Genomic DNA, 138,293 nt, shown 5'->3' on the forward strand with positions numbered 1-138,293 from the left:
GTGGATTTTGGCATGATAAGGTTCTTTATATGCATATATGGAGGTGAGATGATGATTCTGAGTTTGAGGTGTTTTTGGAAGGTTTCAAAGGTTCAAACAACTTCCATATGGTATTTGGGAAGTGTTAGAAGCATCACTTTGCTTAGAACTTCAAAGGTTTAGAGGTTGAGAATTTTACCTCTTTTGAAAACCATGAAACTTGCATTCTAAGAAAGGAAGAGAAAACCTATGTTTATGAGGTTTTGGTGTGATTTGAAGAGTGATTTGAACCTCTATTTATAGGCCAAGGATTCTGAATGAAGAGCTTTGCAAGTTGATCAAAGAAGTGATGATTTGGCTTAAGAGATAAAATGGAATCTTTCACATTAAATGCAAATGGTTAAAAGTGACTTAACCATGGTTATTTCTCAAGCTTCTTATCCTCTTCCATTCTGATCTCAAATCAGCAAATATCTACCAATTATTGCATCTATGCATCATTACTTGGATCATTTGGCAAAATGGTTCATAACTTTGGCAAAATGACTTGAAATTTCAAGTGAAAAGTTCACTAATGTCAAAATTCAAAACCATGGCTACACTCCATATTTTTTCATGCTCTTTGACATTTTGGAAAGCTCATATTACATACTTCAAAACCCTAGTTGAAAGTTTCTTCAAACTCTTTAAGGAAATGGGTGAAAAAGATCCATGAACTTTGAGAAAAATGAAGTTTTAAGTGAAGCTTTCAAAAAGTACCAACTTTGAAGCTCCATATCTCTTAAATGGTTGATCTTATGGAAAAAAATTATATGTGTCAAAGTTGTTTATTGGATCAAAATCTACAACTTTCATGTTGGAAGTTTTTTTCAGTTTGTAGGTGAAATTTTGAGAAATTCCCTTTCAACGTTTGGAAAAAACCATGAAAAACACTTAGAAATTTTTCTAAGTATGAAAAGTCAAACTTTTGACTTTTTGATTCTTGATTGATTTTCTTGATTTTTCTTGATCAAATGACTTCATATATCACATATTGATGATTCAAAACTTCAAAAGTCATGGTTGACCAAAATTCCCCAAAAGTCAATGGTGATCTTGTACTGTTGACTTTTTCAGTCGAATCGCGTTTCTGGAGATTTCAAATGAAACAGGCTACCCTCACCAAATGAATGGTATGAATGAATCATGTTGAAGCATTAGAGGATATTGAGCCATGGTTTGAGTTGTGGCACCATGTCCTGATTAAAAAGTCAGTGGTTCAGTGAATTAGGTCAAAAACCCTAATTATCGACCTGATGAAATTGATGACTGTGGATCTTGAATTGAGATGTAATTTCCATTGTATATTGTCATAGGGATTATTTGAAAATGATTGAAACCTTTGATTGACTTCCTGGGGATTTTTAGGGTTTCCCAAATGTGATCCCTGATTTCAGTCCCTGATATTTCAAAACCCTGATCTGAGGATTTGTCTGATCAATCTTTGTGCAGAAGATGTTATGAGCCAATGGATTAGGTCAAAATGATGCACTTGAGGTCTTGATATCATGTCCCAAGTCATTAGGTCAAACCCCCTGAGCAAAAGTCAGGAGTATGCTAACTTCAGTCAAAACCCTAATCTGGTTGGTTCAGAGCCTTTGAACTTGTTGAAATGAATCTCTGAGGACCAAATGTTGATTGTTGATGAAGATGGTTCATTTGAGATGAAGGGAGAACAAAACCCTAAATGATCGTTACTTGTACTGATGAGTGATTTCCTGATTAAATCCTGCTGAGTCACAAGTAGCAAACACAAGCTATGCAATTTGTTAGAGATGCAAATGATGCATATGCAATGATATGAGGTGGTATCTTAGGTCAAAAATTGGGGTATGACAGATCCTCCAGAAACTCCAAATGTCATCACGGCACCTATGCCAAAGCATGACAAAACTGTTAACGCTATCCTGGACACTGTTTACATCTATAATGTGAACGAATTATCAACTCCACTCTGCGAAGTCAAAGGAAAGCTAATCCGAGCTGGTTACTTTCCAGGGTGTGACCCCGACTGCTTTTACTGCTCCTGCCTGCCCAATGGTTGTGAAAATCTGAGGATGGGAATTCAAAAATGGATGGATCGCCGTATCATTATGTTTGAGAGGCTCCCTTCTATGGACGTGCTGTGCGAAGTCTTTGCAAACAGGATGAGAATAGAAGATGCCTCAGTGATCTCCAGCTTACCATTCAAAATCTCTGCCAAGGCTCCATTCAAAATTTCTGCTACACTCAAAGTGGCATCAGTAGTCATTGCTAGTCCAACTCCATTTCCATACTCCTCAGACAAAGCTGTCCCATGGGGATACGACGCTAATGTTTACGTTCATGGAGTTAAGAAGAGTACCTCGACTGAAGAGACCGCAAAGTTAACTACTCCAACTGTGGGTAATATTGTGGGTACCAGCAAGATCACGAGAAGTGGAAGAATCTTTTCACCAGAAATTTCTCCAAATGTTGCTGCTGGTCCAGTCCTAGTCCCAGTTCCTAATCAAAATGTCAACGCTCGAGGCAAAGAGCCACAAGTTGAACAAATTCAAACCCCGGTGGAGATCACTGCTGAGGATCCGTCAAAGCAAGAAATGGAGGAAATATTGAAAATCATCTGCAAGAGTGATTACAATATTGTTGAGCAACTGGGGCACACTGCTTCAAAAATCTCAATACTATCTCTGCTAAAATATTCAGAAGCTCATGCCAAAGCTCTGATGAAGTTCCTCAAAGCTGCGCATGTGCCTCAAGAGATCTCAGTCGACCAATTTGAAAATTGTGTTGCCAATCTAACCGTGAGCAATGGTCTCGGTTTCTCCGATGTGGATCTAACCCCTGCTGGAAAAAATCACAACAAAGCCTTACATATCTCCATTGAATGTAATGGCACCACTCTATCTCATGTGCTAGTAGATAACGGTTCTTCTTTGAACGTGTTACCGAAAACAGTACTAGAAAAGCTTGACTTCGAAGGAATTGCGTTACAACCAAGTGATGTTGTTGTAAGAGCCTTTGACGGGTCAACCAGAACGGTATACGGAAAAGTGAATCTCCCAATCAGAGTGGGTTCTCAAATCTTTGATTCTATCTTTTACGTAATGGAAATTCACCCAGCCTACTCCTGTTTACTTGGACGCCCTTGGATACATGGGGCAAACGCTGTAACTTCTACCCTGCATCAGAAGTTGAAATATCCAGTAAAAGGAAAGATTGTCACAGTCTATGGCGAAGAGGAATATGTGGTTAGTCACCTAAGCAATTCCAAATATGTCGAGTTGGAGGACGAATTCATCGAAACTCCATGCCAATCATTTGAGGTGGTCTCTCCAGATGTCTCTACCACCAAGCATATTCCTGCTACTCCAACTACAACTATGGCTTCTCTCAAAGATGCCAAAGCCATGATTGAACAGGGTGATTGCACAGTATGGGGACAGCTTCCCGATATACCCTACAAGTCTGACAAACTAGGCCTGGGCTATGATAGTGAAAATCAAAAGAATGATCAAAATCCTCGTTCTGAAGGATTGATGTCACACTTTGTCAGCCAAGAAGTAAACGCTATTGAAGATGAAGGAGTGTTCTTGAACCATATCATTCAGCCATATCCAGATGATATTCCACCCATTTCCATGGGAATGTGGGATGCTATGGGAGAACCAAACGGCGGGTATAATTATCAGTATGCCGCTGTCATACCCCAAAATTTGCCCATACATTTTCTCCTATCCAAGTTCAAATCAAGGCATGGTGACTCAAAGACATCCCTCCCAAACAAAAGAAACAAGGTTGCTCAATTAGGGTTTCTAGGTAAAAGTCAACCAAACTTTGACCAGCCATAACTCTCCCATACTTTCTTAGAAATTCCTCAACCAAAGCTCATTTTGAAGGAAATTGAATTCCTTACAACTTTGTCTCTCACATGCCAAGGCTAGAAACGCGCCATTTGAGAGATATAAGCTAAAACATTACAGGTCCTTCTAGAAAGCACGTAAAAAGCTGTTTTTTACAAGAGCGGTATCATCATGATAAAATCTCCAAATAAAAAATATGTTCCAAAAGAGGTCTGTAGAAGACATCTTGGGCTTTCCAAAAGATCCTAGAACACTTCCATATGAGAAATATTGAAGGAATTATGATTGATAGAAATTGAAAAAAAATCAAGAAAGGCATGAAATTTCAAATTGAGAGATCTTAAGTTTCTTAGTATTGGGCCTCTACTTTCAAATGTCCACTTGAGTTCAAGACCATAAGAGGCCCATATATCAATTCCCTCCTATTTTGTGATTTTTTATTATTTTAATTATGAATTTATTCTTTTATATTTATAATTAGATTAAAAAAATTCATAATTAAGTGGGAAAAATATTCAGAGATTCTCCAATTCTAAAAATACAAAGAATCGTGTGATGATGGTTGAAGATTTGATTGGTGTTAATTGAAAATTAGAATGGAAACTTTTTGTACTATTTCAAAATCAAATAATCTATTGATTAAAACAAATTTTGGTTCTAACCTAAATCCATATCTATAAATATCTAATCCTAATCAGAAGAGAAGGGGGGATTTTTTGCCGTAAGGATACTAGAGCACCATTGAAGAAAACGTGAACAAGAGTGAAGGTGTACCTCAGGTTCTGATCCAATTCAAGCAATCCTACACGTCTGAATCAATTTCTCGACCTTCTCTGAAGCGTGCCAGACAATAATAATCAGCCATCTCCTTCAGAATCGTGACGTACAACATCACGGTTTGAGCCAAGTTTTTTTTTATTTTGATTTTCATCATACACACATTATGAATTGCATTTGATCGTATAACTGTGTTCATAACAACATTTGTAAGCTTTCTGTATCGGTTAATTTGATTTTTAGCGCAGGTATCATGAACCACCATAGCTAGGTTTTGAAGCTCTAAGATTAGGGTTTCTCAAACCAGGTGAAATTGAACCAAATTAATGGCTCAATCATACTCGGGAGGTCATTGCGATCCAGTGTATGGCCATGTATTGAATTTATATGGCGTATTTCTTGTTTTGAAAATTGCAACCCGTCGCTATAAGCAACAGCCACGACATAAAGCCGTCGGTATATGTCTGTATGTTCAACGAAGGGGATGAACAGTAGCACGCGCGCTTTCCAGTTCAAAAATATTAGAAATTCTGTTTTGTATATAATTCTATGGTTTATATTCATAAACGACTAACAAGCAATGGCACAGATGGCGAAAGGGTATCACTGGTAAGCGAGGTTGCTTGGGTTCGATACCCATGAGCAACACTGTTTTTTTGTTCAATATGCTTGTTTACTTACAGATCCGGTGCGTTTCCTTCCTATGATGCACCCTACATCATCATCATCAGATCATTCTGGCTCTCTGGTCCAACGCCTCAGAGTTCGCAGGCTCACCACAACCCTCAACCATGCATCACACTGGATCGCAAGTTAAGAATTTTGAATTTTTTTATTTTTTATTATATAATCTATTTTATTTACTTATATATTGCTTATCTATTTGTTTTAATTTAAGGAAATTCTTTTAAATTCTATTTGCTAATAAAGATTATTCTAAAATTTATTTTCATAAAAAATAATAATAATAATAATAATAACAATACTTATTTCTTATTTGATTATTAATAAATTTGTATTATTATTAGTATTTGATTAAATAACTCAATTATTTTGGTTGTTTAATTTAAACTAAATATGTTTTTTATTTGATTAAAATACCTATTCAGGTTAGGCAATTTAATCGAAGTTTCAATTTTGCCGATTTAATTAATTAGGTTGAAAACCAATAATTAATTAACTCGATTTTTATTTATTAAACTTAGTCAATTCGTACCCTAATCAGGGTTTGTTACGATCATTCCCTACACTAAAAATATTTCTTTATGTATTCTTTTCAGGGTTATTTCCAGATGCCTTCCGATTACGCACCATGCCATACTTAAAGCTAAGTATTTTCTTTATTTTTAAAATCTATTTTGTTTTCCTTTTTGATTTTAGGGTTTGCCCTTATATTTTCTTGAACTGTGCATACGTTCACTCTCTGCCTTTGCCACTTTTCAGGTTTACCTCCGAGGCTTCCCGCCAACCATATCAGATCAAATTCGAAGCTAAGTTCCCAACTTGTTTTATTTTTATTTAACACTACTTTATTTTCATTTATTTAAAGTCATTTATTTTTATTTCTGCCTTTCAAATTAAAATAAGATTTGCCTCTATAATTAATGAATTAGCCATACACTCACTACATCCTTTTTCTTTATGCCCAACTTTTCAGGTTTATCGTCCGGAGCCTCCGCCCATGCGCTCCACTGATCAAAAGCTAAGTTTTTAGTCTTTTCTTATTCAATTTGACCTTTATTTTATTTCATTATTTTTTGCCTTTTTGCCCAAAAATAAGGTTTGGTTCGAACAATCAATGCACTCACTGTTTTCTTTTTTCCTTAATGGTCAGGGTCAATGCTTCTCATGCTTCAAGGCAAATCTCTGCCCCGCCAATCTTCACCAATCGAAGTTGAAGGTTTTGTCAAGTCGCCAAAGCTACGAATGTTGGTAAACCTAAACCCTATTTTTATTACTTATGTCAAACCCTATTAAGGGATCCGCTGGTTTCATTGTTCCCTTCCCCATATTATTATGTAACTGTTCCCTGGTTGTATTGTTTGGCCTTGAAGGCACTTAAAACTGTTACCTATTGTATTATTATATTATTCTTACTGCGTGGTTAGTAATATAGGGAGTGACAAGACTAATTAATCAAACGTTAGATCACTAATCACAAGATAAATGTAATCGAAGTTAACCACGTGATTGTTGCACCCACACACCTTTAGGGTAATCCCTCTGGTTGCCTTTGTTGCCTTGTTGCCTTTAAGTGTACTAAATAGTCAAAAGTCCCTCGATTCCGAGGATACCTAAAGCAAAACAAATGTTGCCCTCAGTTCATTATCATCAATGTTGTCCCTCGATGCTGCCTCGGAAAAATAAGGATGCTTCTCCTATTGCTAAGGTATCCTCGCATGATGCCTAAAAAGATTAATGACTATTATATCCTTCCCTTAGACTACCTGCCCTCTTTATGGCATGGGACAGTCTTATGGCGAATGATAACTCGATGACCCTTACACATCCAATTGAAAGACTTCCTGCCCTCTCATGGTATGGATAGATCCTTTCGCCTCGAAAAGCTAAAAGAACGAATTTTTAAACTTAGGGTAAGTTGCTAGTAATTGCTTGCTCCATTCAAATTCAAAATTCAAAATCAAACTATTTTCCCATTAATTTTCAAATACTTTTCAAAAGACTACGCTTATTTACAAGCTAAAGTTCTTCTTTAAGGTTTACTTTTCACACCTCCTATTTCAAAATAATTTCAAACAAGGCTACGCTTATTTACAAGCTAAAGTCCTTAACGAAATCTTTTTACTATTTACACACTGCTTTTCAAACAAATCAAACAAACAAAGTGAGCTAAGCAATTAAGAGCCCATGGATAACCATGGATGCAAAGGGTGCCTTACACCTTCCCTTTGTATAACTTACCCCCCGAACTCAAAATCTTTTTAAAGGTCTTTTCCTGTTCTTTTAGCCTTTCCTAAAAATTGGATAAAATAAAAGTCGGTGGCGACTCATGCTTCACCGCAACATTGTTGCATTATAATAATAAAAGTCAGTTCACCGAGTTACAGAACTGGCGACTCTGCTGGGGATGCTTTCGATTAAAAGAGGGGTTACCTTAAAGCTTAGGATTCACTTTAAAATTGTTTGATTTGTTTGCTTTATTCTTAAAGGCTGTTTTGGGTATTTACTTGTGTGAAAGATCCTAACCCGGATCTGAGAACCTTAGGTAAATGGCATGAGACCAAGGAGACTGCACAGCGTATACTGATGTGGTTGATTTGGTGGCCATCGTTAGTGTGACACATTGGTTTGTCCTGGTGTTCCTTGGGATCCGACTCGAGGAAACACTTGGCTGCTGCGTGGTGTCATCAAGCACTAATTTGCCCTAGAACCCTAGTTGAACTTGACCTTGGCCTATTAGAAAGTAGCGAGATGGCTGGCTTTGGTTCCGACTGAAGTTGGTTGATACTCGAAGCTACACTCATATGGACTGGACTTTCAGGACCTTCTCGGTCGGTGATTCGATTGCCGAACTGAGATAAGCACCTTCGAGAAAGGTCAATGATATGAGCTCCCTAGAACCCGATCTTTATATAGGACAGGTTGAACCAACTTAACTTCAGTGGGGAGGGTACTTACCTACGAACTTCATGCAAGCCTCTAAACTTAAGGGAACTTGTGTGACTTGTTTGCGTTTGCTACTAACCTTTGTTTCCTTGCAGGTTTTGTTAAAGGACTTGTCTGCCCTCACTATTCCACAATGTGCCTAATAAGCTACATTCACATAACATACTAACCTTTGGTTTCCTTGCAGGTTTTCCTTGTAGGACGTGTTGTCCTTATTACCCTACGTTCTTCCTGATGCATCACATTTGCATAACATCATGACATCATAAGCATAACATGATTTAACTAACCCTTTCAAGGATCTTAAGGATTTAGGGCGCACAATTTCAGGTGCTCTTATCAAGGACTGAATCCTTGAACAAGGGGCAAGAGGATTTATTTTCCTTTGGCCACATACCTCCAATTCAGAAGGCTCAACACCTACCAAGGGGCAAGAGGATTTATTTTTCTCTAGCCATATACCTTCAAGTTCAAAGATATCCCTAATCAGAGGCTATGACCCACTGGATATGCATCATGAATCTCGAGCAATCAGTCAAAGACCTTCAAGCTCAGAATGCCAGTTTCAAGATTTGATCCTGAACTTGTCCAAGGGGCGAGAAGAATTAAAGGCACTCCTATTCTTGGGGTACAATTACAATGCGAGATGCGCTTATTATTCGAACAATCCTGGTTATGGTTTAAAGGATGGTAGACCGTTGAAGCGTGCCATTAAAGATCTGATCATGACACTCAAATCAGAAAAGACAACTGAGTCACGACAACAAAGTCACGACAACTGAGTCACGATAATGGAATCACGACAACTGAGTCACGATAATGGAATCACGACAACGAAGTCACGACAACTGAGTCACGATAATGGAATCATGACAACTGAGTCACGATAATGGAATCATGACAACTGAGTCACGATAATGAAATCACGACAACAAAGTCACGACAACTGAGTCACGATAATGGAATCACGACAACAAAGTCACGACAACTGAGTCACGATAATGGAATCATGACAACTGAGTCACGATAATGGAATCATGACAACTGAGTCACGATAATGAAATCACGACAACAAAGTCACGACAACTGAGTCACGATAATAGAATCACGACAATCAATTCACTCATATGATCCAGACGCTCAGGGCAATCGAGCCAACAAATTATAAATTCGAGGTGCGCGTACCATTCCAATATTCCTGGACATTACACAAACAAATTGCTGGACATTGAAGAATAAGATCCAAGAGCTGATCAATGACGGAGAAATCAAATCCAACTCTCCTAAAACTCCTGTGGTGATCACCGCCCCTATGCCTAGTCATGACAAGACTAATTGACGTCTAGACGGACGAACTTTTGGATCATTAGATCTACTTTCATTTGCATGTTTATTTTCTGTTTGTTTAAACATTCAAATTATGATAGACATTATCTGTTTTAATAATCATCATCAGTGCATTGCATATGTTTGTCTTGAATAAATTATTTCGTTATCACTCATTTTAAATTACGTCTTTACTTTGCATATGTTTTATGATACTCAACTCTGGCTAAAGCTGTATACCTTTTGAGGGAGGATGACGAAAACGATACCGCAACCTCATACAGTATGCTTTTGAGCGGACTATGCTGACGATGTACAGGCATTGTTTCAATTCCTAAACAGTGGAGACATAAGGATGTTAATCCCTCGTCAACCCCTTTGAGCCTAAGAAGTAGAAGTTTCTTTCTTGTACTAATCAAAACCCTTTGATCATAACCTGGGGCAGGGTAGTTCTCAGTTAACTTAGCTGTGCATTCTATTTTAAGAGAATCAGTCAGTACACCTTTCAACAAAGGTTTCAACCACAAGCGTTCATCCGCACACGTCAAAGAAGGGTTGGAGATGTCAATCAAAAGCCAGTGATGGTTCATCAATCATTAAGCAAGGCAGTCAATATCTTTCAAAAAAAAAAAAGGGATGAATGAAAAAACATATATACAAAGAAAAGCCTGCTAAGTCAAAAATCAAAAAGAAGACTTAGGCAAAAATCAAGGCATCCCGCTGACTGTAAGCTCAAAATAGACAGTTCAGGCAAAAGTTAGGGATATCAACAAGATGAAAAAAAAAGGAAGTCAATAAATTCCTGAACAACACAATGTTGTGACTACCAAAAGGAAGAAGTGACTGTCATCTCAAAAGTTCTCTTTGCTTGTGAACCATCATCATTATCAAAAGTACAAATCCAAAAGTCTCTTGGAACCTGAATGCATAAGTTGAATTAACTGAGCTTAGGACCGAAGATCATCACGAAGAGGGGTGGGTACAATCAAATTTTGAGCCTTTATCCTTTGTTTCTTAAACCGTGAACCAAGCCACGTTACAACCCTTAAAAGTCCTAACTGAAGCATGGTTAGTTCGAAAGCATACTGTCACAAAAAAGGTATCCTGACTCCTTAAGGTTTACCACAAATGCTGAGTTGACACTTCGTTGTTTACAAACATCACGTTTTTTATAAACATCATGCTTTTACATATCCAGTTTTAATGTTTTTCAACAAACTCAAGACAGACATATGCATTGCATCTCATGAATTCATTATTAAGCATATTCTGCTACATAATTTCAAATGTTAGCATCAGAAAGAACTTGCACAGGGTACAACTAATGACTGAAAGTTATCCCGACAGACAATATTACTCCAAGAAGCAATGTCTCCTACGTATACAAGGGGCACGGTACATTTTTTCCAATCAAACTGAGGCAATCAAGTCAAGATTCTGAGAATCTCTCAGGATGCCAAAATAATCAGGGGCATCATCCTGAGTTTACGATTACTGAGGGCATGTCGCCCATAGCGCACATCTCATAAAGTCCTCGTGAGGCGAATCTTTCCAAAGCTCTTACTAGCGGGGGTAAACCTATGCAAGTCCAGTTTGACATCTTGATCAACATTCAGTGACATGTCCTAAATCCAGGAATGGCAGGTACTATAATGCTAGGGGCAATATTCAAGACACCCACGTCTCCCCCACAGAGTCGGGTTCACAAGATCATATCCCCACAGAGCAATCATTAAGAAGATATCTTCAAATGCTCTCGTCCCGACAAAGATATGGCTCCCCAATAGAGTTTACATCTTCAACACAACCGGTTTCTTCAACACTTCGCTCTTCTCCAACATGGTTTACTAATATTTTTTATTCCCAATCAGGGTGCGTCAAGTTACTGATTGTCCCCAAGCAGAAATCATAAATCACCAGCTGAGCATCTTCAAGACAAGATCAGACATCAAAATCACAAAGACACAGAGATTCATTTTCTCAACCAAGACAACATGAATCATACTCACATATCATATGACATAAACATATTCATACATTACATTACCTCGCAATGAATCCATCCATAAACATACAAAGTTTCTCATTTATTTTGAGAGACTCATTACATAATACATGCATCATGACACCGCATAAAGGCTAACTATACCTATTGCAGGATACAGGTACAGACAAATGAACGAAGTCTCCAACTTTCCAAGATCTAAATCATTTACCACAAACGGTAAGTGACACGATCACTTTCAAAGATCTAATTCAGTTACTACGAACGGTACTGACACGGTCAACGCTCAGAGATCTAATTCTATCATCACGAACGGTGTAGACACGATCACTGACCTCCCCAGTCTAACTCAGTTACTACGAACGGTGCTGACACGACAAGAGAATCTAATTCTATCATCACGAACGATGTAGACACGATTATCTCCCAGAGATCTAATTCCATCATCACGAACGGTGTGGACACGATCAACTGTTTCTAAGATCTAATTCGGTTACTACGAACGGTACTGACACGGTCAACTCTCAGAGATCTAATTCTATCATCACGAACGGTGTAGACACGATCACTGACCTTCTCAGTCTAATTCAGCTACTACGAACGGTACTGACACGACAGAAGATCTAATTCAGTTACTACGAACGGTGCTGACACGATCAAACTCTCAAAGATCTAATTCATCTACTACGAACGGTAATGACACGATCAACACACAAACAACACTTCTCAAACACTTCAAACACCTGGATGGCATCTTCAAGCCCATCTCCGATAAAAGTCCCTACTTCAGCTAGGGCAAATTTCTTGGTATTCTAGTGTTCAATCATCTTCCACCTTCAGATACCGACTGACATACAAATCATTCTACATCTTCAGGTCTAAGATAATTGAACAGGGGCAGCTGTCATACCCCAAAATTTGCCCATACATTTTCTCCTATCCAAGTTCAAATCAAGGCATGGTGACTCAAAGACATCCCTCCCAAACAAAAGAAACAAGGTTGCTCAATTAGGGTTTCTAGGTAAAAGTCAACCAAACTTTGACCAGCCATAACTCTCCCATACTTTCTTAGAAATTCCTCAACCAAAGCTCATTTTGAAGGAAATTGAATTCCTTACAACTTTGTCTCTCACATGCCAAGGCTAGAAACGCGCCATTTGAGAGATATAAGCTAAAACATTACAGGTCCTTCTAGAAAGCACGTAAAAAGCTGTTTTTTACAAGAGCGGTATCATCATGATAAAATCTCCAAATAAAAAATATGTTCCAAAAGAGGTCTGTAGAAGACATCTTGGGCTTTCCAAAAGATCCTAGAACACTTCCATATGAGAAATATTGAAGGAATTATGATTGATAGAAATTGAAAAAAAATCAAGAAAGGCATGAAATTTCAAATTGAGAGATCTTAAGTTTCTTAGTATTGGGCCTCTACTTTCAAATGTCCACTTGAGTTCAAGACCATAAGAGGCCCATATATCAATTCCCTCCTATTTTGTGATTTTTTATTATTTTAATTATGAATTTATTCTTTTATATTTATAATTAGATTAAAAAAATTCATAATTAAGTGGGAAAAATATTCAGAGATTCTCCAATTCTAAAAATACAAAGAATCGTGTGATGATGGTTGAAGATTTGATTGGTGTTAATTGAAAATTAGAATGGAAACTTTTTGTACTATTTCAAAATCAAATAATCTATTGATTAAAACAAATTTTGGTTCTAACCTAAATCCATATCTATAAATATCTAATCCTAATCAGAAGAGAAGGGGGGATTTTTTGCCGTAAGGATACTAGAGCACCATTGAAGAAAACGTGAACAAGAGTGAAGGTGTACCTCAGGTTCTGATCCAATTCAAGCAATCCTACACGTCTGAATCAATTTCTCGACCTTCTCTGAAGCGTGCCAGACAATAATAATCAGCCATCTCCTTCAGAATCGTGACGTACAACATCACGGTTTGAGCCAAGTTTTTTTTTATTTTGATTTTCATCATACACACATTATGAATTGCATTTGATCGTATAACTGTGTTCATAACAACATTTGTAAGCTTTCTGTATCGGTTAATTTGATTTTTAGCGCAGGTATCATGAACCACCATAGCTAGGTTTTGAAGCTCTAAGATTAGGGTTTCTCAAACCAGGTGAAATTGAACCAAATTAATGGCTCAATCATACTCGGGAGGTCATTGCGATCCAGTGTATGGCCATGTATTGAATTTATATGGCGTATTTCTTGTTTTGAAAATTGCAACCCGTCGCTATAAGCAACAGCCACGACATAAAGCCGTCGGTATATGTCTGTATGTTCAACGAAGGGGATGAACAGTAGCACGCGCGCTTTCCAGTTCAAAAATATTAGAAATTCTGTTTTGTATATAATTCTATGGTTTATATTCATAAACGACTAACAAGCAATGGCACAGATGGCGAAAGGGTATCACTGGTAAGCGAGGTTGCTTGGGTTCGATACCCATGAGCAACACTGTTTTTTTGTTCAATATGCTTGTTTACTTACAGATCCGGTGCGTTTCCTTCCTATGATGCACCCTACATCATCATCATCAGATCATTCTGGCTCTCTGGTCCAACGCCTCAGAGTTCGCAGGCTCACCACAACCCTCAACCATGCATCACACTGGATCGCAAGTTAAGAATTTTGAATTTTTTTATTTTTTATTATATAATCTATTTTATTTACTTATATATTGCTTATCTATTTTTTTTAATTTAAGGAAATTCTTTTAAATTCTATTTGCTAATAAAGATTATTCTAAAATTTATTTTCATAAAAAATAATAATAATAATAATAATAACAATACTTATTTCTTATTTGATTATTAATAAATTTGTATTATTATTAGTATTTGATTAAATAACTCAATTATTTTGGTTGTTTAATTTAAACTAAATATGTTTTTTATTTGATTAAAATACCTATTCAGGTTAGGCAATTTAATCGAAGTTTCAATTTTGCCGATTTAATTAATTAGGTTGAAAACCAATAATTAATTAACTCGATTTTTATTTATTAAACTTAGTCAATTCGTACCCTAATCAGGGTTTGTTACGATCATTCCCTACACTAAAAATATTTCTTTATGTATTCTTTTCAGGGTTATTTCCAGATGCCTTCCGATTACGCACCATGCCATACTTAAAGCTAAGTATTTTCTTTATTTTTAAAATCTATTTTGTTTTCCTTTTTGATTTTAGGGTTTGCCCTTATATTTTCTTGAACTGTGCATACGTTCACTCTCTGCCTTTGCCACTTTTCAGGTTTACCTCCGAGGCTTCCCGCCAACCATATCAGATCAAATTCGAAGCTAAGTTCCCAACTTGTTTTATTTTTATTTAACACTACTTTATTTTCATTTATTTAAAGTCATTTATTTTTATTTCTGCCTTTCAAATTAAAATAAGATTTGCCTCTATAATTAATGAATTAGCCATACACTCACTACATCCTTTTTCTTTATGCCCAACTTTTCAGGTTTATCGTCCGGAGCCTCCGCCCATGCGCTCCACTGATCAAAAGCTAAGTTTTTAGTCTTTTCTTATTCAATTTGACCTTTATTTTATTTCATTATTTTTTGCCTTTTTGCCCAAAAATAAGGTTTGGTTCGAACAATCAATGCACTCACTGTTTTCTTTTTTCCTTAATGGTCAGGGTCAATGCTTCTCATGCTTCAAGGCAAATCTCTGCCCCGCCAATCTTCACCAATCGAAGTTGAAGGTTTTGTCAAGTCGCCAAAGCTACGAATGTTGGTAAACCTAAACCCTATTTTTATTACTTATGTCAAACCCTATTAAGGGATCCGCTGGTTTCATTGTTCCCTTCCCCATATTATTATGTAACTGTTCCCTGGTTGTATTGTTTGGCCTTGAAGGCACTTAAAACTGTTACCTATTGTATTATTATATTATTCTTACTGCGTGGTTAGTAATATAGGGAGTGACAAGACTAATTAATCAAACGTTAGATCACTAATCACAAGATAAATGTAATCGAAGTTAACCACGTGATTGTTGCACCCACACACCTTTAGGGTAATCCCTCTGGTTGCCTTTGTTGCCTTGTTGCCTTTAAGTGTACTAAATAGTCAAAAGTCCCTCGATTCCGAGGATACCTAAAGCAAAACAAATGTTGCCCTCAGTTCATTATCATCAATGTTGTCCCTCGATGCTGCCTCGGAAAAATAAGGATGCTTCTCCTATTGCTAAGGTATCCTCGCATGATGCCTAAAAAGATTAATGACTATTATATCCTTCCCTTAGACTACCTGCCCTCTTTATGGCATGGGACAGTCTTATGGCGAATGATAACTCGATGACCCTTACACATCCAATTGAAAGACTTCCTGCCCTCTCATGGTATGGATAGATCCTTTCGCCTCGAAAAGCTAAAAGAACGAATTTTTAAACTTAGGGTAAGTTGCTAGTAATTGCTTGCTCCATTCAAATTCAAAATTCAAAATCAAACTATTTTCCCATTAATTTTCAAATACTTTTCAAAAGACTACGCTTATTTACAAGCTAAAGTTCTTCTTTAAGGTTTACTTTTCACACCTCCTATTTCAAAATAATTTCAAACAAGGCTACGCTTATTTACAAGCTAAAGTCCTTAACGAAATCTTTTTACTATTTACACACTGCTTTTCAAACAAATCAAACAAACAAAGTGAGCTAAGCAATTAAGAGCCCATGGATAACCATGGATGCAAAGGGTGCCTTACACCTTCCCTTTGTATAACTTACCCCCCGAACTCAAAATCTTTTTAAAGGTCTTTTCCTGTTCTTTTAGCCTTTCCTAAAAATTGGATAAAATAAAAGTCGGTGGCGACTCATGCTTCACCGCAACATTGTTGCATTATAATAATAAAAGTCAGTTCACCGAGTTACAGCCGCACCTCAGAATTCTTATATTGCTATGGAAGACATTACCCCGACTGGATGGGGTGATCAAATTGGGAATGACGAAAGTTTCACAAGTCCCGTCACTGAGCAATATCAAAATCCACCCAAAGAAGTATGGGACACGCTAGGAGAACCCAGCGGCAAATATGACTATATGGTGAAATACTCCGCTCCTCCGAGCTCACAAATTCCTATGGAGGACATTGTCCCAACTGGATGGGATGAACAGTACGATGACAATTTCGCTCTTGAAGAAGCCAGGGAAATACCAAATAACGAGGGTTGCTTTCTGTCAGCATACACTCCTCATCAAGATGCATAAGTCTCTATTCAAAACATCATCCCGACTGCATGGGACAGCCTTATCGAGCATCTCGCTCAGCCAACAGAGATATCTCAGCCTGGGCTCTCGTATCCAGCAGAGTATATCCCTTATCCCGAAGGATCACCGGCTCATTTTCCCACTAATGAAATCAATGCTGTGGAAGATGAAGAAGACAACTGCAACTGGAACAGCTGGATACTCCCTGCTCACAACAGTGGATTGAACAACTGGAAAGCTGAGGATGTGATCTCCTTTGACCAGGAGTAAATGCCATTTCCTGTTTTCTTTGTGTATACTGTGCAAAGATAAAAATGGTTCCTGAACAATCGAACCATGAGCTTGAAAGCCGTGTGCCTTAGCACACTGGTCCTTCTATAAGGGCTTATCATATCATGATCATGTGCATTCAATAAAATCATGGGACGCTTGCATATTTAAATTTTGTGATCCTTTTTCTTTCTTTCTTCGCTTTCTAATAGCTATGTTTTTTCTTCACACACACTCACATAATTAACATGCAGATTCACATACACTCTGGATCCAGTCAACAACGATTCTGCTATTGCCCGTCATGACTTTGAAAGTCTGATCTACCAAACTGAGGACGAAAGTGAGGAAGATTGTGAAGTGCCAAGAGAACTTGCAAGGCTGCTAGAACAAGAAAACAAGGCCATACAGCCTCACGAGGAGCCAATTAAGGTCATCAACTTGGGCAGCAAAGAAAAGAAAGAAGTCAAAATAGGGGCTGATTTAGAACACAGCGTCAAGCAAAGACTGATTCAAATGCTGCGAGACTACGTCGAGATATTCGCCTGGTCCTATGAGGATATGCCAGGCCTTGACACGGACATCGTAGTTCATCGCCTGCCAATCAAAGAAGGTAGCACTCCAGTCAAACAGAAACTACGAAGGAGTAGGCCTGATATGTCAAAAAAGATCAAAGACGAGGTTGAAAAACAGTTCAATGCCGGATTCCTAAAAGTTGTAAGTTATCCTCCTTGGATAGCTAACATCGTCCCTGTACCTAAAAAAGACGGGAAAGTCAGAATGTGCGTGGACTACAGAGATCTGAACCGGGCAAGCCCCAAAGATGATTTCCCTTTACCACACATCGATGTACTGGTTGACAATACCGCACAATGCAAGGTATTCTCCTTTATGGACGGATTCTCAGGGTACAATCAAATCAAGATGGCACCCGAAGACATGGAAAAAACAACCTTCACAACACCCTGGGGAACCTTTTGTTACAAAGTAATGCCCTTTGGTCTGAAAAACGCAGGAGCAACCTATCAACGTGCAATGGTAGCGCTATTTCATGATATGATTCATCAAGAAATAGAGGTGTATGTCGATGACATGATTGCAAAATCCAACACCGAGGAAGAACATCTGGGTCATTTACACAAGTTGTTTGACAGACTCAAGAAATACAAGTTGCGACTGAACCCAAATAAGTGTACCTTTGGAGTAAGATCCGGCAAACTCTTAGGTTTCATCGTCAGCAGCAAAGGTATTGAGGTTGATCCCGCCAAGGTTAAAGCCATTCAAGAAATGCCTATACCTCGTACTGAGAAACAAGTCAGAGGATTCTTGGGACGTCTAAATTACATCGCCCGATTTATTGCCCACATGACTACTACTTGTGTGCCGATCTTCAAACTGTTGAAGAAAGATCAAATGGAAAGGTGGAATGACAAATGCCAGTTAGCCTTTGACAAAATCAAAGAATATCTCCAAAAACCTCCAATCTTGTTGCCACCTGTGGAAGGCAGACCTCTGATAATGTACCTAACTGTGTTAGAAGACTCAATGGGGTGTGTACTAGGACAACATGACGAATCCGGCCGAAAGGAGCACGCAATCTACTATCTTAGCAAAAAGTTTACCGATTGTGAAACAAGATACTCACTACTCGAAAAAACTTGTTGTGCCTTAGCTTGGGCAGCTCGCCGGCTAAGACAGTACATGCTAAATCACACCACTTTCCTAATCTCCAAGATGGATCCCATCAAATACGTGTTCGAAAAACCTGCTCTCTCTGGAAGAATAGCGAGATGGCAAATGTTCTTAACAGAATATGACATTCAATACACTTCACAAAAAGCAATCAAAGGAAGTGTGGTAGCTGATCATCTGGCTCATCAAGTAGTGGATGATTATCAAGCATTGAACTTTGACTTCCTAGACGAAGACATTATGCTAGTCAATGACTACAAACAATCAGGACCAGAAGAAGGACCCGAGCCAGGATCCCGGTGGACCATGGTTTTTGACGGAGCTTCTAATGCACTTGGCTATGGCATCGGGGCTGTGATCATTTCCCCCGCAGGAAGTTACACACCATTCACTGCCAGATTATGCTTCAATTGCACTAACAATATAGCCGAATACGAAGCATGTATTCTGGGTCTTAAAGCTGCAATCAATCTAAGAATCAAATTCCTGGAAGTCTACGGAGACTCGGCCTTGGTAATCTACCAAGTCAAAGGGGAATGGGACACAAAGCACCCAAATCTAATTCCTTACAAAGAATATGTTCTGAGTTTGATTCCTTACTTCGAAGAAATCACTTTCGAACACATCCCACGCGAGGAAAATCAACTAGCTGATGCTTTAGCTACCATGTCTTCCATGTTCAAAGTCAGGTGGGACAACGAGGCGCCTATGATCACCATCTACAGGCAAGATGAACCATCCTATTGCAATGAGATCAATACCGAAGGAACCGAGGAAAAACCATGGTTCCATGAGGTAAAAAGATATCTCGAAGCTCAGGAGTACCCTGAAGGGGCATCCATTAATGACAGAAAGTTTCTAAGGAGATTTGCTGCCAAATTCTTTCTAAGCAATGGAACCCTATACAAACGCAACCATGACTCGACTTTACTTCGCTGTGTAAACAAGAAGGAAGCAGAACAGATCATGGAAGAAATACACAATGGTACCTTCGGTACTCATTCCAGTGGACATACAATGGCTAAAAAGATCCTGAGAGCAGGTTATTACTGGTCTACCATGGAAACAGACTGCCATCATCACTCCCGAACATGTCACAAATGCCAGATATATGCTGACAAAGTACATGTACCTCCAGTTCCATTAAGCGTCCTGACGGCTCCTTGGCCTTTTGCAATGTGGGGTATTGATATGATTGGAGAAATCAAACCTACTGCCTCCAACGGACATCGCTTTATCCTGGTCGCTATTGACTACTTCACAAAGTGGGTAGAAGCAGCTTCATTTGCTTCTGTCACCAAAAATGTGGTGGCCCGGTTCATCAAATACAATCTCATTTGTCGGTACGGCATCCCTGAACGGATTATCACGGACAATGGCACAAATCTAAACAACAGAATGATTACTGAACTTTGCACACAGTTCAAAATCAAGCATCATAATTCCTCTCCATATCGACCAAAGATGAACGGCGCGGTGGAAGCTGCCAACAAGAACATCAAGAAAATCATACAAAAAATGACAGTAACCTACAAAGACTGGCATGAGATGTTACCTTTTGCTCTTCATGGTTATCGCACATCTGCGCGTACTTCAACAGGGGCAACTCCATTCTCCTTAGTCTATGGTATGGAGGCAGTTCTTCCAATTGAAATTCAGATTCCTTCCCTAAGGATTATGAAAGAAGCCAATCTAGACGAAGACGATTGGATTCAAACACGGTTGGACCAGATAAACTTGATTGATGAGAAAAGTCTCGCAGCTATTTGTCATGGTCAGCTATACCAAAAGCGTATGATCAAAGCCTTCAACAAAAAAGTCAAAAGTCAAGCATACCAAACTGGTGGCTTGGTTGTCAAACGCATCATCTTACCATAAGGTGATCCCAGAGGCAAATGGACTCCCACCTACGAGGGACCATTCATAATCAAGAAAATATTCTCCGGCGGCGCCATGTTGCTTACCACCATGGATGGCGAGGATTTCCCACACCCTGTGAATGCTGACATAGTCAAAAAATACTTCTCTTAAAAAAAAAAAAACAGCTCGCAAAGTTGAAAACCTGAAAGGGCAACTTAGGCAAAAATGAGCGTCTCGGTGGATTGAAAACCCGAAAGGGCGGTCCAGGCAAAAATTAGAGACTAAACAAATACTATCCCGGTAGGCTGAAAACCTGAAAGGGCGGCCTAGGCAAAAGTTAGGGAATGAAGCATACAACAGTGTTCCGTTCAGCTGCCTACTCACCATCAAGATTCAACACCTCAAAGACACCGATCAGTCTAATCACTTTCTTCCAACAAGTGAGGGATGAGATGCTCGAAGACAGATTGGCAATAGCAGAGTTGAAACTTGACTGGATCATTTTCACATAGCTATTTATCTTCATAAATATTTTTCAAAACTTTCTGACAGTTTCCTACTTCTAGGATTGTTGTCTCCCTGTGCTAACCCGCCTATCATGGCTCTTTTCAATGCAGCTCTTTCAAAAATCACTATTTTCATTTCTTCTGTTTAAATACGTAAGCATCCCAATGATAATTTTGAATGAACATATGCATTTGAATATGATTGATGTTTACCAGGAAAAACAGGAATGGCATTCAGGAAATGTCCCGATCATCTGGACATCATTCCATCAGAAGGAAATCACCAAGAGAAACGCATTTCTCAGCAAATTCCTCAAAAAGATTTTCTCTTCAAAAGAAGTCTTATTCCCCGGCAGGGTTGTTCCAGATTACTATCTTCAGAAGGTGTGATCCCCGCACCCGGACTTGGTCAGATAGTGCATCGGAGGATTATGCATCTTCCTCATTCCCATTTGAAAGGACATCAGAACTTCCAGTTACCTTTGGTTCCCCAAGCAGTAGTCAAAGATCCTTCAACGGGATACCCGGGTTCTCAAAGAATTTCCCCAGACGAGGGTACTCAAGCAAGACAAAAGATCATCAACGATCACAATACATTCATGTCCAGCTGACTAGTGGGAATTTATTTTTCCAATTAGAAGCTTGACATCACATTCATACATTCATACATTCATACATTCATACATTCACATATTCATACATCATACATCATGCATCATACATCATACATCATGCACAACATAACATGCATATTTCTCCGGGAATATCTCACATTTACATGCATCATAAACATTGCATATCACTAACTTGATTTTTCAGGTAGGCAGATATCTTCAACAAAGATGTTCTCAATCACATGCCGTGTTCACCTGAATTCCATGAACGGTTCTCTCAGATATAATCAAGCCGAAGATTCATTCTGATCACTAACCAACTCAAAAACAAGCATCACAGATCTAAAGCGATACCTCAGACGGTTCCAAAACGATCTAGCATCACAGATCTAAAGCGATACCTCAGACGGTTCCAGAACGATCTAACGTTGCAGATCTAAAGCGATACCTCAGACGGTTCCAGAACGATCTAACGTTGCAGATCTAAAGCGATACCTCAGACGGTTCCAGAACGATCTAACATTGCAGATCTAAAGCGATACCTCAATCGGTTCCACAATGATCAACTTTCAAAATCTAAAGCAGAAAAACTTTGGACAAGCTCCGTAACGATTATCTTCCAAGACTTAAAGCGGTAACCTTGGACGGTTCCGAAACAGTCAACACAAAGACTTTCAAAATCCTTCATCAAGATATAATCAATGGATTCATTCTGATGAACAAACCCTCAACCCATTTACCAGGTGGCATCTGAAAGCCCATCTCAGGTAATGTTTCAATCTGCCAACAACATTTCGCAGACGACATTCAAATGCAACTTCCAACATCTCTTCTGATCAAGGTAAGTGCAAATTTTCAGGGCATCTAAATATTCAATCATCTTCTACCTTTAGATTTCAGACAATCTCTTCAGGTTTAAGAAGATTGAATAGGGGCAACTGTTATACCCCAAAATTTGCCCACATATTTTTCAAGAAAACTCCAATCTGAAAATTAAGGGTCTCATATAATCATGGATTTTTATTTCAACAAATATCCTGACATATGAAATACTTAGTTTTTAGAATTTTTCTTATACAGTAATTTGGCTTGCAGTTGAATTTATTCTTACGCAAACACCAAATACTGTTTATTACTTCACACATGCTATTTATTTATGTACAGATAAATGGTACTGACACAATTGGTACAGAGTTAAATCTTTTTGCAGGCGCAGAATCAGGAAACTCAGACTGTACTGGTAACAAGTAGATTATTATTATCTTTTTTTTTTCCCACTAATTTTTGTACTATATTCCATTATTTGCAAAAATCTTTTCAAATCTCTTTTTTCAAAAATCAAATCTCTCCTTTTTCCAACACTATCATACACTTTCTTTCAAATCTTACTTCCACTCAAATTTTCCTTTTGTACGGAATCACATCATTCCCCAACGTCTCTTTCCTTCTTTCCATTCTATAAATACCTCTCATTTTCTTCCATAAAATCTCACATCAAATTCCAACTCATCTTTCAAATTCCTATCTCATATCTATTTTCTCTTCTTCCCTGACAAGAATGGCAAAGTGGATAGAGACACTGTTTCTTACAGTCATCACCATTGCTACGGTGATCATGACTTTCTTCTGCCTGCATAGTCCTGAAGAGTGTGGACCTGCAATGGTTGCACTCCCAATCATCTACATGTTATTGTTCATAGCATGGGTCATTAATCGTCATTCTTAAAATTTGCCGTATTTCTTATTTCTTAAATGTACCGTTTATTCGTCGTACTGTTCAATATAGTATGTGATATTTGTACTGTCAGTATTAAATGTTGTACTATTTGTCATAATATTGCTTAATTACTAAGATAATATTTTGTGTGTTTTCTGCCAGTCAAATATTCCTATTTCTGTGCATTAAATGATTTTCAGGGTTATTATCGGTAATTTTGCCCGCATACCGTAAATATTAGTTATTTATTATGTCTGTGTTTTTCTAACAAGTCATGTAAATAAACTTTCATTCTTTACATAAAACAAAAACAAAAAAAACAACAAAAAAGAAAATTAACTTTGACTGTTGATTTTTCACTCTAACTGCTACATCAATACCTGAACAGTCAGTTGACAGCCAAACTGCTGGCAGTACAATTCTCAGTGTTTTGTACCATCAATCAAATCAATCTTTCACAATTCAAAATTCCAAGATTTTTTTTCTAGAAGTCTTCTGAATATCACGCGATTAGCAGAGACTCAACACTGCGCAAAAATCAGGTACGCTTAACTGTCTCCTACATAAACAGTCCCTGACTAGGGTTTTTCTTGTTTTTACAGGAGCATCAAGTTTTTGAGAGCTAAAATGGATTTCATACACATCCATATATCTCAAAGTACCATCATACAAATTTTCAAACTTCAATTCACTCAGACGCACCGTCAGCAGCTCAAACAGTCAACAGACGACCCGTTTGACCAAAAAAGTCAACAGACAGTCAAAAATGAAATTTTTTGTCAAAGTCCATATTTTGTCAAAGGATTCATCATTTGATCATTGGATGATCATAATTCATCAAGGAAAGATCAAAAATCAACAAAACCCTAAGATTCAAAATTAGGGTTTTTGCCTGAAAAGTCAACTCAACTTTGACTGATCATAACTCTCTCATCCTTCATCCAAAAAATTCAAACCAAAGCTTGTTTTGAAGGAAATTCAATTATATTTCAAATGCCATTGATCCCATGGTCATTGGATTCACCATTTGAAAAATATGATCAAAGACATTACAGGTCATTTTCAAAGTCAACAAAAAGACACTTTTTTCAAAAGGACACACAAGGAGCTTCAAAAATCATTTTGACATGAGACCAAAGGCATTGGTTAGAGGACTCTTTGAGCTTTCCAAAAAGTGCAAGATCTCCTTCATATGACAAAAATTGAAGGATTTACACCTTGTTGAAGTTGGCTAAATTTTGGGAAAATACATGAAATCAACATTGATCAAAATGGCATTTTTTCCAAATGGGGCCAAGTTTTCAGCATTCAAACATCATTTCCATGATGATATGGGCCTCCCACGACCAAGACTAAGCCCATACCTTTTTTTATCCATTTTTGCATGATTTTATCTTACTTTAAGATTAAAATTAAAAGGAAAATGCATGGATAAATGGTAGCTTACAAATCAAGCATGACTCACCCCAAAGAATCTTCATCTTTCTGCAGAGAAGTAAAGGGCAAGGCAGGTGCATTGAAGGCAAGGTGACTTGGTCAAGAATTCAAGCTTTTTTAATATTAAAGAATGCAAGATTTCAACAAAGGCAACTAGCTACATATTAGCTTCAATTCTAAGCACACATGGCTTATAAATAAGCTATCTTAGTTCAGCAACAAGGGGGAGACAAGTTCAGAAGCAAAGCTAAGCATAACACCTTTGTAATCACTTGAAAAAATTCAAAGAAAACTCAAATTCGAATTTGTAATTTCTGCTCATTTCAATACAAACTAAGCATTCATACACCTTCCTTGAACATCACTGAAACTATCTCAATCAATTACAAGCCTTGAAGCTCACTGAATCGAGCTACACAGGTCAAAAATTGTTCAAACTAAAATCAATTCGTATCTGGCTATTCACACATGTTTAACAAGATGTAGACATACTATTGAGTTTGGTTTGAGGTGTAGATCATTTCTGGAGCTTTAATTAAGTTTTAGATGCGTATACACGAAACCACCATTTTAGGGTTCTTCATCCCAAAATTAGGGTTTTCTAAATTAGGCAAAATTACAGGTTCTGAATAGTACCATTGAGTTCGCATGAACAATACGAACTCAACCATACCATCCGCCAAATTTATACTCACGTTTGCTTGTATTCGCTATTATTACCAGGTGTAAAAGATTGGGTTTTTTACACCACCTGCAAATGAACGGTGTAAAAACCCATCTGAAGGTTGAAGATGATGCGTGGCGCCCTCTGATTCGCTGGGAGGCGCGCGCGTGTTTTTTTAAACTGACTTGGAATTCAGTGTTTTGCAGGTGTTCCACGTGTTATGGTCCCTCACCATCTGGGCCTTCTGATCCATCCATCAACTCATCCAACGCCTCAGAACACGCACGCATATCATACTCTCTCATTTAATTTCCATACAGGATCAGTATCCTTTTATTTTCTATTTTATTTTCTATTTTATTTTAATTTCTTTGTTAAATTAATTAAAAATAGTTTTAAAAATCCAAAAAATACACAAAAAATATTTTTATACTTCTAAAATAATATATTATTTTCTGAAATAAAAATATTTTATTTTTCTTCAAAATTTCAATATTTTACATAATTAATTAGTATATATTTATATATTGGCTTTTTAATTATTCTAACCAATCAAAAAATCATAAAAAAAATTGTTCTTTGTGTTAAATATTGTTTATATATTATAAACTAATTTTGTACATATTTTGAATAATTTTCTTTTTAAGTTTTAATTATTTGTATAATTATGTATTAATTAGCTTAATCAATTTCCAATCAATTTCAAAAATTCCAAAAAAATTAGTTTTGTTTTAAAATTAATTAACAAATATTTTGTACATATTTTAAACTTAATTTCTAGGTTTAAATCTATTTTCATCTTTTTTCTTCATTTTAATTTAATTAATCATGCATTAATTATAATTAAAACCAATCATAAAAAATCCAAAAATATGCCTTTTATTTTTCTTGCAATTTAAAATTCCTAGATAAATGTATAGGATGTCAAATTCATGTAAATAGGCTAGTTTACGTTTCCTGCACAATCGATGTAATAGCGTAGATTTACTTTCCGCACTTTACATTTCCGCATTTTAATTTCCAGCACATATAAACTGCGTGTATGTCAAAGATAAAATTGAACCGTTAGATCACTAACTTCAAAGATAAATATCTGAATCCAATCACAATCACACTTGCACCTCTTAAGGTAATCCCTTCTCATTCCTTTCAAAATCAAAGTCAAAATTCCACTGTTTTGAGTACAAAATCGAACCTTGCTTTTATATCCGTTGAAAGGATAGATTTTTAAAGGAAATAGGATAAAGACCTTACAACTCAGGGTAGACCTCCTAGTTTGCTTGCTCAGATCAAAACAAACAAAATTCTCATACACTGTTGTTTTTCAAAACAAAACTTTCCAAAAAGACAATACTTTGTATACATCCAAACACGGGTTATTACAAAGTTAACGTTCTTTTCAAAATATCTTTCGAAAGATAAACAAGCATTTTGTATACATCCACACACGGATCATTACAAAATTCAATTTACAAAAGTATTTGAAACCACATATGAGCAATTTCAGAGCAATTGAAAAGTGATCGAAAAACAAGTGAGCTAAGCAAACTTAAGACCCATTTACCAGGTGGCATCTGAAAGCCCATCTCAGGTAATGTTTCAATCTGCCAATAACATTTCGCAGACGACATTCAAATGCAACTTCCAACATCTCTTCTGATCAAGGTAAGTGCAAATTTTCAGGGCATCTAAATATTCAATCATCTTCTACCTTCAGATTTCAGACAATCTCTTCAGGTTTAAGAAGACTGAATAGGGGCAACTGTTATACCCCAAAATTTGCCCACATATTTTTCAAGGAAACTCCAATCTGAAAATTAAGGGTCTCATATAATCATGGATTTTTATTTCAACAAATATCCTGACATATGAAATACTTAGTTTTTAGAATTTTTCTTATACAGTAATTTGGCTTGCAGTTGAATTTATTCTTACGCAAACACCAAATACTGTGTATTACTTCACACATGCTATTTATTTATTTACAGATAAATAGTACTGACACAATTGGTACAGAGTTAAATCTTTTTGCAGGCGCAGAATCAGGAAACTCAGACTGTACTGGTAACAGTATATATGTTATTTATTATGTCTGTGTTTTTTAACAAGTCATGTAAATAAACTTTCATTTTTTAAATAAAACAAAAACAAAAAACAACAAAAAAGAAAATTAACTTTGACTGTTGATTTTTCACTCTAACTGCTACATCAATACCTGAACAGTCAGTTGACAGCCAAACTGCTGGCAGTACAATTCTCAGTGTTTTGTACCATCAATCAAATCAATCTTTCACAATTCAAAATTCCAAGATTTTTGTTCTAGAAGTCTTCTGAATATCACGCGATTAGCAGAGACTCAACACTGCGCAAAAATCAGGTACGCTTAACTGTCTCCTACATAAACAGTCCCTGACTAGGGTTTTTCTTGTTTTTACAGGAGCAACAAGTTTCTGAGAGCTCAAATGGATTTCATACACATCCATATATCTCAAAGTACCATCATACAAATTTTCAAACTTCAATTCACTCAGACGCACCGTCAGCAGCTCAAACAGTCAACAGACGACCCGTTTGACCAAAAAAGTCAACAGACAGTCAAAAATGAAATTTTTTGTCAAAGTCCATATTTTGTCAAAGGATTCATCATTTGATCATTGGATGATCATAATTCATCAAGGAAAGATCAAAAATCAACAAAACCCTAAGATTCAAAATTAGGGTTTTTGCCTGAAAAGTCAACTCAACTTTGACTGATCATAACTCTCGCAGCTATTTGTCATGGTCAGCTATACCAAAAGCGTATGATCAAAGCCTTCAACAAAAAAGTCAAAAGTCAAGCATACCAAACTGGTGGCTTGGTTGTCAAACGCATCATCTTACCACAAGGTGATCCTAGAGGCAAATGGACTCCCACCTACGAGGGACCATTCATAATCAAGAAAATATTCTCCGGCGGCGCCATGTTGCTTACCACCATGGATGGCGAGGATTTCCCACACCCTGTGAATGCTGACATAGTCAAAAAATACTTCTCTTAAAAAAAAAAAAAACAGCTCGCTAAGTTGAAAACCTGAAAGGGCAACTTAGGCAAAAATGAGCGTCTCGGTGGATTGAAAACCCGAAAGGGCGGTCCAGGCAAAAATTAGAGACTAAACAAATACTATCCCGGTAGGCTGAAAACCTGAAAGGGCGGCCTAGGCAAAAGTTAGGGAATGAAGCATACAACAGTGTTCCGTTCAGCTGCCTACTCACCATCAAGATTCAACACCTCAAAGACACCGATCAGTCTAATCACTTTCTTCCAACAAGTGAGGGATGAGATGCTCGAAGACAGATTGGCAATAGCAGAGTTGAAACTTGACTGGATCATTTTCACATAGCTATTTATCTTCATAAATATTTTTCAAAACTTTCTGACAGTTTCCTACTTCTAGGATTGTTGTCTCCCTGTGCTAACCCGCCTATCATGGCTCTTTTCAATGCAGCTCTTTCAAAAATCACTATTTTCATTTCTTCTGTTTAAATACGTAAGCATCCCAATGATAATTTTGAATGAACATATGCATTTGAATATGATTGATGTTTACCAGGAAAAACAGGAATGGCATTCAGGAAATGTCCCGATCATCTGGACATCATTCCATCAGAAGGAAATCACCAAGAGAAACGCATTTCTCAGCAAATTCCTCAAAAAGATTTTCTCTTCAAAAGAAGTCTTATTCCCCGGCAGGGTTGTTCCAGATTACTATCTTCAGAAGGTGTGATCCCCGCACCCGGACTTGGTCAGATAGTGCATCGGAGGATTATGCATCTTCCTCATTCCCATTTGAAAGGACATCAGAACTTCCAGTTACCTTTGGTTCCCCAAGCAGTAGTCAAAGATCCTTCAACGGGATACCCGGGTTCTCAAAGAATTTCCCCAGACGAGGGTACTCAAGCAAGACAAAAGATCATCAACGATCACAATACATTCATGTCCAGCTGACTAGCGGGAATTTATTTTTCCAATTAGAAGCTTGACATCACATTCATACAGTCATACATTCATACATTCACATATTCATATTCATACATCATGCATCATACATCATACATCATGCACAACATAACATGCATATTTCTCCGGGAATATCTCACATTTACATGCATCATAAACATTGCATATCACTAACTTGATTTTTCAGGTAGGCAGATATCTTCAACAAAGATGTTCTCAATCACAGGCCGTGTTCACCTGAATTCCATGAACGGTTCTCTCAGATATAATCAAGCCGAAGATTCATTCTGATCACTTACCAACTCAAAAACAAGCATCACAGATCTAAAGCGATACCTCAGACGGTTCCAGAACGATCTAACATTGCAGATCTAACACTACGCCAAATTTGGCTTTTAGCAGCACCTCTACGAAAGCGCTTTTAGGAAAAGCGCTGGCATAGGCTTCGCTAAAGACAAAATTAAAAAACACGCTAAAAAAGCGCTCTAATAGTGGGGGGGGTATGAAAGCGCTTTTAAGAAGCGCTCTGGTAGGGGGGGTTATGAGAGCGCTTTTCAAAAGCGCTCTGGTAGGTGGGGGGTACGAAAGCGCTTTACAAAAGCGCTCTGGTAGGTGGGGGGAACGTGGGGGGAACGAAAGCGCTTTTCAAAAGCGCTCTGGTAGGGGTGTTTAATGAGAGCGCTTTTTGTCAAAAGCGCTGGTATAGACCAGGCTATGAGAGCGCTTTTCAGAAGCGCTTTAGTAGCCTTTATTACTAAAAATTAAAAACCAAAACACGCGTTACTGTTTCTCATTTCTCTCTTTCGTTTTCTGCAGAACCCTTCCGTCCACCACTGTTCTTCATCCACAAACCCTCACTGCACGCGAAACCCTTCCGTCCACCACCATCGGCAACCACCGTCGGCGTCCCTCCGTCGGCTTCTCCTCCGTCACTCATTTTATCCACCGCCGGTGAGTTTTAGGTTTAATTTTCAGTGAAAATTTTATTTGGTATCAAAGATTGAACTTCTGCCTGCAACTTGTTTGATGAAATGCCTGAAAGAAATGATTTGAGTTGATAATTGATGAAATGCCACAATCCTTAGTAGGTATTTTTAAATTCTAAGTTGATTTACTTCCGCTTTTCATGATTCAAAAATCCATGGTTTTTTGGCTGTAGTGTTGATAAAATTCTGAAGTTACTGAATACAAAATAGACTTGCCACTGTTTATCACAAAATTTTGGCATTTCATCAAACAATAGTAACATAGTACGGCTAAACTTGCACCATGAGTATCACAAAATTTTGGCATTTCATCAAACAATAGTATCACAAGTGTAGCTTATTAATGTATTAGAATGAGACTTTTCTATTAGAATTGAGTTAACCAAATCTTTGTGCCATCTTCAAATCTTTGTCTCTGGTTTCTACTTTAAAATATATATTATATACTTTTATTTATATATAATAACTCTATGATATATATGTTGTGTGTGTATGAGATTGAGAGTGATGGTATATATATATTGTACAATAAATTGGCTTGTTCAAGGATGCCAAGTACTGTAAAGTATGAGAATGTAAAGAATGAAACAAGAGTGAGTTAATGTATATAGACAAGGATGATTCATAAGGTTTGCTTTTGAGCAAAAAGTTTTATAGCTTCGTGTTAGTAGTGGTGTATTTAATTAACTGCATCGTGTGTCTTGTGTTAGTAGTGTTAGTAGTGGTGTATTTAATTAACTGCATCATGAGCTATTCACCCATTCTTATTATAATCATACATTGAATTGAATTTCTTGTATAGGTCTGACTGGATTGATAACTTTGGATCTCTTTGGAGCTCGTATCATTGACTCTGGTACTACATATTTAGGAGTATGTACACACATCAAACTATTGTTGATTTCCTTTGTTCAATCTATTTTGTCTTGGTGGTTACTAACTTTGTGAATTTGCTATAGGGGTAACTTGTGTATAGTGAAAGTTTGATCGTTTCCCAGCCTAGTTCGACGTTTGGCGTTTTCTTGAGTTCGGTAACATCCGAGGTAAATTTCTTTCTCAAATTACTGGTATTATGATGAATTTGTCTGAAATTGTGTGATTATATATGTTACGTTTTATTGCTTCGGATTCATTCCGTTTATACTTTGCGTTTTGACAGAAACACATTAGTTTTATGTGTTTAGAGAGTTAATATAGGAGGTACTTACTAACTTTGTGAATTGAATTCGCCATAGGGGTTACTTGTGAAGAGTGGAAGTTTGACCGTTGTTGTTTAGCTTAATTAAGACATGGATAAGACATGGATGAATTCAAACCGATTGTCGAAAGAGTACGAGAAAGGGGTATGGGAATTTGTTGAGTTTGCGGTTGCGAACTCCAAAGACCCGCTTCGAATGCCGTGTCCTTGCTTGGGTTGCTGTTATGCCGGGGGTAAGGTTGACGGGAATCAGTTGGGATCTCATTTACTACGGTTTGGAATTGATAGAAGTTATACATGTTGGACAATGCATGGTGAGAAAAGTACCGGGAATGCTGGGTCGAGGTGTAATAGGAAGTATGCTTCAAACGACGATTGCACAGACACATACGATTGTGATCGAGTCGAAGAGATTGCAGAAGCGCTGGAAGAAGATCTAGCGGATTGTCCCAAAATGTTTGAGAGGTTGGTAAGCGATGCAGAGAAACCGTTGTATGATGGTTGTTCAAAATTCACAAGATTGTCTGCGGTGTTAAAGTTGTACAACTTAAAGGCGGACAATGGATGGTCGGATAAAAGTTTCACAGAGTTATTAGCCCTTATGAAAGATATGCTACCAGAGGATAATGTTCTTCCCAATCGAACGTATGAAGCCAAAAAGATGTTGTCTTCTATTGGAATGAGCTATGATAAGATACACGCATGTCCAAACGATTGCGTTTTGTTTCGAAACGAGTATGCAGCGTTGAATGAGTGTCCTAAATGTGGTGCCCCTCGATATAAGAAAAAGTTGTCTCCTGCTAAAGTCTTATGGTATTTTCCTATAATTCCGAGATTTAGACGCATGTATCGTAGTGAGACCGATTCAAGACACTTGACTTGGCATGCAGATGAAAGAATTATTGATGGAAAGTTGCGACATCCGGCAGACTCACCACAATGGAGTAAAGTTGATACTGAATATCCTGAATTTGGAAAAGAAGCAAGAAACCTTCGGTTGTCATTGTCTACTGATGGAATGAACCCGCATGGTATTCAAAGTATCTCGCATAGCACATGGCCTGTGATTCTTATGATTTATAACTTACCTCCGTGGCTATGTATGAAGCGTAAGTACATGATGTTATCTATGCTAATTTCTGGGCCTAAACAACCAGGGAATGACATAGACGTATACTTGGCACCCTTAATCGAAGATTTAAAGTTTTTGTGGGAGAGAGGTGTGGAGGTTTACGATGGGTATAGGAAAGAAAGTTTCAACTTGAGGGCGATGTTGTTTGGAACAATTAATGATTTTCCAGCATACGGAAATCTATCCGGGTACAGCAACAAGGGTCAAAAGGCGTGTCCTGTTTGTGAAGATGAAACCGATACGACACGATTGGCGCTTTGTCAGAAGAATGTCTTTCTCGGCCATCGTAGATTCTTAAATTCTAATCATCACTACCGTGGGTGGAGAAAAGCATTCAATGGAGAGGCCGAACATCGTACAGCCCCGCCTTTTTTGTCAGGTGATCAAATTTTTGAAAAGGTGAAAGATGTGAGCACTCAGTTTGGCAAGCCTTTTGCACATTCAATTGTCAAGGGTGGGTGGAAGAAGAAGTCAATTTTCTTTGAACTTCCATATTGGAAGTCGTTGTACGTAAGACATTTCCTGGATGTTATGCATATTGAAAAAAATGTATTTGACAGCGTTATAGGTACGCTACTCAATATACAAGGAAAGTCTAAGGATGGCGTTAACATAAGGAATGACATGGTAAACATGGGGATGAGAACTGAATTGGGGCCCGTGACGAAAGGAAGACGAACATATCTGCCACCTGCTGTTTACACTCTATCTAGAAAGGAGAAGAAAACATTGTGTAAGTTCCTCAGTGAAGTAAAAGTTCCAGAAGGCTACTCTTCAGATATTAGAAGACTTGTGTCCATGAAAGACCTCAAGTTAAAGAGTTTGAAGACGCATGATTGCCATGTTATAATGGAACATTTTTTACCAATAGGTATACGTTCTATTCTGCCAGAAAAAGTAAGAAGCGCAATAACTAAGCTGTGTTTCTTCTTCAGGTCTATTTGCAGTAAGGTGGTCGATCCCGCGATCTTACCAACATTGCAAAATGAGATAGTTGTTACTTTATGTGATCTTGAAATGTATTTTCCTCCCTCGTTTTTTGACATAATGGTTCATCTAGTCGTTCATCTTGTGAAAGAGACACAACTGTGCGGACCAGCTTATATGAGATGGATGTACCCTGCTGAACGTTATATGAAAATATTAAAAGGGTACGTGAAAAACAGAAGTCGACCGGAGGGTTGTATTGCCGAGCGATACGTTGCTGAAGAAGCGGTTGAGTTTTGTACTGAATATCTGTCAAATGTTCAATCAATTGGACTCCCCAAATCTCATATTGTCGAAAAAAAAGAAGGAAAAAGGCTAATTGGAAATAAAGTTGTGACAGTATCAATGGTCGAACGGGATCAAGTGCACTTGTATGTTCTGCACAATGAGATTGAGGTTGAGCCGTTTGTTGAAATGCACAAAGTTGTTCTCCGAGATTTAAATCCAAATAGAAATGAGAACTGGATAGTACGAGAGCACAATCGAAGTTTCATACCGTGGTTTAGAGATCATATTTATTCAAAGTATCGTTCAGATCCTGCTTCAGTAACAGAAAGGTTGAGATGTTTAGCCTATGGTCCATCTGTAATTGTACTTTCTTATAGCGCATACGCAATTAATGGATACACATTTTATACCAAAGAACAGGATGATAAAAGTACTATGCAAAATAGTGGTGTAACCTTGGTAGCTGAAGCTATGCACATATCAAGTGCGAATGACTTAAATCCGAAATTTGCAAATTTGTCATATTTTGGGGTTATCGAGCGCATTTTGGTGTTTGATTACGCGAAGTTTCAGATTCCTGTATTTGGTTGCAAGTGGGTTGAAAATAATAGTGGCGTACGAATGGATAAGTCAGGATTTTTGCAAGTGGATCTCAATAGGGTAGGGTACAAAGATGAGCCTTTCATTCTAGCCTCTCAAGCTAAACAAGTGTTCTATGTCAATGATCCGACAAGTACGAAATGGTCTATAGTGCTTTTATCTAACAAAATAGTTGATGAAAAAATTGAAGATCAAGGTGATATTGGTGTTGGCATTGAATCTTGTACAAGAAACGATCAAAATGAGAATGAATCTTGTATTAGAAATGATCATAATGAGGGTATTTGGATCAATCCAACCGTCCGCATTGTTAAGAGACGCGTAGTACACAAACCTACCAAGAAAAGAAAGAGACGTTAGTGATAAAGGTAATAGTATACATAGTCCGACTAATTTGTTTTATTCAATTTGGTGCATATTCTCGTTTTGTACATAACTTTTGAACCATGTATCCGCTTGTTGACTTCTTTACATGTAACTATACTATTTTGACGATTCCGGAGCTGCTCATGCACTTATCTTTACATTTCGGGACTATTTTTTTATCGGTTTTGCTTCTGCCCGTAATCAAAAGTCGGGCTTAGGGTCTGAATTTCGGAAAACCGACTTTGTTTTTGAGTCCGTGGCGACGTTTTACCATAGCCATGTAAATTTCGTTCAATTCCGATAACTTTCTTTTTTACGCTTATTTTGATTTGTACCGATTTCGTTTCCGATTTACTTGTACATGCATGGTTTGACTTCCATTTGACTTGTATAGATTGTTAGCTTATTAATAGTGTACTAATGTGCTTTAGTTTGTTTGATACAGGTTCAATGGCTTCAGATAGAGATGCTCCACCTGAAAACCCACCTGAAAACTTACAAGAAAACTCACAAGAAAGAGTTGCTTCGGATACAAATGCTCCACCTGATACTGAAGCAAAAGAGGTTGCACGAGGCATCACTATTATGAGGAGTATCATACGACATAGAGACCAAGGATTAGTATACCGATTGGAATGGAATTCTGATAAACAACCAATTGGTCCTAATTCTGCAAAGTTGACAAGTTATATTGGTACACTTGTCCGTATGCATATTCCGGTCTCCATAGCTACCTGGAAATCGAAAACGAAAAATTTAGAATTGGAGGAGAAAAAACAAGCGATTTGGGAAGAGCTTCAGGTATATATCATATATGGTTAATTGTTGTTATTATCTTGACGATAAATTGTTTAAATTATTTATACTAACACACTATGCGTACGTTTTTTTGCAGAGGACTTTTGAGATACCAGATGAACGTAAAAGCTACATACTTAGTTTGGCCGGCAAGAGATATAGAGGGTGGAAAAGTTTTTTGACAAACACCTATCTTAAGGATAAAGATGGAAAATTTCTTAAAGATGCACCGGGACGGCCAACAAAGTATGCGACCTTCATTGATGAAGCAGATTGGGCTGAGTTTGTAAAGCAAAGAGATGAAGCTTTTCAGAAAAAGAGTGCCACGAATAGGGAGAGAGCATCCAAACCCGCGTATCCATACAAAAAAGGGCGTTTGGGATATGCACGCTTAGAGGATAAAATTGTAAGTAAATAGAAATTCGATTTAATTAATTGTCTACATGTGCATGTTTTAATTGACGATTTTATCGTTTGTGTCAATGCATAGTTGGAGGAGAGTAAAAGTGAGGAAGCTTCACTTCCTGTACATGTGTTGTGGAAGGAAGCTCGTGTGGGCAAGAATCACGCTGTCGATCCCGATGTTCAGAGAGTTTATACTGAATGTGTAAGTATAATACTATGTCTTTAATTAAATCAAATGTTTTTTAATATATAAATGACTTTTTATCTCCACTAATAATTATTTAAATGTAAATGAATTACAGGAGACCTTGTCGCAATCGGCATCCACCGGTGAGGAGAGCGTACTTAGTAGAGTACTAGATGCTCCCGAGTATCCCGGTCGGGTGAGGGGTAAGGGTCATGGTGTGACTCCAACCTCTTTTTACAAGAGTCCTAGGAGAAGAAATCCTTCAAATGAAGAAGTGTTGCAAAAGTTGGCGGAATTGCAAGCACAAGTCTCTGAATTGCAAAGAGATAAAGAAGTGTATATGAGAGAAAAGTGCAACACTTCATCGGTGAAAGAAACTAGTGATAAGGCTAGTATCAACTATCAAAGGAAATTTCCCGAGGTAATTATAATTTTTTTTCCTTTTAAATTGTTCTATTTTATTAATGATAATGACTTTATATTTACTTTTGGTTTAGGGCATTTCATCTTGCCAACTATACTTATCGGAACCGAATTATCGACTAGTTGGCAAGGGAAAAGTGCACAACACTTCGGGAGATTTACTTCACCACAGACCGCTCCCGGATGGACACCTGAAAGTATCGGTGGATGTTGTATTAGATCGTGATGCGATTCTACCGGTACCTGACATGGTCTCAGAGACGACATTGCTGCGAGATGCAATAGGATCGTTTGTTGCATGGCCCTCGGAGCTCATTACCATTAGTGATGAGGTAAATTGAAAACGATTATGAATCATTTAGTTTTCGAATGTCAATTCTAAACCGTTTATTAATTATGTTTTACATTTTATTTTTAGACTGCTCCTATAAAACCCGCAATTAAGGGTAAAGGGATTTTACAGGAGGAGGAGTCTGTTGCATCGCTAAAAGAGGTACATTTAAAGTGTTAATATATAATCTGAATCAAAATATGCATGATTTTATATTTTACCTAACTTATATGATTTTTAGGCATCCGCTCGGGAGTCACAACAAGTGACGCAGCAGGTTCGTAGTGTACCACCCAGTGGTCCTCCGAAGCAAGCGGCAAGAAAAGGCGGTGCTTTTGTGCCTCGATACCGGGCGACACTCGCAACAATGGTTGATATGTCCGATATGAAGGATGGTGCTTTACGGGAAATCGATATGGATGAAAGTGTCTTCGGTATTGAGTTCAAGTCACATATTACAATTGATGACTTGCAAGAGATTTTTAACCAAGATCAACTAGGCGTCAGTAATATGCATTCATACATCCGGTAATATTCACTCATCCGATATATTATTTAATTAGTCCCACAATATAATTTATTTACACTTTTCAATGAAAAGAATCTAATGTTTATTATGTTTTTATTTAAGGTTGTTGTATGACAGAGTGTTGCGCGGGACTGCATTGTCTAACAGATTCCGGTTCGTGTCTTCCGCCCATTGCAGCGGAATGGAAATTGTTTCGGATCCGGAATCTGTTAGACAGCGCTTAGTCGATAGATTCATGTCCACCGGCAATACAGAATGTCTGCATCTTTGGGCGTATAATACCCGACCAGTAGGGTTAGTTTCTCATTCTTTATTCATCTAATCTCTGTTTCTTTAGTGTATAGCAATATTTTCATATAACCTATTGTTTTAATTTATAGAGCACACTGGTTGCTGCTTGCTATCAACCCGATAAGGGAAGTCGTGTATTATCTGAATTCGGTAAAGGGTGAATGGACCAATTATCCGGCCATGAAGGAAATCGTTGATTTGTAAGTGGGATCGTTCTAAATATATATTCGTGTATATTTATATATTTACTTATTTGTGGGATTGATCTAAACATATGCTTTTATATATTTGTTAATTAGATCAATACAAGTATTCCGTAGTCAACGGGACGCACAGGTATCCCGGACTAAATCAAACAACATCACCTGGATCGAAGTGCAGGTACATTACTTTTCACAAATTTGCTCATAATATTTATGCTACTTGGTAAAACAAGACAACTTATATAGAATCTTATTTGTTTTTCTATGTAGTGTCCGCTACAGCGTAACAGTTCAGACTGCGGATACTTTGTATTGAGGTTTATGAAAGAAATCATTCAGGCGAATCAATTAGAGATTCCTCCCACGGTATAAAGTTATAACTTAAGATAATTTCATATAATTTATTACATTTACCTAAATATATTATTCATATTATGTTTTTGTTTTATAGTACCTTGACGAATTCCGTGCTGCTGGGTACTCGAAGCTAAAGTTAGAAGAAATCAAAGAGGAATTGTGTCAATTTTATATTAAGCTATTTTTCATGCAGATTTGAACTATAATATTGTTGATTTTGTAATGATGTATATATATAATTTTGTAATGATGTATATATATAATTTTGGATATTATAATGGTATATATTAGTATATATATTGTCTTACTGATGGCTGAAATAATATAGTCGAAAATATATTACAGGTCGAAAATATATTACAGGTCGAAAATATTACAGGTCGAAAACATTACAGGTCGACTGGGAGGATTAAATTATAGGCTGCACATAAAAATACCTCATTTAGCAACTACAGCGCTTCTTAAAAGCGCTCTTAAAGGTCCACATACTAGAGCGCTTCTTAGTAAAAGCGCTGGCAAAGACCAGTAAAAAAGCAAAAAAAATTAAAAAATTACGCAGCATACAAAAGCGCTTTTGGAAAGCGCTCTGGTAGGCCCCCCTATGAGAGCGCTTTTTCTGGAAAAAGCGCTCTCATAGGGGGGCCTACCAGAGCGCTTACCAAAAGCGCTTTTGTATGCTGCGTAATTTTTTAATTTTTTTTGCTTTTTTACTGGTCTTTGCCAGCGCTTTTACTAAGAAGCGCTCTTAAAGGGGGGTCTACCAGAGCGCTTTTTCCAGGAAAGCGCTCTAATAGGGGGTCCTACCAGAGCGCTTTTTCCAGGAAAGCGCTCTTAAAGGGGGGGTCTACCAGAGCGCTTTTAAAAGCGCTTTCGTAGCCTACGCCAGCGCTGGCTATGGCAGCGCTTTAAAGCGCTGTTAAAGGCCAAAAAAAGCGCTGTGAAAGCTGTTCCGTGTTGTAGTGTAAAGCGATACCTCAGACGGTTCCAGAACGATCTAACGTTGCAGATCTAAAGCGATACCTCAGACGGTTCCAGAACGATCTAACGTTGCAGATCTAAAGCGATACCTCAGACGGTTCCAGAATGATCTAACATTGCAGATCTAAAGCGATACCTCAGACGGTTCCACAATGATCAACTTCCAAAATCTAAATCGGAAAAACTTTGGACAAGTTCCGTAACGATTATCTTCCAAGACTTAAAGCGGTAACCTTGGATGGTTCCGAAACAGTCAACACAAAGACTTTCAAATCCTTCATCAAGATATAATCAATGGATTCATTCTGATGAACAAACCCTCAACCCATTTACCAGGTGGCATCTGAAAGCCCATCTCAGGTAATGTTTCAATCTGCCAACAACATTTCGCAGACGACATTCAAATGCAACTTCCAACATCTCTTCTGATCAAGGTAAGTGCAAATTTTCAGGGCATCTAAATATTCAATCATCTTCTACCTTCAGATTTCAGACAATCTCTTCAGGTTTAAGAAGATTGAATAGGGGCAACTGTTATACCCCAAAATTTGCCCACATATTTTTCAAGGAAACTCCAATCTGAAAATTAAGGGTCTCATATAATCATGGATTTTTATTTCAACAAATATCCTGACATATGAAATACTTAGTTTTTAGAATTTTTCTTATACAGTAATTTGGCTTGCAGTTGAATTTATTCTTACGCAAACACCAAATACTGTGTATTACTTCACACATGCTATTTATTTATTTACAGATAAATGGTACTGACACAATTGGTACAGAGTTAAATCTTTTTGCAGGCGCAGAATCAGGAAACTCAGACTGTACTGGTAACAAGTAGATTATTATTATCTTTTTTTTTTCCCACTAATTTTTGTACTATATTCCATTATTTGCAAAAATCTTTTCAAATCTCTTTTTTCAAAAATCAAATCTCTCCTTTTTCCAACACTATCATACACTTTCTTTCAAATCTTACTTCCACTCAAATTTTCCTTTTGTACGGAATCACATCATTCCCCAACGTCTCTTTCCTTCTTTCCATTCTATAAATACCTCTCATTTTCTTCCATAAAATCTCACATCAAATTCCAACTCATCTTTCAAATTCCTATCTCATATCTATTTTCTCTTCTTCCTTGACAAGAATGGCAAAGTGGATAGAGACACTGTTTCTTACAGTCATCACCATTGCTACGGTGATCATGACTTTCTTCTGCCTGCATAGTCCTGAAGAGTGTGGACCTGCAATGGTTGCACTCCCAATCATCTACATGTTATTGTTCATAGCATGGGTCATTAATCGTCATTCTTAAAATTTGCCGTATTTCTTATTTCTTAAATGTACCGTTTATTCGTCGTACTGTTCAATATAGTATGTGATATTTGTACTGTCAGTATTAAATGTTGTACTATTTGTCATAATATTGCTTAATTACTAAGATAATATTTTGTGTGTTTTCTGCCAGTCAAATATTCCTATTTCTGTGCATTAAATGATTTTCAGGGTTATTATCGGTAATTTTGCCCGCATACCGTAAATATTAGTTATTTATTATGTCTGTGTTTTTCTAACAAGTCATGTAAATAAACTTTCATTCTTTACATAAAACAAAAACAAAAAAAAAACAACAAAAAAGAAAATTAACTTTGACTGTTGATTTTTCACTCTAACTGCTACATCAATACCTGAACAGTCAGTTGACAGCCAAACTGCTGGCAGTACAATTCTCAGTGTTTTGTACCATCAATCAAATCAATCTTTCACAATTCAAAATTCCAAGATTTTTGTTCTAGAAGTCTTCTGAATATCACGCGATTAGCAGAGACTCAACACTGCGCAAAAATCAGGTACGCTTAACTGTCTCCTACATAAACAGTCCCTGACTAGGGTTTTTCTTGTTTTTACAGGAGCAACAAGTTTTTGAGAGCTCAAATGGATTTCATACACATCCATATATCTCAAAGTACCATCATACAAATTTTCAAACTTCAATTCACTCAGACGCACCGTCAGCAGCTCAAACAGTCAACAGACGACCCGTTTGACCAAAAAAGTCAACAGACAGTCAAAAATGAAATTTTTTGTCAAAGTCCATATTTTGTCAAAGGATTCATCATTTGATCATTGGATGATCATAATTCATCAAGGAAAGATCAAAAATCAACAAAACCCTAAGATTCAAAATTAGGGTTTTTGCCTGAAAAGTCAACTCAACTTTGACTGATCATAACTCTCTCATCCTTCATCCAAAAAATTCAAACCAAAGCTTGTTTTGAAGGAAATTCAATTATCTTTCAAATGCCATTGATCCCATGGTCATTGGATTCACCATTTGAAAAATATGATCAAAGACATTACAGGTCATTTTCAAAGTCAACAAAAAGACACTTTTTTCAAAAGGACACACAAGGAGCTTCAAAAATCATTTTGACATGAGACCAAAGGCATTGGTTAGAGGACTCTTTGAGGTTTCCAAAAAGTGCAAGATCTCCTTCATATGACAAAAATTGAAGGATTTACACCTTGTTGAAGTTGGCTAAATTTTGGGAAAATACATGAAATCAACATTGTTCAAAATGGCATTTTTTCCAAATGGGGCCAAGTTTTCAGCATTCAAACATCATTTCCATGTTACTATGGGCCTCCCACGACCAAGACTAAGCCCATACCTTTTTTTTATCCATTTTTGCATGATTTTATCTTACTTTAAGATTAAAATTAAAAGGAAAATGCATGGATAAATGGTAGCTTACAAATCAAGCATGACTCACCCCAAAGAATCTTCATCTTTCTGCAGAGAAGTAAAGGGCAAGGCAGGTGCATTGAAGGCAAGGTGACTTGGTCAAGAATTCAAGCTTTTTTAATATTAAAGAATGCAAGATTTCAACAAAGGCAACTAGCTACATATTAGCTTCAATTCTAAGCACACATGGCTTATAAATAAGCTATCTTAGTTCAGCAACAAGGGGGAGACAAGTTCAGAAGCAAAGCTAAGCATAACACCTTTGTAATCACTTGAAAAAATTCAAAGAAAACTCAAATTCGAATTTGTAATTTCTGCTCATTTCAATACAAACTAAGCATTCATACACCTTCCTTGAACATCACTGAAACTATCTCAATCAATTACAAGCCTTGAAGCTCACTGAATCGAGCTACACAGGTCAAAAATTGTTCAAACTAAAATCAATTCGTATCTGGCTATTCACACATGTTTAACAAGATGTAGACATACTATTGAGTTTGGTTTGAGGTGTAGATCATTTCTGGAGCTTTAATTAAGTTTTAGATGCGTATACACGAAACCACCATTTTAGGGTTCTTCATCCCAAAATTAGGGTTTTCTAAATTAGGCAAAATTACAGGTTCTGAATAGTACCATTGAGTTCGCATGAACAATACGAACTCAACCATACCATCGCGCCAAATTTATACTCACGTTTGCTTGTATTCGCTATTATTACCAGGTGTAAAAGATTGGGTTTTTTACACCACCTGCAAATGAACGGTGTAAAAACCCATCTGAAGGTTGAAGATGATGCGTGGCGCCCTCTGATTCGCTGGGAGGCGCGCGCGTGTTTTTTTAAACTGACTTGGAATTCAGTGTTTTGCAGGTGTTCCACGTGCTATGGTCCCTCACCATCTGGGCCTTCTGATCCATCCATCAACTCATCCAACGCCTCAGAACACGCACGCATATCATACTCCCTCATTTAATTTCCATACAGGATCAGTATCCTTTTATTTTCTATTTTATTTTCTATTTTGTTTTAATTTCTTTGTTAAATTAATTAAAAATAGTTTTAAAAATCCAAAAAATACACAAAAAATATTTTTATACTTCTAAAATAATATACTATTTTATGAAATAAAAATATTTTATTTTTCTTCATAATTTCAATATTTTGCATAATTAATTAGTATATATTTATATATTGGCTTTTTAATTATTCTAACCAATCAAAAAATCCTAAAAAATTGTTCTTTGTGTTAAATATTGTTTATATATTATAAACTAATTTTGTACATATTTTGAATAATTTTCTTTTTAAGTTTTAATTATTTGTATAATTATTTGTATAATTATGTATTAATTAGCTTAATCAATTTCCAATCAATTTCAAAAATTCCAAAAAAATTAGTTTTGTTTTAAAATTAATTAACAAATATTTTGTACATATTTTAAACTTAATTTCTAGGTTTAAATTTATTTTCATCTTTTTTCTTCATTTTAATTTAATTAGTCATGCATTAATTATAATTAAAACCAATCATAAAAAATCCAAAAAACATGCCTTTTATTTTTCTTGCAATTTAAAATTCCTAGATAAATGTATAGGATGTCAAATTCATGTAAATAGGCTAGTTTACAATTCCCGCACAATCGATGTAATAGCGTAGATTTACTTTCCGCACTTTACATTTCCGCACTTTAATTTCCAGCACATATAAACTGCGTGTATGTCAAAGATAAAATTGAACCGTTAGATCACTAACTTCAAAGATAAATATCTGAATCCAATCACAATCACACTTGCACCTCTTAAGGTAATCCCTTCTCATTTCTTCCAAAATCAAAGTCAAAATTCCACTGTTTTGAGTACAAAATCGAACCTTGCTTTTATATCCGGTGAAAGGATAGATTTTTAAAGGAAATAGGATAAAGACCTTACAACTCAGGGTAGACCTCCTAGTTTGCTTGCTCAAATCAAAACAAACAAAATTCTCATACACTGTTGATTTTTCAAAACTTTCAAAAAGACAATACTTTGTATACATCCAAACACGGGTTATTACAAAGTTAACGTTCTTTTCAAAACATCTTTCGAAAGATAAACAAGCATTTTGTATACATCCACACACGGATCATTACAAAATTCAATTTACAAAAGTATTTGAAACCACATATGAGCAATTTCAGAGCAATTGAAAAGTGATCGAAAAACAAGTGAGCTAAGCAAACTTAAGAGCCCATGGATAACCATGGATACAAAGGGTGCTAACACCTTCCCTTTGTATAACCTACCCCCTTACCCAGAATTTCTTAAAGGTCTTTTTTCTGTTTCTTTTATAAACCTTTCCTTAATTGGATAAAATAAAAGGTCGGTGGCGACTCTGTGAATTTCAAAAAAATGCGAAAGCATTAAGCGACAAAAAAGAGTCAGTTCACGTATCTCTACAGATCAGAGGTATGGCCCGGAATTAAAAAAATCGGAGGTCCACAAATGCCCCATACTGCTTTTAGGATTACCAACTGACCCCACAAATCAACACAAGTCTTTTCACAATGCTCTGTCCTCACTCACACGCTTTTTGGGAAACTTCCTAAAAGGTCACCTATCCAAATACTACTCAAAGTCAAGCACGCTTAGCTATGTGATTCTTATTTGCCAAGCTACCAAAACGAAGATGAAACTTGTTGGTATAGATAGTACCAATCAATCTTTATAAATCTTCCTTCAACCATGTAGTCTCATTCATGCACAGCCTTAAGATCTCTCTCATTCCAATGTGAATCCGGGAGCTGCTCATTGTCATGCCTCGTGCACGAATAACCACTCTTCGCCCTCGTTGGCCTCGAGTGTTACATGACCACCAGCATATGAAAAAATATAAATATTTATTTGCAAATAAAAAAATGAAAATATAAAACAATAATATTCAAGAAAATTCTAAAATAAAAATTATGAATATAAAGAAAATTCTTTTTTTTCGAAAAAAAAAATCTAGAAACAATTTTTTAAATTATTTTTCCAAAAATTAAATTAAATTATGATTTTTTTCTAAAAACATATAAAATATTTTTTTTGTAAAATAAAAAAAATTGTTTTTCAAAATTATTAATTTATTTAAAAAAAAACAAATTGAATAAAAAAGGTTATATTAGAATTCAAACAATAAAACCGATTTATAAATGCAAACTAAGTATAAATCGATTCATAAATGAAAAATGATTCTAAATTAGTTTTAAACAAAATTGAAAGTGCTTTAATAGTTAATTATATTTTTATTGAAGTCGTTGTTGTAAATTGAACCAAACTATTAATAAGGTTTGGTTTAGACTTTTAGTGCAATTCATAAACCACACACACTCCTAAATAGAATATATTATTTGAACACTTATTTTTTATTTATTATTATGATATATTGTATTAATTTATTGTTCATTGATATTTAGTTTTTCAATATTACTTATTAATTTAATTTATTTATTTTTATTACTTTATTTGTTTTAATCATAATCAATCATTTTTATTTTAGAATATTACGTTAAACATATTATTTTATAGTATTTTATAATATCTATAAAAAATATAATTTGATTATCCAAAAAATGATCCAAATTAATTTGTATGAAATTTGATGAGATTAAATTTAATTTTTTAATCAATCATCTAAAATGTGAGTAAATTTATCTTTACACCAAATGACTTTTTATCTTAACATCGACCCAAACCACATCACGAATATTCATTGATATAAGTGAGGTTTTTTTAGATTAAAAAATTATATTTAAGAAAGTTGAAATGTTAAAAATTATTTGAATTTTTTATTAAATTAAAAAAATTAACTTTGACATCTAACAACATGGATATAATTATTGAAGATCAAATAGTCAAAAAATATAGTTTAAATATAGTTTCTCAAAAATAAATATATGAAGTACAATTCTTTAGGTGTGGTTCTTACTATTTTTCAATGAAAATATGACAAATATACTTAAATATCATTTAGTGAGTGAAAATAGGAGAAATTTGCATACGTGTAAGAGAAAATCATATATTTGTTATATTTTCATTAGAAAATAGTAAGAACCACACATAAAAAATTCTACCTAAGTTTTGTCCTAAATATATTTCAAAAATATTTTTTTATTAAAAGTTGTTTAAATGAAATTAAAATTTAAGTAATTTCAATATAGAAAAAAGTCAAAAGAAAAAGGTAAAATACCTAAAATTATATCATATAAAATAAACTTCATATAAAATATTACTTTAAAGCTTTACTTAAAATATTTCTTTATTTTTTTCTTAATATAAATAAGAATTTAATTGAAATGCATCTATAGTTTAAAAAAAGTTTTATAATTAATCACAGTGGTTAAATTTTTATAAATATTTGACTTTTTTTAATACATATTCCCTCTGTTCTCATAAAAACTTTTTTCTTATCTTAAAATAATTGTCTCTTTACATTATCAACACATAATTTATTATTATTTTTCTACTATTATATCTCTATTTATTAACTTTCACTTTATTTAACTATTCTATTAATTACAATTAATAAAAATATTAAAATTATTATATATAATACTTTTTAAAAAACCGTTCACAGTATTACTCAAATATGACATTTTTATGAGAGGCATGGGAGTAGAAAGTATGTAATGAATGCATGACAAATTTTCACTCCATATCAGTACTATAAAAACTATTTTTTAAGAAATTGAACCAAACTGCGGCGGAAAGTCAATATAGCTGATGTTTTGTGATATAACTTAATCTATGACTTTTTTATAGTGAAACTGAAACTCGATTATTCATTCAAAGCCAACACAAAACAGCTAGTAGAAAACTCCAATTCATGGCTAATCCAGTAACTATGCACAAGCTAATCTCCATTCTTTTCATCTTAATCACTCTTTTCACATCAAAGGCACTTGCTGACTGTGAAAGCGAAAGCACAAACAGTTGTAACAACAAAGAAAAAGCTAAGACTATTAAAATCATAGCAATATTTGTAATACTGGTAGCTAGCATGATTGGAGTGTGTTTACCCTTGGTGTCACGTTCCGTCCCGACTTTAAGCCCGGACGGAAACGTGTTCCTGATCGTCAAGTGTTTTGCGGGTGGCATTATTCTTGGGACTGGATTCATGCACGTACTTCCTGATTCTTTTGAGATGTTGAGATCAGATTGTTTGCCGGAGGAACCGTGGCACGAGTTTCCGTTCTCTGGACTCGCCGCTGTGTTCTCTGCTGTGATTACAATGATGGTGGATACTGTGGCTACTAGCTACTATAGTCAGAAGGGTAAGAAAGATGGGACAGTTTCAGCTGAAGGTGGGGGAGATCAAGAGACGGGTGATGTCCATGCTGGTCACCATCACCATTTTGAGATGAAGACAGAAGGTGAAGAGTCACAGCTTCTGCGTTATCGCGTAGTCGCCATGGTAATATATATTACAATTTACATCTTCAAATTATAAATGTTAAGAATTTTTTATTAAAATTTACTTAACTCTAACTCGTGTGAACTCGTCCGAACGCAGGTATTAGAACTTGGAATCGTAGTTCATTCGGTGGTGATAGGACTTTCCCTGGGCGCCTCGAGTAACACATGCTCAATAAAAGGTCTAGTTGCCGCACTTAGCGCTCATCAGCTCTTCGAAGGCATGGGTCTCGGTGGTAGCATTCTTCAGGTAATTAAAATACGATGTCAGTGTAAAGATATTTTATACTCTCAATCAAATTATTAATCACGTTTCAATCTCTTTAACTGCAGGCGCAGTACAAGTTTTTGAAGAAAGCTATAATGGTATTTTTCTTCTCAGTTACAACACCATTTGGAATTTCAATAGGAATTGCAATGTCTAGTACTTACCAAGAGAACAGTCCAAAAGCACTTATTACTGTTGGATTGCTTAATGGAGCATCGGCTGGTCTTTTAATTTATATGGCTTTGGTTGATCTTCTTGCTGCTGATTTCATGAGTAAGAGGATGCAGAGTAGTATTAAGCTTCAATTGAAATCTTATATGGCTGTATTTCTTGGCGTTGGTGGCATGTCTCTCATGGCTAAATGGGCTTAAATTATTGGTGGAATAGAATATTATTAGTTAGCATTGCCTAATTTTTCTTGTATTACTTTATATTAGAAAGGGGAGATTGATTTTGGGAGGTAGTTTGTTTTACCATTCTGATATATTAATATTTGAATAAATAAATTGAGATTAAAGGATACTTAGCTCTATTGCTTTCTACAAATATAATGAAACCTTGAGGTATGTAACATTCATGATGACGTGACAAAGCTTATATTAACAAAAAAAAAGAGGTTGTTTATACTCTATGCATACAAGTTGTTTTCATAGATGTCAGTAACTGTTTTGGGACGACTAATGGCCCAAAAGTTTCTAAGGAAAAAGATGTTCAATGATTGGAATCAAGAACCGTCTTCAATTGAGAACCCTAAACGGAGGACTCCAAGTTTTAGAGAATGTAGGAAGGTAGAAGGTATCTATTGACTATTGAGATATTTCTGTTTATATAACGACAAGCATGACCAATTTTGACGTCTCACAAATTCTCATTGACAAATGCAGTTCGTGAAACATTAAGCATTTTGAATTATTCACCATGTTAGGCTTAAGAAGAGAAGTCATAACAACATACATGAGAACATACTTGCAAGGCTTCAACGTAATGGTAAACTTCTCTTGGGTTGTTGGACAAATGACTCCAAATATAAGGGGTTGAATTGTGTGGATTTGAAGAAAGATTTTCAAATAGTTTTTTTTACAAAATTAGAGAGAAAGAAATAAATGCAACGGAAATAAATAATTGAAATGTAAAGAAATATCCGGAGATTTATAGATATTCGACCTAATGATTTGGCTTATTCCTCTCTCCAAAAATTTATTCTTGAGAGTTTTCACTATAATGTGAGTTTTTAACAGATTTTGCCCATGAGCCTCCTTATAAAAGGGCTGGAGTTTAATAATGCCTTTACTCCCAACTAAACACGAGAGTTTTAACTAAGGAGACTTCCCAACTAAGATATTTTACCACCAGGACAATATTGAACCAATTGAGAGCTTTTAACACCAGGCTAAACTCACGAACCAACATGAGTTTTAATTACGAAAACCTCTCAATCAAACAGAGGTTTTACGAGGTTCACCTCAAAAATCAAACTAGCATTTTTCAATTGGTTTAGCTCAACATTGGTTTAGCACTTCATCTGAGACTTGACTTAACTTCTGAGCATCATCGTCATCATCAAACACACTGCTTAATCAAAGATCTTAGCCGAATCTACCGAATTCCTCTTGACATTAGGTGTTATCCTCCAAAAATAAGCTTTGATATCTCGATCTTTAGGCACCACAATAGATGACGACTTCACCATATAATATTGTCATCATCAAAACTAGATAAACTTGATCAATATGATAAAAACTTCACTTTAGAGTGTTGTCGTCATCAAAACTAGATGAACTTGATCAATAGTTTTGATGAAAACTTCATTTTAGAGGGTTGTCATCATCAAAACCAAGAAAAATAAATTTGTAGACATCATAGCTGCAAACACATAGTTCAGATTTCATCAAATTTTTCATTACATTTGGATAAGGAAACGACACTAAGATGATAGACGTGCAATTCATAGTTTCCCGTGTAAATTAATCTACAATTTGTAATATGAGATACCAAAATTTCAATGAAGAAGTGGTGACCCTGTGTGCATACCTGGAAGGAACATGTTGCTGCCACAAAGCCATGCGGAGAAAGTACGATGTAGTTGTTGTCTAAGCAAAAGGGAAGGTTAAAGAGATCGTATCTGTTAGAAAAATGGTATGATAATCCTGGATATCTTCAAGAATCGTGTTTGTTCACTTTCCGAACAAAGTATTTCGACCCTATTCTTGTCGGGTTCACGAAATCTTTGCGGGGATAATTCTTGAAGAACAATCTGTTTCTGACAATAGAGAGCAGATCAGAATGTAGAGAGGAAGTATGTAATTTCGTGTCCCAAATCGAGACCAAAAGACTCCTTATATAGGAGACCAATAATAGAAACGAACAGACACACCTTTTCGGAAAAACAGTTATGTCTGTTGGAAACGGGTGCAACTATTCAAACGAATTGTTATGTCCGTTGGGAAAAAGGGTGCAACTATTCAAAAGGAAATTTTGCTCGGGACCCCAACCAGGGGCGCTGCCCCTTGGACCTCGGCAGGGCACTGCCCCGCACCCCGCCAGGGGCTCCGCCCCTTGGACCCCGACGGGGCGCTGCCCCGCACCCCGCCAGGGGCTCCGCCCCTTAGAACCCCGTTTCTATTATTCATATTCAATTGCACGTTTGGCTCTACGAGCGTGCACTCCGCACTACCCCTAACTCGTTTCAAGCTTAACGCATAATTGCATCGGCCTACAGTAAATCACATTACTACCAAAATACATTGATGATACTAAAATCACCAACAGTATCTTAAGAACAAAACCTGTTAGACGTCAATGTTGCATACTTTGAAATATGAATAGAGTAAGATACATATGAGAATGAGCATGATCGAGAGAGACCTTTCAGAGGCTAGGATGAAGATTTAGAGGCCAGTCCTAGACGATGTATGTGTCCATCCAAATCGATGATAATCTAGCACATGCTTTGAAGCTTGGGGAAAAGCTCTATATGGGTTTATTAGATGCCTCAAAGACAACATAAACTTATTCACATGTTCCCCCAAGGAGATATCGGGTATCGACCCCAACGTAACATGACTTGAGTAGAAAATAAACACTTGCTCCAAGTACGTCTCGCAGGTAAGACAATATCAATCACCTGAAAAAGGTGAATTCGCCACATTATGTTAAATTCACAAAGAATCCCAACTAGTAGCTTGATCATCAATGTATGCATACTAACTCACGCATTTGCCACTCCATTAGGAGCTTGCCCGGACTATCCTGAAGAGTAAGACCGTGCTGAAAAATCTAATGGACCAAGTAGGTTATGTCGGTCAAAGTCTAACATATGACGATATCTGATTGAGATATGACCGAGAACACATTTATGACTGAATGAGGATATTATGATCCGATATTTGGGCAAAAGAGTCTGATTCCCAATTATCATTAAAAGGTCACATGAATAAGGGGAAATCGCCTTAATTTGCCTCTGATGGACTTTCGTTTAAGAGGGATCAGAGTGGCTATATAAGGGGAAGAGCGCAAGGAAAAAAGATATAAACAATTCATAAGAGAATTCAACCTTAGACTTTACTGGTCTCCACCGGTAGAGTTATCATTTAATAATCTTACAAACTATCACAAAGTCACTTAATTACTTAATATTTTATATTCTATTTCAAGAGTCTGTTGAATTTAATATGCTCAAAACAGTATCATAATTTTGTGCACAGATTAATCCTTTTTAATTGAATGGAAGACAAAATAAGATGGGAAAAAAAATCACATGAAATGAGTAAAGGGTAATAATTAGTATAAAATTTTCATTGTATTTGATTGTAATGTATTACTATTGAAATGTGTCTATACAAAATTTACAAATTGATTAGACAAAATTCCTCAGCAGATCCCTAAAATTTGGATGCTTTGGAAAGAAAATAAAGACCCAACAAACTATTGAGTCATGATGTTTAAAAGAGAAACTCTAGCTTTAACCAAACGCCTAAACACACTCTCCAAACCATTTTCTATCCTTTCAACAGCATTCTCCAAATCCTCCAATCTTTCATGTGTAGTCTGCATCTTGGCAACATCTGAACCTTCTCTTAAAAGGGTTCTCAAAGATGCTTCTACACACTGCAATTCATTGAAATTTTCCAAATTCTCTTCACATGATACTTCCTTTTTATGCATCAACTTTGCCACTTTAAACCATTTGTTTGCCTTTGACTTTGATGCAGATCCAACTAAGAAAGACAAAATGGATTGAAATATGGAGATGTTAATTACTATGACTTCTCTAAGAACTCTTACAACAAAAGCAAAGTCTTGATCTTGATTCAAAAGCGAGGAAGCTCCAAATTTACATTCCATATGTTTTAAAGATGTGATCAACTTTGTGACATTCTTTTTCATCTTTTTTGTGAAGAATTTATATTCTGCTACACCTGTTTCAATGCTTGAATCTCCCTTTCTTCTTCTAAGAGAAGAGTGAAGTGATTGAACATTTTCCTTAATCTGTAACACGGTGTCCCTTGCGATGCCACATACATCCAAAATTTTCACCGAACCATCTAACAACTCTTCCACGCATTTCTCACCTTGACGGTGAGAAATAATATTTTGTGTTGATGACATATTGAGAAGATCTTCCAATGAAATATATAAATCTTGAAGCATGTAAAGACCAGTGGTAACAGAATCAGATGTGGATGTGGATGTGGCTTCCCAAGTCTTGATGTTGTTTATCTCTTGTTGTATTCTAGTGGAGCTTGGATGAGATTGGGAAGGAAAACTATTGGAACGAACATGGTACTTGTTTTCCATATTTTCTCTTTAGTTTGTTGTTTCTTCTTCTAATAATTGTAAAGCTCAATGTTTGTTGATGTTACCAAGTTCTTGAATCTCTCTTTATATAAGAGCTACGGTTGATAATTATTAGTTTCATTCATTAAAGAAATAAAATAGATAGCACTTGTTAATCATAGTGTAGAGCATGTGGTGCATGCATGAATTTTCCTTTGAATATGGTAAGCTTGTTACTTGTTTATCCAACATTGTGAATTTGTTAATGGTATTGCATGTGATATTCTGCAAGATTGTTATGAACTTATGATATTGAAAATTGAAATGTTTGAGGTTCATGATGAATATAGTTGGCATGTTTTTCTATTGTTGGCAATCAGCAAACCACATTAGTCATCAATTAGTTTGTCTCCCCTGCTGCCACATTACACAAATCATTTCAATTTTAGTGATGCTTAATGCTTCTTAGATAACATGGCACTCATGCATACACAACCAACTTGTCCCTTATTTTACTATACCAAATGTAAATTGTTATTAATAATTGTTTTTGTTGTCTGCCTTTTGATCATATATGCCACGAGATCTAGATCTCTGCATCCTTCTAAACTCCATTCTTTAAAACCATTTATCAGTTTTTAGCTCCTCAACTGTGAACATGCCAGCCAATAGATACCTATAAGGCTCTAAATCAAAAACAACATTCTGTTTATATTAGAAACAAATTGACAATTGAAGTTATATACACTTCAAATCTGTCTCATTACCATGATGGCCTGTCAACTAAGAGAGGCTAACTATATGTGCTGCATTATGACTTTTTTTTTAATGAAGCTTGAATTGCTTGCTATTATATATAGAGGAAAATGTTCAACTGTTCTTGGAAAGAGATAAGGGGATTCAAGCATTGCAAATAGTGTAATTGAATAAATTTTCTTCACAAAGAAAATAAGGAAAAATGTTAGCAAGTTACATCATTAGAGAAGATGGATGGAGAATTTAGAGTATCGCCATTATCGAGAGGATCATGAATTTACTGCTTGATTACAAAAAGTGCTTAGAGTGATGGTCGATGACACTTCCCTTTTGTCTACTTGGGACAGCAAGAGTTATGGTTGTTGTTCATGGGAATGAATCACATGTAGCAATCAATCTAGTCATGTTGTAATGCTTGATCTAAATGGTCCTCAGTTTGGTCCTTTTTGAGGCGTGATCGGCGTATCATTTATGGAGTTGCGGCATTTAAAGTATTTGAATCTCAGTTGGAGTTTATTTTCAAACATTAACTTCCCAGATTATTTTGGTTCTCAGTTCATACTTTGGCGGAAGAATTCCAAACAATCTTGCCTGTCTTTCGCAATTACAATATCTTGATCATTCAGAGAATGGCCTTGAGGATACAATCCCTCATCAACTTGGGAATCTCTTTTATTTGCAGTACCTTGATCTTAGTTGAAATGCGCTGGTTGGAACCATTTCTCATCAATTTGAAAATCTCTCTCATTTGCAGTACCTTGATCTTAGTCGGAATGTGATGGTTGAAACCATTCCTCGTCATCCAAAATATATAATGGGTGTTTAATGTCGCCACCAACTTAATTGAGCTTGACATTAGCAATAACATCTTCGAAGGTGCCATTTTATATGATTTTGCCAACCTAAAAAATCTTCATGAACGGCTTGACTTGTCTAATAATGAAGTACAATGTGGAACTAATCTAGAATCCTTTAAAGAAATATTTACCTTCAAGAAAACCTATAAGTAGAAAAAAATTGAAGAAAATCATGCCGTAGAAAACAAGAAAAAGTATTCTTATTACTAAAAATAAAAGTATTATGTAATTGTTATGAGAGGTTATTCTCTACAAGTCATAATAAGGTAAACTGAATTTTAAATCTCAAATAAAGAAAGTCTTACATTTAATATTTGACTGGGATAGGCTTTAATTTCTTCGGAGTATCATTTGTCTTAACTGGTTGAAAAAGCGGTTCCTTCAAAAGTGACCGACACACCTCTAATGCCCATGTAAAATTATCCTTTCTTCGCACTCCAAAAAAGCAAAACCAACGGGGGATGTAACACCGACCATCTCAAATAACGGAAGTCTATACTTGTTGGTCTTGTTGGTAGAATCGAGAATGAACATTGTCGAAAATTTATAGAACAACTTTATCGAACCCGGATGAGTCCAAAAAATATCTCGGGCCGTAACTCCATCGTCGCAAGTTCTGTACCGCGACACATATTTGTTATCATCCAACAATTTCAACAGTTGTTGCATCTTACTTCTATCTCCCCTAATCGCCTTATTATTGCGGTATCAGATGTTATACACTTGCCTTAAATTCAATATAACACCAATTGTAAAAAGTTTACCTATAATTCTTCCAAAACAAAGATCGTTATAAAAGTTTCACTTGTGCAGACTTTAGGCTAGTACTCCTCATATGTGCAATGAAGGCCACTTGCCTGGGCGATGGACCTTATTCATCATCCATTGACCCCGTGTTCCATACTATTCATTATAACAATTTCGATGTGGAACTCAGATAACATTTGTATCGATTCATTCTAATAAAAGACCAGCTTCCATTAAAAAATGTATGATATCTATAGTAATATTGAAAGGAATGGTAAAAGTTGTTATGTTTTATTCTTCATCTCTAAGCTGGTATATAGAGACTGTTTGGCCCAACTTTTTATCTACTTTTCTTTTCCTTATAAGGAGATGGAGGGCCAAACACATTTTTTATAAAGCTCTTATGGAAAAAAGTAGCTTTTTTTTAAAGACAAAAAATTGAATAAAAGGAGCTTCTAAAAAAGGAGTTGAAACCAACTTTTTAGGAGCTTAAAATATGTGGTCGCGGTTCGATCATTGAAGACACTTTTCTTTAAAAAAATAACACTACTACAATAAACTGTAACTTTTTCAATTTTTTCTATGGTTCATAACATTTAGAATTATAAATTTTTCTTCTTCTTCTTCTGTTTACATTATCATTTTTGTAGATACTAATATTTTTTAACTTTTATTCATTTTGTTTTAATATTATTAATTTCTTATACTATACACTAAATTATATATATATATATATATATATGTTAATACAACACTTAATTTTATATATATATATATATATATATATATATATATATATATATATAGGAGGGATCAAATTACACCCGAAGAGTTACACCACGAGTTACACTCATTCAATAACTACATTTTGAATTAATATTTTTTAGATTCAACCGTTGGATTGAAACATAACATCATATAGATCATACCTATAAAGTTTGAGCTTAATCTATAATGATTTACTATGTCATTGAATTACATCAAAATTAACGTTATATGAAAGCTCATTTTGATGTTAATCTTTGGATATCTTGATCGTATAACAAATCATTATAGATTAAGCTCAAACTTTATAGGTATGATCTATATGATATTATGTTTGAATCCAACGGTTGAATTTAAAAAATATTAATTCGAAATGTAGTTATTGAACGAGTGTAATTCGTGGTGTAACTCTTAGGGTGTAATTTGATCCCTCCTCATATATATATATATATATATATATATATATATATATATATATATATATATATATATATATATATATATATATATATATATATATATATATATATATATATATATATATATATATATATATATATATATATGAGCTCAGGATCAAATGACACCAAAATGTCAAACTTAGAAAATAATTATAACCAAACTTAGAAAATAATACTAATAGAGAAATAAGATATTCCAACCCCCCCCCCCCCCCCCCCTCAAGTTGGTGCATAGATATTTATCATGCCCAACTTGTCAATCAAATGCTCAAAGGTTGGTCTTGCCAAACTTTTGGTAAGGATATCCACAATTTGCTGATTTGAAGTCACAAATGGGAGACATATGATTCCGGCATCTAACTTCTCTTTTATGAAGTGTCGATCAATCTTAATATATTTGGTTCTGTCATGTTGAACTGGGTTATGAGCTATGTTAATGGCAGCTTTACTGTCAGAGTATAATTTTAATGGAAGCTCAATTTTCATCTTAAGTTCTTCTAGGACTCTAAGGATCCATAACCCTTCACAAATATCTTGAGACATAGCTCTAAACTCAGCTTCTGCACTACTTCTTGCTACAACTCCTTGTTTCTTACTCCTCCATGTCACAAGATTACCCCAAACATAGGTACAATATCCAGAGGTTGATTTTCTATCTGTGACTGAGCCTGCCCAATCAGCATCGGTGAAGATAGACACATTTCTTTCACTAGTTTTCTTAAAATGTAAGCCTTTACCAGGCTTTCCCTTCAAATATCTCAGTATCATATAGACTGCCTCAAGATGTTCCTCGTAAGGAGAATGCATAAATTGACTTACTACACTAACTAAGAAAGCAATATCAGGTCGGGTGTGTGATAAATAAATCAGTTTTCCAACCAATCTCTGATATCTACCAGTATCAACAGGAACACTACCTTCTTCCCAAAGTTTAGCATTAGGATCCATAGGGGTATCTGCAGGACGACATCCACTCATTCTTGTTTCTCTCAATAAGTCTAGAATGTATTTCTGCTGTGAAACCACAATACCATTCTTTGACCGAGCAACCTCCATACCAAGAAAATATCGCATGGATCCTAAGTCCTTGATTTCAAAGTCTACTGCTAATTTCTCTTTTACTCTTGCCATTTCAACTGTATCGTCTCCAGTAAGGACAATATCATCAACATATACAATCAGGGCAGCCAATTTCCCATTAAAGGAGAACTTTGTGAACAAGGTGTGATCAGTCTGTCCTTGAATGTACCCTTGTTTCTTCATGGACTGAGTGAATTTTTCAAACCAAGCTCTAGGAGACTGTTTTAATCCATACAAAGACTTATTCAATTTGCATACATTTGATCCAAATTTGTTTTCAAATCCAGGAGGAGTGTCCATGTATACTTCTTCTTCTAGATCGCCATTCAGAAAGGCATTCTTAACATCTAACTGATGTAAGGGCCAATCCAGGTTAGCAGCAAGAGATAAAAGAATTCTTACAATGTTCAGTTTTGCAACAAGAGCAAATGTCTCTGAGTAGTCTATACCATAGGTCTGAGTAAATCCTTTAGCCACCAAGCGAGCCTTGTACCTTTCAATTGATCCATCTGAATTATATTTCACAGTAAACACCCATTTGCATCCAACTGTCTTCTTACCATTCGGTAGCGTCATAACACTCCAAGTTTTTTTCTTTTCTAGAGCTTTCATCTCCTCAAGTACAGCTTCCCTCCACTTTGGAATTTCTAGAGCAACCTGTACATTTTTTGGAATTTCTACACTAGACAATTTTGAGGTGAATGCAGACAGAGATGAAGACAAATTTGAATATGATATAAAATTGGACATGGGGTGTTTAGTACACGATCTAACAGGTTTTCTAATGGCAACAAGATCATCTATATCAGGATACAAAATACAACTTTCAGAAACAGAGATGGACTTACCTTTCCTATTCTTAGGAGGTTGATCATTCCCCGGTTCAGATTCCTGACCGTGTGGAGATGTGGACTCATCCATTCCTTTGTGGTTCTTTTTCACAAAAACCTTCCCTTTCCAAATCCCGTTTCCTAATTCAAACCTGTTTTCCCGAAGTGACTCATTATTCTGTGGCATTTCAACTAGATCATCACTATCATCGTTTTCAGGAATTTCATTGTTTTCTACATGAGAAAATGTAGGCTTAGATTCACAAGGATCATTACTCATAACAGGAGTAGGATTAGATAAAGAATCATGGCCATTTTCTGTTGGTGCAGAAGTATAAGTCTCAGAACTTTGTGATACAGGCAAAGATAAATTATTTAAAAAACTCATATTCTCAATTTGAAACAAGTCTTCCTTTATATCCCCCCTTGATGAGTGTCATCAAAAAAGGTTTATTTTCAAAGAATGTAACATCCATAGTGACAAACATTTTTTTGGTTTTTGGATCAAAACATTTATATCCTTTTTGGGTTGGGGAGTATCCAACAAAAACACACTTTATAGCACGTGGTTCAAGTTTTCCAACATTTTTATGTTCATGAACAAAAGGTGTGCAACAAAAGATTTTTAATGTCAGATCAGTTAAAACACGAGAACTAGGAAAATATTCTTTGAAAGTATTAATTGGAGTTTGAAAATTAAGAATTTTGGAGGGCATTCTATTAATTAAATATGCAGTTGTTAAAACGGCTTCGCCCCACAAATATTTTGGTACTTTATTTGTGAAAAGTAAAGCTCTAGCAACCTCCAATAAATGTCTATTTTTCCTTTCGGCAACTCCATTTTGTTGAGGAGTATTAGGACATGAACTTTGATGTACAATCCCATTTTTTAGAAAAAAATCATCCAGGATCGTGTTAAAATATTCTTTGCCATTATCACTTCTAAAGACTTGGATATTTGTTTGAAATTGATTCTGCACCATTGTAAAAAAATTCTTTACAACCTGACAAACATCTGATTTCCCCTTTAACAAGTACACCCAACATACTCTTGTATGGTCATCTATAAATGTGATAAACCATTTTTTTGAGAGAGAGTGTACTTGTACGGTTAGGGCCCCAAACATCACTGTGAATAATAGAAAAAGGTTTTGATTATTTATAAGGCTGTATTGAAAATTGGGAACGATGATGTTTTGCAAACTCACATGCTTCACATTTAAACGAAGAAAAATTCTTATTATGAAATAACTTAGGAAACAAGTGTTTTAAGTAACAAAAACTAGGATGACTTAATCTTAAATGCCATGTCATAATGTTGTCATCTGTATTATTCAAAACAGAAAAAGACTCAAAATACGAACTTATTGTTTTTTAAGGTAGTTGTGATGCAGATCCAATGTCAAGGTAGTAGAGTCCTCCACTCTCCTTAGCACTGCCAATCATCTTCCTCGAGTTCAAATCCTGAAAGACACAGTGAGATCGGAAAAAATTAGTTTGACAATTTATATCTTGGGCTAATTTACTGACGGACATTAAATTACATGATAAATTTGGAACATGAAGGACATTTTTCAGAGTTAACTTTGGAGACAAGACAACTGACCCTTTACCTGCAATGGCTGAAAAAGAGCCATCGGCAATTTTTATTTATTGGTTACCTGCACATGGACTATATGAAGAGAAAAAAAATAGATTCAACTGTCATGTGATCAGAGGCACCTGAATCTACTATCAAAGTATGACTGGGACTGACACTAATAAATGCATAATTACCTTTTGTTGCTATAGAGCAAGAAGGAGTTGGAGACTCGAGGAGTTTGTACAGTCTGTCTAGTTGTTCTGTAGTGAATGGAAGCTGAGCTGAAGAGATTTGATGCCCTTGATCAGAATTACTAGTCTGAAATGCACGACCACCTTTGTCGTTTCCTCTACTGCTGCCATTTCTGCGGCCACCGCCACCGCCATCATTGGATCCGGTGAAGGCAGACCTAGAGCGGGCCAACTCGTGTTGTGATTCGCCATAGGGGATTAAACGGGTATGTCAATCGGATCGGGTAAGAAAATGTCCCGAACCCCACTAGTTGTGGAAGTTTTACAGTAAACCCTAACCTAGAGCTCTTGATATCATATTGAAAGGAATGGTAAAAAGCTGTTATGTTTTATTTTTCAGCTCTAAGCTGGTATATATAGTGGTAATACAATAATGATATTAATTTTCTCCTTAATGGAGAATAAAGGAAAACAAAAGAGAATAAACGAAAATAATACAAATAGGGAAATAAGATATTCCAACAAGTAATTTTAAATGATACTCCTTATTAATTTTTTACTCTTAGGTGTCATTCTTTGACCAAAATTTTAATTGAAGGACAATTTTCGGAATCATACTATACTTTTGCTACTTACTACAATTTTATTTAGTCTTTTTTTTATCAAAGCCTAAGCAACTTATTTGATGCCAAACACCCTGTTCTGCTGTCACATGCTCTCTGCTGTGTATGTTTGCCTTCTGTTTTTTGGTTTTGAGCTTTTGATCATGGATGCTACGTAGATAGCTCGGTCATCCACCATGCTCATATATTTCTCTCAGGTGTGTGCAGTGGATTGTCTCAATACATCATTCAGATCAGTATTGAAACATGTGAGCAATGTTGTCCTTCTAATGTTTTAAATTTAAAACCATCTAACCATGCGTAGATTAATTTTCTGATACTATTAAAACTTGTATTGCAGTACACAGGGATATCAACCAAGAGATATTACCAAGTTGAGAAACTAGGATAAGGAAAAATAACTAAAAACTCCAGCATCAAATCAAATACAAATATCAAAATTAGTTGGTTGTTGCTTTTAATATGCCTTCCTTATATTAAGTCTCACTTTTAAGTATTCTGCCTCTAAATGTGGCAAGCAATATGTTCAGTTTTGTTGATGGAGTTGCGGCATTTAAGTATTTGAATCTCAGTTAGAGTTTATTTTCAAGCAGTAACTTTCCAAAATTATTTGGTTCTCTAAGCAACTTGAGATTCCTTGACCTCCAAGCTTCACACTTTGGTGGAAGAATTCCAAACAATCTTGTCCGTCTTTCGCAATTGTAATACCTTGATCTTTCAGTGAATATAATGGCCTTGAGGGTACAATCCTTCATCAACTTGGGAATCTCTTTCGTTTGTAATACCTTGATCATAGTCAGAATGCTCTGGTTGAAACCATTCCTCATCGTCCAATATATATGAATGGATGTTTAATGTCACCACCAACTTAATTGAGCTTGACATTTAACATCTTCGAAGGTGCCATTTTATATAATTTTGCAACATAAAAAATCTTCTTGAACGGCTTGACTGTTTTAGTAATGAAGTACAAGGTGCAACTAATCTAGAATTCTTTAAAGAAATATGTACCTTCAAGAAAACCTATAAGTAGAATAAAACTTCAAGAAAACCATGTAGTAAAAAACATGAAAAAGTATTCTTATTACTAAAAAATAAAACTATTATGTAATTGTTATGGGGGGTTATTCTCTGCAAGTCATAATAAGGTAAACTCAATTTTAAATCTCAAATATAGGAAGCCTTACATTTAATATTTGATTGTTAATCGAGTGGGCAACATCCCTAGAAAATACAAGTATTACATTTATATCATATAATTCCGTTCTTCTGTTGGTAATTCACTTGTACTAGTAGCTTAAGATTTAAAATATTAACATAAATGTGGACGTGCCGGAGTGGTTATCGGGCATGACTAGAAATCATGTGGGCTTTGCCCGCGCAGGTTCGAATCCTGCCGTCCACGTTTTTTTAAATGTCTCTTTCTTGTCAGAAGAGGAAAATTACTAAACTATTGAATGTATAAAGACAAAGGCATTAAGATCATTATGGAGAATCTGAACCTTTCTCTTAAGATTTTGGGGTTTGATAAGCATGAAGATTATGCAGAATAATGATGTGTATTTTTTTGACTCAATTGGATGAGCCACTTTGTTATGCAACCTTTACTAATGTGTTGATGAGAACAATAAACCTTGTCTTAGAGCTGCCAAAGGAGGCATGATATTTTCGTCTTCAACCAAATCACTGGAAAAAAGTGCATTTTGCATATCCAGTGATTAATTTGACCACTAGAGCAAAAATATCCTTATAATCAATGTCTTCTCTTACCGGCCCTGGCAACAGGTGGGCACTGGTTTTAACCAAGTGACTAAATAATACACTTTTCCCTCCATCCTCTAGCCTTTTAATTTTACACTTTATCTTCAACCATATCTTGTGAGATATTCATTCAAAGTCTGCTTAAAGAATAAAGATGTTTCCAAACACTGCAACTCATTGAAATTCTCCAAGTTCTCTTCCCAAGATAATATTCTCTAATACATCAATTTTGCAAAGAAGGATAAAAGGGATTTTGATTGGAAATTAGAAATGTTTATCCCAGCAACTTCTCTAAGCACACTACTCAAAGCAAATAAGTTCATAACCATCATTCAACAATATTCTTCATCGATTATATGATAAACTTCCTAACATTTATAATATATAATAGCAAGCAATCCAAAATAAATAATGCAGCTAACCTCTCTCAATCAATGTGAGCATGTGGTAGAAACATAAGTTTACCGGTTAAATAAACTTGTCACACTTGTGCCAAACATTGAGCATTATTAAACATCTCAACCTCCTTGTATTGGTAAATAGCAAACTTCTTTAGTCACTTCGTTTCTAATACTATAAAATAGAATGCATTGTTTTGGTTCAAAGGTATCTATTGTCTGGCATGTTCCATTATTGGGGAGCTAAGTAGTTTAAAGAATGGATAATAGAAAGATGAGATCCAGATCAAAATATGGACACCAAACTAAATTATATACAATTTTTATTCTATTAATCGGTTGTGTACATGAATGACATGTAAGAAGCAATAAGAAACACCAATTTTTATATTTGCAATTATGATTGTTATGTGTCAGTAGAGATGGCAAACTAATTGAATACTAATCATGTCTTCTGATAATCAACACTTAAAAGACATGCCAGTTATATTCATCACGCACCTAAAACACATTTCAATGATATAAGCATCTTGAAGAATATCACATGCAATACCATTAACAAATTCACAATGTTGAGTTGACATGTGACAAGCTTACCATATTCAAAGGGAATTTCGTGCATGCACCACATGCTGTACACCATGATTAACAAGTACTATCTATTTTATTTCTTTATTATAAGAAATTAACCATTATCAACCAATATCATGAGTAGCTCTTATATAAAGAGAGACTCAAGGGCTTGGTAACATCACACAAACATTGAGCTTTACATTATCTTACAAGAAACTACGAACAAATTAAAGAGCAATATGGCAACAAAGATCCATGTTCGCTCGAATAGTTTTCCTTCTCAATCTCATCCTAACTCCACTAGAATAGAACAAGAGCTAAGCAAAATCAAGACATGGGAAACCACATCAACATCCACATCCGATTCAATTACCATTGGCCTTTCTTTGCTTGAAGATTTATACATTTCATTGGAAGATTTTCTCAATATGAGATCAACACAAAAGGTCATTTCTCAGCATCAAGGTGAGAATTTTGTGGAAGAGTTGTTGGATGGTTCAGTGAAAATTTTGGATATCTGTGGTCTCGCGAGAGACACAATGTTAGACATCAAAGAAAATGTTGAAGCACTTCATTCTTCTCTTAGAAGAAGAAAGGGAGATTCAAGCATTGAAACAAGTGTAGCCGAATATAATTTCTTCACAAAGAAGATGAAGAAAAATGTGACAAAGTTGATGACATCTCTAAAACAGATGGAAAGTAAATTTGGAGCTTCCACACTTTTGAACCATGATCAAGAAGTTGTTTATGTGATAAGAGTTCTTAGAGAGGTTATAGTAATGAACATGTCTATCTTTCAATCTATTTTGTCTTTCTTGGCTTCCCAGTCAAAGGCAACCAAATGGTTGAAAATGGCAAAGTTGATGCACAAGAGGACAATATCATGTGAGGACGAGAATTTAAATGAATTGCAGTGTGTCGATGCATCCTTAAGAACCCTTTTACGCGAAGGTTCTTATGTTACCAAGATGCGGGCTGCACATGAAAGTTTTGAAGCTATGGAGAGTGCAATTGAATTGCTAGAGAAAGGTTTGGAAAGTGTATTTAGGCGTTTGGTTAAGACTAGAGTTTGTCTTTTGAACATGACTCAATAGTTTGCTGGGTCTTTATTATCTCCCCAAAGCAAGCATCCAAATTTTAAGGATCTGCTGAGGATTGAAATTTTGTTTGTATAAATACATACAATTCAATAGTCATACATTACAATCAAATACAATGAAAAGCTTATAATAATTATCACTGCCTCTATTCATCTCATGTGCTTTTTAGCTATATACTCTAAACAGATTAACATCCAGACTCCCTATTACTAGCACACATCTCTCGGATTTTTCAAAAAATCTTGAAACATAATTAGGAAGGGCTGGGAATGCAATGACAAATGTGTGGTATATCATATTAGTTCCTTTTTTATATTAGTAAATCCTACCCAACATTCCTTTTTTTATATAGAGCAAACAAAGTAGATATTTGTAAAATATTAACCATAGAATAAATGTAATATACTTCCTTTTTTTTTATGAAAATCTACATGATAATGGTTCAACAAATCAGTAGCTTCTACTTATTATCACTTTATCAGCTTGTTTTACTGACCGGGATGTTAACGCATTTTTGCTTGAAGAGGAGATAAAATGCCGCTAAATGTGACGCTAACACAATATTCTTTAGTAAAAGGCGAAAGAATAGTTCGCTATGTCATCATCACACGGCTCCTTAATTGTTGACAATCAGAGGTCCTTTCATTTAATATGTAAGGAACATAGTTTCCTTAACGAAGTAGATAATGTGGGATTTCAGTTTGATACCCACTCACTTGACCCCGACCTTCAATTACTAAAGTATCCCAATCTAAAGACAATTGAATTTCAATACAAATGCAGCACATGAAACTACATGAATAAAAACTCACCTTGCAACCGAGGAGTTGTATTGAGCTAATCGATCTGTTCCATCTTCAAAAAACTCACCATTTTCATGATCAAAACCTACCATGGCTATAGCATACCTAACAATCCTATAGAAGACAGAGAGGAATGAAAGAAGATATACAAAAATGAACATATTTGAAACTGAAATAATAGTATTTTGATTTTAAAAAAAAATGTTACAAAACTGAAATCAAATTAAATGTACCTGGTAGTAGTGACAGCTTTATGAGATATTTGAAAATTGGTTTATTCATTTATTACGGATAGTAAAAGGAATATTGCAAATTAAAGAACATGTGGTTTCGTGGTGTAGTTGGTTATCACGTCAGTTTAACACACTGAAGGTCCCCAGTTCGAGCCTGGGCGAAGCCATGTTTTGTTAATTTTGTCGAAAGGATTCAAAAGTTTGCACATGCAAATTGATCTGTTCCATCTTTAAAAACCTCGTAAACTTAACATGTATAACATAAACGCTAATGAAAGAAGATATACAACACCCTCACCAAAATGTGTAAGCACATAGAGTATACAGACTGAGCTACTTGCAAACATCAGATTTCACTGTTGGAAGAAGACAACTCCATATCTTCCTCTGAAATCTTCTCATCCACAAGTGCTCCTGAATATCCCTGAAGAACTCCATCAATTGGTTTTTTTCCCTGGAGAGAAAAGGTTCTTGTCTCAAGTCACTCTGCAAGAATCTGATACTGTTATAGGCTTGTAATTTGGGGCCCTCCAAAACACAACCCTAGTGGGATCCTTTATCTAAGGGGAGACCAAATAATAAGTCTGACAAACTCAAATCGTTTTTATCTTTTTGATTTTGCAACAAATCTATAACATCATCAAGTACAAATTTTTGTGAGAACACACCCAGAAAAAGAAAACTAATTTTTCTTCCCAAATAGAACATGAAAGATTATAGTTGTTTGTGCTTTTAGGTCCCTTTCCCTCTTCTAAGCCTAACATTAACATTCAAGCTCCATGGACAATATCTTCCTAGTTAGAGCAAACCTCGTAGGAAATATACACTTACTCTTAAAGGAACAAAATCCAAAATCCCAAGAACTTTACTGTGTTTAGAATTAGAATTTTAGAAGAAAGTTGAAAATTAATTAGAAGGGGCCGCGCGAACGCAGACCTCACGTACCGTACTATTCACTCTAACAATTCCAATGCGGGGCTAACATAAAACGATATTGATTCATTCCATAGCAGAAAAGGAAAAAATACCATACAAGTATAACTGTGACACCACTTTTTGTGAAAGATAATCATCATTTAAATCTAAACTACGACGTATTTGTTCACAAGACTTAGTGCTGGAGTTGTATATACACACCACTCACATTTGCCACCTCCATTAGGATCCAAATAGATGAAGTATGTATAACCATATTGCAGTTCTGGAATCTCACAAGAGAACGCATTAGATCTTTTCTTCCATGGTCTCCCTGTTGTTCCATAAGTGAATGTAAACGAAAGCCAAAACTAGAAGCCGCAAATTTCAGCACCAAGCGAAATTGTACCTCCCATACTTTTGTCCTGGTAATTGTTAGCATGGCAAATGAATAGAGCAAATAGCAATCAGATAAGAAATCATTATCATCTATAAATCAAACCAACAATGGTCTGTAAAGTTACGAAATCATCTCAAGACTAACACATTTGCACAAACATACAATAATAAGATAAATCGCAACCGAAATTCAATTTCATAAGCTTCTGTGCAGAAATTAAACAAACAGATACATATAAAATATTAAGTAATCAATTCTCACTAGGAATTAGAAATGGTAATTACCATTTTATCTTTGACAGCAACCCGATTTTCTCCAAGAAACTAACAAAATGGCTCTCCGTATCTCTCATCCTCATTATCAACCATGTGCTGCTGAACATGCTTAAAGAACTCCATCAATTTTAATTTTTTTCCTTAAGTGAGAGAATCTTGCGCATTGACCAAACTCTTGTTCGCGTGTACATGAGACTCCCGTCGATGTCTTTGAACTCCAAGTTCTGCTATGGCTTCTGTTCCTAAAAAATAAAGTATTATGTGGTCGGTTCATAGTTGATAACTAGCTCACTAATCAGCTATTCACAGCTCAATTGAAAGTGAACGCATGCAGATAATTTGGTATTCATTTACTAGATATGCACCATCGGTAGACCTAAAACCTAACACATACTATCTGCTAATTTAGCTTTGCGTAGATAGTATGTCCATCCAAGGCAGAACTGAGTTCTGAGGTGAAAAAGTGTTCTTTATCAAGCATTTTTAACATAAACAAAGCTAGAGTTTCAACAAAAACTATTATACTACTCCCACATCGTTGAAGTGCCTAAAATCTTAAACATTTATATACTTCAGATTAAGCACGGATGAGCACGACCTTACTTGAACAGGATCTGTTCTATAGGATCGTACTACTGTGTCCTTGATTTCAAAGGAGACAGGAACATAAGTCTGGTGGATGAATCACGACCGTGTGATCAGAGCGTGATTAACAGCCAGGATGATCTGCATGTTGTGGTCATCATCTCAGCTGTAGATGACCGTTCTCGGTTGGTTCTACTAACTGGGGTGGTCACACGGTGTTCTGACAGACTCAAAACCTTTTTTGTCATGTTTTTTCATCATACCCAAAACACTATACGGAGGAGGAAAACCGAAACGTTTCATGTGTTTTTGCTTTATTTATTTTCTTCTTTCATTCATTGTTTTGGTAAAGTGCTTTATTTATTTTCTTCTTTCATTCATTGTTTTGGTAAAGTGCTTTGTTTTTGTTCCAAGAAAAAGTGATTAATTCTATTGGTTTCATAGTGTTTAATGGTAATATAATGGATATTAACATTGTGACACGTTTTTCTCCATAATTGTGTTTAGATAAGGTTAAAAAAATCTTCACTCTCATTATTTTCTAAGAAGATCCTTGAATTTTAAAATTTCAACATTTCATACAATCTAGTTACTTTCGTTTCATTCTTAAATTTCTATATTCAAAATAACATTCTCTAATTTTATTATCAAATCTTATTCGAATATTATGCAATTTGATTTATTAACTTAATTTTCTAATGAATATCATGCAATTTGATTTATTAACTTAGTTTTCTAATGAAATATCGGTGGACACTAACAAATTAAAAGAGAAAGAAGAAAACTCTTCAGGATTTAGTCTCTGGTTGCAACAAGGTAGGTATTATCTTATTTTTACAGTTTACTTCTAAGTTTTGTAATTTTAGTTTACATCTCAGTTTTTGTAGCTAAAGCTGGAAGTAGTAAATTCAAGAGGGTCATTTACTTCCTTTCTCTCTCTCCCCTTTTAGAAAAGCTGGAAGCTACAAACAATTGTCACTAATTATTTGTGTTAAATGTTTACTTGCATTGTTTGAATTTTATATGGCAGCGCAATTAAATTTGTGTTTAAGGTTAAGGCTCTTGACTTTACATCAAGCAATTAGTTCTTTGTAATTAGCTCTTGACTACGCAGCTACAATTGTGAAAGCCTTGACATTGTGAAAGCCTTAACATTTATTCCTCCTTTTCTGCATTTTAGGTTTGTTGCATCTTGATTGCTCATCTTATGCAAATACCTTACCATAAAATAATGTTAGCTAAACAAATCGGTTTATCACTCAAAATATGATGGTTCATTAGACCATAGTAGGTAACAAGCCAATTGACTCTCTTTCAAAGGTTGTCTGCAGTGTTGGTAGGGTTTTACAAACTGCTCTCAGCATAATTTGAGTGTATTTTATGTTAAGTAATACAAACATAAGGCACATTAGTTTTTGTGTGCTGATTTTTTCTTTCTTTCTTTTTTTTTAAATTAAGGTTTGTATATTATGTTTGGATTAACATTATCAAAGTTACATTTGTAATTTTAAGTGTTAGAGCCATGTTGGTCTGATTCCTTCTGGCAGCTTGGAAAATGCTGAAGAATTTAGGAAGATTTTAAAACCAAATATGGGTGTACAATATTGGATGAGGATGATTTAGTTTGTCAAGCCTTGTGAATTTTTTTATTGAGTGAGCAATATAAATGAGATTTGAATCTATTTGATTTAATTAACATTAGATTTGAAGTTAAATGACTTTTGTTTGGATGGTTTTATTTCAAAAGTTTGACAAAAATTTCTTTACCATTTTTAACTTAACTAGTAGAAGACTCGTGCGTCCGCATCGGTAATTCAAATCTTAAGATGAATAATGTATTATAAACGCAAAAAAAAAATTAAAAAATTGTGGCTCGCTGTTGGATTTATTCTTACGCAAATGCAAATTACTGTTTATTACTTCATACACGCTATTTATTTGATATTTATGTACAGATAAATAGTACTGACGCAATTGGTACAGAACTAAATCTTTTGCAGGCACAGAGTCCGGGGATTCAGACTGTACTGGTAACAAGTAAATTATTATCTTTTGTTTCCCACTAATTTTTGTACTATATTCCATTATTTTCAACATCTTTTCCTTTCTTTTCAAATCTCTTTTTCAAAAAATCAAATCCTAACTTTATTCTACACATCTCTCTTTTTTCCAACACTATCATACACTTTCTTTCAAATCTTACTTCCACTCAAATTTTCCTTTTGTACGGAATCACTTCATTCCCCAACGTATCTATCCTTCTTTCCATTCTATAAATACCTCTCATTTTTTCCATAAAATCTCACATCAAATTCTAATTCATCTCTCTAATTTCTACTTCATATTCATTCTCTCTTCTTCCCCCGACAAAATGGCGAAGCGGATAGAAACGTGTTTTCTTATGGTCATCACCGTTGTGGTGGTAATCATGTCTTTCTTCTGTCTACATAGCCCGGAAAAATGTGGACCTGGGATGTTGACACTCCCAATCATCTACATGTTATTGTTTGTAGCATGGGTTGTTAATCATCATTCTTAAAGTTTGCCGTATCTCTTATTTCTTAATGTACCGTTTACTCGTCGTACTGTTCATTATAGTATGTAATATTTGTACTGTCAGTATTAAATGTCGTACTATTTGTCACATTATTGATTAATTATCCAGATAATATTTTGTGTGTTTTCTGCCAGTTAAATATTTATTTTTCTGTGCATTAAATGATTTTCAGGGTTATTATCGGTAATTTTGCTCGCATACAGTAAATATTAGTTATTTAGTATGTCTGTGCTTTTTAACAAGTCATGTAAATCAACTCTCATCACTAAAACAAAAAAACAAAAACAACAAAAATATTAACTTTGACTGATTTTTCACTTTAACTGCTACATGCCTGAACAGTCAGTTGACAGTCAAACCGCTGACAGTGCAATTCTCCGTGTTTTGTACCATCAATCAAATCAATCTTTTGCAATTTAGAATTCCAAGATTTTTTTGTTCTAGAAGTCTTCTGAATATCACATGATTAGCAGAGACTCAGCACTGCACAAAAAATCAGGTACGCTTAACTGTCTCCTACACAAACAGTCCCTGACTAGGGTTTCTTGTTTTTTTCAGGAGAACAAGTTTTTGAGACTTCAAATGGATTTCATGGACCTCCATATATCTCAAAGTACCACCATACAAATTTTCAAACTTCAATTCGCTCAGACACACAGTCAGCAGCTCAAACAATCAATAGACGACCCGGTTGACCAAAAAGTCAACAGACAGTCAAAAATGAAATTTTTTGTCAACATCCATATTTTGTCAAAGGATTCATCATTTGATCATTGGATGATCATAATTCATCAAGGAAAGATCAAAAATCAACAAAACCCTAAGTTTCAAAACTAGGGTTTTCTCCTAAAAAGTCAACTGAACTTTGACTGGTCATAACTCTCTCATCCTTCATCCAAAAAATTCTAACCAAAGCTCATTTTGAAGGAAATTCAATTATCTTTCAAATGCAATTGGTCCCATGGACATTTGATTCACCATTTGAAAAATATGAATCAAGACATTACAGGTCATTTTCAAAGTCAACAAAAAGACACTTTTTTCAAAAGGACACACAAGGAGCATGGAAAATCATTTTGACATGAGACCAAAGACATTGGTTAGAGGACTCTTTGAGGTTTCCAAAAAGTGCAAGATCTCTCTCATATGATAAATATTGAGGGATTTACACCTTGTTGAAGTTGGCTAAATTTTGGGAAAATGCATGAAACCAACATTGATCAAAAATGTATTTTTTCCAAATGGGGCCAAGTTTTCATGATCCAAACATGTCTACCATGATGTAAAGGGCCTCCCACGACCAAGACAAAGCCCACATCATTTTTGTTCCATTTTTGATTTAATTTTATCATATTTAAGATTAAATTGAAAAAGGAAAATGGAAGGATAATGCATAGCTTAAATCTTAAGCATGACTCATCAAGGAATCTTCAATTTTCTGCAGCAAAATGAAGTACAAGGCAAGAGAAGTGAAGAAGAGCAAGACTTAGTCAAATATTCAAAGATTTTTAATATTTAAAAATCAAAGTTTCAACAAAGACATAAATGCTTCTAGCTTAGTTTTTAAGCACCTCTTGGCTTATATAAAAGCTAGCATACTCCATCAAATAGGAGAGACATGAAAGAGACACGAAAAGCTGGTCATAACATCATCAAGTGCTCAAAATGTTAGAAAATACACCACAGGGAAATATGATACATCTAGTTTTATTGAAATATTAAAAATATAGAGCCAAATAGGAACTATTATTGAGGAGCCCTCAAATTGAGGACTCTTCCAAAAACTAGCATATGCCGCTAATTGTGTTGCTGACACGGTATTCTTTAGTAAAAGGCGAAAGAATAGTTCGCTATGTCATCATCACACGGCTCCGTAGTTTACAGTAGTAGAGGTCCTTACATTTTATATATAAGCCGCATAGTTTGTATGTGACTAGTTTAGTTTATTTTACATAGTAGACAATACGGGACTTCAGTTTGTTATCCACTCACTTAACACTACCTTAAATAACAAACGTATCCGAGTCTAGTGATAATTGAATTTTATTGCTAATAGAGCACAAGAAACAACAAAGTACTAACTCACCTTGCAACAAAGGAGTTGTATTGAGCTAATTGATCTGTTCCATCTATAAAAACCTCACCATTTTCATCATCAAAATTTACCATGGCTATAGCATACAAAACAACCCTGTAGAAAACCAAGAGGATTTACCTTAGTGTTATGCATGTATGGTAAATAGTTAGACTTAACATATTTAATATAAACACCAATGAAAGAAGATATACAACACCCTCACCAAAATGTGTAAAGCACATAGAGTATAAAGACTGAGCTACTGCCAAACATCAGATTTCACCGTGGGAAGAAGACAACTCCATTACTTCCTCAGAAATCTTCTCATCCACAAATGTTACTAAATAAGCTTGAAGAACTCTTAACCTTTTTAACCTAAACTTCATTTGCCCCATCGACGTATTTGAACTCCAAGTACTGTTATGGTTTCTCTTCCAAGAAAATTCTTTGTAAAAACCATGCAATTTTTAATGAAAATCTCCATATGACAACTTAAGATTGATTAAGGAAATGAACTACCGCTAAATAAATAAAAGTACTTTAGAAACATATTAACAATGTGACCTATATAATCTTACAAATCATGATAAGGTGGCCCCAGCTTGTTGAAATGGTAACATCATTAGTGCTGCTTTGTTTGGTTTATTCATTTATTACGGATAGTAAAAGGAATATTGCAAATTAAAGAACATGTGGTTTCGTGGTGTAGTTGGTTATCACGTCAGTCTAACACACTGAAGGTCCCCAGTTCGAGCCTGGGCGAAGCCATATTTTGATATTTTTTCCATTCATTCGTTGGTCATGCTAGTATGTGATTTTTTGCTACCAAGATGCAAGCTGCACATGAAAGTTTTGAAGCTTTGGAGAGTGAAGTTGAAGGGCTAGAGAAAGGCTTAGAAAGTGTATTTAGGCGTTTGGTAGCATCCAAATTTTAAGGATCTGCTGAGGATTAAAATTTTTTGTATAGACATAAGTCGATATCAAGTGTAAATTGTAAAATATTAACCATAGAATAAAAGTAGAATAGTTCCTTTTTTTAATGAAAATATAGATGATACAATGAAAATGGTTCATAATTCTAGTTACTACCACTTTAGAATATATCAGCTGGATTTACTAAACTAGATGGTAATACATTTTTGGTTTTGCAACAAAATGCTAAGGAAATATACAAAGAAGAGGACTCTACTTTTTGGAAATATTAAAAATATAGAGCTAAAATTGAACTATTATTGCAGAGCCCTCAAATTGAGGACTCTTCCAAAAACAAGCCTATGCCGCTAATTATGACGCTGACACGATATTCTTTAGTAATAGGCGGAAGAATAGTTCGCTATATGTGAGTAGATTAGTTCCTTTTACGCAGTAGACAATATGGGACTTTAGTTTGTTATCCACTCATTTGAACATTAAATAACTAAAGTATCCTAGTCTAGCGAAAATTTAATTTCACTGCAAATATATCACATGAAACAACAAAGAGTAATAAGTTACCTTGCCACAGAGAAGCTGTGTATTGAGCTAGTTGATCTTTCCATCTTAAAAAATCTCACCATTTTCATGATCATCAAAATCTACTCTGGCTATAGCATACCAAACAATCCTGTAGAAGGATTTACCTTAGTGTTACATGCATTTACTATAAACAGTTAAACTTATATTACAACATGTCCTTTTAGGGTTCTTAACATACACTTAATCATTTTTCTTTTTTGGAGAAGAACATACACTTAATCATTTTACTAACGGAAAAATATTTATTCTGAGACAAAAAATTAAGGGATCCAAAATCCCAATAACTATATAGTGATTTAGAATTTTAACAGAAACATTAAACTCAATTGGGAAGGGGCCGCGCGAACGCAGACCCCCACAGCAACAAATTATGATGTAGGCTCCACCACTTGGGTAGACCTTAGGCTAGCACCCCTCCTAAGTGCAATGGAGGTCACTTGCCTAGGCCATGGACCTTATTGATCATCCATTGACCCCATCCAGGTAAGTATGTTTCAACGAATCACCCACTTGTTCTTTATACCCCATGTTCCATACTATTCACTCTAACAATTCCGATGTGGGACAAAGATAACATGATATAGATTCATTCAAAGTAGCATTAAAGGAAAAAATATCATTTAAGTGTAACTCTTAACAGCATTTATTCAGAAAGATAACCGTCATTTTTAAACCAAAACTAAGTCGTAGTTGTTCCCAAGATTTAGTGCTTGAGTAGTATGTATAACTTGGTGGATCAATAATTTATACACATTTGCCACCTCCATTGGGATCCAAATAGATAAAGGGTCATTCTAACGTGTGCCCTAAGGGCACATGTTAAGGATACTATAATTAGAAAAAGTTAAATGTAATTAAATGCAATAGAGTCATATTTAAAGTTTCAATATATTGAATGCACGCGTTCCAAGAGAATATTTCTATAAATATCTCATTAACTTGTGCCCTTGGGGCACATGTTAGCTTTTCCCATAGATAAATTATGTATATCTCCTCATTTTTCCTTTATCCTCATTTTTAAACAATTATTTATATGTACATCTTTGCTCTTGTTATGAAATTAACTGAGATCAAATCTTATCATTCATATATCAGTTTTTATTTTGTTTTAGTTAAAGTTATTAGTCTGGAAAAAGCAGTGGAGGAGAACAAAATAGATTGTTTAAATAAATTGAAAAACTAATAAATACTTAAAAGGAGAACAAAGTGAGTTTGCTTCTTAAAACAAATTCAAACATTGAACTAAAATTGTAGGACTTTACCCCAAAGGGGAGTCCTTCCAGAAATTCTCAAAGGCTTGAGTTGAACCCAAGCCTAAGAGGGGGTTTGGAAATAGTTTTCAACCAGCAATAGACGCGCCTCGGTTAGAACCTCACTAGCTGCGTCATTGCCCCAAGCGCAAAGATAAAATCAAATATAGAATAAGCTTCCTTTATATATAACTTCAAACTTATCTAATTCCTCACTTTAGCAATGTGGGACTAGAAAGTACAGCTAAGACAAGCAAATATTATACAGCAAAAAATAACATTACAGTAGAAAAATAGCCCAACTACCAAAGATATTTTGTTCCGATGAAAAGAATCAGCACCAAGACAATTGAATTTCAACGCAAACATAGCACATGAATAAGAACTCACCTTGCAACAGAGGTGTTGTATTGAGCTAAACGGTATATTCCATCTTTTATTTAAGCGAGTCTTCAGCGACATCACCATTTTCTTGATCAAAATATACCATGCCTATAGCATTCAAAAGAATCCTGTAGAAGACAAAGAGGCTTTACCTTAGTGTACAGACGCAAGACAACAGGTTATGCATGCCATATAAACAGTTAGACATGACATACTTTATTCAGAAAAACAAAATACCAATGAAAGATGAAACAAACAGTACTCGTCATAAAAGTGTGAGGGTATCATGAAGAAGAAAAACAGGTTTTTGAACTTATTTGCATTGTTGCCAAATCGTTTCAATCCTAGTTATGAGGCCCGGCAAAGATGCAACAATCTTGTGCATACCAGGATCGAAAAATTAGGTCTCTCTATCTATCATGAAGCATGTGGTCTATATATGGATGTTGCTGCAGCGGCTTGCAAGGATCTCGAGGCACGATTCTCGCAAGGAGACTGTGTTCGCATTGTTGAATAGTGAAGAGTTCAACAGTTTAAAGAAATTCTAGGAAGAAGATGCAACTATTAGTTTTCTCGTGGGATTGAATGTTTAAAGAAACTCTAGGAAGAAGATGCAACTATTAGTTTTCTCGTGGGATTGAATGAATCCCTTTGCAGTAGTACTCAGTTTAAAGAATCAAGGACATAAGGGAAATTTTGGTGTTTCAAAGGTTTTATCCAATCACTGGATTTCACTTAGAGTATAAAAAGTAAATAGTGTTTAGAAACTAGTCAATTATCAAGTTCACATGTTATTAAGGGGAAAATATCAAAAGTGTGTCTAAGAGTATCTCCTATTATTCCATTTGTCTAATGTTTGCATATGAAAACTTATTTGAATATGCAAAGTGATTTGAATATGATTTTCCCACTTTTAAAGCAACAAGAGGTCCTTAAATGTTTAGCTGATAGTGAATCCAGAATAGTGACAAATATGTTCAGAATAGTTAAAATTATGTTAAAAGTATTGAGATTGATTTAAAAAACTCGAGTGAAATTGCAGAGTCCTATGTAATACTGATATACTTGAACTAAATTTGCAGAACCCTCAATGAAGAGGACTCTTCCAAAAACTGGCGTATGCCGCTAATTGTGACGCTGACACGGTATTCTTTAGTAAAAGGCGAAAGAATAGTTCGCTATGTCATCATCACACGGCTCCGTAGTTGATAGCAATAGAGGTGCTTACATTTTATATATAAGCTGCATAGCTTGTTTTATGAAGTAGACAATGTGGGACTTCAAATCTCACTTGATTCCTACCTTTAATTACTAAAGTATAGCAACAATTGAATTTCAATGCAAATACAGCACATGACTCACCTTGCAACAGAGGAGTTGTATTAAGCTAATTGATTTGTTCCATCTTTAAAAATCTCACCATTTTCATTGTCAAAATCTACTACGGCTATAGCCTATAGCATACAAAACAATCCTGTGGAAGACAAAGAGGATTTACCTTAGTGTTATGCATGCACCGTAAACAGTTAGGCTTGACATATTTCATCAAAAACACCAATGAAAGAAGGTAGTCATGGATAGAGTATATAAATTGAGCACTGCCAAACAACAGATTTCTCTTAGACTATAAAAAAGCAACAGCTTCTCTTATGAAAACTACATGATCTTTCCAAACCTCAATTCTATTCTAGCCTAGTGGTGCTTAACTGGAGCATATAGCATTGAAAACTACATACCTATATTCCTTAAAATTAACATCAAAAAGGCATTTGAATCTTGATACATAAGATTTTAACTTTTTTATCAATCATTTTTGGCAGAGAGGTTTCATCAATAGTTGAAACATTTTAGAGTTATGTAGCACCGACACTTCAAAAAAGGTGTGTCAGTGTCCCCGAAACCTATAATAACACTTGTGATTACATTTAATCCGAAACCTATATGACACTTTTATTACATTTAATTTATTATTTTTCTAAAAATTATTATCGGTGTCGACGTGTCATTGTCAGACGTTTCCGCCGTGTCGTGTTTCCGGTTAGAGTGTGTCTTGGTTCTACTGTCTGACAGACTCAAAACCCTTTTTTCTTCAATCATGTTTTTGCTACAGAACCAAAAAATCATTTGCAAATTTTTACGAAAAAAAGATTTATTGAGAAAAGAATGACATTGTTTACCTTGCTTGGTTCATAGATGATGGAAGCTTCTTGTTTGGTGTTGATGCGGCGGTTTACAAAGCTTTGCAAGTGGAAATGGAAACAGTAAAAAAGGGAACTCAGATCGTCTCCCTCTCCAAAACATCTTCTTCAAAACATAGAGATTGCTGCTCCAGTTATCAAAATCATAACGCACTAAAAAATCTCAGCAGCAGTAGGAAGACGAAACGTTTATCCATTTTTTCCCTCTGATTGTGTTTTGGTAAAGTGTTTTATTTTAGTTCCTGGACTTGTTGCCACGTAACTAACTATGTTCAAGCCAACAATGCACTAATGGTTGATTTACTAACACATACTCCATTTCATTTTAGTTATGTATAAATAAATAAATATAATGTATTATTAAAAGAATCTCCTATAACATTTCATGGGGTTATTAGGTATTATGTGGGCTTAAAGTTGCCCATCTGCTTTCGAAAATAAAATAAATCTCTGGAAGTACTTTTATTTACTTAGCGTGAAAACGTTCTGTAGGTGCATCTACGGAATATGTCTGTATGTATATCAACGTAAATAAGTCAGATACAAAATAACGACGATAAAAAAAAACATTTATAGATTAAAATCGGCATTACATTAATGATTTCAACTATAAATTAAATATTACATTTCAATAGCTACGTGGACGCTTGCACGTCTCTAGAATTTGCTCGACTGTTCTTTGAACTGTTGCTACGAACTCGAGCGGGATTTTCTCTTCGAAGTTGTAATACATTCGCCATATCGCCAAAACATCCTCTCGGTTCTTGAGCTCAAAGTTGTTATAAACGGCGTTCCCTCCGCTGTCAACTGAAGGTGAACGATACTCGAGTTTCACAACATTTCGTTTGTCTCCATAAGGTAGGCGATAGCGGATTTCGCCAATGATATCATCGAGCGAGGTGTAATCGTTGTGTTTGAACGTCTGCCCTGGTGTTCTACCGTCAGAGTGTGAGACCCTTGCGACATACCAACGAATGTTGACATCATATAGAGACATTTTTGTGTTTGTGTGAAAGACAACACAAGAAACCCCAAATTTATAGAAAACCTAGGTGAATATGGACCACCCATTTTCTGGCACAAAACTTTTCGTATGTATATCCAAGAAAAGAACCTAGATATTTTGTTTTCGCGGGTATATCTACGGAAAAAACTCATAGTTTGCAATATTTGAACCTTCTATAGAAACATCTACGGAACTTTCTCTGTTGGTTTTTTTAACACAACAGAATAATATAGCAGGACAGTATTGCATAGTTTTGGATAAAAAATGACACTTATATTACAATGTTAAATATTGCAATGTTAACTTTCCATTAGAATTATAGGCGGAGGCTATCACCAAAATCATAACAGAAAAAGTTTGTCGCTAAACAAATAATGGCTAAAAGATACTACTATAAGGTAATGCAAGAAGGCGACCTGGTACTACGACAAATGGGCATGCTCGCTCAACTGAGAAAGTTGCAACCCAATTAGGAAAGTTTGTTCCACATATTATAGAATCTCCCACCGGGAGCATATAAGCTATTGGAGTTGGATGGAAGACTCGTACCCATGACTTAGAATTTTGTTTGTTTAGAATATTTTTACAGTTGAACTATTTGTAAATTTTTGAGGGGGCATATTATCCACCTATATGTGAACTTTTAAATGATTATTAGAAGGGGGACTTTTGATTTGAGTACCATGCATGTTGGACTCTCACATGAAGGTCCTTGTCGCTTATAAAGGCAATATACGAACACGGTGGAATTCTACGAGAAAATCGTTGTTGCATGTTAAGTCAATAAGAACATGTTAGACTTCCATAGGAAGATCCCTGCCACCTCTAAAGGCAATACATGATTACGCTGAACTTCCACAGAAAGATAATTTCCACCTCTAAAGGTAATATGTGAACACTATAATCTTCCACAAGAAGATTAATGTCGCCTCTTAAGGCAATACGAATATGTTGAATTTCCACATGAAGATCCTTACTGTAACACCCCAATTTTTAATTATTTCTTTTAATTGAAATTATAATATTTATTTGAGTGATGTATTGGATTAATAGAGTGATGTTGAACTTCCACATGAAGATCTTTACGCATCAATATGCTTGGTCCTCGCATGATACACCTGATCGTTTGTGAAATAAATTGAACGGTGCCTATCATAATGCAGTTGAACTCCACCTTGCTCAAGATCAAAGTACCAATTTTCACTCCTTCTTTTCTCTTTTTATGTAATGTTGTACCGTGTAGGACAACACTTTACTTTATCTCTTTTTTGGTTTTGCAGATTATGGACAGAAGTTTGGTCTTGAGGATTAAAGCAAGAGTTAGTCACTAGGTCAAAGACTTTATGATACAGGTTTTTTACTTCCTTATTTTTCTCTTTTTCTTCTTTTTTTTTTGTAGGGACAACTTTAGATGACTTCTCTTTGTGTCCATACTTGAATTTTGACTTGGATTTCTGAACTTTTGAATTGCTTTGTTGAAATTTGCTAATTCCACTTGACTCGGGCTTTTGAACTTTTTGAATAGTTTTTGTTGAATTTTGCTAATTCCACTTGACTTGGGCTTTTGACCTTTTGAGTTGTATTGCTGAATTTGTTAATTCCACCATTTGTTCTTTGTTTCATGAACCAGTGGTGTAAGAAGAAATGGTATAAAAAGAAATGGACTTGAATTTGAATGAAATTTGGATATTCTTAAATCACGAATTTCTTTAGATGACCTTAAAACTTGGAATGATCCTTTTTATGTAATTCTTGAATGGAAATGATGGAACATCCTTGAAATAATGTGAAACAAAAATGTTTTTGCATTATGAACTTGGAAATGTATTGAATCTTAAATCGAAACTTGAAGTAATGACCTTGAACAAAGCTCTCGAATTTTGAATGAACAATGTATTTAAGATGAATGAAAGAACTCTCTTAAATTTAACAATTTGAAAAGACAATGATTCACAATTCTTACACACAAGTTTTTCTTTTTGATCATTAATCATCTTTTCTTTTTCATCCTTGAGTTCCTTTTTAATTGTTTCTACTTTCTCTTCTAAGGACAAAATTTGTTTTTCTTGAGATGTTATAGTTTTATATAATTTTTTGCATTCATTTAACAATTCATCTATAGCACCTTGTGCATCATTTTTAGATAGTAAATTCGTTACTAACCTCATTGTCTTCATCATCAGAATGGTGTGAGGCCATCAATGCCAGATTTGTATATTCTTTGCTTTTGGAATCGGATGATGAACTTACTTCATTGTCTTCCCATGCTATATATGCTCTCTTTGATTTTTTATCTGTATTTCTCTTGAAGTATTTATTCTTGTTTTCAAGTGTAGGGCATTCACTTTTGACATGTCCTTTTTCTCCATATTCAAAGCATTTAACCTTCCTTGTTGGTGCTTCCTCTTTAATGATCTCCTTTTTCCTTTCTTTTCTTAGAAATTTTTCAAACATTTTAATAAACTCATTATCTTCTTCACTAGTGGATTCATCCTCTTGATTGTTATCATGATGTTTGACTCTTGTCTTTAAGGCAATGTCTTTTGAATCTTTTACTTGAATTTCATGTGTTTCAAGTCTTCCGAGTTCTGTTTCATATTCTTGAAGTTTACCGGACAAGGTTGTGGAGGTCATTTTTTATAGATTCTTTTTCTCGGATATCGCTGTTACTTTCGGTTGCCATTCTCTTGTTAAATATCTAAGCACCTTTAGATTTTGTTCCTCGGTAGAGACTTTCTTTCCAAGAGCACTCAAATGATTTATTAAGTGAACGAATCTTTTTTGTAAATCAAGGATTGGTTCTCTGGGCTGCATTCTGAATAATTCATATTCTTAACTTAAAGTATTTAAACGAGATCTCTTAACTTCAACGGTTCCTTCATGAGTTTCGACTAAAGTATCCCATATTTCTTTTGTCGTTATGCATGCCGAGACACAAAAGAATTCATCCATACTAAGTGCACCTTGAAGAAGATTGATTGCCTTTTTATCATAGAGGACTTTTTTATTATCATCATCATTCCATGAAACTTTAAGCTTTGTTGATTCAACGCCATCGACAACAGTTGTAGGAACAAAGGGACCATTTTGGACTGCTTCCCATACTTCTTCTCTTTGTGCTTATAAGTGAGCCTTCATTCGGATTTTCCAAAAGTCAAAGTATTCGCCACAAAACAATGGAGGCTTGTTGTTACTACCACCATTTTTGAAAACAGGATTTTGATTTGCGGAAGCCATTCTGGATCTTTAGGAACAAGTTACCTATAACTTGCTCTGATGCCAATTGTAAGTTTATTGAGTGCGCCTTAAAGGGGTGAATTAGGACTTTGAAGATTTATCCGGTTTTTGAATACTTGTACTTATTTTTCTGATTTGGTGCAAGAGTTTATACATATATTTCTTTCTTTTATGGTTTGAATTTGTGAAAGCGGTAAATGCAGAAAAGTAAAGAACACAATGATGTATACTGGTTCCCCTTATAATTCGAGAGTACCCCAGTCCCCTTTCAACATTAAAGAGATTTCACTATTGTTAGATCTTTGTACAAGACTCCTCCTACAATCTTCTAACAAAACCACCAAGAACAATCCTCTTGGATTTTCACTAAGTATATTAAGAGAAAAATCCTCTCTTAATGACTTTCTTGCTTCCAACAATCCTGGACAACAAGAACAATTAACCAAGTAGAACAAGAAAACAATCCTTTCCTTTCTACTAACTTGTTTCCAACAATCCTGGATAACAAGAATACAATAAGTATTTGATTTTGTATAAGAGTTTGAATAGTAGAACAATGTATCAATCACTTGATTGATCTTCCCTTCCAATGACAATATTTCACAATTCTTAAAGTAATAGATTGCTCAAGTATTTTCTAGTTTGGATGACATGAAAGTGTGTAGAAAATATCTTGACAATGATTGAAGAATAACAATGTGAAATTCTGAAAATTTCTAAGAGTTTTTTTGATTGGAAGAGGTGGCGAATGAATTTGAAATTTTGAGTATATATAGATGTTCATAACACCCCTTGAAATATCACAAGTTTCTGTAGATTAATCATGAACAATTGCCAAGATTAAAGGAAATGTTTCAATGAAAAGGTATGTGGAAAGGTGCTATGAAATGCTGCTGTTTTTCAAAAAAACGTATAGGGGAAATCGATTTCCCTTAGCATGAAATCGATTTCATGCATGTAACGTTAACAAAATTTCAAAAACAAACAGTGGGAAATCGATTTCCTCTTTAGGTAAATCGATTTCCATAGTGCAAAAAGTTAATTTTTGCTTCTGGAAATGTTTTAAGACAGTGGCAAATCGATTTCATGTTATGGTAAATCGATTTACCCACTGTAAAACTTGAACAAAAGATTTTGCAAATGTTTGTTATTATCATGAATGGTCTATGTAATGGTTGGTTGATTTCTTGAGCATCTAAGACTTTAGAGAATGTAAGTATAGTCATTATACCTTCTTGAAGTGCAAGCTTGATTCCAAAGCCTTGATCCTTGATATTTTAACTTTAACAACTCATCTTTGCATTCTTGTTATTTAGAGATTCGTGTTCATCAAAAATAAAGTTCTTTATTGAATCTTGACTTAACATGGTCGACAAGGTAAATACTGCATAATAAATACTGCTTAACCACTTACATCATCTGCTGCAATTCGGATCGTTACTGACATGGATCCACATATCCTCCAGGAACACAACCTAAATAAATACAGAGAAAACTGAAATGAACATGAAATTGAAAGATCGCAATATTCAACATGGTTGACGAAAACAATAACTTGATAGATAATTTCAAGTTGACACCGTTAAATTTAATATGATAAAACATCAACAACCACAAATCTGAAACAGAAAAACTAAGAAAATCATTGGTTTGGAACTTTCATCGAACACTTTGCATGCAACTTGTTTAATCCCGGAGATGCCACAATACTAAAACAAACCATTCCCAAACATGAAAACAAATCTTTACCATAAATTCCATTATACACATACAGTAGTAAACACCGTTAAACAACAAACTTACGAACCGAATCTCTATCAGAAAGAGTAGTCTCATAGGACATAAACCATCTTACTTCGCAAAAGCCAACAAAACACAAAATGAATTATGTATCAAATTAGTACCTAAAAATATTAATTGCCAACAAAACATGTTTCAAAATGAAAAATCTAATAACGTCGGTGCTGATAATTTGTCAAAAATGTTTACATGCTAATCAATCTGTTTTCTTTTAAGTTGTTTTCTTACAATCATATGTTCATCTACAAAGTTCAAATACAACTTAAAATTAAATCTCACAAAGTCAATCCAAACTAAGCATTACCTGTTGTTTTAGTTATCAATCAGAAGGACTTACCACTCAAACTTTAAATTCCACAGTAAGAAACCCTAAAATATGCACATATAAACAACATCAAAAGAAAAAAGAGAAAGTTGAAACTAATCCTGTTTCAGAATAGTTCGTCGCCCACTACGAACCAACACCGACAAATCATCCATAACCTAAGTTGAGTTTTAGTATCAAAATGAAGAAAAAAATAAACAAAATAGATGATAAAGAGGAAGTTCTTTATAGATTGGTCGTTTATTTAGTTGAGAAGGCGAAGCAAGATACATAGTACAAAAAGAGAAGTGATTGTTAAAGATGAAGATATTGTGGAAGAATTGCAAACGATGGAAGGAAAGAGAAAGAGTTTTCACAAAAGTGTGGTTGGTAAAGCAGTCAAATTTAAATTTTGATACCATATGGTTGGAGAAGTGCGTTAACGGATGTGGCCAATTGTTGAGCAAGTAAGGGAAACATATTAACTTCATTTTTTTCGAATCAATTTTTTTAAAAATTAATCGTTGGATAGAAACATAATATCATATATATCATACCTATAAAATTTAAAAATAATCTATAATAACTTACTATACCATCAAGATATTCAAAGATTAACGTCAAAATGAACTTTCATATAATGTAAATTTAGATGTAATTCAATGATATAGTAAATCATTATAGATTAATCTCAAACTTTATAGGTATCAATATGATAGTATGTTTCAATCCAACGATTGATTTTTTTTTTAAATAATCAAAATTAAGTTGTTGAGCGAGTGTAACTCGTAGTGTAACTCTTCGGGTGTAATTTGATCTCTCTCTCTCTCTCTCTCTCTCTCTCTCTCTCTCTCTCTCTCTTTCTCTCTTTCTCTCTCTCTCTCTATATATATATATATATATATATATCTATATAATTGTTTCCAATGGACACTTACCATTTATATTGTAATTAATGTAGGAGGGTTGCCTGTGTATATCGAAGGAGAAGTTGCGCGCCAGTTCGACACGATTTGCACAAGTTTTGCGTTTGATATCAGAGTGAATCATGTTATACCTCTTCGAAAAGAGAATCGTCCAAAAAGTCTGACTCACTGTTTTGCAATGACCTGTGGGAATATCAAGTGCTAAACATATGATAAAATACATGGTTGCAAGTGCAAAACCTGTCAGATATGCTCTGAAATCCACCAGAAAGAGAAAATAAAACTCTGAATTTTAATATAATGAAAGATAATCCTTATGGTCATGCCAAATGTCTTATACATAAAATAAAGAAACTCCAATGGGCCTTTATCAAAACAAAATTAAATAAAAAACAAATAAAACAAAAATTGCAAAAATTGTATAATATAGTAAAATGTTGTTTTAGGACTTGAAACGAACTTAAATGGCTTAAAAACTCATAGGTCAATGCAAAGTAGAAAATTGAACTTCTAGGCCGATTCCATTTCCATAAAGGTATAATATGAGTCATTCTGACATCGAAAGCCAAACTTAAGCAAATGTTGCGCAAATCTGTAGCACACACATGATAAGTGCCAAATTGTAGTTATTTTGTGTATAATTTTGTTGCACTTATCTTCTCTTTTTCCTCAATTTAGACGCGTTTTAGTGTATATTACATACAATACGTATACTTTGCGTTTAATCGAGTTTTTGATTCATTTATGTACCGACTAATAGTTTTCTATTCTTTTTGTAGGTATTTGAGCATGTATGGAGCATTGAGTAATAAAGCTTCAAGGATGCAATTTTGGATCAATAAAAAGAGAAGCAATTGAAGAAATAAAAAGTGCAGACTGGTGTGATTCGCCCGACAGAGCAATTAGCTCGTCGGGCGAGTGAGGAAAATAATTGCAAAGTTTCTGCCTTGGGCCGCCTCTCGTTCGTCGGGCGGAAGATGAAGGAGTCGTCGAGCGGATCAATTCATTTGCCGGGCGAAATTAGATATTTTTGCCACTTAATGACGTGGCAGAGGTTGTGTGGCCAGGAATAAAGGTCTCGCCGGGCGGAGCAATTGGTCTCGCCGGGCGAAAGTTGCGGGACAGATTTGTGTATATAGTTTCATTTCATTTTTAGGGTTATGGTTTTGGGAGGCCAATTTTAGAGTTCTCTCAACTCCATCACCTCATTTCTTGTTAGATTAGGAGTAGATAACAACATTGGATCTTGCAATTGGTGGATTGGGAGTGTATTCTTCATCCATTGGTGTTGACAACCCAAGACATGTTTTCTTTCTCTTTCTCTCTTCTCTTTGTAATTTCCATTGTTGGGTTGTTTGTATGTATCTCCTTTGAACTCATGTATATTTGTTGATCCTTATGTTGTATAAAGCTTGCTTTCATATCTTTGTGGATTATTATCTTGGATTTTGCTTTGTTGCTAATGTGTTTGAGTTTCTATGGAGACGTAGGGCTCTAATGCTTATCTAGGATAATATTCTATTAACTTAATTGTAAAGATGGATTAGGTTGATAATCACTTCGTGTCAGTGCTTAATGCTTCTGAATGGTCGTGTTTGTCTGAGAGATCGACATCTACGGGAAGTTCGGATATCTCATGTGTTGTTTAGGTGGTTGAGAGATCGTCACTTAGATAATATTGTGGGTAGTATTGTTGACATGTGATAACATTGATAGGTTACAAGTTGAGTATGTTCGGTCAATAAGTTTAAGTCTGTGAGAACTAGATCATATTCCAGCTTGACAATTCTATTCTATTAAGGAATGGGTAGTTTTCTTGTTGATACATTTACTTTCCTGCACATTTGATAACCAAACTCAAGAACGAATTAATTGATCGAATGACACACATCTCTGTGGACTACGATACGATATAACTATATCACCCGAGAATAATATCCTACTTACTTTTGCTTGCCGCTTTACCACCATAGCAACACACGTACACACATCTTACATATCCCCTCACGTTAAACACAATGCATTGCAATTCTCATAATACAACTCACACATTCTAATTTATTTTCTTTTGTCAAGAAAAACTAGTAACAAACTCGTGCTTTCGCACGGGTTCGGGTTTAAGATGCACATTTGTTTTTAAAATATAATAAAAATGTAAAAAAATAATAAAATAGGTTTATCAAAAAAAATATTATTTATAAAAAACATGTATATGGATCATAGATAACATTTATCTATGTATAAAAGTATTTGAAAGAACTTTATACTTTCTCTGTATGGTATGTGCATTTGTTTACAAAATTTAACAAAAATGAAATAAATAAAATAAAACTATTTAATCAACAGAGTTTATTGTTTATAAAAGAGATAATAAACCTCTATATGTAAATTGTGTAATATTGAGTATTATATTAAAACGTTAAATATGTTTTTGGTCCTTATAAATATTTCAAATTTGATTTTTAGTCACTATAAAAAAATATTGACTTTTAGTCGCTATAAAATTAGTCATACAATTTGCCATTTTTGATAATTTTAATATTAAATGTCATATTATTTTTAAAAAGGTAAAATTGTTTATAAATAGTATCTTTAATATTGAGTGTCATACTATCAGAACAAATCTCAAAATAAGTAGATGATCATTAATTATTTCTTTTTAATTATAACATCAAATAGTTAACTAATAATTTTATAGAATTGTTAGGCTCATTCTTTTTCTTCTTCTTTTTTTTAGGAAATTATTATACTCTTTCATTGACAACTTTTCTTAATAAAGTGACACTCAGAATAAGACTAAAGAATAACTCATTTTTATTATTATTCTTTTCTACTAAACAACATTCTTGATGAAAAAATTCTCACTATGCCATCAAGTTATCATCAACAACTATTATAATTTGACTATATTTTACTCAATCATATACAAACAACTCTAATATGTGTAAGGAAAAAAACTACAAAAGAAGTTAACTTATTCTACAATGCATGCATGCCATAATTTGTTTCAACCATTTCCATTAATGAAAGTGGTTTCAGGTTTCAGCCAACCCTTCCAAATTACTTTGACTTCCGCTTTAACCTTTTTTATCAAGAAAATAATAAAATCATTAATAACATTATAATTTACAAAACAATGAAACTATTGAGTAAATGATTTCTTATCAAGTATATATACCTCAATGCATTTACAACAAATAAATAAATTGATTCAGCATCAGTGTTTATGTCAAAAGATAAGCCTTCAATAAGACAATCCAACAGACCTTAAACTTTGATTCACACTCCAAATTACCCAAACTAATCAAACTCTTTGAAATTCATAAATTATATCACAATGATGTACAATACACAACCATAGAACGACATTGACATAAATTTTATACTGGTTTTACACCGAATGTGACAACTAATGAGAATCATGGTGTCAATACAAACATCAACATCCTGTGCATGCATGATAAACATCAACACAAACTTTTCACTTCCAAACACATGATGAAAACAATATAAGAATATCATTACCAATTCCTTTTGTTTCCTCTTGATCTATCATAAGCCCCCTGTCACCTTCATACCTCGTTGTTAACTTAAGCATTAGAAATTCATGTTTATTTCAATATAGAAATCCATACTTCCTTCAATATAGAAATCTTTCAAATATTATTTACTATAATTCAAGTACAGCGTGCTACATAATCATTAGGCTAGCATTAAGAACATGAAAGATAAAAACATTTCATAAGAAAAATCTTAGTTCATATGTAATCAGTTGCTCAAGGCTAATCAATTGAAAATTGCCTAAGAATATATTTCTTGAAATTGTTAAAGCATAATTTCAGATAGAGACAACCTTTCTTCGTCATTAGTTAGGGTGATCTCGTTTGTATTGCTTATAAATAGTTTATGAGGGCTGGCCCCAAGGAACACCTGGAAGACAAGAAAGAGTGAACATACCAAGTAATCATACAATGACGAAATCATACCACTCAAACATCCAACAATCCAATGAACTACATCAACCTTTAAAAATATCACAGTCATATTCAGACCATTCAAATCACATTTTTCATTTTGCTATCAACAAAAGTTCAAGAAATTGGTTAAAAAACAATGATAGGAGAATTCTGCTTCAAAATTTATGCTCCTTAGCAATGTCAATTGCATCAAAAATTCTACTCTAATTAGTATCCAAAGTGAATCTAAACACATAACAACATAAGGAAGAAAACTTATCATCAAAAATTCAGTATTATCTCTTTGATCTATACATGTAAGTATTAGGAAAAAAATGTAACCCTGTGTCATCTATCTGATGTATATTATAAATAACTTCACTTTTTGGTTAAATATTATCCTAAGTATCCCTAAATGTATCAAAACATATATTTAGAAAGAAAAAAAAATTATATTGGAATTTTTCTCCTTGGGATATTTCCCAGTTCCTATTATGGTTCCACCCATACCTACCCCAGACACAAATGCATCAATTTTTCCATCTATGCCTTTCCATGTCTCTGGACCGGTAGTTTATACTGTATCTGCAAACTTAACAATAAATATTGCTTATAAAGTCAAGAATCCATTGTGGAAGTTACAGAACAAATGAAGCATAAAATCAAAAGGCAAGATTCAAAAAATACGATTCTTCATCAAAACCCATAAAACCAAAAGGGAAAAATTGAATCCATAAAATCAAAAGGCATAATCTGAACCCATAAAATTAAAAAACATAAAATTAAACCTAAACGCACCATGGATGCATCAATGGATACAATTCCTAAACCTAAGCTTCAATTACAATACGAACTCTTGAATTCTCCATGATCCCGCCAAAGTTCCAAGGTCCGCCGCCATGTTTACGCCACAGTTCTTACACCATTGGTTCATGAAACAAAGAGCAAATGGTGGAATTAACGAATTCAACAATACAACTCAAAAGGTCAAAAGCCCAAGTCAAGTGGAATTAGCAAAATTCAACAAAAACTATTCAAAAAGTTCAAAAGCCCAAGTCAAGTGGAATTAGCAAATTTCAACAAAGCAATTCAAAAGTTCAGAAATCCAAGTCAAAATTCAAGTATGGACACAAAGAGAAGTCATCTAAAGTTGTCCCAACAGAAAAAAAGAAGAAAAAGAGAAAAAGAAGGAAGTAGAAAACCTGTATCATAAAGTCTTTGACCTAGTGACTAAGTCTTGCTTTAATCCTCAAGACCAAACTTCTGTCCATAATCTGCAAAACCAAAAAAGAGATAAACTAAAGTGTTGTCCTACACGGTACAACATTACATAAAAAGAGAAAAGAAGGAGTGAAAATCTGTACTTTGATCTTGAGCAAGGTGGAGTTCAATAAACTTACAGACCAAAAGGTATTTATAGAGAAGAACTTTTGGTGGTTGCTTTATTGAGTTATTGTTGGTGTTTTTGTTAGTGTCGCTATTTTGTTTGATGTCTGTGATTTGAGAGTGCTTCATATGTGAAATGTAGTTTAATTGATTTTTTATGGTTCTTGAAAGGGCTAGGTCCTTCAATATTCAAGATTGTTTGTGCTCAGGCTGCTAAGAAAAAATGGGTTTAAATGGGAAATCAACTTATATATAAGAAGGCGTGTTAATGATTCTAAATATACCACTTTTAGTATTTCGTTTGATGCGCATTATCATGCAATTTGACAAAATATTTGTATTGTATCTTGATGTTTGTTATACAATTTTTTTAAGAACGAGCGTTACTCTATGGTTAGTGCAATATTTGTCGTTAACAAATTCTTGATGCAGGTACAACATGTGGAAGAAAGAGTCAAAAAATTGCTTCTTCAAATACAATAGGGACATGTGTGTTCTACTAGCATGAATTTTTTTGTAGCTGAATTTTTGAATTTTGTTGAGACTTGGCAGGAGGAAATCATAGGATATGGTATTGCAATAACAATATGTATATAACCTTCGTCGGTTCCTTCTTTCACTGTTTTAGTACCATCCAACATTTTCGATATATAAATTACATACGTGATGAATTTGGTCTGCAATAAATTAGAATTTATATTTGGTGAAGTTCATGTAAAATTAGTCACAAAAGCCGATATTGCATTCTGACTTCTCCACTTTCAGAATAGCCAGAATATTAAACTTTATACTATAGTAGCTGTTTATTTCGGTAATTGTGTTTCTCCTTTTGTTACTTGATATTAATTGTCAAAATAATATGTGGGAAAATATTTATCATGTTTGGATCAATACATAATACATTATTCTTGGTCTCTTATGTGCAATAATCTACTCATTTAAGGTGGATTTTGGGAAAACAAGGCTGACTGGTTTTTTAGAACTGAACCATAAAAGGGAATACTTCTTGGATTAGTTAACGGAACCATGCTAAGCCAAAGAAAACTAGGATTGTTACTCTTCACTTTTTTCAGTGCTGAAAGCTTAGGTTTTTATTTTAATGTGTCTATTGGATTCTGTTAGCTTTAGCGTTGCAGCAACTTAGGTGTGTACAACAAAAATGATGACCATGTTTATCTTGTGTGACTGATTTATAGTTAGAAGTTTAGCACCATTTCTACTTAAATAATTTGAATCTAGCTAACTTTTAAAAGACCTTTAATGTTAATGACCCTGAATTAACTAAATATCAATATTCTTAAATGAATCTGTAGTGGTGATATGACAAATGTCATGTAAAATTTTAAAATTGCTGGTATTAATTTGAGAGTGAAGTCGATGCTTTCTTGCTGAGAATATAAGCTACATTGTTAGTTTCTAATACATTAAAATATTTATGCAGGTTGAAGTAAACACTCAATCATCTTGCTAACACTCTGTCATGCATGGTAATCTTCTATGTGTTTTCAAGTCTATATACTTTGTCATTCTAAATGAGAACATGAAATAAAAGAACTAAAAATGCTTTGCAACTATTTCATTTAGAGTATAATATGATCATTTTCTTCACAGTGTCTATCTAAATCAACTCTGTCACTCTTTGCAATGTGTAATAAATTGTCTTTTCACTCTAGAAAATTACCAAAAATAAAGTTTTTGAATAAAAAATCAACCATTTCTTTGTTGTCTATTGTATGATAGATCTGTTATAAAGTACTTGAATGATTAACAGTTAGAGTGATATGTTTAAATAAATAAATATGAGACGATGCTTTTGTTGTGTTGTGGTTGTTGTGTGTTTAGAGAAGTTGTTCAATTCATGGAAGAATGATGAACCACCATGTTGCTGCTGCACACAATAGTTTGTTGTTAGAATTAAGTATGGAAATTATGAGGCGCTACAAGTTGGTTAAGGGAGAGGAAACATAACTATATAAAATGGTGTTCATATTAAGTTCTACACAGGCAAAGATTTTAATGACAGTTCAAGGCAAAAGACATGTGTTGGCTGTTCAGGTGTTAGTTTTGTTGGTAGTGTGACAAATAAGGCTGTCAGTGTTTGTTAAAGTTTTTTTGGCAAGATCTTTCTGATACATCTCTTAATTGAAGGAAAGGTTTAGATAAGGATTCAACGTTATCTTAAGTTGGCAATTATTTGAAACTAATTATGCAGTATCGTTGAAATAGTGAAGTGGTTGTCTATTCAAATATTATACCCCTACTGTGATAAAAGATACACTATGTATATGACAAAGACGACGATGAGTTTGAACTGAAGCTCAACCTAGACACTCAAGTTCAACATCTAACTATGAGTTTTGAATTCTTTTTTTAATGATGAAAAAATTGTATAGAATGAGTTTTTGAAAAAAAGCATATTAAGTAGCTGTTGCACCCCAATTTTTGACCTAGAGATCCCACGTCTTTTACATCATTGGCATGACAACAAGATTCATAAGCTTATAAGCTCTTAGTCGGTATTACACTAACCTTTAATGAAAATACAAAAAAATATGTCTTATGCGTGTGTTTCTTTTCTTTTATCAGGTAGGACTTTTAAATCAAGAAGCTCAGGAGGTTACATAATTAGGGTTTTGAGACGGACAAAGTCAAATATTAATTCTTAAAGACTTTCCACGTCAGGTTCATGTGTTTATCAAAGACTATTAAAAAACAAGTGTATTAGGGCTTCCCCTATGTTTGGTTCCTAAATAGTGATGTGTAAAGCTTGGTTAAATTGGCATCGAGTAAAAAGTGCTACTTGGTGGTTTAAAGTTATGGCTCAAGATTTCATAAATTTTTTAAATAAGATTGGATTGCTTATTGAATTTTTGGATTCAATACAAAAGATTAGATTGTGAATTCTTGGTTCTTACTTCTTATTCACTCACTTTTCGCTTGCAAGTTGATTTGAATTTATTTAAGTGAATTGTTTAAAACAAGTTGGCCTATGGATTTCTCATGGTGAAAAGATTTGATTCATGTGAAATGTTTATAATTTAATACAAGTTCAAAATAACTCATAAGAATTTCCTCAAATTACAAGATATCTTTCATTCATCTTAAATACATTGTTCATTCAAAATTCGAGAGTTTTGTTCAAGGTCATTACTTCAAGTTTCGATTTAAGATTCAATACATTTCCAACTTCATAATGCAAAAACATTTTTGTTTCACATTATTTCAAGGATGTTCCATCATTTCCATTCAAGAATTACAAAAAAAAAAGGATCATTCCAAGTTTTAAGGTCATCTAAAGAAATTCGTGATTTAAGAATATCCAAATTTCATTCAAATTCAAGTCCATTTCTTTTTATACCATTTCTTCTTACACCACCGGTTCATGAAACAAAGAACAAATGGTGGAATTAACGAATTCAGCAATACAACTCAAAAGGTCAAAAGCCCAAGTCAAGTGGAATTAGCAAAATTCAACAAAAACTATTCAAAAAGTTCAAAAGCCCAAGTCAAGTGGAATTAGCAAATTTCAACAAAGCAATTCAAAAGTTCAGAAATCCAAGTCAAATTCAAGTATGGGCACAAAGAGAAGTCATCTAAAGTTGTCCCTACAAAAAAAAAGAAGAAGAAAAAGAGAAAAAGAAGGAAGTAAAAAACCTGTATCATAAAGTCTTTGACCTAGTGACTAACTCTTGCTTTAATCCTCAAGACCAAACTTCTGTCCATAATCTGCAAAACCAAAAAAGAGATAAAGTAAAGTGTTGTCCTACACGGTACAACATTACATAAAAAGAGAAAAGAAGGAGTGAAAATTGGTACTTTGATCTTGAGCAAGGTGGAGTTCAACTGCATTATGATAGGCACCGTTCAATTTATTTCACAAACGATCAGGTGTATCATGCGAGGACCAAGCATATTGATGCGTAAAGATCTTCATGTGGAAGTTCAACATCACTCTATTAATCCAATACATCACTCAAATAAATATTATAATTTCAATTAAAAGAAATAATTAAAAATTGGGGTGTTACAGTAAGGATCTTCATGTGGAAATTCAACATATTCGTATTGCCTTAAGAGGCGACATTAATCTTCTTGTGGAAGATTATAGTGTTCACATATTACCTTTAGAGGTGGAAATTATCTTTTTGTGGAAGTTCAGCGTAATCATGTATTGCCTTTAGAGGTGGCAGGGATCTTCCTATGGAAGTCTAACATGTTCTTATTGACTTAACATGCAACAACGATTTTCTCGTATAATTCCACCGTGTTCGTATATTTCCTTTATAAGCGACAAGGACCTTCATGTGAGAGTCCAACATGCATGGTACTCAAATCAAAAGTTCCCCTTCTAATAATCATTTAAAAGTTCATATATAGGTGGATAATATGCCCCCTCAAAAATTTACAAATAGTTCAACTGTAAAAATATTCTAAACAAACAAAATTCTAAGTCATGGGTACGAGTCTTCCATCCAACTCCAATAGCTTATATGCTCCCGGTGGGAGATTCTATAATATGTGGAACAGACTTTCCTAATTGGGTTGCAACTTTCTCAGTTGAGCGAGCATGCCCATTTGTCGTAGTACCAGGTCGCCTTCTTGCATTACCTTAGAGTAGTATCTTTTAGCCATTATTTGTTTAGCGACAAACTTTTTCTGTTATGATTTTGGTGATAGCCTCCGCCTATAATTCTAATGGAAAGTTAACATTGCAATATTTAACATTGTAATATAAGTGTCATTTTTTATCCAAAACTATGCAATACTGTCCTGCTATATTATTCTGTTGTGTTAAAAAAACTAACAGAGAAAGTTCAGTAGATGTATCTATGGAAGGTTCAAATATTGCAAACTATGAGTTTTTTCCGTAGATATACCCGCGAAAACAAAATATCTAGGTTCTTTTCTTGGATATACATACGAAAAGTTTTGCGCCAGAAAATGGGTGGTCCATATTCACCTAGGTTTTCTATAAATTTGGGGTTTCTTGTGTTGTCTTTCACACAAACACAAAAATGTCTCTATATGATGTCAACATTCGTTGGTATGTCGCAAGGGTCTCACACTCTGACAGTAGAACACCAGGGCAGACGTTCAAACACAACGATTACACCTCGCTCGATGATATCATTGGCGAAATCCGCTATCGCCTACCTTATGGAGACAAACGAAATGTTGTGAAACTCGAGTATCGTTCACCTTCAGTTGACAGCGGAGGGAACGCCGTTTATAACAACTTTGAGCTCAAGAACCGAGAGGATGTTTTGGCGATATGGCGAATGTATTACAACTTCGAAGAGAAAATCCCGCTCGAGTTCGTAGCAACAGTTCAAAGAACAGTCGAGCAAATTCTAGAGACGTGCAAGCGTCCACGTGGCTATTGAAATGTAATATTTAATTTATAGTTGAAATCATTAATGTAATGCCGATTTTAATCTATAAATGTTTTTTTTTTATCGTTGTTATTTTGTATCTGACTTATTTACGTAGATATACATACAGACATATTCCGTAGATGCACCTACAGAACGTTTTCACGCTAAGTAAATAAAAGTACTTCCAGAGATTTATTTTATTTTCGAAAGCAGATGGGCAACTTTAAGCCCACATAATACCTAATAACCCCATGAAATGTTATAGGAGATTCTTTTAATAATACATTATATTTATTTATTTATACATAACTAAAATGAAATGGAGTATGTGTTAGTAAATCAACCATTAGTGCATTGTTGGCTTGAACATAGTTAGTTACGTGGCAACAAGTCCAGGAACTAAAATAAAACACTTTACCAAAACACAATCAGAGGGAAAAAATGGATAAACGTTTCGTCTTCCTACTGCTGCTGAGATTTTTTAGTGCGTTATGATTTTGATAACTGGAGCAGCAATCTCTATGTTTTGAAGAAGATGTTTTTGAGAGGGAGACGATCTGAGTTCCCTTTTTTACTGTTTCCATTTCCACTTGCAAAGCTTTGTAAACCGCCGCATCAACACCAAACAAGAAGCTTCCATCATCTATGAACCAAGCAAGGTAAACAATGTCATTCTTTTCTCAATAAATCTTTTTTTCGTAAAAATTTGCAAATGATTTTTTGGTTCTGTTGCAAAAACATGATTGAAGAAAAAAGGGTTTTGAGTCTGTCAGACAGTAGAACCAAGACACACTCTAACCGGAAACACGACACGGCGGAAACGTCTGACAATGACACGTCGACACCGATAATAATTTTTAGAAAAATAATAAATTAAATGTAATAAAAGTGTCATATAGGTTTCGGATTAAATGTAATCACAAGTGTTATTATAGGTTTCGGGGACACTGACATACCTTTTTTGAAGTGTCGGTGCTACATAACTCTAAAATGTTTCAACTATTGATGAAACCTCTCTGCCAAAAATGATTGATAAAAAAGTTAAAATCTTATGTATCAAGATTCAAATGCCTTTTTGATGTTAATTTTAAGGAATATAGGTATGTAGTTTTCAATGCTATATGCTCCAGTTAAGCACCACTAGGCTAGAATAGAATTGAGGTTTGGAAAGATCCTGTAGTTTTCATAAGAGAAGTTGTTGCTTTTTTATAGTCTAAGAGAAATCTGTTGTTTGGCAGTGCTCAATTTATATACTCTATCCATGACTACCTTCTTTCATTGGTGTTTTTGATGAAATATGTCAAGCCTAACTGTTTACGGTGCATGCATAACACTAAGGTAAATCCTCTTTGTCTTCCACAGGATTGTTTTGTATGCTATAGGCTATAGCCGTAGTAGATTTTGACAATGAAAATGGTGAGATTTTTAAAGATGGAACAAATCAATTAGCTTAATACAACTCCTCTGTTGCAAGGTGAGTCATGTGCTGTATTTGCATTGAAATTCATTTGTTGCTATACTTTAGTAATTAAAGGTAGGAATCAAGTGAGATTTGAGTCCCACATTGTCTACTTCATAAAACAAGCTATGCAGCTTATATATAAAATGTAAGCACCTTTATCGCTATCAACTACGGAGCCGTGTGATGATGACATAGCGAACTATTCTTTCGCCTTTTACTAAAGAATACCGTGTCAGCGTTACAATTAGCGGCATACGCTAGTTTTTGGAAGAGTCCTCTTCATTGAGGGCTCTGCAAATTTAGTTCAAGTTTATCAGTATTACATATTCAAATCACTTTGCATGTTCAAATCAGTTTGCATATGCAAACATTAGACAAATGGAATAATAGGAGATACTCTTTTATATGGCATGCATAACCTGTTGTCTTGCGTCTGTACACAAAGGTAAAGCCTCTTTGTCTTCTACAGGATTCTTTTGAATGCTATAGGCATGGTATATTTTGATCAAGAAAATGGTGATGTCGCTGAAGACTCGCTTAAATAAAAGATGGAATATACCGTTTAGCTCAATACAACACCTCTGTTGCAAGGTGAGTTCTTATTCATGTGCTATGTTTGCGTTGAAATTCAATTGTCTTGGTGCTGATTCTTTTCATCGGAACAAAATATCTTTGGTAACTGGGCTATTTTTCTACTGTAATGTTATTTTTTGCTGTATAATATTTGCTTGTCTTAGCTGTACTTTCTAGTCCCACATTGCTAAAGTGAGGAATTAGATAAGTTTGAAGTTATATATAAAGGAAGCTTATTCTACATTCGATTTTATCTTTGCGCTTGGGGCAATGACGCAGCTAGTGAGGTTCTAACCGAGGCGCGTCTATTGCTGGTTGAAAACTATTTCCAAACCCCCTCTTAGGCTTGGGTTCAACTCAAGCCTTTGAGAATTTCTGGAAGGACTCCCCTTTGGGGTAAAGTCCTACAATTTTAGTTCAATGTTTGAATTTGTTTTACGAAGCAAACTCCTTAATCTTTTAAGTATTTATTAGTTTTTCAATTTATTTAAACAATCTATTTTGTTCTCTTCCACTGCTTTTTCCAGACTAATAACTTTAACTAAAACAAAATAAAAACTGATATATGAATGATAAGATTTGATCTCAGTTAATTTCATAACAAGAGCAAAGATGTACATATAAATTATTGTTTAAAAATGAGGATAAAGGAAAAATGAGGAGATATACATAATTTATCTATGGGAAAAGCTAACATGTGCCCCAAGGGCACAAGTTAATGAGATATTTATAGAAATATTCTCTTGGAACGCGTGCATTCAATATATTGAAACTTTAAATATGACTCTATTGCATTTAATTACATTTAACTTTTTCTAATTATAGTATCCTTAACATGTGCCCTTAGGGCACACGTTAGCATGACCCTTTATCTATTTGGATCCCAATGGAGGTGGCAAATGTGTATAAATTATTGATCCACCAAGTTATACATACTACTCAAGCACTAAATCTTGGGAACAACTACGGCTTAGTTTTGGTTTAAAAATGACGGTTATCTTTCTGAATAAATGCTGTTAAGAGTTACACTTAAATGATATTTTTTCCTTTAATGCTACTTTGAATGAATCTATATCATGTTATCTTTGTCCCACATCGGAATTGTTAGAGTGAATAGTATGGAACATGGGGTATAAAGAACAAGTGTGTGATTCGTTGAAACATACTTACCTGGACGGGGTCAATGGATGATCAATAAGGTCCATGGCCTAGGCAAGTGACCTCCATTGCACTTAGGAGGGGTGCTAGCCTAAGGTCTACCCAAGTGGTGGAGCCTACATCATAATTTGTTGCTGTGGGGGCCTGCGTTCGCGCGGCCCCTTCCCAATTGAGTTTAATGTTTCTGTTAAAATTCTAAATCACTATATAGTTATTGGGATTTTGGATCCCTTAATTTTTTGTCTCAGAATAAATATTTTTCCGTTAGTAAAATGATTAAGTGTATGTTCTTCTCCAAAAAAGAAAAATGATTAAGTGTATGTTAAGAACCCTAAAAGGACATGTTGTAATATAAGTTTAACTGTTTATAGTAAATGCATATAACACTAAGGTAAATCCTTCTACAGGATTGTTTGGTATGCTATAGCCAGAGTAGATTTTGATGATCATGAAAATGGTGAGATTTTTTAAGATGGAAAGATCAACTAGCTCAATACACAGCTTCTCTGTGGCAAGGTAACTTATTACTCTTTGTTGTTTCATGTGATATATTTGCAGTGAAATTAAATTGTCGCTGGACTAGGATACTTTAGTTATTTAATGTTCAAATGAGTGGATAACAAACTAAAGTCCCATATTGTCTACTGCGTAAAAGGAACTAATCTACTCACATATAGCGAACTATTCTTCCGCCTATTACTAAAGAATATCGTGTCAGCGTCATAATTAGCGGCATAGGCTTGTTTTTGGAAGAGTCCTCAATTTGAGGGCTCTGCAATAATAGTTCAATTTTAGCTCTATATTTTTAATATTTCCAAAAAGTAGAGTCCTCTTCTTTGTATATTTCCTTAGCATTTTGTTGCAAAACCAAAAATGTATTACCATCTAGTTTAGTAAATCCAGCTGATATATTCTAAAGTGGTAGTAACTAGAATTATGAACCATTTTCATTGTATCATCTATATTTTCATTAAAAAGGAACTATTCTACTTTTATTCTATGGTTAATATTTTACAATTTACACTTGATATCGACTTTGTTCTATACAAAAAATTTTAATCCTCAGCAGATCCTTAAAATTTGGATGCTACCAAACGCCTAAATACACTTTCTAAGCCTTTCTCTAGCCCTTCAACTTCACTCTCCAAAGCTTCAAAACTTTCATGTGCAGCTTGCATCTTGGTAGCAAAAAATCACATACTAGCATTCAAAATATGGCTTCGCCCAGGCTCGAACTGGGGACCTTCAGTGTGTTAGACTGACGTGATAACCAACTACACCACGAAACCACATGTTCTTTAATTTGCAATATTCCTTTTACTATCCGTAATAAATGAATAAACCAATTTTCAAATATCTCATAAAGCTGTCACTACTACCAGGTACATTTAATTTGATTTCAGTTTTGTAACATTTTTTTTTAAAATCAAAATACTATTATTTCAGTTTCAAATATGTTCATTTTTGTATATCTTCTTTCATTCCTCTCTGTCTTCTATAGGATTGTTTGGTATGCTATAGCCATGGTAGGTTTTGATCATGAAAATGGTGAGGTTTTTGAAGATGGAACAGATCGATTAGCTCAATACAACTCCTCGGTTGCAAGGTGAGTTTTTATTCATGTAGTTTCATGTGCTGCATTTGTATTGAAATTCAATTGTCTTTAGATTGGGATACTTTAGTAATTGAAGGTCGGGGTCAAGTGAGTGGGTATCAAACTGAAATCCCACATTATCTACTTCGTTAAGGAAACTATGTTCCTTTCATATTAAATGAAATGACCTCTGGATGTCAACTATGTTCTTATTTTCTTCCAAAATAATTGTAAAGCTCAATGTTTGTGTGATGTTACCAAGCCATTGAGTCTCTCTTTATATAAGAGCTACTCATGATTATTTTCTATTTGGTGATCGACTTTTTGATTATTTTCACTTTTTACAATCATGGCCTCAATAGCCATATTTTCTTCCAATTCGGCTTCCAAAGCCGTTTTTATCCTATTTTCGGCCAAGTAAGCCGTTATTCGAGCCAGGTATTCTGACTCAGTGGTCATTATCTTTGACTGTTGTCCCCTGTTCTAGAGGACTTTCATGATTCAATGGTTTATTGGGATCTTCTTTATTCCTAATAAAACCATAATTTGGGTCTAAATTCAAATACTTAGACACACTTTCATCAGAAGAATACACCTCTTCTGCTTTGTAGCATGGGGCTACATTTGCTAGATGCTGGTCGAAATGTTTGCGACAACTCTCAGTTTTATAGTAACTTTGATCAGCCTCAACATTTTCAACTATACCACCTGGCCTCCAAATAGCCAAACGCTGATGCAAAGTAGAGGGAACTGCCCCTATGCCATGTATCCATTCTCGACCCAGTAGTAATTTGAAATTGGCTTGAGATGCAATCACCATAAAGATGGTTGGCCTGATAGTCGAACCTACAGCCAATTTCACTTGAACTACTCCAAGTATTCCACTAGTCTTACCTTCATAATTAGACAACACCATATTATGGGGCCTTAAATCTTTTTCAGATTTTCCCACTTTCTGAAGCGAAGAATAAGACATTAAATTCATAGCAGCCCCACCATCAACAAACACTTTATTTATTGGAACGCCATCTACCTTTGCCCTTATGAATAAGGGTTTTAAATGATACATCATTCCTCGACCTGGCTTTTCAAACACAGCCCTTTGATCTTCCACTACTCCTTTTCCCATTACATAATAACAAACAGGTGTTTCTTCCATATTTTCGTCTGGAAGAAAATCATCTTTATTTTCTGACACCTCAGATATTCTGTCGAACTCTGCTGGGAGCACTGATACAATTCCACAGTCAATTAACAACTCATCTGATTCTATATCAAAGTTGTCATCAACCTCTTCGTCTGACAGTGGGGAATATTCAGCTTCTTTCACTGTATTGAGATTCGGAGTATCATCGTCGACTAACTCTTTGATGAGTTTCTTTCCCAGGATCATTCCTGCAACCAATCTCTCATTTGCCACCTTAGCCTGTTCCTCAGTCAACTTCCTATGAAAAGGTTTTGACTGGTAATGAGAAAAACCCGCCTGCATCATCTTCGAGCTTTCCTGCCCATTCTTATGGCTTCTCTGATAACGCCTCCACTAAGTTCGAGTCATAGGGTTCTTTCCTTTGTAGTTTGGAGATATATAATCTTTCCTTTTAGATCCACTATCAGTCCAAGAGCCTTCAGCTTTTGCTCCAACACCTTGGATCTGCCATTCTGGACGTTTGCCTCCTCGGAAGTTAATAGGTTTCACCCACTTATCTTCAGGGACATCCGTCTTGGGTCGAAAAGTCTTTGGATTTTCGAATAGCTTCCTGTAATCTCCAGTCCTTCGACCGCTGCTTTCCCCCGTATACATGAACTGACGATTCTTACCTCGACGAGGGTCGAACCTCACTTTGTTTGCAACGTCAACATTGAAAACAACATCACACCTTGGACATAACCCAACTTGAGAGTTGTTGTTGTGACATCTCTCAAGGAATTTCAGAAGGCTCTATTTTGGTTCAGGATACACCATGCTCAAGACTTTGCCATCAGTAGCACCGTCTTTCCTTTCGCCGAAACCATCAGTAGTATCGACCATCATCACGTCAGCAAGCTCAGTATAGTGGGCTTCTTCAACCTGCAAGGGATCAGTATCAACTTGCATTGATGACTTTGGTTTTTCTCCAAACTGTAACCTTCCTTCTTTCAAAGCCTTTTGCACCAAATCTCTGAAAAGGACACATTGAGAAGTCTTATGACCCAAGAAATTATGAAATTTACAAAATCCTCTTTTTTCTTTTGTTCGAGAGGAGGATTTTTAAGCCCTGGGGGTACTATGATTTGCCCATCAGTTACCAACAAATCAAATATCTCATCACATTTGGTTATATCAAACGCATACGTTTTATTAGATAATTTTTCATTTTTACTTTCGATCGGATTTTTATCTTTTGAGGGCTTAAGTAATTTACAGATATATGGTGGTCCTGGCTTCAATTCAGCCACATTAACCTCTCCTTCCTCGTATTCACTATCACTATCAGAGTCGAACTCATTGGTAGTAACATAAGATATCTTTTCCTTTTTATGATATTTACTAACTCTGGCTTTTTCAGCCTTTAGCCTTTCGACTTGACGTACCCTGTCTGCCAGTTGTGCCATATCCCTTAAATGTTGGGTATCTAATTTCTTCCTTATGGAATAATCTAATCCACCTGCAGCCATTTCGACTAACTCATGCTCAGGGATTTGGGTGAAACATCTAGCTTTCAATAACCTAAAACGGTTTAGATAATCATCGACCGCTTCCGTACCCTTTCGCCTAACTCCGGCTAATTCTTTCAAACTAATTTTCGACTGTCCCATATAAAACTGTTCATGGAACAATCGTTCTAACTGGTTCCATGAAAACAAAGATTGTGGAGGTAAGGTCGTAAACCAAGTAAAGGCATTTTTTGTTAAAGAACTTGGGAAATATTTCATCTTTAAATTCTCATTGTTTGCTAATTCTCCAGCCTCTGTCTGGAACCTAGCAATATGTTCGACTGTCGATTCGCCAGTCTCACCAGCAAATTTAGTAAATTTTGGGATTTTCCAGCTCCTAGGCAATTCTGTTTGCCTTACATATTCTGATAGTGGGGAAACAAAATTAGGTCTATGTAACCCCACATTTATTCCATTTTGAACTAAGATTTGTTCGACCACGTTTGAGATATTATTGTGTCCAACATTGGCATCTTGCTGGATATTTCTAAGAACCTGATCAGCATCCTGATGCCGTTGTATTACTCTAGGGATCTCTTGTTCAATTTGTTCTCCATGTCTCGTAGTTTCGCCTACTCTTATATTCGACCCTTGGGAAGCCGGAAGGTTTGGCTGTGGGGGCTCCCCAAAGAAATCAGCTATTCTGGCCATTTGTCTAGCCAATATCTCATAACTTTGGTTCGTATTGTTTATCATGGGAGTAAAAACAATTCCCATTTGTTGAGTAAGGGCATTCACCATTTCATGGTTGCTTTCGTCCATCTGTTGTCGAATTGACAATATTGACGTAGTACTTAGAGATGGCAATGTTTGGTTGATGTAACCTATGCTCGTAGGTCGACCCCCTGGATTTGATGTGCTTGTCGCCATCATATTATCAGAATATAATGAAGGATTCGTGTGCAAACCCTGCATCATTGACGTAGGCATTCCAAATTGAGGGTTAAAACTTGGTGGAGGTATTACTCCTTGAAACGGCGGTCGCAGCGGGTTAAACGGTGACCGTACATTCATTGGTGATGACACCAATGTTGCTGTCGTCGATCCACTAGTATTTGTTGTTCTAACTGGGGACGAATTTGCAGCATTTTGTGACGTTGTTCCAGTTAGAACAACTCCTTGATTTCTAGAAAGGTCAGAATCATTGACATTAACTTCAGACATGTTAATTAATTGTCGATCACTTCTTAGTATCATACATAACTTTTACACTAACGAATGCAAAACAAATAGCAATTGACGGGTCCCACTGGGCGTGCCAATTTGTTTACCCAGAAATATGGTAAACAATCGCTAGTTTCCTTTTTAAAGGTTACTTTTGCAGAATCAACTAGAATATTCCAGGACTAATTGCTTTTCTTTGTCTGTTACGTGTATCTAATTTGTATTAAATGTAGCAATAACTTTACAGTAAAAGAACACACTGAAATTTAAGGCTTTAAAGTAAATGAAGACGATAAAACGCAGTAAATGTGCACTGAAAATAAAGCATAATGTAAATGATTGCATAAATTAAATTGGTGCGTATACACACATTCCAAAGCTGCACTCATTACTCATTTTGCACAGAGATTTGAGTTTTACTCGTGTTTTGTAGAAAATGCCGACCTTTTTCCTATCGCTAAAACTTGCTTAAATAGTAAAAATATAACAACTGCTACTAACGGTCGACTGATTATCAGCCAACACGTGTCTTTGACATGCAACATCTTCGCCTAAAAAACTTCCACGTATCTTTTGAAACTGCTGCAAACCGACTGAATTTTTGACTTCTGATGTCTTCCGACTTAAAATCTATGCTTGGAAAAAACGTCTAAGTTTTTCTATATATTTTAGTCGACTAGTCATGGCAGTTTGCTAATTTAGTCGAACAGTCTCGACTGACAGGAACTTTTTTAGTCGAACCGTTTCGACTCAATATATTATCCTGTACTTTTCTTAAAAACCAACTCCCATTATTGGTAAGTCGAAATCTTAGGGTAACACCATTATACAATACACAACTCCCAATATGAGATAAGTCATGAGGGGTGATCATGGGGCAATTATTTTTTATGTTGGGTGTATATAATATATGTAGTGTAGAAACAATTTCAAAGAGGTGATTTCTTAAATGGGAATAATGTAATCCAAAAAAAATTATATAATACTATAGAAATTTGAGAAAACTCTTGACAATATTTTTTTTCGACGCAATATTGCTGCATGATTATTAAAATTTCCTGACAGATTTCCTACTCACTTCCTTTTAGTCTATAAAGCACAATAGTTATTTTTTTAATTGATCAAATGCCAACTTCTTAAGATGTTCATGACAAGTTTGGTTATCTTAATCTGGTAGTTAATTCTAGTGAAGGATCTTGACTATTGTCAAGCGTGGATCCAAATTCTTAAGCCTTGAATTATAAAGTATATGAGGCAATGAGGATTTACTTACTTACACCATTAGTTGCAACGGAAACATCAAATAAAGTAGAAACTGGAGGTTACCTTATTCGAAAGGTAACACATGTTCGTTATTGTAAGATCATCAATGTTTATGTTTTCACAAGTTCTAATTATATCATAAAGGAAAAATTTTGTTTTATGAATCTATCTATGATGTAACTGTGTAGGAAAAATTTTGTTTTATGAATCTATCTATGATGTAACTGTGTACACGCAGGGGAGTTGGGTTAGGTTAACAGTTGGAGTTGTAGTTTGTATTGGCATATATTGAAATATAAAGTTGACTTTAGCATTAAAAAATATAATCCATTATGAATAAAGAGTGCATATTGATAAACTTGAACTGTAAATACAAATGTAATTATAGTCAAATAAAAGTAGAATGGAAGGACGAAACAAATATATTACATTTCAAAACAAATAAACAAAATATAGCAACAACTAATTCTTCTTCTCCATTTTGATAATCTTCTTAAGCTTTTTAGATGAGAGTTCTCCTTCAGACAATCCAGTTGAGATTGTTGATTCATTGGATCCATCAAGAACCTATTTTTTCCCAGTGGGTGTGATCGTGTCAGGGTTATGCTTAGACATAATCTCAAGATCCTGTTACATAATCGAATATAGTCAACTTTAGCAAGCTGATGTAGCAGTATATATTATTACAATAACTATTTAAATTTACACAATGCAAGTTGATTGAAGCTTACCATAACCAAATCACATTCTTACGGAGCATCAGTTTTAGCCTCATCAACACTCTCTTTAATATAAACATAATCAAAAGAATTTTCAATGTACAATATATATCAAGACAGAACAATCGAAGAAAAGTACATAAGAAAAATCAAATAGTGGATCCAGGAAAAAACTTGCAGCAACTCCGGTGTTACAGACAAGAATGATCAGGGTAGGATCAGCACAAACGTCGTAACAGAAAATTAATAAATAATAAAAAAATACTATATGCGTGGTATTGAATTATACATGCAACATAACTTCCCATGAAGCCTTAAGCTGTTTGATGAATGGGTCATCTTTCAGGATCATGACAATCGAGCAATTTTTCCATCGCGGTTGCCATTTAACTTTAAAATCCATCTCCAAATTCAACATCACATTGAGTGCCAGTGGAAACTGTAAGTAGGGGTGTGCATGGTTGGTTATTTTCAAAAACCAAACCATAACCATTTTAAAACCATTTAAATGGTTTGGATTTATAACCATAACCACATTTTAATCAAAACTTGTTATAAAACCGGTTATAAATTTGGTTATGATTATATAACCGGTTTTTAAAAAAAATTCAATTTTGAAAACTATTTTTTCCGAAAATATTGTTTTTAAAAAAAAAATTAATATTTTGAGAATTAAAATATTTGGATTTAGATAATAACCGGATTATAACCGAATCCAAAATAATTTAACCGGTTAATAACCATTTAATTATATCCAGATTATATGAATGGATAACCAAACCATTAATAACTAAACCGGTTAATAACCATTCAATTATATCCGGATATTTAAAAGTGGTTTAGGTTTGGTTATGGATTTGGACATCAAAACCAGATATTTTGCACACCCCTAACTGTACGGGATCAATTATAGCCAATAGAAGGAAACAACACCGTTACTAACAGGGTGTGCAAACAGTGTTAATATGTTGATGTTCAAATAAATTTTAAACCTGAATCATGGTATCACGCATCTGAGCAGCAGATAAATCCAAAATCTATACACACTCTCTGTCCTAGAAAACAAAGTTGCAAGTTTTCCCTGAATGAAAAACTTTAATGTCTATCTTATACCTACGATACGAGTAATAATGGTCAGACATCATAAGATCCAGCGTACAGGCAAGGTTATAATTTTCAGCTTCAAGCCATATAACAGATCATAAACAACCATACTTAAATATCCCAGCCTCAGTGGAATGTCTAGCTTCACACTGAAATGGAGGTTTGTCACCGCGTGAAACTCTGGGGTATAGATGGCATGCTCGATAATACCAGCCAAACTGAGATGCTACTAAAATCTTGGTTTCGACGACAGTGGCACAAAACGTGTTTTTTATCAAGAGTACATAAAATTAAATATAAATGACGTAAACACCATATGCAATAGAGTTAACAAATATAAAATAAAAGCTATAGGGAAAAGTCGACCGTACGCCATTAAGCTTTGTAATCTGAGCGAGAAGCATAGCAACAACTTTAGAAAGCAACTTCTGAACAGGAGTTAGTTGAGTATTTTCAGAGCCCTGTGAGGAAAGCTGAGAGTAACAGCTTAGTTGTCCAGACACATTAACCAAATCATCTTTAGGGATGCTGCACAAAATTAAGCCTCTTTCACATATGTCATCATAACATAATCAATTAACTACCAGAGAAGTGTAGACAATACATGGTAACCATAATATACCTGTATATAAACTCCTTAATTGGAAGAAAATCAACATCCAGGTAAAGCATGGTAACATTGTAGGTGTTTGTGACGGACAGCGAAAACTTCCATACATTAATCATTAGCCATAAGTCTGAGCAGTTAAAAGCATCAGCATTTTAGTAGCAACATAACTAACCCGCTTCCTTCACTTTTGCATATTAAAGCAAAAACACTGTTGGACCATACGCATGACCCGGTCCTGAGTAAACTTGATGAATTAGTTGGCATACGACTCCTAGAGAGTGCAGTTGACAATGTTGTTAATATACAAAGAGCACGTGATATTGATGTATGAAACATGAAGTCAATTTACAATCAAATGACAATGTTGTTTGGGAGTAAATATACGACATACCCGAGGTCATGTAACACTAAATTAACTTGTTGTTTTTTCGCCCCTGACTGTGTCTACGAAAATCCAATGTTATCAACCATTCTAATGACGTATGCGAAAAACATAAAAGGGATTCAAGAGTACAACAACACATGAAGAACAAAGGTGTAAGAAAAACACAAACAAAATATGAACAACAGGTTGTTACCTATCAGGACATCTTTGACAAATCTGCTAGTGATGATATTAGTAAAACTTGTAAATTTTAATGGTTTGGGTGGCATTTCGTGGTTATCATTATCACCAACGGAGGTTCCTCCGGTAAACTTCATCATATACTTGTGCGATGATGGTTTGAATGTAAACACATTAGGATGAACTTTGAAGTTGGACACGGTTTAAGTATGGTCCACCAATAATTTGTCATAGAACACAGCCATCTGGGGAGTTATCACAACAACATGAATATCACCCCCCTGTGGTGCACACCAAAGTTAGTAACACACAAAATATCAAAATAACAAAAACCATGTATGAGAAAATAACAAAAACCAACGTTATAAAAAAGGTTTTCAAAAACCCTGAAATGTAGAATTCCATAAACAAAATCATAACTTATAAATCAAACAAACACAAGGAATGACAGAGTGGAACCTACATCCTTATCTATGAATATCATATCAAAGTGTTCCTTGTTGTTAGAAACAACAGTCCATTTATGGCGCACCTTGACAGCTACCTTCCATAGCTCCTTATTATCGTTGATGTCACTAATTCTCTCTAAAGGTCTGGCCATAACGAAAAAAGATGATGAAGCCATAAGACTGCAAAAAAGAAACAGAGAAGAAAGAATGTTTGGGGTGAGTCCTTCACCTCTGAAAACTCGAAAATGCCTTTTATATGTTCGAAGATGCATTTTTGGGTGCACCTAAAACCACCCCAACAAAAACGTTGCAAGTGAGACACCCCTATTTTGTTAAAAAAAATAGTCCAGTAATGCATATTCCGAAAAGTGTTGCCACCCAACTTTTTTGAAATTCTTTAGTTTCTTTGAAAACGTAATAGCTTTTTTGCAGTAAAGGTATGTCTAGGGTTGAGAATGAGTAGGGTTTGGGTAAGGTTTAGGTAGGGTACTATAGTATTCATTCCCACATATACACAAATTGAAAAAGCCCTCGTACCAAAACTCATACCCGTGTGAGCCCCAACATTTATACTTATGCTCGTACTCTGCAGGTACCTAAGTAACCATACCCGTACATGTTGCCTGTAGTTCTAGTAAAAATAAATCTATCAATTGAAAAATATCATGTAATTTCAATTTTTTAATAAATTTAACAAAAAATTCAAAGATTTTACTTTGAAATTATGAAATAAATGAACAATTATATTAAAATATTTAATAGTTTAAGTGTGATGTATTCTTTTAAAGAGATAAACATATATTTTTATATGATGATCTAGTTACAAGTTAGATCCTCCAGTATCAATCCGGTTGCTTTGTGATTTTCAAAGTCAACAAACCACGATCTAACCTGTACCATGAGCAACTTTTCATCCGTAAACTCTTCTTTTACCTCATTTTGTTACTTTGTTACCTCAATATTGACCAAATGTGATAAGTTATCTGCTACCGAATTCTTCGAGCCCTTTTTGTCACGAATTTATAAATCAAATTCTTGTAACAAAAGGACCCATCGAATAAGCCTCTGCTTAGAATCAGGTTCAGCGAGAAGATACTTAAGCGCTGCATGGTCAATATAAATGACAACTTTCAAACCTATGAGGTATGACTGATGACACTGAATTACACTATTTATTTGACTTTATTTATGCATGTTTATTGTCAAGGAATAAGCTTTTAGTGCTTGTCACATGGATCCTAAATATTGGCATGAGAGAGGCCAAAAGTTAGCAAATACCCGAGGACTGGTGCAACATTGGAGGACTAGATATGAGGATCTGAGAGAGCAGAGTGAAAATTGGCTAGCTCATATGCAACATATGAACAAGACCATAGATAAGCATGAGAAAACCATTGATTTTTAGGAAGCAGAAAATAAGGAGTTCCATGCATAGTTCTCTAGCCTTGCGAATTTCTATAATCAGTTGATTGCAGACATACCTTGGAGATTGAGGCTTAATTTGGATGACATGGATGAAAACAACACCCATACTACAGTACATCGATTTGTCTTCCTTTGTGAGAAGGTGGTGAAGAAGTTCAAGACAGTGTTGAAGGAACTTAAGCCACGCAGAGGATAACCATCCTGATCATTTGGCACTTATCTTCATTTTATTGTCCCATGCTTATGCATTTCCTCAGTCTATTGTATTTGAGTAAATCTTGTACTTGGATCAGACCTTGTTTAGGTTTCTCTTGGATGTACCTAACTTTATGTTTGAATGAAAGTTTTTGTTATCTAATATATCTTGTATTTCAATTGCTTACAAAATTGTCAAAATTAAAAATCCCTTAAAACAAAAAGTAAACATAAAAAGTTATTGCATACATTTGCATCCAACATGCATATGCAATCATTTCCAAGCACAAAACTCATTTTCACCTCTCCTAATTTTTAGAATGCAAGCTGATTTCTCGGCATACCTACACAACCAGAACAAACACTCGTCGTGCAATGTGTAATGCCCGTTTTTACTTTAATTATTTATGTTATGTGTATTGTGTGAATTAATTGACAATCATGTGAATTATGTGTTAATTATATGCTTAATTGATTTTATGTTATTTTATTTGGGAATTATTAGTAAATAATATAAGTTAGTGAAGCTATTAGTTATTGGGCCTAAGTTGGTGTTAGTAAGTGATGGGTACTAATTAGAGCCCATTAGCATTATGAGAAAGATAGTAAGGGTTTAATAAAAACAAGGGTTTTAGAGAATTAGAGATTAGAAGCTTATTTTGTGAAAATTGGGAAATAAATAAAATGTATAATATATCATACTTTATTTGATTTTTATTTGTCGTAAATATTTGATTATGAGAGTTTTATTAAATTCAATTATGATTAAAACTATATTATACAATGGAAAAAAGCCAAATGAGTATTTTTGCAAGTATGCAAGTGTCAACCTATTAGACTACATGCTATTTTTAATTATTACTATATTAAGTAATATTTTTATTAATATCAATCCTTATTAAAATGAGTATCTTTTAATGATGATAATATTGTGACCACATAGTTTTCTTTGCATTTTTTCTTGGAGTCGTGCCAAAATTTCAAATTCTGCAAATATGACACTGAGAAATAAAAAATCATTTGCATTTTTTATGTAAACTATTTATTTCTGTTGGCTCAATTCTTCATATTAATAATATTGATCAATTATTTTTATTAATTTAATAATTTAATAATTTAATATAATTAAACTTTTTATATTTATGAATCTACTATAATAATAAGAAAGTTAATACTTAATAATTATTTTCGATTTTAAACATTTTTTGTTACAACATAATTAAACATTATTTGTTATTCTTTTTATTCAATTTATTTTATTATATATTAAATAAAAGATCTATTTTATACATTTTCTACAGAACGAGACTACTTAAAATAGACATGCCTTAGGGACCGAGACTACTTAACTTTTATTATTTAATTTCTTTTTTCTATTAAAATAGACAATACAATGAATCGAGACTACTTAATTTGTATATCCAATTTTATTGAACTAACACAATTTCGCTTTAAAAATTAATAAAATAATTTTGCACTATACATTAATTCATATTTAGATCACAAGCACAAATTGACATATTTTTATTTGTTATTTTTAATAGTAAATTTTTTATCTATACTTTTTAAATCATTACTTTAACATAATTATTTACTATTTAAAATAAAGTTGCGCGACCCGCCATCCTCCAAATAGATTTAATGTTTCTTTATTTTTTGATTTCCTATCAATACATATTTATTAAAATGATCTTTTATGTAATTTAAAGATTTATACTATAGTTTTAATTATTATTTAATTGATAATACTCATATTTAATTTTATGGGAGACATTTAAAATATTAATTAATTCAATTATATAAATGAGAATAAGTTACAAATATTTTTATAAACATAAAAAAGTTTACTGTCGATACAATTATTATTATAAACTGTAATAAGTTATAAATATTTTTATAAATAGGAAAAAGTCAACTTATGATACAATTATTTTTATAAACGAGAATAATTTGCAAATATTTTTATAAGTGGGAAATATCAATTGTTGATACAATTATTTATAGAATTAATTTTTTTTTAAAACTTACACAAATTTTTAATAAATTAGAAATGCCCAAATTATTTTATAATTTACAAAAAAATTTAGTTAAGTAAATTTTTTTGTATGTATATTATTAATAACAATGACATTTTATCTATACAATAGTAATCTAGCTATAAGTAAATTTTGTAAATTAGAAGTGTTTTTAAAATCAAATTTTTTACTTAGAAAATATTTAACCCGTGCCTCGCACGGGTCTAAATACTAGTATAAGTTAGTGAAGCTATTAGTTATTGGGCCTAAGTTGGTGTAAGTAAGTGAGGGGTACTAATTAGAGCCAATTAGCATTATGAGAAAGATAGTAAGGGTTTAATAAAAACAAGGGTTTTAGAGAATTAGAGATTAAAAGCTTATTTTGTGAAAATTGGGAAAAGAAGAGAAGAGTGAAGAGAAGAGGAGAATCCAAGATTGAGGCTAAAGTTGTCTTGAATCCAAAATCTAAAGTAAGGGTGGGATTCTTTCATGCTAAAGGGATGTATGATGATGTTTTGGGTAGGGTTTTGATTGTATGTTGTTATCCGTGATTGTGTGAAAAATTGAATTGAAATTACTAGGGTTCATAATAGATTTCTATGAAATTGTGAGTCTAAGTATGATTGATGATGTTTCTATGTGAACCCATGAGTTTGTATGTGTGATAATTTGTTTTCAATTGATGTATGGATTGTGTATGGGTTAATGGGTGTTGTATGAGGGAATTAGAGAAGAAAAATGGTGAAATCTGAGTTTTCATGCAGCTTGGGTCGACCTACATAGAGGCCTGCGTCGACCTAAACGAACTAGTAGAGGTGGGAATCTATTTCCTTCAGCCTGCGTCAACCTGGGAAAGGCCTGCGTCGACCTAAACCAACTCGTAGATGAGGGAACCTATTTTCCTTCAACGATGCGTCGACCTACGCAATGTATGCGTCAACCTAAGCAGATCCGAGGGAGATAGAAACTTTCCTGCGTCGACCTGGGAGAAGCCTGCGTCAACTTACGGGTTAAATTTTTGGCAGATTTTATAAAGACCATAACTTTTGATCCGTAACTCCTTTTTAAGTGCCGTTTGAACCTCCGTGAAGCTATAATTGAGATATTTCTAATGAATATGATTTGAAAACCTTTGGAAACCTTTTTGAAGCTTTCTTTAAATGAACTTGTTTGATGTTTGTAATTGTTATTGTGAAGTAATGCATTGTTGTATGGTGTTACAACATAGCGACGTGGTTGTGAAGTGATGAATTACTATGAAAATAATGATGTTTAGACGATGTTTGTGTTTGTGTGGTGTTTGAGTGGATGTTACGTTCATTGAGTCATATCCATTGCATAAAAGAGACGTGGACTTAATGGCAAAAGCGACGAGGCCTTAATGGCAAATAGCGACGTGTGCCCAATGGCAAATTTTAAAACGTGGGAGTTTTACTCCAAATGGTACCACATGTATTTGCATAAGTCGAGTCACATGTGAATTGCATTTGAGTCTTATTTGATTATGTTGTCGTGACTTGATGATGACATGTTTGTTGGGATGTGATGGAACCTTACTTGTGAATTACACATATTGTCATGATCGATTGATGTTATTGTTGTTATTTCATAAGTTGATTGTGTGACGTGAATAGTTGTATTGAAGTTGTGATGAGAAATGTTGACTAATGTATGATCTTTCTCTTGCTCTGAATATTAGCATACATTTCTTTATAATGAATGATATCTCATCCCTTCTGTTTGAATGTTACCCTCTGTTGGTAACGTGCAGGTAACAGCGTGGAGTAGCCGTTTACCTTATAGCTCGAGTCGGTGTGTCGATGCTCTGATATGTAGCACTCGGGGGGGATGTTTGCGATACTTGCTTGTGTCTTGTTTTATGTTGATTATCTTTTGTTGGATTTTGATGTTATGTCTTGTTGAGACATGTTGGACACATTGTGCCATGTTGGCAAGGATATAAGACTTGTATATGTGTTATTATCTGGATTCCGTTGCGATATTATAAAGTTGTTTGGATTTAAATGTTTGATGAATTATGAGTTTCCTCTGATATAAGTGTTATGTATCCATGTAATTTGAGCATGATTTGTGATTTTGTTTAAGTCGAATATGTGACGCCTCCAATTAGTTGCTTATTTTGATGTATTGTACTCTGATTTCTCTTATTAATCGTGGGGTAGATTCGGGATGTTACAATAGTGGTATCAGAGCATGGTCGGTCTGTCCGGCCAAGTGTCGAGTCGTAGTGTGGTCTAACAATCTTGTATTGTTGTTTTGTGCTGATTGTTTCAGTGTTGTAGTGAAGAGTTGAGATGGCTGGAAGGAATGATGTTATGATTGCTACTGCCTTGGAGGCGATGGCCCAAGCTTTCGAACATCAGCCGAATGTTGGTGAGAATGCTGCTTCTCGTAATTTGGCTACCTTCCAAAGGGAGAGTCCACCTGTGTTCAAGGGAACTCATGATCCTGATGGCGCATTGACATGGCTAAAGGAAATTGAGAGGATCTTTCATGTGATGAATTGTACTCCAGATTAGAAGGTTCAGTATGGGACTCATATGCTAGCAGTCGAGGCGGATGACTAGTGGCTAGAGACTCGTATGAGGTTAGAAGCTAGTGGTGAGGAGATCACTTGGGTTGTGTTCCGCATGGAGTTCTTAAGGAAGTACTTTCCTGAGGATGTCCGTGGCAATAAGGAAATTGAATTCCTTGAGTTAAAGAAAGGGAACAAGTCTGTAGTGGAGTATGCTGCTAAGTTTGGTGAGTTGGCTAAGTTTTACCAACACTATGATGGGGCAAATGGCGAGTTTTCCAAGTGCATCAAGTTTGAGAATGGTTTGCGTCCAGAGATTAAGAAGGCGATTAGTTACTAGAAGATTCATATCTTTGCTGATTTGGTTGATTGTTGTCAATTCTACGAGGAAGACAACAATGCTCATTATCGTGTTATTAATGAGAAGAGGGGCAAGAGTCAACAAGGTCGTGGTACGCCTTATGAAGCTCCGAGTGGAAAGGGTAAGTAGAAAGTTACCGATGGCAAGAGAACTAGTGGGGGAGATGCTCCTGCTGGTATTGTGTGCTTCAAGTGTGGCAAAGCTGGCCATAAGAGTGATGTGTGTACTGCTGGTGCCACGAGGTGTTTCCATTGTGGTGAGGCTAGACATATGGCATCTGCATGCAAGCATAAGCAAATGGTTTGTTTCAATTGTGGTGAAGAGGGACATATTGGGAGAAAGTGTCAGAAGCCCAAGAAGGAGCAAGCTAGTGGAAAGGTGTTTGCCTTGTCGGGGACTCAGACCACTAGTGAGGATTCGCTCATTAGAGGTACATGTTTCATTAATAGTAGTCCTTTGATTACCATTATTGATACTGGTGCTACGCATTGTTTTATCTCTGCTGATTGTGTTGAAATATTGGGTCTTGTATTGTCTGCTATGAACAGAGAGATGGTTGTCGATACTCCAGCTAATGGATCAGTAACTACTTCTCTTGTGTGTTTAAATTGTCCCGTGTCGATTTTCGACAGAGACTTTCTTGTTGATTTTGTTTGCTTGCCATTAAGAGTTTGGACGTGATTTTGGGGATGAGCTGGTTAGAGCATAACCATGTTCACATTATTTGCTATGATAAGTCGGTGAGGTTTTCTTCTCCTGAAGAAGAAGGTGTTGAGTTGTTGTCAGCTAGACAGATGCGTATGTTGATGAAGGAAGATGTTCAAGTGTTTTCTTTGGTTGCATCAATGTCTGTTGAGAATCAAGCTATAATAGAAGATTTGAAGGTGGTGTGTGAATTTTCTGAGGTTTTCCCTGATGAAATTCCTGATGTGCCGCCTGAGAGAGAAATTGAGTTCTGTATTGATCTTGTACCTGGTATTAGTCCTGTGTCTATGGCACCGTATAGGATGCCTGCATCCGAGTTATCTGAATTGAAGAAGCAGTTGGAAGAATTGCTTGAGAAGAAGTTTGTAAGGCCTAGTGTGTCACCGTGGGGAGCTCCAGTGTTATTGGTCAAGAAGAAAGATGGAAGTATGAGACTTTGTATTGATTATCATTAGTTAATAAGGTGAAAAGCAAGAACAAGTATCCACTTCCAAGAATTGATAACTTGATGGATCAATTGGTTGGTCCTCGTGTCTTTAGTAAGATTGATTTCAAGTCGGGTTACCATCAGATTAAAGTGAAAGATGAGGATATGCAGAAGACGGCTTCCCGAACACGTTATGGACATTATGAGTATTCTGTGATGCCCTTCGGTGTTACTAATGCACCAGGAGTATTTATGGAGTACATGAACCGTATTTTTCATGAGTACCTGGATCATTTTATGGTGGTGTTCATTGATGATATTTTGATTTACTCTAAATCAGAGTCAGATCATGCTGAGCATTTGAAGTTGGTATTGCAAGTTTTGAAAGAGAAGAAGTTGTATGCTAAATTGTCCAAGTGTGAGTTTTGGCTGAAGGAAGTTAGCTTTCTTGGTCATGTCATTTTGGGTGATGGCATTTATGTGGATCCGTCTAAAGTTGTTGATGTGTTAAAGTGGGAGACTCCTACGTCGGCTACCAAGATTCGAAGCTTTTTGGGACTAGCTGGTTATTATAGAAGGTTCAATGAAGGTTTCTCTAAGTTGGATCTTTCGTTGACGAAGTTGATGTGCAAGGGTAAGGCTTTTGTGTGGGATGTTTCTTGTGAAGATATTTTTATCGAGCTGAAGAAGAGGTTCACGTCGGCACCGATTTTGATATTGCCTAATCCAGAAGAATCGTTTGTGGTTTATTGTGATGCTTCTAAGATGGGTGTAGGAGGTGTACTCATGCAAAATGATAAGGTTGTTGCTTATGCGTCGAGGCAATTGAGGGTTCATGAGAAGAACTATCCTATGCATGATTTAGAGCTTGCTGTTGTTGTGTTTGTATTGAAGATTTAGAGGCATTATCTTTATGGTTCTATATTTGAAGTATTTGGTGACCATAAGAGTTTGAAGTATTTGTTTGATCAGAAGGAAATGAATATGAGGCAACGAAGGAGGTTAGAGTTATTGAAGGACTATGACTTTGGTTTGAATTATCATCCAGGAAAAGCTAATGTTGTTGTTGATGCTTTGAGTCGAAAGACTTTGTATATGTCGACAATGATGGTTAAGGAGTTGGAATTGATTGAGCAATTCAGAAATATGAGTTTGGTGTGCGAGGTGACACCTAAGAGTGTTCGGTTGGGTATGTTAAAGATTAACAATGATTTTCTGGATAGTATCAGAGAAGCTCATAAGTTAGATATGAAATTGGTAGATTTGATGGTTGGAATCGATAGAGTAGAGAATAGTGATTTCAAGTTGGATGCATATGGTGTGTTGAGATTTTGTAATCGAATTTGCATTCCTGATTAACGTGGATTTGAAGAGAGCTATTCTCGAGGAAGGTCATAGGAGTAATTTGAGTATTCATCCAGGAGCTACAAAGATGTATCAAGATTTGAAGAATTTGTTTTTGTGGCCTGGAATGAAGCGTGACATAGCTCAGTTTGTGTACGCATGTAATACGGTGAACTAACTTTATTCGAAATGTCGCGGTAAGCAAGAGTCGCCACCGACTTTTATTTTATCCAATTGGAAAGGCAAAAAGAACAGGAAAGACCTTTGAAAGATTTTGAGTTCGGGGGATAAGTTATACAAAAGGAAGGTGTAAGGCACCCTTTGCATCCATGGTTATCCATGGGCTCTTAATTGCTTAGCTCACTTGGTTTTGTTTGAAATGTTTGAAGTGTCGTGTGTGAATAGTAAAAAGATTTCGTTAAGGACTTTAGCTTGTAAATAAGCGTAGCCTTGTTTGAAAGTATTTGAAAAGAGTGGGAAAAGCATTTGAAAGTTTGATTTGAATTTGAGCAAGCAATTAAGAACTACCTACCCTAAGTTTGTCTTTCTTGTTCTTTAAGTCTTTCGGGCGAAAGGATCTATCCATACCATGAGAGGGCAGGAAGTCTTTCAATTGGATGTTTAAGGGTCATCGAAAATAATCGTTCGCCACAAGGTTGTCCCTACCATAAAAGGGCAGGTACTCTCGGGGAAGGACATAGTAGTCATTAAGGCAACAATAAGGATACCTTAGCATTCGAAGGGACTGTCACCATTTTATCGAGGGACGAGATCATATTTATCGTAGGCAACTCGAAGGGACTATGATCTTTTATCGGAGGGACATGGTGACTTGAATTCGTAGGTAGCATGTGCTAAGGTATCCCTATGCTCGAAGGGACTTGACTATTTGATTGAAATCGAAGGCAACAGGCAACAGGCAACAAGAGGGGTTACCCTAAAGGTGTGTGGGTGCACAATCACGTGGTTAACTTCGATGATATTTATCTTTGCGATTTATGAGCTACGTTCAATTATTAGTTGTCACCCCCTATTTTACTAACCACGCAGTTATATAACAGTTATATTGTGTGGGAATTGAAAGGCAGAAAATAAACCTACAACTATTACAAGGCTTTGGGGTAGTTACATAATAGAGGAGGAATGGAGCGCGAAAATAAACCCTAACTATTACAAAAAACCTTGGCAACCTATACATTGATTTCTAGAATTTAAATGGCCGAAAATAAATACTTAAATAAAGGCAGAAATTAAATAAAAACAAAAATTAAATAAAGGCGGAAATTAAATAAAACAAAAATTAAAGGCATGCGACATACACTGGAGTGGGAGATGAGAAGAGAATTCGCGAATAAAAATGTAGCTAAGAAAAATCATGGTTAAAAAGCCTTATGGCTAAAAAAACCCTAAGGGTAAAAGCCTAAAACCTAGCCTACAGTTTTGATCAAGGTTTAAAATTATACCAATTCATCTAATGAAACCTAAATCCTAATCTGATCAAATTAGCCTAAGTCTACCGATTAAATTACTAATCCTAAATTGATTCATCAATAAAACCTAAATTAACTAATTACTAAAATTATTAATCTAGAAAAACTTAAATTAAATTATTAATCTAAAACAACAAAAGGTTATGAAAAAAAGTTTTAAGGATAAAAAGCCTAAAAAGCTATGTTAAAAAATGTATTGGTTTAATAAAAAAGGAAAAAAGAAAAGAGAAAAAGAAAAAAAAGATTTTATGAATATAAATAAATAAATAAAAAGAAGTTAGAAAACCTGGGCGTTGATCTGGTGCTGCTGGTCCTTGAGGGTGTATGGTGGAGCTTCAAAGTTTTAGACGTTGGATCTCACTTCGTGTTGATCCCAGGGCTGTGATATGAGGTCGTACGACGCACTTGACTGAGTGAGAAACGCGTGATCTGCAATAAACACTTTTGAAAAAGAAATAATGGCGTGGGGAGGGTTCGATCCCCTATCTTCATGCTTTGACATCACTCTTCTATTACCAACCCAGTTGCGTTTGTTAGTTGTTATTCATGTCAATCAAATAAAATAAATAAGAAAAACAAAGTTAGTGGGGGAATCAAAAGAAAAGTCAGGACGGGCCCCATTGCCTTGCGTTTCCACCAATGGGACGGAGAGAGATTCGTTGAAAGACTTTGACTGACCAATGGCAAGCGTTTGTGTGTTGGAAAGAGAAGCTTGGAAGTTGACTGGCCAATGAATGTTCGCCGCGTATGGTCCATAAGTCTTCTGCACTATTCATCTTCTCCTTCCTCAGCACCTGCGGATATACCTGCAAAATCTCCTACACTTTTACCTGCGGATTTTCACGAACTCGTAGCAAAAGGTTTTGCAATCTGAAACCTGCATCAAACGACGTTATGCAAGAAAACAAAATATCCATATCATATTAGAATCCAACCCTAATCACGAATATGATCTTTGTTTCGTCTGAATCGGCTTGTGGATGAGAAACCGAAGCAATGGAACTTGATGCCCTAGCCATGGCAATTTTTTATCTTCACGTTAAAGCATGCTTCTAATGGTTCAAACCTCTTCTAATGGACATCCTGCGTCACACAATCAACCGAAAAACCATTAGTAATGCATGAATCAATAGAATCATAGTCAAGAAGTTTACCAAACCGGCAGAACTTGGAGGACACGATAAGAGATGCTTTGGCTTCGTGAAAGGGTGTGGATCGTCTGCTGGGGGCCTCAGAAGAGTGAAGGAAAACTTGGATTCGCCTAAGGGTAGCTGAAACTTCTCTTTCAAGTTTGCCCTAAACTTTGGAATTTTTATGAAAGTTTGTTAGGGTTTTTGAGGCTACTAACTCGTGATCCTTGTCCATGAGACCATTATGAATATATATTGGGGAGATTAGGTCAAGAAAAACAGAAAGAATCAATATTATTGATTGAAAAGAAATTGATTTGAAAATATGCTTCCAAACTTTGTTTTTTTGGCTTCAATTCTATTTTTCAATATTTTCCATGCTTTACTTGGCCTCCAAGATTGTTTAAAAATGTATAAAATATATGGAGAATCAATCATGTGATCTCTTATTATTTAAATTATAATTTTATTTGATTTAAATTGAATTTAAATAAATAAATCCAAAAGTAAATGAAATAAAACTATAAAATAAATAAGAATTGATCCATGGGCCTTATATGAGCTTGAATTCACAGGGGAAACTTGAAATTAAAGGCCCAAAACTCAAAAATTCAAAATTTACCAAATAGGGTTTCATGCATTCCTCAAAAATCAACCAACTTGTACCAAGCGTATCTCTCTCACTCTTAACCCTATGAAGATGTTCTTGACCATTTTAGAAATCTCAAAATGTCCTCTAAAACCTCCTTTTGGTTTCGGCTCAATTGAGTTTACCATTTTCAAGTTATGAGCTTTGACCCAAAAGGTGTTTATGTTGACTTTCAAAAATGACCTATAACCTTTTGATCCATATCTCTCAAATGAAGCATTTTTAGACCTGGCCTATGAGAGACAAAGTTGTATAGAATTAAATTTCCTTCAAAATGAGCTTTGGATGGGAAATTTTTGATGTTCCATGTGAGAGTTATGGCTGGTCAAAGTTCAGTTGACTTTCTCCTTAAAACCCTAATTTAGAAACTATAGGTTTTGTTGATTTCTGAGCTTCCTTTGATGAATCATGATCAAGAATTGATCAAATGATGAATGATACTTCATAATGAGGATGTTGACCAAAAATCAGAAGTTTTGACTGTACTTTGACCATAGTTGACTTTTAGGTCAAATTAGTCGACTGTTGACCTTCTGAGCTTTTGACTGAGCAATCTTGTGAATTGAAGCTTGAATTTTGTCATGAGGATACTATGAGTCATATGAGAGGCCATGGGTTCCATTTGAGGCCCTGACTTATCCTTTTTCACCAAAAACTTAAAAGCCCTAGTTTTAGGAGCCTTTGATTAGGAGAGTGTGTACTCAATTGAGTCTCGAGCTTTTGATGCTTGCATGAAATATGGTGGGCAAATTTTGGGGTATGATAGCTGCCCCTGTTCAATCTTCTTATACCTGAGGATGTAGATTGGCATGCCTGCCTGTCGGAATTTGAAGGTAGAAGATGATTGAACACTAGAATACCAAGAAATTTGCCCTTGATGATGCAGGGACTTTTTCGGGGATGGGCTTAGAGATGCCATCCAGGTAGAGTATTGTCGGAGATGGGCTTAAAGATGCCATCCGGATGTTGAGAGACTTGATTGAGATGGGCTTAAAGATGCCATCCAGCTTGATAGACTTGAGAGTCAGAATATGTCGTACGTTAGGCCGTATCTAAAGGATATACTTAGGACGAGTCATACGCTAGACTGGGTCCAGTTTGCATTGTTAAATGTCTGGAAAACCGTGCGTTAGGCTGAAAGATGGGTCGTGCGTTAGACCGGATCCAATTTGCATCGGTAGATGTCTGGAAGGCCGTGCGTTAGGCTGAAGGATGGGTCGTGCGTTAGATCAGATCCAATTTGCATCCGTAGATGTCTGGAAAACCGTGCGTTAGGTCGAAGGATGAGTCGTGCGTTAGACTAAATCCAATTTGCATCCGTAGATATATGGAAAACCGTGCGTTAGGTTGAAGGATGAGTCGTGCGTTAGACTAAATCCAAATTGCATCCGTAGATGTCTGGAAAACCGTGCGTTAGGTTGAATCTGAGCTTAGTATGCTGAGAAGTGTTCGTTGGAGATTGATCGTGTCAGCATCGTTCGTAGTAACTGAACTAGACTTGGGAAGGATGATCGTGTCTACACCGTTCGTGATGACAGAATTAGATCTTCGAATGTTGATCGTGTCAGTACCGTTCGTAGTAACTGAATTAGACCTTGGAAAAGTTGATCGTGTCCACACCGTTCGTGATGATAGAATTAGATCTCTTGCCGTGTCAGTACCATTCGTAGTAACTGAATTAGACTTTAGGAGATAATTGATCGTGTCCACACTGTTCGTGATGATGGAATTAGATCTCTGAGAGTCGATCGTGTCAGTACCATTCGTAGTAACTGAATTAGATCTTTGAGAAGGATGATCGTTTCTACACCGTTCGTGATGATAGAATTAGATCTTCGAATGTTGATCGTGTCAGTACCGTTCGTAGTAACTGAATTAGATATTGGAAAGATGATCGTGTCTACACCGTTCGTGATGATAGAATTATATCTCTTGTCGTGTCAGCACCATTCGTAGTAACTGAATTAGACTTTTGAAAATTGGAGATTTTGTTTATCTGTTTGTACTGGTATCCTGAAAAAGTAAAGTTAGTCTTTATGCAATGTCATGATGCATGTTTTAAATGAGAAACTTATATGTTATGTATGAGTTTATTATGCGATGTATGAATATATGATGTATGAACATGATTTATGCTGTCCTGATTGAGAAAATAAATCTCTATAGCATTGTGATTTTGATGTTTGATCTTGTCCTGAAGATGCTCAGCTGGGGATTTATGATTTCTGCTTGGGGATGATCAGTAACTTGATGTACCCTGATTGGGAATAAAAGATATTAGTAAACCATGTTGGAGAAGAGCCAAGTGTTGGAGAACCGGTAGTGTTGAAGATGTAAACTCTGTTGGGGAGCCATGTCTTTGTCGGGACGAGAGCATTTGAAGATGATTACTCTATGGGGATATGATCTTGTGAACCCGGCTCTGTGGGGAGACATGGGTGTCTTGAAAGTTGCCCCCAGTATTATAGCTGCCATTCATGGATTTGTATTGATTAGGACACACCAATAAATATTGATCGAAATGTCAAACTGGAGTTGCATGGGTTTGCCCCTGCTAGTAGGAACTTGGAAAGATTCGCCTCACGAGGACTTTATGAGAAGTGCACTATGGGCGACATGCCCCTAGTTATCATAGGCCCAAGACGATGTCCTATGTTGGTCGAGAAGTAGCTTCAGATCTACTTGGATGCATGCCCCTAATTGTTTTGGCACCCTTGAGAGATTCTTCGAATCTTGACTTGATTGCCCCAGATTGATCGGGAAATAGTTTGAAATCCACTTGGGATGTATGCCTTTGACTTTTTGGCATTTGAGAGATTCTTCGAATCTTAACTTGATTGCCCCAGATTGATTGGGCAAGGCGTGTCGTGCCCTTTGTATACGTAGGAAACATTGCTTCTCGGAGTAATCTTGTCTATCAGGATAACTTTCAGTCATTAGTTGTACCCTGTGCAAATTCTTTCTGTTGCTAACGTTTGAAATTATGTAGCAGAATTTGTTTAATAATGAATTCATGAGATGCAATGCATACGTTTGTCTTGAGTTTTTGAAAAAACATTAAAACAAGAGATGTAAAAGCGTGATATTTGTAAAAACATGCTATTTTTGTAGAAGCGAAATATCGACTCAGCATTTTAGTAAACCTTAAGGAGTCGGGATACCTTTTTGGTGACAGTATGCTTTCGAACTAACCATGCTTCAATTAGGACTTTCAAGGGTTGTAACGTGGCTTGGTTCACGGTTTAAGAAATAAAGGATAAAGGCTCAAAGTTTATTTGTACCCACCCCTCTTCGTGATGATCTTCAGTCCTAAGCTCAGTTAATTCAACTTATGCATTCAGGTTCCAAGAGACTTTTGGATTTGCACCTTTGATAATGACGATGGTTCACAAGCAAAGAGAACTTTTGAGATGGCAGTCACTTCTTCCTTTTGGTAGTCACAACATTGTGTTGTTCAGGAATTTATTGACTTCTCTTTTTTCATCTTTTTGATATCCCTAACTTTTGCCTGAATTGTCTATTTTGAGCTTACAGTCAGCGGGATGCCTTGATTTTTGCCTAAGTCATCTTTTTGATTTTTGACTTAGCAGGATTTTCTTTGTATATATGTTTTTTCATTTTTTTTCTTTTTGAAAGATATTGACTTCCTTGCTTAATGATTGATGAACCCTCATTGGCTTTTGATTGACATCTCCAACACTTCTTTGATGTGTGCGGATGAACGCTTGTGCTTGAAACCTTTGTTGAAAGGTGTGCTGAATGATTCTCTTAAAATAGAATGCACTGTCAAATTAACTGAGAACTACCCTACCCCAGGTTATGATCAAGGGTTTTAATTAGTACAGGAAAGAAACTTCTACTTCTTAGGCTAAAAGGGGTTGACGAGGGATTATCATTCTTATATCTCCACTGTTTAGGAATTGAAACAATGCCTGTACATCGTCAGCATAGTCCGCTCAAAAGCATATTGTATGAGGTTGCGGTATCATTTTCGTCATCCTCCCTCAAAAGGCATACAGCTTTAGCAGGAGTTGAGTATTACAAAACATATGCAAAGTAAAGACGCAATTTAAAATGAGTGATAGCGAAATTATTTGTTCAAGACAAACATATGCAATGCACTAATGATGATTATTAAAACAGATAATGTCCATCATAAGTCGAATGTTTAAACAAACATAAAAGAAACTTGCAAATGAAAGTAGATCTAATGATCCAAAAGTTCATCCGTCTAGACGTCAATCAGTCTTGTCATGACTAGGCATAGGAGCGGTGATCACCATAGGAGTTTTCAGGAGGGTTGAATTTGATTTCTCCGTCATCGATCAGATCTTGAATCTTATTCTTCAATGTCCGACAATTGTTTGTGTAATGTCCAGGACTGTTAGAATGGTACGCGCACTTCGCATTGAGTTTATAGCCAGGGGTGGAGGTGTTAGAATTCTTAAGAGCATCCCCCAGAGTAATATATCTGATCTTGAACAGATGTTGTAACGCTTGAGCCGACGACGTATTGATCTTGGTGAATTGACTCTTAAGTACATCTGGCTTACGTTGTTGTTGTGGAACGGGTGTAGAGATTCAGAGTATCCGGGGTTCAAGCTTCCGGAATGTGTATCTGATAAGAATGTTTTAGAATGTCCGGGGTTCGAGCTTCCGGAATGTATATCTGATTGGAATGTTTCAGAAGTCTGGGGGTCATGCTTCCAGAATGTTCATCTGATTGGAACTTTCAGAATGTCCGGGGTTCGAGCTTTCGGAATGTATATCTGATGTAGGTGTCTTCAGGATGTTTGGAGGGATATGCTTTCCAGAATGTATATCTGACAAAGATTGATTTGTTGATGGTATTTGGCTGACCAGTTGGTCGACCTGAAAGGCAAAGTTAGTTCCATGTGATGTTATGAATGCAAATGTGATCTTTTCAAGGATCTTTAGGAATTTAGTTAGCAACATTAGAAAATGGTTAGGTCGCGTCTTTGTCTGAAGAATTCTGACTTTTGTTTTTGAATGTCTTTCTTTGAGAATCAAGCTCACCATATCCAGTGGGTCATAGCCTCTGATTCGGGATACTTCTGAATTGGAAGGTATGTGGCTAGAGGAAAATAAATCCTCTTGCCCCTTGATAGGAATTTAGTCCTTGATAAGAGTACCTGAAATTTTGCGCCCTAAATCCCTAAGATCCTTGAAAGGGTTAGTTAAATCATGTTATGCTTATGATGTCATGATGTCATGAATGTTATGCGAATGTAGTTCATTAGGCACAACGTGAGATAGTAAGGGCAAACAAGTCCTTTAACAAAACCTGCAAGGAAACAAAGGTTAGTAGCAAACACAAACAGGTCACACAAGTGCCCTTAGGTTTAGAGGCTTGCATGAAGTTCGTAGGTAAGTACCCTCCCCACTGAAGTTTAGTTGGTTCAACCTATCCTATATAAAGATCGGGTTCTAGGGAGCTCATATCATTGACCTTTCTCGAAGGCGCTTATCTCAGTTCGGCAACCGAATCGCCAACCGAAAAGGTCCTGAAAGTCCATTCCATATGAGTGTAGCTTCGAGTATCAGCCAACTTCAGTCGAAACCAAAGCCAGCTATCTCGCTACTTTCTAATAGGCCAAAGTCAAGTTCAACTAAGGTTCTAAGGGCAAATTAGTGCTTAATGACACCACGCAACAGCCAAGTGTTTCCTCGAGTCGGATCCCAAGGAACACCAGGACAAACCAATGTGTCACACTAACAATGACCACCATATCAACCACATCAGTATATACTGTGCAGTCTCCTTGGTCTCATGCCATTTACCTAAGGTACTCAGATCCGGGTTAGGATCTTGCACACAAGTAAATATCCAAAACAACCTTTGAAATATAAAGCAGACAAATCAAACAATTAAAGTGATCCTAAACTTTAAGGTAACCCCTCTTTTTTAATCGAAAGCATCCCCAGCAGAGTCTCCAGTTCTGTAATACGGTGAACTGACTTTATTCGAAATGTCGCGGTAAGCAAGAGTCGCCATCGACTTTTATTTTATCCAATTGGAAAGGCAAAAAGAACAGGAAAGACCTTTGAAAGATTTTGAGTTCGGGGGGTAAGTTATACAAAGGGAAGGTGTAAGGCACCCTTTGCATCCATGGTTATCCATGGGCTCTTAATTGCTTAGCTCACTTGGTTTTGTTTGAAATGTTTGAAGTGTCGTATGTGAATAGTAAAAAGATTTCGTTAAGGACTTTAGCTTGTAAATAAGCGTAGCCTTGTTTGAAAGTATTTGAAAAGAGTGGGAAAAACATTTGAAAGTTTGATTTGAATTTGAGCAAGCAATTAAGAACTACCTACCCTAAGTTTGTCTTTCTTGTTCTTTAAGTCTTACGGGCGAAAGGATCTATCCATACCATGAGAGGGCAGGAAGTCTTTCAATTGGATGTTTAAGGGTCATCGAGAATAATCGTTCGCCACAAAACTGTCCCTACCATAAAAGGGCAGGTAGTCTCAGAGAAGGACATAATAGTCATTAAGGCAACAATAAGGATACCTTAGCATTCGAAGGGACTATCACCATTTTATCGAGGGACGAGATCATATTTATCGTAGGCAACTCGAAGGGACTATGATCTTTTATCGGAGGGACATGGTGACTTGAATTCGTAGGTAGCAACATTATGCAAGAAAACAAAATGTCCAGATCATATTAGAATCCAACCCTGATCACGGATATGATCTTTGTTTCGTCTGAATCGGCTTGTGGATGAGAAACCGAAGCAATGGAACTTAATGCCCTAGCCATGGCAATTTTTTATCTTCACGTTAAAGCTTGCTTCTAATGGTTCAAACCTCTTCTAATGGACATCCTGCATCACACAATCAACCAAAAAACCATTAGTAATGCATGAATCAATAGAATCATAGTCAAGAAGTTTACCAAACCGGCAGAACTTGGAGGACACGATAAGAGATGCCTTGGCTTCGTGAAAGGGTGTGGATCGTCTGCTGGGGGCCTCAGAAGAGTGAAGGAAAACTTGGATTCGCCTAAGGGTGGCTGAAACTTCTCTTTCAAGTTTGCCCTAAACTTTGGAATTTTTATGAAAGTTTGTTAGGGTTTTTGAGGCTACTAACTCGTGATCCTTGTGCATGAGACCATTATGAATATATATTGGGGAGATTAGGTCAAGAAAAATAGAAAGAATCAATATTATTGATTGAAAAGAAATTGATTTGAAAATATGCTTCCAAACTTTCTTTTTTTGGCTTCAATTCTATTTTTCAATATTTTCCATGCTTTACTTGGCCTCCAAGATTGTTTAAAAATGTATAAAATATATGGAGAATCAATCATGTGATCTCTTATTATTTAAATTATAATTTTATTTGATTTAAATTGAATTTAAATAAATAAATCCAAAAGTAAATGAAATAAAACTATAAAATAAATAAGAATTAATCCATGGGCCTTATATGAGCTTGAATTCACAGGGGAAACTTGAAATTAAAGGCCCAAAACTCAAAAATTCAAAATTTACCAATTAGGGTTTCATGCATTCCTCAAAAATCAACCAACTTGTACCAAGCGTATCTCTCTCATTCTTAACCCTATGAAGATGTTCTTGACCATTTTAGAAATCTCAAAATGTCCTCTAAAACCTCCTTTTGGTTTCGGCTCAATTGAGTTTACCATTTTCAAGTTATGAGCTTTGACCCAAAAGGTGTTTATGTTGACTTTCAAAAGTGACCTATAACCTTTTGATCCATATCTCTCAAATGAAGCATTTTTAGACCTGGCCTGTGAGAGACAAAGTTGTATAGAATTAAATTTCCTTCAAAATGAGCTTTGGATGGGAAATTTTTGATGTTCCATGTGAGAGTTATGGCTGGTCAAAGTTCAGTTGACTTTCTCCTTAAAACCCTAATTTAGAAACTATAGGTTTTGTTGATTTCTGAGCTTCCTTTGATGAATCATGATCAAGAATTGATCAAATGATGAATGATACTTCATAATGAGGATGTTGACCAAAAATCAGAAGTTTTGACTGTACTTTGACCACAGTTGACTTTTAGGTCAAATTAGTTGACTGTTGACCTTCTGAGCTTTTGACTAAGCAATCTTGTGAATTGAAGCTTGAATTTTGTCATGAGGATACTATGAGTCATATGAGAGGCCATGGGTTCCATTTGAGGCCATGACTTATCCTTTTTCACCAAGAACTTAAAAACCCTAGTTTTAGGAGCCTTTGATTAGGAGAGTGTGTACTCAATTGAGTCTCGAGCTTTTGATGCTTGCATGAAATATGGTGGGAAAATTTTGGGGTATGACAACGCATGTTTGACTTGTCAGAAATCGAAAGTTGAACATCAAAAGCCTGCTGGATTAATGCAACCGTTGGAAGTTCCGGAATGGAAATGGGATAGCATTTCTATGGATTTTGTGACGGGTTTCCCGAATACAGTAAGAGGTCATGATTCGATTTGGGTGATTGTTGATAGGCTTACGAAGTCGGCTCATTTCATACCTATTAACATCACGTATCCAGTTTCTAAGTTGGCAGAGATTTATATCCATGTGATTGTTAAGCTGCATGGTGTTCCTTTGTGCATTGTTTGGGATAGAGATCCGAGGTTCACTTCAGATTTTTGGAAAAGTTTGCAAGAGGAATTGGGTTCTAAGTTGAGGTTGAGTTCGGCATATCATCCTCAAACAGATGGTCAGGCGAATAGGACTATTCAGTTGTTGGAGGACTTGTCAAGAGCTTGCGTTCTTGAGCAGAGAGGTACGTGGGATACTTATCTTCCATTAATCGAGTTCACTTACAACAATAGTTACCATTCGAGTATTGGAATGGCACCTTTCGAAGCATTGTATGGTTGGAGGTGTAGGACTCTGTTGTGTTGGTATGAATCTGGTGAGAGTGTAGTACTTAAACTTGAGATTGTTCGAGAGACTACCGAGAAGGTTAAGTTGATTCGTGAGAGAATGAAGACTTCTCAGAGTAGGCAGAAGAGTTATCATGACAAGAGAAGGAAAGATTTGGAATTTCAAGCTGGTGATCATGTATTTTTTAGAGTCACGCCGGTGACCGGTGTGGGGAGAGCCTTGAAGGCGAAGAAGCTCACTCCTCGTTTTATTGGACCATATCAGATTTCAGAGAAGGTTGGAAGTGCGGCGTATAGAGTGGCGTTACCGCCTAATCTTTCGAATTTGCATGATGTGTTTCATGTGTCGCAACTTCGGATGTATATTTTTTATCCTTCGCATGTAATTCATATGGATCATGTGCAAGTGCGGGATAATCTCACGGTGGAGACTATGCCGGTAAGGATTGAGGATCGCGAGACGAAGACGCTTAGAGGCAAAGTGATTTCTTTGGTGAAGGTAGTTTTGTCGGGAGCTACCAGAGAGATTATGACATGGGAATTAGAAAGCAAGATGAGCGAGTCGTATCCCGAGTTGTTTGATTGAGGTAATTTTTTAGGACGAAAATATTCTAAGTGGGGGAGAGTTGTAATGCCTGTTTTTACTTTAATTATTTATGTTATGCATGTTGTGTGAATTAATTGACAATCGTGTGAATTATGTGTTAATTATATGCTTAATTGATTTTATGTTATTTTATTTGAGAATTATTAGTAAATAATATAAGTTAGTGAAGCTATTAGTTATTGGGCCTAAGTTGGTGTTAGTAAGTGAGGGGTACTAATTAGAGCCCATTAGCATTATGAGAAAGATAGTAAGGGTTTAATAAAAACAAGGGTTTTAGAGAATTAGAGATTAGAAGCTTATATTGTGAAAATTGAGAAAATAATAGAAGAGTGAAGAGAAGAGGAGAATCCAAGATTGAGGCTAGAGTTGTCTTCAATCTAAAACCTAAGGTAAGGGTGGGATTCTTTCATGCTAAACGGATGTATGATGATGTTTTAGGTGGAGTTTTGATTGTATGTTGTTATCCATGATTGTGTGAAAAATGAATTGAAATTTTTAGGGTTCATAATAGATTTCTATGAAATTGTGAGTCTAAGTATGATTGATGATGTTTGTATGTGAACCCATGAGTTGAAATGTGTTTAGGAACCTTGTATGTGTGATAATTTGTTTTCAATTGATGTATGGATTGTGTATGGGTTAATAGGTGTTGTATGAGGGAATTATAGAAGAAAAATAGTGAAATCTGAGTTTTCATGCAGCCTGGGTCGACCTACGCAGAGGCCTGCGTCAACCTAAACGAACTAGTAGAGGTGGGAATTTATTTCCTTCAGACTGCGTCGACCTAAACCAACCCGTAGAGGAGGGAACCTATTTTTCCTCAGTGATGCGTCGACCTACGCAATGTATGCGCCTACCTAAGCAGATCCGAGGGAGATAGAAACTTTCCTGCGTCGACCTGGGAGAAGCCTGTGTTGACCTAAGGATTCAATTTTTGGCAGAATTTATAAAGACCATAACTTTTGATCCATAACTCATTTTTAAGTGCCGTTTGAACCTCCGTGAAGATAGAATTGAGATCTTTCTAATGAATATGATTTGAAAACCTTTGTAAACCTTTTTGAAGCTTTCTTTAAATGAACTTGTTTTATGTTTGTAATTGTTGTTGTGAAGTGATGCATTGTTGTATGGTGTTACAACATAGCGACGTGGTTGTGAAGTGATGAATTACTATGAAAGTAATGATGTTTAGTCGATGTTTGTGTTTGTATGGATGTTAAGTTCAATGAGTCACATCCATTGCATAAAAGAGACGTGGCCTTAATGGCAAAAGCGACGAGGCCTTAATGGCGAATAGCGATGTGTGCCCAATGGCATATTTCTCTTGCTCTGAATATTATCATATGTTTCTTTATAATGACTGATATCTCACCCGTTCTGTTTGAATGTTACCCTCTGCTGGTAACGTGCAGGTAACGACGTGGAGTAGCCGTTTACCTTATAGCTCGAATCGGTGTGTCGATGCTCTGATACATAGCACTCGGGGGGGGATGTTTGCGATACTTGCTTGTGTCTTGTTTTATGTTGACTATCTTTTGTTGGATTTTGATGTTATATCTTGTTGAGACATGTTGGACACATTGTGCCATGTTGGAAAGGATATAAGACTTGGATATGTGTTGTTATCTGGATTCCGCTGTGATATTATAAAGTTGTTTGGATTTAAATGTTTGATGAATTATGAGTTTCCTCCTATATAAGTGTTATGTATCCATGTACTGTGAGCATGATTTGTGATTTTGTTTAAGTCGAATATGTGACACCTCTAATTAGTTGCTTGTTTCGATGTATGGACTTCATCCAGACTTTACTCCTCAAACTTAGGAAACTCCTGGTCAACCTCATCTACTACATATTTCTACACCTACAAATGGACATAACGTTCAGGGACTTCCTGTTACTCAGGCAAGTAATATTCCACCTCCTCAAGGTGATGAAGAATCCCAAGACGAGTATGACATGCAATACTATCTTGAGATTGTTCTTATGTTTATTCATGCTACTGCTGAAGAGTCTGAAGCTATGAATATGTGTCGTGAATAGGCCGAACAAATTAAGACCTTACGAGTACAAAACTTAACCAACACGAGTGCCTTATAAATATATCTGGTGCCCGATGTTGCGATCTCTGCTAAATTCAAAGTACATGACTTTGAAAAATACAAAGGCTTAAGCTGTCCAAATAATCACTTGAAGATATTCTGCCAAAAGATGGCTACCCATGTTCGAGATGATAAACTGATGATGCACTGTTTCTAATACAGTTTGACAGGAGCATATCTAGACTAATACCTGCAACTTGAAAGAAGGAATGTACGTACTTGGGATGAGTTAGCTGAAGCCTTTTCCAAGAAACATAATTACAACTCTAACTAGGCTCCCAGTCGTACCCTACTCCAAAGCATGACACAAAAAGAAGGTGAATCTTTTAAATAGTGTGCACAAAGATCGATAGAGTTGATTGCAAGGGTGAAACCTCCTTTAGTTGATAAATAGTATAATGATATATTCATGGGTACCCTATGGGGGAAATATTATGAGAGGTTGGTTGGTAATGTATCCTCTAGTTTCTATGATATAATTATTGTTGGGAAGAAGGCCGAAGAGGGGTTGAAGAATGGAAAGATTCTTGGAGGTTCTAACAGCTCAATTGGGGCAAAAAAGATTTCAATGGTTACCGCAAGAAAATGGGTGAGACTAATGTTGTCTCTGCTAAGAAGGGCAAAGGAAATGTGCAACAAGCAACTCCAATGCAAATGCCTTATCTCCAATATCCTTATGTGGCAACTGTGCAGTATCCAACTATGCCATACCAGCAGGCCATGCCAATTCAAAGTTCCCGTGAAAACACCTCAGGTTCGGGTTCCTCAGAATCATAATCAGCAAAGGAACCAAAATCAACAAATAAACTAGAATCAACAAAGAAATCAGCTACAACGTTAGAATCTGCCTCAGCAACAGCCGCCATGTTGTTATGCTGATAAGAAGTATGATCCTATTCCGATGACACAGTGGTACCAAAAAAGTTAGGTGCAATGCCAATACCACGTAAGTGGTGGTATGATGCGAACTCCAGATATGCTTTCCATGAAGATTCCGAGGGCCATTCAATTGAGAACTTCCATGTGTTCAAAGCTAAATAGCAAGAGTTAATTGATTAGAAGATTACGTCCTTCGCTGATGTTCCAAACGTGGCCAATAACCCTCTACCTGGACGTGGTGGTCCAACTGTTAATGTTGTGGAAAGTAATGATGAAAGCTTGGTGAGACATGTGACCAAAGTGAAAGCTTCCATGACAGTGGTCAATAAGAAGCTAGATAAAGCAGGATTGATTAAAGAGGATTGATTAAAAGAGTACATGATGGTTGCAAAATATGTTTGTCTGAGCCAGATAGGTGTGTGGAATTCATGTTATATCTGCAGAAGCTAATGGATCAACATGTGATCCAATTTAGTCGTGTGCAGAATGATGATAACATTTCTATTGTTGTGCCATTGTTTGACTGAGAAAAATTTCCCAAGTTGTTTTTGATTCATATCCCTGAAGAGTTGGCCAGAATATTGAAGCAAGAGGAAAAGATGATTCAGCCTCATCAAGAACCAGTGAATATAGAATCTAGGGACTGACGTGTTACATACCGTAGTATTATATATTGCTTGTAACTCTATAATCCTAATTATTAGAAAAAAATCAAAGGAACTATGTTTGCTCTATATTCACATAAATATACACTATTAATCGAAACGCATTAATAAATATCTTCCTTCTTTATTTTATTCTATTTTTGTTTCTCTTTAATCATCTATACTAGTTGCTATTAAACATATTTATTCATAAAAGAATTAATTTAAAAAAAATGATATACATAAATGAAAGAAATTTATAATTAAATGAAAAAATTACAATGAATAAATTTCATTATTAATTTTAGGGTTAAATATACAAACCCATTATGTAATGTTAGCGAAATTTGATTTTAACCCCTGGTAAAGTTTTTTTTTTGTAAAACAAACTTCATAATATTCAGATTCCCTCGTTATAGTCCCTGAATGTACTATTTCAGCTTAGATTCCAATTTTGAGTGACTTGGCAGTCCAACTGAATTTTTATTTTATTTTTGATTTAATTTTTAAGAGCCACGTGGAATAATTAATTCTTTTATTTATATATTATATTTTTTAAACTTTTTTATATCAATTTTTTTTTGTAATAATTCTTTTCTATTTTTTTTTTATAAAAAAATTAACTATTTTAACTGTTTACTTTTTTATTAAAAAAATATATTTGGGCCTATACAAATGGTATGTACTTGAGTAGCCCATTTACTCAACCTGTTTTGAATTTGTTTACCAATAAGTGAGTTTGGTTTATAAACTCTAATATGTTTTCACTACTAGCCGATGTGAGAGTTCTTAGCATTACAACAACATACCACACACTTGCTTTGAGGGTGCATTCAGCTTTACACACACAAAACTTCACATGCAATCGACACCAAACAAAGCTTAAGAATAGCACATGCTAGACAAGCTAATTTCTATCCATAATCACTGAAAAGAAAGCAAGCTGATTGTTACCTCTGTGACATAACAATTGCTTTCATATGACTTCCATGGCCGATGTTCCAACACAAAACGAATCAGAGCTTAATCTCTAGAACAGAGAAAACATACATGAATGTACCTGTTTACGGTGATTTCCGGTAAACAACCGCTAGTCTTCCAAACTATAATAAATATGATTTGGTTACTCGCAGGATCGACTAGATTGATCCTAGGACACATAGTCAAAGAGATTGTTATCAATGGTCACTCGAACCATAGTCATGATTCGTCTTCGTTAGTAAGAATTGTTTCGAATAAAACGAGTAATCTTGACAATCACTTGGTTATATGTAAGTATAATTTCAGTGAAAGGATAAGTAAAATAACATATGAAACGAAAGTATTGTTAAAGCGTACAGAATCTTAAAATGCAGGAATGTTAAATACTTCAAAAGTAAATGACATGAAAGTAAAAATACAGAAATGTAAATGGCAAGAAGTAAATGAAATGCAATAATACTGAAAGATATTTGAAAACGAAAGATAATACACATGTATTAAAATGGTGGTGTCATACGTACATTTTCTCAGCGAACTCTTTCTCTTAACACTTGATACTTGAGTAATATGTGAGTGATTTGTACAAAATGAACACACAGAATCCTAACATTAAGATTCCTATTTATACTAATTTCGACCTTAACGGCCCTACGCTAATCTAATGCCACGTTTCTCATAAGAACTCCAGGGACGCCATCTGTTACTTAGACAGTTACGAAACCGTCTTCGAATTTCAAATCTTCCCGCCTGAGTCCTTCTTCGACGCGTGGCAGTGTATTTAAAAACACTACGAAAACACGCTAAGTAGTAATACTTGAACATATTTCATAAATTTTGTCTAAGTCCTCGAAGACATACACTTCTACTAGCTTCAGTGTTCATTATCTTCACAACGAACTTAGAAATCTTCATTCTCGAAGCATGGCCATCAGGAGCCATTCTTTTATTTTTTAAGGGATGGTCATCAGTAACCATCTTTCCTTCGAATGTTTACTTCTTCGAAGAACCAATTTATAAAACGAAATCTTCAGCTAACAAATTGCCCCCAATAAATGCCTGTTTCGAAAATCAAGAGAAATAGGCGTTTCTTGCCATCATAAGATTTCGTCTCTTGTTGATCTTTGAAAGTTCCAAGATTGCTGACTAACGTCACAATCATTGCTGACCCTGTTTCCAAAACGTCTTGTCATTTTCAAAGATGTCTTCTCATAACTTACATTCCCACGTTTTTGACCTTACTTCTTGATCATTACTCCTACATACTAGGAGTAAAGCTAATTTATTCGACCGCCGTTGGATTAAATCACTAGCCGCCACGTGTCCCTTGGTTTTTACCCAAAAAGATTTAAAAAGGGTTTCCGTTAAACCTTTAAATACTTGGTTTTGCACTTTTGTACAACTTTTCATTCCTATTTCTTCATCCTCTTCAAAAGAAAAAAAACAACTCTCAACCCTTTCAAAAAGCTTACTTTTCCAATCAAAATCTCTCCATGGCTTCATCTTCAAATGTTCTTCAACCTGTTCTGAAGCTCCAAACAACAATGCGGTCTGGGGAACAAGAACACATTCCAAACCCTAATACCGCAGAAGTGCGCGCTATTTACGCTTCCCAGGTAATCATTCCCTTTGAACTTTCTGGAAAACCTCTTGCTTTTATGGGTCCGTTACCAGGTGAAAACAATTCATCTGTGAACAAATTCTTCCCCGCTTATTACAAAACTAGACCCTTAGTTAGTAAGATTAAGATAGATGAAGATGGTCGTTCCCCCTTAGGAGAATCTGCTAATACTGAAGAAACTTCAACTGTGACCCCTTTGGCTTTGGAGAAAATTAGGTTAAACTATATGACCAACTTTGTAAAAGTGTTTAGGTCAATCCCTTTAGCCAAAGATCCTGATTTGTACTATGCCTGGTTAGAAAAAGTAGAGAGAACGAAAGGATCTTTCTGGAAATCGTTAGGCATATATGATTTAATTCAACTGTCAAAAACAGGCTTAGAATATAACCAACTCATGTTAGTAGCAGCGGTTCACTTTTGAGATGCTTCTCACAATACTTTCCATCTCCCATGTGGGATGGTTACCCCCACTATCTTTGATATAGCTGCTATTACGGGACTTCGACCAACCGGGGAGACCTTCGATCCCAATGAGATGGATACTGATACTATTGGTTTTAGTGAATCAACAGTTACTTACACTGCTTTCATCCAGAAGCACCATGACAAAACGCAAGAAGAAGTTTCTGATGAAGAACATATCGCTTTCTTGGCATTATGGCTCTCACGATGTGCCTTCTGCTCAAGATCCATACAGGTCGCAAAGAGATACCTTTGCATGGCTAATCAGCTACATGCTGGAAAAAAGCTCAACCTAAGCCAGTTACTTTTAGGATCTCTTTATGAAAATCTTAGCGAAGCCTCGAACCTTACCAAAAACTACAAAACTGGCACTCTGCTTTTTGCTGGTCCTTTCTGGCTACTGCAACTGTGGCTTAATGCTACGTTCGAAACTTATCTTCCTTTTCGAGGCAATGTCAATGAAGAAGATAACAAAATTAAGAATCGAACTATAGAAGGAACCAGGTTGGCTTACCTAACTCCAAAAGAAGAAACTGGGAAGCTTCGTGAACATTTTCTAGCATATACAATGATGTTCTCCCAGCGCAATCAGTTCGATCCTTCTATGGCTCCGTTCGTACACAGAACAATTGGTCCTGAATGGTTTACTCGCAGGTTCCCATCAACATCTCAGGATCAACAAACTGAGTCTATGGAAATTTGGGAGGCATTTCTGACCCCAAGGTTGTTTTCTCATCGCCTTCGACCATCAAAAGGTCAATGTGTTCTTGTATGCTACC

General features: G+C 35.3%; 4 protein-coding genes, 1 long non-coding RNA gene, 12 other non-coding genes and 1 pseudogene across 17 annotated transcripts; 9 read left to right on the forward strand and 9 right to left on the reverse strand.

The window, feature by feature from the left end:
* Window positions 1–47,190: 47,190 nt before the first annotated feature.
* On the forward strand, window positions 47,191–48,421 carry LOC131646732 (fe(2+) transport protein 1-like). The gene is made up of 3 exons (XM_058916700.1): window positions 47,191–47,778; window positions 47,878–48,027; window positions 48,111–48,421. The coding sequence occupies exons 1-3, from the start codon at window positions 47,191–47,193 to the stop codon at window positions 48,414–48,416; spliced, it is 1,044 nt and encodes a 347-aa protein (XP_058772683.1). The 3' UTR covers window positions 48,417–48,421.
* Window positions 48,422–51,826: 3,405 nt separating this feature from the next.
* Window positions 51,827–52,977, reverse strand: LOC131646733 (uncharacterized). The gene has a single exon (XM_058916701.1). The coding sequence runs from the start codon at window positions 52,840–52,842 to the stop codon at window positions 51,970–51,972; it is 873 nt and encodes a 290-aa protein (XP_058772684.1). The 5' UTR covers window positions 52,843–52,977; the 3' UTR covers window positions 51,827–51,969.
* Window positions 52,978–62,036: 9,059 nt separating this feature from the next.
* Window positions 62,037–62,118, forward strand: TRNAS-AGA (transfer RNA serine (anticodon AGA)). Its single transcript has one exon. It is a non-coding gene; the product is annotated as a tRNA-Ser (tRNA).
* Window positions 62,119–63,645: 1,527 nt separating this feature from the next.
* Window positions 63,646–64,767, forward strand: LOC131651980 (uncharacterized). The gene has a single exon (XM_058921737.1). The coding sequence runs from the start codon at window positions 63,685–63,687 to the stop codon at window positions 64,537–64,539; it is 855 nt and encodes a 284-aa protein (XP_058777720.1). The 5' UTR covers window positions 63,646–63,684; the 3' UTR covers window positions 64,540–64,767.
* Window positions 64,768–65,049: 282 nt separating this feature from the next.
* LOC131654261 (U5 spliceosomal RNA) lies at window positions 65,050–65,160 on the reverse strand (annotated as a pseudogene).
* A 514-nt stretch (window positions 65,161–65,674) lies between these two features.
* On the forward strand, window positions 65,675–65,748 carry TRNAV-AAC (transfer RNA valine (anticodon AAC)). The gene has a single exon. It is a non-coding gene; the product is annotated as a tRNA-Val (tRNA).
* A 2,016-nt stretch (window positions 65,749–67,764) lies between these two features.
* LOC131654514 (small nucleolar RNA U3) lies at window positions 67,765–67,986 on the forward strand. Its single transcript, XR_009299538.1, has one exon. It is a non-coding gene; the product is annotated as a small nucleolar RNA U3 (small nucleolar RNA).
* A 4,082-nt stretch (window positions 67,987–72,068) lies between these two features.
* Window positions 72,069–72,184, reverse strand: LOC131654252 (U5 spliceosomal RNA). Its single transcript, XR_009299297.1, has one exon. It is a non-coding gene; the product is annotated as a U5 spliceosomal RNA (small nuclear RNA).
* An 850-nt stretch (window positions 72,185–73,034) lies between these two features.
* Window positions 73,035–77,990, reverse strand: LOC131651981 (uncharacterized). Its single transcript, XR_009298531.1, has 3 exons — window positions 77,717–77,990; window positions 75,546–77,013; window positions 73,035–73,993 (listed from the first exon to the last, which is right to left on the reverse strand). It is a non-coding gene; the product is annotated as an uncharacterized LOC131651981 (long non-coding RNA).
* TRNAV-AAC (transfer RNA valine (anticodon AAC)) lies at window positions 73,085–73,158 on the forward strand. The gene has a single exon. It is a non-coding gene; the product is annotated as a tRNA-Val (tRNA).
* Window positions 74,236–74,396, reverse strand: LOC131654215 (U1 spliceosomal RNA). Its single transcript, XR_009299264.1, has one exon. It is a non-coding gene; the product is annotated as a U1 spliceosomal RNA (small nuclear RNA).
* LOC131654224 (U4 spliceosomal RNA) lies at window positions 75,160–75,311 on the reverse strand. Its single transcript, XR_009299272.1, has one exon. It is a non-coding gene; the product is annotated as a U4 spliceosomal RNA (small nuclear RNA).
* LOC131654238 (U5 spliceosomal RNA) lies at window positions 76,622–76,738 on the reverse strand. Its single transcript, XR_009299283.1, has one exon. It is a non-coding gene; the product is annotated as a U5 spliceosomal RNA (small nuclear RNA).
* Window positions 77,991–97,363: 19,373 nt separating the features above from the next.
* On the forward strand, window positions 97,364–97,480 carry LOC131654239 (U5 spliceosomal RNA). Its single transcript, XR_009299284.1, has one exon. It is a non-coding gene; the product is annotated as a U5 spliceosomal RNA (small nuclear RNA).
* A 534-nt stretch (window positions 97,481–98,014) lies between these two features.
* On the forward strand, window positions 98,015–98,166 carry LOC131654225 (U4 spliceosomal RNA). The gene has a single exon (XR_009299273.1). It is a non-coding gene; the product is annotated as a U4 spliceosomal RNA (small nuclear RNA).
* Window positions 98,167–98,924: 758 nt separating this feature from the next.
* Window positions 98,925–99,085, forward strand: LOC131654217 (U1 spliceosomal RNA). The gene has a single exon (XR_009299266.1). It is a non-coding gene; the product is annotated as a U1 spliceosomal RNA (small nuclear RNA).
* Window positions 99,086–100,135: 1,050 nt separating this feature from the next.
* Window positions 100,136–100,209, reverse strand: TRNAV-AAC (transfer RNA valine (anticodon AAC)). Its single transcript has one exon. It is a non-coding gene; the product is annotated as a tRNA-Val (tRNA).
* A 2,244-nt stretch (window positions 100,210–102,453) lies between these two features.
* On the reverse strand, window positions 102,454–103,970 carry LOC131649932 (uncharacterized). The gene is made up of 3 exons (XM_058919676.1): window positions 103,205–103,970; window positions 102,788–103,126; window positions 102,454–102,740 (listed from the first exon to the last, which is right to left on the reverse strand). Exons 1-3 carry the CDS (start codon window positions 103,968–103,970, stop codon window positions 102,454–102,456), a joined length of 1,392 nt encoding a protein of 463 aa, XP_058775659.1.
* Between the last annotated feature and the right edge of the window lie 34,323 nt (window positions 103,971–138,293).

Source organism: Vicia villosa, linkage group LG2 (assembly GCF_029867415.1).
Source record: "Vicia villosa cultivar HV-30 ecotype Madison, WI linkage group LG2, Vvil1.0, whole genome shotgun sequence".
Classification (NCBI taxonomy): Eukaryota; Viridiplantae; Streptophyta; class Magnoliopsida; order Fabales; family Fabaceae; genus Vicia; species Vicia villosa.

Bases quoted from the DNA above. Each gene is read 5' to 3' on its own strand.
- LOC131646733 (XM_058916701.1), bottom strand. From the start codon at position 52,842: ATGGAAAACAAGTACCATGTTCGTTCCAATAGTTTTCCTTCCCAATCT.
- LOC131649932 (XM_058919676.1), bottom strand. From the start codon at position 103,970: ATGGACGAAAGCAACCATGAAATGGTGAATGCCCTTACTCAACAAATG. The intron at 103,127-103,204 runs GTTTCACCCAAA...GGAAGAAATTAG, and splicing joins TAGGTTATTGAAAGCTAGAT to ATACCCAACATTTAAGGGAT. The intron at 102,741-102,787 runs AAATCATAGTAC...CTCGAACAAAAG, and splicing joins TTTGTTGGTAACTGATGGGC to AAAAAAGAGGATTTTGTAAA.
- LOC131646732 (XM_058916700.1), top strand. From the start codon at position 47,191: ATGGCTAATCCAGTAACTATGCACAAGCTAATCTCCATTCTTTTCATC. The intron at 47,779-47,877 runs GTAATATATATT...GTCCGAACGCAG, and splicing joins GTTATCGCGTAGTCGCCATG to GTATTAGAACTTGGAATCGT. The intron at 48,028-48,110 runs GTAATTAAAATA...CTTTAACTGCAG, and splicing joins TCGGTGGTAGCATTCTTCAG to GCGCAGTACAAGTTTTTGAA.
- LOC131651980 (XM_058921737.1), top strand. From the start codon at position 63,685: ATGGCAACAAAGATCCATGTTCGCTCGAATAGTTTTCCTTCTCAATCT.